General features: G+C 34.9%; 3 protein-coding genes and 8 long non-coding RNA genes across 33 annotated transcripts; 5 read left to right on the top strand and 6 right to left on the bottom strand.

Moving 5' to 3' along the window:
- Window positions 1-1,997: 1,997 nt before the first annotated feature.
- Window positions 1,998-3,223, bottom strand: LOC26530713 (uncharacterized). Of its 2 annotated transcripts, none has more exons than XR_001450474.3 (3): window positions 2,989-3,223; window positions 2,262-2,921; window positions 1,998-2,198 (listed from the first exon to the last, which is right to left on the bottom strand). It is a non-coding gene; the product is annotated as an uncharacterized lncRNA (long non-coding RNA). The 2 variants fall into 2 exon arrangements; XR_001450475.3 differs by having other exon boundaries at window positions 2,266-2,921.
- Window positions 3,224-4,151: 928 nt separating this feature from the next.
- Window positions 4,152-6,024, top strand: LOC116650419 (uncharacterized). Its single transcript, XR_004303386.2, has 3 exons — window positions 4,152-4,167; window positions 5,469-5,814; window positions 5,877-6,024. It is a non-coding gene; the product is annotated as an uncharacterized lncRNA (long non-coding RNA).
- A 2,760-nt stretch (window positions 6,025-8,784) lies between these two features.
- LOC138911107 (uncharacterized) lies at window positions 8,785-12,527 on the bottom strand. Its single transcript, XR_011416429.1, has 2 exons — window positions 10,576-12,527; window positions 8,785-10,500 (listed from the first exon to the last, which is right to left on the bottom strand). It is a non-coding gene; the product is annotated as an uncharacterized lncRNA (long non-coding RNA).
- Window positions 12,528-13,003: 476 nt separating this feature from the next.
- On the top strand, window positions 13,004-17,683 carry LOC138911105 (uncharacterized). Its single transcript, XM_070208336.1, has 2 exons — window positions 13,004-14,708; window positions 14,784-17,683. Exon 2 carries the CDS (start codon window positions 14,909-14,911, stop codon window positions 17,480-17,482), a length of 2,574 nt encoding a protein of 857 aa, XP_070064437.1. The 5' UTR covers window positions 13,004-14,708; window positions 14,784-14,908; the 3' UTR covers window positions 17,483-17,683.
- A 4,369-nt stretch (window positions 17,684-22,052) lies between these two features.
- Window positions 22,053-23,743, bottom strand: LOC116650445 (uncharacterized). 3 transcript variants are annotated; one of them, XR_004303421.2, is made up of 3 exons: window positions 23,614-23,743; window positions 22,315-23,316; window positions 22,053-22,253 (listed from the first exon to the last, which is right to left on the bottom strand). It is a non-coding gene; the product is annotated as an uncharacterized lncRNA (long non-coding RNA). The 3 variants fall into 3 exon arrangements; XR_004303420.2 differs by having other exon boundaries at window positions 22,319-23,321; window positions 23,614-23,742; XR_004303419.2 differs by having other exon boundaries at window positions 22,319-23,316; window positions 23,614-23,741.
- A 731-nt stretch (window positions 23,744-24,474) lies between these two features.
- Window positions 24,475-26,475, top strand: LOC116650450 (uncharacterized). Of its 2 annotated transcripts, none has more exons than XR_004303426.2 (3): window positions 24,475-24,532; window positions 25,920-26,265; window positions 26,328-26,475. It is a non-coding gene; the product is annotated as an uncharacterized lncRNA (long non-coding RNA). The 2 variants fall into 2 exon arrangements; XR_011416477.1 differs by lacking the exon at window positions 24,475-24,532 and adding an exon at window positions 24,819-24,833.
- Window positions 26,476-31,826: 5,351 nt separating this feature from the next.
- On the bottom strand, window positions 31,827-33,052 carry LOC116650443 (uncharacterized). 2 transcript variants are annotated; one of them, XR_004303415.2, is made up of 3 exons: window positions 32,818-33,052; window positions 32,091-32,750; window positions 31,827-32,027 (listed from the first exon to the last, which is right to left on the bottom strand). It is a non-coding gene; the product is annotated as an uncharacterized lncRNA (long non-coding RNA). The 2 variants fall into 2 exon arrangements; XR_004303414.2 differs by having other exon boundaries at window positions 32,095-32,750.
- Window positions 33,053-33,734: 682 nt separating this feature from the next.
- Window positions 33,735-35,840, top strand: LOC116650453 (uncharacterized). 2 transcript variants are annotated; one of them, XR_004303431.2, is made up of 3 exons: window positions 33,735-33,792; window positions 35,285-35,630; window positions 35,693-35,840. It is a non-coding gene; the product is annotated as an uncharacterized lncRNA (long non-coding RNA). The 2 variants fall into 2 exon arrangements; XR_011416419.1 differs by lacking the exon at window positions 33,735-33,792 and adding an exon at window positions 33,940-34,093.
- A 5,878-nt stretch (window positions 35,841-41,718) lies between these two features.
- On the bottom strand, window positions 41,719-44,450 carry LOC116650422 (uncharacterized). Of its 7 annotated transcripts, XR_011416298.1 has the most exons (6): window positions 44,310-44,450; window positions 44,074-44,219; window positions 43,639-43,727; window positions 43,282-43,574; window positions 41,985-42,984; window positions 41,719-41,919 (listed from the first exon to the last, which is right to left on the bottom strand). It is a non-coding gene; the product is annotated as an uncharacterized lncRNA (long non-coding RNA). The 7 variants fall into 7 exon arrangements; XR_011416297.1 differs by having other exon boundaries at window positions 43,639-44,219; XR_004303389.2 differs by having other exon boundaries at window positions 43,282-43,727.
- On the top strand, window positions 44,191-72,364 carry Pka-C3 (Protein kinase, cAMP-dependent, catalytic subunit 3). Of its 8 annotated transcripts, none has more exons than XM_070207798.1 (9): window positions 44,191-44,333; window positions 45,739-45,915; window positions 47,951-48,604; window positions 63,832-64,000; window positions 67,259-67,368; window positions 67,423-67,668; window positions 67,728-67,909; window positions 69,076-69,153; window positions 69,624-72,353. In XM_070207798.1, the coding sequence occupies exons 3-9, from the start codon at window positions 47,980-47,982 to the stop codon at window positions 69,747-69,749; spliced, it is 1,536 nt and encodes a 511-aa protein (XP_070063899.1). In that variant the 5' UTR covers window positions 44,191-44,333; window positions 45,739-45,915; window positions 47,951-47,979; the 3' UTR covers window positions 69,750-72,353. The 8 variants fall into 8 exon arrangements, with proteins under 8 accessions (XP_070063899.1, XP_032289953.1, XP_032289952.1 ...); XM_032434060.2 differs by lacking the exon at window positions 44,191-44,333 and adding an exon at window positions 44,759-44,901; XM_032434062.2 differs by lacking the exon at window positions 45,739-45,915 and having other exon boundaries at window positions 44,198-44,333.
- Window positions 72,365-74,970: 2,606 nt separating this feature from the next.
- Window positions 74,971-107,488, bottom strand: sff (sugar-free frosting). 4 transcript variants are annotated; one of them, XM_032434086.2, is made up of 17 exons: window positions 107,036-107,265; window positions 97,135-97,188; window positions 96,774-97,038; window positions 96,610-96,704; window positions 93,362-93,588; window positions 93,151-93,301; window positions 89,787-90,002; window positions 84,859-85,058; window positions 84,580-84,804; window positions 84,044-84,519; window positions 83,793-83,951; window positions 83,565-83,731; window positions 80,042-80,146; window positions 79,908-79,983; window positions 79,679-79,851; window positions 79,444-79,574; window positions 74,971-79,387 (listed from the first exon to the last, which is right to left on the bottom strand). In XM_032434086.2, exons 3-17 carry the CDS (start codon window positions 96,859-96,861, stop codon window positions 79,303-79,305), a joined length of 2,574 nt encoding a protein of 857 aa, XP_032289977.1. In that variant the 5' UTR covers window positions 96,862-97,038; window positions 97,135-97,188; window positions 107,036-107,265; the 3' UTR covers window positions 74,971-79,302. The 4 variants fall into 4 exon arrangements, with proteins under 4 accessions (XP_032289977.1, XP_002048683.1, XP_070063897.1 ...); XM_002048647.4 differs by lacking the exon at window positions 107,036-107,265 and adding an exon at window positions 106,513-107,029; XM_070207796.1 differs by lacking the exon at window positions 107,036-107,265 and adding an exon at window positions 107,472-107,488 and having other exon boundaries at window positions 96,774-97,188.
- Window positions 107,489-123,464: the final 15,976 nt, after the last annotated feature.

Genomic DNA, 123,464 nt, shown 5'->3' with positions numbered 1-123,464 from the left:
TGGAGTGGGAGTGCACAGCTAGGGGATACCGTTCCTACCAACAACAAACAAAGCTATAGCTATAGAATGAAAGTTACCTGATATAAAGGAAGCTACTTGCGGACAAAAGGAGCTCATAGGTTTTTAATTCGACGCGTGCATACATACGGACGGACAGACAGAAGCACAGACGGACAGACAGACGCACATGGCTGGATCGACTAGGCTATTGATGCTGATCAAGAATACATACTTTAAGTGGTTGAAGATCCTTTCTTCTGCCTGTTACATACACAAATACATTATACCTCTTTTACCCATTTTTAATGGGTTCAGGCTATAAAAAGGAGAACACAATCAGTCACTAAATAAAATCTTACCGTTTTGCGTTTCCTGGAACCATTTCAAACTTGTTAGATTAAAATATAAGCAAATAAATAACAAATGTTGTAAATATATACATATGTTTAAATATGTATACAAATTTCGTTTAAATTAAATAGCATGGAATGCAAAAGTGCCGCTATGTTAGAGGCTGCCAACTTATGAAGAAAGCTAACCTATGGGAACATAAAGATGCCACCTTGTGAAAATAAGTAAAAGTACACAAGACGATGAATATTAACAAACGTGTTATTTATATAATATAAATACTTTATATAGTTGTTAAAACATTCTACAATTTGTATTATTATCTGTGTATATATAAATATAGAGACAAATAGAGACGATAAAATACATTTTTATTGTGAGCCCAATTACAAACTATTCATCTCCATGTATAGAAAGAGTGACCGATATTTTAATTATTCACTTATTTTCAGAGATTGACACTTTTATATGCTAGGCTTATAATGGGTTGGCAGGGTCTATTATAACGGTACTTTTATGTATTCAAGAAAACAGCGCAATATATACATATGTTTTTTTGCATTAACATAGGATGTTATGAGAGAAATAGAAAACTGAGAATTTCTCAAAATCTGTACCGATGATTTTAATGAAATAACTACCAAAATGATTGATAAATCGTGCTCAATATGCACAACTTCCGTGCATTTGGGGCCGTTTTCGGAGAAAGAAAATAATAAAGATTAAAATATGGCTGGCATTTAACAGTATGATATCTAATATTGCCGGCATGTTTTTTTGCATTAACATGGGATTGTATGAGAGAAATAGAAAAATGAGAATTTCTCAAAATCTGTACCGATGATTTTAATAAAATAACTAGCAAAATGATTAATAAATCGTGCTCAATATGCACAACTTCCGTGCATTTGGGGCCGTTTTCGGAGAAATAAAATAATAAAGATTAAAAGATGGCTGCCATTTAACAGTAAGATATCTAATTTTGCCAGCAATTTTTCAATTGCAATGTAATGCAATTTTTCCATAAACTGCGCTGTTAAGTATGACTTAATATTACTCATATAATTTGCTTTGACTTATTAATTTAATTAACTGCGAGTCCTTTTCGTTTTTTCATGGTAACATATTATTCAAATTGGATTGGATCCCGCCCAATTCTGTACAAAATTGTTCAACACTGATGCCAGGCAGTGATTCAGTTCACGTAGGAAATAGCAGTTCGATAGACTTTATGAATGAACTATATGAGGTTGGTTTACAATTAATTAATTTTCTGAAAATCTGTACCGTCCATTTACTTAAATGTAGTGCCTAAAGTTTCTTAAAATATGTATCTACAAGAGGGTATAGCGTGCATTGAGGGCCATTGCCTCTGAGTTAAGAAATAAGAAGGTTGTTTTTTTGCGGTCATTTTATGTGGGGCTGACATGGGATTGTTGGATTCTTTTCCAAATATCTTAAAAATGGTACCGACGATTTGATTCAAATGTTCACAGTTGGCTAGGTGAAACTATAGGTCTTAATAATGTATATGCGGTTTTCGGGGCCATCATCGCTAAATTTAGATATTTATGGAATGGTGAAAAACTAATATTTTAACCCCTTGGTTTACCAATATTATAAATTAAAATTCAAAAACAAATGTATGTAGGCAGTAAATAATTTAATTTTTGCAATTCTGCATTTAATTTTATTAGGTTCTGTGCTTAAAAACATAAAAGCGGCGTTAAAATATTTTTAATTTGGCCACACTGGAGCAGCCTGTCTGGTAGATCAGCATAATTTTCATAGATACAGTGTTACGATGACTGTATGGTGGCTTTTTTCGCGTGTCTGACAGATGACAACTGAAAAATAAGGGATTTACATTAATGAAAATTATGAAGATTCGGTTATATATATATACATACATACATTCATATGTATATTCATATTTAACTTTTTTTCGTTCGCATATGCGTCCTTTCCCCTGTCAGCCACATATGTACCTACATATGTACCATATACATATGTATATGTATGTATGAATCTGCATGTATTTGCATATCACAACCCAATAATCAATCGCTTCCACGCCCTGTCTCTTGCGCAAATAAGTATCCTGTCTCTTGCGCAACCGAGTATCACTTAAGTTCTCAGACCTCGCTGTTGCCTATGCTTAAAAGTCGTCGGTCAAAACGAATTTAAACTATTATTGAATGGATTGGTCGCACAGGACATATATCTTTGCATTTAATCAGCCGAAGTTTTAACTGTGTCATACTGTGGAATGATGTTTGGGACTCAATTTTTATGTCATAAGAAGATCGTTTAATTACGGCTTATGTCGATGTTGTCTCCAGGCTGTGTTTGTTTACAATTTTTTAAACGATATTAGAATACTTATGTATTTCTCAGTTGATGAGACCATAAACTTATGTGATATTGTGTGCAACGGGTAAGATAAATATATATTTTGTGGATCGTTTGATCCACATTTGTTTTCAAAATATATGCTTCAATTTGAAGTTGTGTCAGTGTACATATTGACTTTCTGTTATCTTATTTCGCGTGATTGGATATTTGTATACCTGTCAAAATAATGAATGCACTATTATATATTGTCATATTTATGTGAATGCTATAACTTATACTCACGTTATAACCTTTAGCTTACTGATGCAGGGGAGGAAAATCTATGCCGTTCAGATGATGCCATAGGGAGTCTAAGTTAAGAAGAGGATGAGAATATAAAACAAACACAGGGTGGGTTAGCTTTGGAAACATCAAAAAAGCCATCTACTTATGTCGGATTGCGATTTAGAAGAATTTGTTACATGTTTTGTCATTGTCAATTTGTTATGGCTTGAATTAGGGACGAGCGCTATTTACTCAACCTGTTTAGTATTTAAAAGTAACTAGTTACTGCTGTTACACTTTTCAAAAGTAACAGCGACAAAAATCATCCAATGACATGCACAGATAGTAAAGCAAGGGTCTACATTTTGGTCGTTATTTACTTAAAAGATTGACACCGAAAAAGAGATTACTACGACGATATAACAAATGACTGGATCAATGCTAATGGCTTAATTTGTATTCACTTTACACGAAGATATACTTTTTAATGTTTATTTTTATTTTTACTTTGTCACAGGCCTGTACTCAGGCTGTTCCTTTCGTACTGGCTACAAAGCTAAGAACTATGAAAATGATGTGTACCTGGCTGTTATTTTGAACTTGCAACTGCACAGCCTCACTTACAAAAATCGTTTAAATTTGTGCGAATGTTTTTACCTTATCTTAAAATGGATAAAAAAACGAATGAAATTTGGTCCTTATTTAGGGCTGACGACGACAAATTTGCAAAATGCATTATTTTCAAAGAAAAGTAATCCTATAGTTTCCTACAAATTTAATAAAATAAAAAAAAAAAAAATTGTTATACAGCCTAACAATATTAAATTTTAATTGGTTTCCTTATATATATTAAAAAATTGCTGCGCGCCCAAAGGTCAAGTAAAAGTCGCTGTTATATGTAACTGTCTATGAGTAGGATACATTTTTCATTGATAAGTTTATTGCATAGTTTGTAAACCCTAAATAAAACAGCTTCAAAGGCACGTTTTTTTTAGCTAAATTTAGTAACACTGTCTAAAAGCCTTTGTCCACTGTCCAACTTTAGCAAAATGTGTGAAACGCGCCCTGTGTGTTTCCCCATAAGATAACACATTTCACTCATCTTTCAAAAAAGGCAAATAATGTGTAAATTCACCCCGAACATTTCGTGAATTTAGCGATGACTAATCGAGATTTCTATCGATGCTGTGAAAAATGGTAAAGTATCGTTAACATAAACAGCTGATATATCAAACTTTAAAATGTGCGTTAAATTAGCGGTGGTGACTTTAGGCTTTAGGCACTAATTTTAACTAAATGGACGGTACAGATTTTGAGAAAATTAACTAATTGTAAACCAACCTCATATAGTTCATTCATAAAATCTATCGAACTGCTAGTTCGTACGAGAACTGAATCACTGCCTGGAATTAGTGCTGAACAATTTTTTACAGAATTGGGCGGGAACCAATTCAATTTGAATTATATATAATCATGAACAACGGAAAGGACTCATAGTTAATTAAATTAATAAGTCAAAGCAAAAAATGAGAAACATTAAGTCATACTTAATAGCGCAGTTTATGGAAAAATTGCATTTTTCCATTTTTTTCATTACATCCTATGTTATTGCAAAAAAACATGCTGGCAATATTAGATATCATACTGTTAAATGGCAGCCATATTTTAAACTTTATTGTTTCATTTCTCCGAAAACGGCCCCAAATGCACGGTAGTTGTGCATATATAGAGCACGATTTATCAATTATTTTGCTATTTATTTCATTAAAATCATCGGTACAGATATTGAGAAATTCTCAATTTTCTATTTCTCTCATAACATCCCATGTTAATGCAAAAAAACATACAGGCAATATTAGATATCATACTGTTAAATGGCAGCCATATTTTAAACTTTGTTATTTAATTTCTCCGAAAACGGTCCCAAATGTACGAGGTTGTGCATATTGAGCACGATTTATCAATCATTTTGCTATTTATTTCATTAAAACCATCGGTACAGATTTTGAGAAATTCTCATATTTCTATTTCTCTCATAACATCCTATGTTAATGCAAAAATACATATGTATATATTGCGCTGTTTTCTTGAATACATAAAAGTACCGTTATAATAGACCCTGCCAACCCATTATAAGCCTAGCATATAAAAGTGTCAATCTCTGAAAATAAGTGAATAATTAAAATATCGGTCACTCTTTCTATACATGGAGATGAATAGTTTGTAATTGTGCTCACAATAAAAATGTAAATATTGTATCTATATTTATATATACACAGATAATAATACAAATTGAAGAATGTTTTAACGACTATACTATTTATTTTATATAAATAACATGTTAAGATAATATTCATCGTCATGTGTACTTTTACTTATTTTCACAAGGTGGCATCTTTATGTTCCCATAGGTTAGCTTTCTTCATAAGTTGGCATCCCCTAACATAGCGGCACTTTTGCATTCCATGCTTATATCAAATAAGTTTTTTTATTTGTAGTTCTGTACATCACACAACTGCTCAATTGGGCCATATATGTACATCATGCACAGCAACCGCCTGTCGCCACTGGTCTACGATCGGGAAACGAATACAACGGTTGTCGATGATGTGACCACGGCTGCCGCCGATGATAAACAGCACTCGTAGAAGAGTGCCGATCCGCTTAGTGCGCTGCTAATAGCCTGTGCGCTTAGTTTATTGATTAGCTTAATACACTCGCAGATTGTTGCAACAAATACGTCGCCGAGCGACAGCAACAAGAACAAATTGCGTCTCATTTCCATGTGCGCTTTTGGCGAGAAACCGAATAGGCCTAGAGAGCATCGATTGCGGCGACGCAAAAGTTTGTACAGGGCGTTACCAAACCATAATTGCACCCTAACTAATTAGTATTTTATTTCACAGCCCAGCAGCAATCATTTATTGAGCGCACGACGTAGCAAACCGACTCAGATTTAATGCCCTACAAGGCTACGAGTGCATCGATTCGCTGGGCATGACCAAGGATTACATTTACATAGGCCTCGTCTGTACATATATATATATATATATATATGTTTGTTTTATTTATAAATAAAATTGCATACTGGTCGCAAATGGTTAAATTTTAAAACCTCAATATTTATTGACTTGTTTGCGAATATGCATTTTTTAAACGTACGGTTTGTTAAATTAACCAAAAATATGTTATTTAATTCTTTCCACACCACTATTTTTTAATGTGGTATCCCCAGTAGGCCTAATCCACACTGCATTAGTACTTACTAATTTTTAAAATTTATAAATAAAAAATTTAAAATTATAAATAAATAGTAAATACATCGACTATCTACTACAACTACGTGTATTTTCAATTTAATAAACAAAGAAAGTTACATCTGAATAAGAGTATTTGTGTTAATATATAATATGGCATGCTTAAATATTTTATTTCTGCTCCACAGCCCACAGCTCCACGTAAAATTTGCATGCTGATATTTAACGATATAAATATTTGATAATATTCATTACTAGCCAAAATAGAAACTAGCGAACAATGACGTGAAGTTCTACTCAACTCTTGAGTGTGTCTCACTCATTGTCAAAAACACTTTGCAAGTATGGATCTAAGCTGGTCGTATCTAAGCTCACATATCTTATCTATAATATTTTTTTGATCATTTTTATGTTCTTTTCTTACACATTGACCACATATAAAACAATCACATTTACGGCAGCGAGAATTTAAAGGGCCTTTACTTTTAGACGAGCAGTGCAAACATAAATCATTTAATGAATCTCCAAATTTGAGATTTTTATCAAACATTTCATGTCTAAATAGGTCATTAGACTCTAAATTTGTAAGTGAAAAGTTTGACACATCTGAATAATTTACATTTGGCTTTCAAAATTTTTAAATACACCTGAGCTTTAAGAATTGCCAACGGGGTCTAAAAATAGTATCTCGTGTCATTTTTGATTAATAATTAATATATATAAATGATTTCTGTAACAATGAGGTACTATTAAAGTTGAATTTTTTACTAAACCATCTTCCATATCCTTTCATTGTTAAAGCAATAATCATTAAGTTGACAAGGCAAATTTATGAAAGACTCCTCTCCATTTTCGTATAAAATAGTTGTTAAGCAGCATCCACAATTAAGTTTGTTAACCAATTTCGGCCATTTAATGAAAATAAATCCTTAATAGTAAGGTAGTGCATGAAACGGCGGAAATGAAATGAAACGGAATTTGAATCGCCGTGCACACATTTAAACAATGATTCACAACTTAAAATTTACAATTCTGAATCAATGTTTAACTCACTATGCTGTTTTAAAATGGACAAATCTCTTTTATATTTTCCTTCCATTTTAAAATCACATTTGTTTTCTACGATTATGTAGGAATGGTCATGGCATATGGATGCTTCGTGACTTTGTTCTTGAATTTTTAATATTGTAGAAAAATCTTTTTTAAACATTCCAGTAGGAATATACTAAAAGTATAGTCTTTTATTAAGCGATTTTTTCCAACTTTCCTTGTGCTTGGAAAGTTTTCGCTTGTTTGACATTTCATCGAACCGTTTCTCAGTTTTTTATTAATATTTATTTTTATTGATGGCTCTGGCGACCTTTCCATATTTCAATATTTATTTGTTGGCTGGCTCGAGGTCCGTGTTTGTTAAAACAAACAATGAAAAACAATTTTATTCAATTCTCTTCCGATATATTTCGGTTGCACATCGGCAAACCGTCTTCAGGGCACTAACACCAAGATACAAAAAACAATTAACAATTATAATACAATAAATTAAACATTATTTCGAACATTTTACATACATTATTTTACACGTCTGCGCTTTTTGACGTGGAGATTGTTACTGAGGTTGTTTGACTGTTTAAGAGGTGTCTGTACAAGTGAGCGCAATTTTCTGTGTCTGTCTTGTAGTTTAGTCGTTTGTAGGTTGGTGTGTTAATTATGTGTAGCATTTCCAATGTGTGTCGCTTGTTATAGTGTTGTTCTTGTTGTAAGATTGTTGTTTCATCAAAATTTGGTGTGTGGTTGCTTCTTATACAATGGGTCATAAGTGCTGTTTTCTGTATATTATTTTGATGTCTTAGTTTGAAGTCCGATTTATGTTGACTAATCCTTGTTTTTAGCTTCGATTTTGTTGTACCTATGTAGACACTATTGCACTTGTTGTTGTTATCCCCGCCACATGGTATTTGGTAAACGACGTTGCTTTTTTCGATCATCGGGATTTTCGACTTTATCTTGTTGAAGAATTTTTGTAATGTATTCGTCGGTTTGTGTGCTACTTTTATATCTTGTTTGTTATAACAGTCTGAGTTTGTGAGGCGTTCTGATAGTCGTGGTACATATATTAGTGATTTGTATATTTTAGCAGGTTCTGTTGGCTTTTTTCTTTCGATTTGTCGTCTTTTTAATAATGTTTTGATTATATTTGGGGGGAAGTCATTTTTGGTCAAAAGTTCTTTGATTTCATGTTCAATTTCTTTGTGGTATATTGTGTCCGATATTTTCATCATTCTATTCATACAGCCTAGTGCTGTATTGATTATCATACTCTTTGGGTGGTTTGAATTGAAGTTGAGTATTCGTCCGGAGGCTATGGGTTTCCTATACCACTTTATTTTGAGTGTGTTGTCCATTCTGCTTACAATAGAGTCTAAAAATGGTAATTTCCCGTCCTTTTCTAATTCCATTGTAAATTTTATCTGTTTGTGGAAGGAATTCAATTCTTTTAGAATATTTTCCACGTCTATTTTGTTCGTTATGGCAAAAAGGTCATCTACATATTTGGTCAAGAGTCTTGGTTTAATTTTTAATTTATCTGTAATCTTGTCCAACAGTTCCTCCATTAATATATCTGCGATTACTGGGGAAGCCGGTGATCCCATTGGCATTCCCTTAAGTTGTGTGTATATTTTGTCTTCGTATTTGAAATATCTGTTTTCCTGTATGCAAAATCTAACTATGTCCATAAATAGTTGTTTCGGTATATTCGTGTGCTCTTCTAATTTGGTCCATTTTTGTCTTATTGTGTCAAGTGCTAATTCTATTGGTATGCTGGGAAATAAGGATACTACGTCAAAAGATACTAATGTTTCCTCTTCTCTAATCTGGGAGTTGTTGACTCTGTCTTTAAAATCTACCGCGTTCTTGATGTTGTACCTAGAGTCCATTGTCAGATTTTTTAATATTTGTATTATATATTTGCACAGCCCGTAAGATGGAGATCCTATGGAAGAACATATTGGTCTCAGTGGAGTTCCTTCCTTGTGTATTTTTGGTAGTCCATATATCCTCGGAGGTACCGCTGTTGTTGTAGTCATCTTATTTCTTTCGTCCTTTGAAATAAGACCCATCTTGAATAATTGTGCTACGAAGGTGTTATTCTTTGTCTGTAGTCTTGATGTCGGATCCAGTCTCAATGTTCTATACGCGCATAAGTCGTCTAAAATATTTGTCATTTTATTTTTATATTCATCCTCATCCATTGCTACGGTTTTGTTGCCCTTATCCGACGATAGAATTTTAATATTTATATTTTCTTTCAGTAATTTTCGTGTCTGTTCCACTGTGTCCAGTATTGCTCGATCCCTACTGTTTTGGTTGTTCTTGGTTTTATGCTCTTTGACTAACAAAGAGAATTTTGTGCGCGCCGACTCTTGTGTTTCCTTTTCTTTTATTGTTTGCACTAGCTCCTCACCGTCTGCGATGTATTTCAAGAGAGGAAAATCTCTCTTGCTGATTGGGAGAGCGAACTTCGGCCCTTTTGCGAGTAACGCTACGACGTTTGGCGGGAATTCTATTTTTGTTTTGTTTACAAACCACTCTCTTTGCGTGTTGTTATCCGCTAAGGCTAGGTTCCGTTGATCTCGTAACTTATCGTGTTTCGTTTCTTGTCTTTTCTTGAGTGTTGTTGTTATTTTGTTTTCTATATTTCTCTCGCTCTCAAAAAACGCTTTTGCGTCATCTGTGGTCATCAGTTGTTCTATGTTTGTTTTTGCTTTTTGCATATGTTTTGTTTGTTCTTGTAATAGGTTGTGTTTGTGTTTTATAAGTAAGTTTAATATTTTGGTATGGTAAAAATGTGTGTGTCTAGTCAATGTTCTTGTTATGTCAGGGTGGGTTTTATTGTCAGTGGTCAGTATGGTCAAATGCTGTGTCAAGTTTTTGATGAAGTTAGGTATTAAATTTGATTTTCTACATTTTAACAAAAATTTTAAACTAGATTTAAGTTTAGTTAATTTTACCAGTGTTAGTTGGAATTTATTAATTGTTCTTTTCGAATCCTTGTATTTAGTTTTTATTTTTGCGTAGCTCATGTTGGTTGCTGTGCATACGGCGTGCCTTCCGTTGATATTTATTGATGGCTCTGGCGACCTTTCCATATTTCAATATTTATTTGTTGGCTGGCTCGAGGTCCGTGTTTGTTAAAACAAACAATGAAAAACAATTTTATTCAATTCTCTTCCGATATATTTCGGTTGCACATCGGCAAACCGTCTTCAGGGCACTAACACCAAGATACAAAAAACAATTAACAATTATAATACAATAAATTAAACATTATTTCGAACATTTTACATACATTATTTTACACGTCTGCGCTTTTTGACGTGGAGATTGTTACTGAGGTTGTTTGACTGTTTAAGAGGTGTCTGTACAAGTGAGCGCAATTTTCTGTGTCTGTCTTGTAGTTTAGTCGTTTGTAGGTTGGTGTGTTAATTATGTGTAGCATTTCCAATGTGTGTCGCTTGTTATAGTGTTGTTCTTGTTGTAAGATTGTTGTTTCATCAAAATTTGGTGTGTGGTTGCTTCTTATACAATGGGTCATAAGTGCTGTTTTCTGTATATTATTTTGATGTCTTAGTTTGAAGTCCGATTTATGTTGACTAATCCTTGTTTTTAGCTTCGATTTTGTTGTACCTATGTAGACACTATTGCACTTGTTGTTGTTATCCCCGCCACATGGTATTTGGTAAACGACGTTGCTTTTTTCGATCATCGGGATTTTCGACTTTATCTTGTTGAAGAATTTTTGTAATGTATTCGTCGGTTTGTGTGCTACTTTTATATCTTGTTTGTTATAACAGTCTGAGTTTGTGAGGCGTTCTGATAGTCGTGGTACATATATTAGTGATTTGTATATTTTAGCAGGTTCTGTTGGCTTTTTTCTTTCGATTTGTCGTCTTTTTAATAATGTTTTGATTATATTTGGGGGGAAGTCATTTTTGGTCAAAAGTTCTTTGATTTCATGTTCAATTTCTTTGTGGTATATTGTGTCCGATATTTTCATCATTCTATTCATACAGCCTAGTGCTGTATTGATTATCATACTCTTTGGGTGGTTTGAATTGAAGTTGAGTATTCGTCCGGAGGCTATGGGTTTCCTATACCACTTTATTTTGAGTGTGTTGTCCATTCTGCTTACAATAGAGTCTAAAAATGGTAATTTCCCGTCCTTTTCTAATTCCATTGTAAATTTTATCTGTTTGTGGAAGGAATTCAATTCTTTTAGAATATTTTCCACGTCTATTTTGTTCGTTATGGCAAAAAGGTCATCTACATATTTGGTCAAGAGTCTTGGTTTAATTTTTAATTTATCTGTAATCTTGTCCAACAGTTCCTCCATTAATATATCTGCGATTACTGGGGAAGCCGGTGATCCCATTGGCATTCCCTTAAGTTGTGTGTATATTTTGTCTTCGTATTTGAAATATCTGTTTTCCTGTATGCAAAATCTAACTATGTCCATAAATAGTTGTTTCGGTATATTCGTGTGCTCTTCTAATTTGGTCCATTTTTGTCTTATTGTGTCAAGTGCTAATTCTATTGGTATGCTGGGAAATAAGGATACTACGTCAAAAGATACTAATGTTTCCTCTTCTCTAATCTGGGAGTTGTTGACTCTGTCTTTAAAATCTACCGCGTTCTTGATGTTGTACCTAGAGTCCATTGTCAGATTTTTTAATATTTGTATTATATATTTGCACAGCCCGTAAGATGGAGATCCTATGGAAGAACATATTGGTCTCAGTGGAGTTCCTTCCTTGTGTATTTTTGGTAGTCCATATATCCTCGGAGGTACCGCTGTTGTTGTAGTCATCTTATTTCTTTCGTCCTTTGAAATAAGACCCATCTTGAATAATTGTGCTACGAAGGTGTTATTCTTTGTCTGTAGTCTTGATGTCGGATCCAGTCTCAATGTTCTATACGCGCATAAGTCGTCTAAAATATTTGTCATTTTATTTTTATATTCATCCTCATCCATTGCTACGGTTTTGTTGCCCTTATCCGACGATAGAATTTTAATATTTATATTTTCTTTCAGTAATTTTCGTGTCTGTTCCACTGTGTCCAGTATTGCTCGATCCCTACTGTTTTGGTTGTTCTTGGTTTTATGCTCTTTGACTAACAAAGAGAATTTTGTGCGCGCCGACTCTTGTGTTTCCTTTTCTTTTATTGTTTGCACTAGCTCCTCACCGTCTGCGATGTATTTCAAGAGAGGAAAATCTCTCTTGCTGATTGGGAGAGCGAACTTCGGCCCTTTTGCGAGTAACGCTACGACGTTTGGCGTTTGAGAGCGAGAGAAATATAGAAAACAAAATAACAACAACACTCAAGAAAAGACAAGAAACGAAACACGATAAGTTACGAGATCAACGGAACCTAGCCTTAGCGGATAACAACACGCAAAGAGAGTGGTTTGTAAACAAAACAAAAATAGAATTCCCGCCAAACGTCGTAGCGTTACTCGCAAAAGGGCCGAAGTTCGCTCTCCCAATCAGCAAGAGAGATTTTCCTCTCTTGAAATACATCGCAGACGGTGAGGAGCTAGTGCAAACAATAAAAGAAAAGGAAACACAAGAGTCGGCGCGCACAAAATTCTCTTTGTTAGTCAAAGAGCATAAAACCAAGAACAACCAAAACAGTAGGGATCGAGCAATACTGGACACAGTGGAACAGACACGAAAATTACTGAAAGAAAATATAAATATTAAAATTCTATCGTCGGATAAGGGCAACAAAACCGTAGCAATGGATGAGGATGAATATAAAAATAAAATGACAAATATTTTAGACGACTTATGCGCGTATAGAACATTGAGACTGGATCCGACATCAAGACTACAGACAAAGAATAACACCTTCGTAGCACAATTATTCAAGATGGGTCTTATTTCAAAGGACGAAAGAAATAAGATGACTACAACAACAGCGGTACCTCCGAGGATATATGGACTACCAAAAATACACAAGGAAGGAACTCCACTGAGACCAATATGTTCTTCCATAGGATCTCCATCTTACGGGCTGTGCAAATATATAATACAAATATTAAAAAATCTGACAATGGACTCTAGGTACAACATCAAGAACGCGGTAGATTTTAAAGACAGAGTCAACAACTCCCAGATTAGAGAAGAGGAAACATTAGTATCTTTTGACGTAGTATCCTTATTTCCCAGCATACCAATAGAATTAGCACTTGACACAATAAGACAAAAATGGACCAAATTAGAAGAGCACACGAATATACCGAAACAACTATTTATGGACATAGTTAGATTTTGCATACAGGAAAACAGATATTTCAAATACGAAGACAAAATATACACACAACTTAAGGGAATGCCAATGGGATCACCGGCTTCCCCAGTAATCGCAGATATATTAATGGAGGAACTGTTGGACAAGATTACAGATAAATTAAAAATTAAACCAAGACTCTTGACCAAATATGTAGATGACCTTTTTGCCATAACGAACAAAATAGACGTGGAAAATATTCTAAAAGAATTGAATTCCTTCCACAAACAGATAAAATTTACAATGGAATTAGAAAAGGACGGGAAATTACCATTTTTAGACTCTATTGTAAGCAGAATGGACAACACACTCAAAATAAAGTGGTATAGGAAACCCATAGCCTCCGGACGAATACTCAACTTCAATTCAAACCACCCAAAGAGTATGATAATCAATACAGCACTAGGCTGTATGAATAGAATGATGAAAATATCGGACACAATATACCACAAAGAAATTGAACATGAAATCAAAGAACTTTTGACCAAAAATGACTTCCCCCCAAATATAATCAAAACATTATTAAAAAGACGACAAATCGAAAGAAAAAAGCCAACAGAACCTGCTAAAATATACAAATCACTAATATATGTACCACGACTATCAGAACGCCTCACAAACTCAGACTGTTATAACAAACAAGATATAAAAGTAGCACACAAACCGACGAATACATTACAAAAATTCTTCAACAAGATAAAGTCGAAAATCCCGATGATCGAAAAAAGCAACGTCGTTTACCAAATACCATGTGGCGGGGATAACAACAACAAGTGCAATAGTGTCTACATAGGTACAACAAAATCGAAGCTAAAAACAAGGATTAGTCAACATAAATCGGACTTCAAACTAAGACATCAAAATAATATACAGAAAACAGCACTTATGACCCATTGTATAAGAAGCAACCACACACCAAATTTTGATGAAACAACAATCTTACAACAAGAACAACACTATAACAAGCGACACACATTGGAAATGCTACACATAATTAACACACCAACCTACAAACGACTAAACTACAAGACAGACACAGAAAATTGCGCTCACTTGTACAGACACCTCTTAAACAGTCAAACAACCTCAGTAACAATCTCCACGTCAAAAAGCGCAGACGTGTAAAATAATGTATGTAAAATGTTCGAAATAATGTTTAATTTATTGTATTATAATTGTTAATTGTTTTTTGTATCTTGGTGTTAGTGCCCTGAAGACGGTTTGCCGATGTGCAACCGAAATATATCGGAAGAGAATTGAATAAAATTGTTTTTCATTGTTTGTTTTAACAAACACGGACCTCGAGCCAGCCAACAAATAAATATTGAAATATGGAAAGGTCGCCAGAGCCATCAATAAATATCAACGGAAGGCACGCCGTATGCACAGCAACCAACATGAGCTACGCAAAAATAAAAACTAAATACAAGGATTCGAAAAGAACAATTAATAAATTCCAACTAACACTGGTAAAATTAACTAAACTTAAATCTAGTTTAAAATTTTTGTTAAAATGTAGAAAATCAAATTTAATACCTAACTTCATCAAAAACTTGACACAGCATTTGACCATACTGACCACTGACAATAAAACCCACCCTGACATAACAAGAACATTGACTAGACACACACATTTTTACCATACCAAAATATTAAACTTACTTATAAAACACAAACACAACCTATTACAAGAACAAACAAAACATATGCAAAAAGCAAAAACAAACATAGAACAACTGATGACCACAGATGACGCAAAAGCGTTTTTTGAGAGCGAGAGAAATATAGAAAACAAAATAACAACAACACTCAAGAAAAGACAAGAAACGAAACACGATAAGTTACGAGATCAACGGAACCTAGCCTTAGCGGATAACAACACGCAAAGAGAGTGGTTTGTAAACAAAACAAAAATAGAATTCCCGCCAAACGTCGTAGCGTTACTCGCAAAAGGGCCGAAGTTCGCTCTCCCAATCAGCAAGAGAGATTTTCCTCTCTTGAAATACATCGCAGACGGTGAGGAGCTAGTGCAAACAATAAAAGAAAAGGAAACACAAGAGTCGGCGCGCACAAAATTCTCTTTGTTAGTCAAAGAGCATAAAACCAAGAACAACCAAAACAGTAGGGATCGAGCAATACTGGACACAGTGGAACAGACACGAAAATTACTGAAAGAAAATATAAATATTAAAATTCTATCGTCGGATAAGGGCAACAAAACCGTAGCAATGGATGAGGATGAATATAAAAATAAAATGACAAATATTTTAGACGACTTATGCGCGTATAGAACATTGAGACTGGATCCGACATCAAGACTACAGACAAAGAATAACACCTTCGTAGCACAATTATTCAAGATGGGTCTTATTTCAAAGGACGAAAGAAATAAGATGACTACAACAACAGCGGTACCTCCGAGGATATATGGACTACCAAAAATACACAAGGAAGGAACTCCACTGAGACCAATATGTTCTTCCATAGGATCTCCATCTTACGGGCTGTGCAAATATATAATACAAATATTAAAAAATCTGACAATGGACTCTAGGTACAACATCAAGAACGCGGTAGATTTTAAAGACAGAGTCAACAACTCCCAGATTAGAGAAGAGGAAACATTAGTATCTTTTGACGTAGTATCCTTATTTCCCAGCATACCAATAGAATTAGCACTTGACACAATAAGACAAAAATGGACCAAATTAGAAGAGCACACGAATATACCGAAACAACTATTTATGGACATAGTTAGATTTTGCATACAGGAAAACAGATATTTCAAATACGAAGACAAAATATACACACAACTTAAGGGAATGCCAATGGGATCACCGGCTTCCCCAGTAATCGCAGATATATTAATGGAGGAACTGTTGGACAAGATTACAGATAAATTAAAAATTAAACCAAGACTCTTGACCAAATATGTAGATGACCTTTTTGCCATAACGAACAAAATAGACGTGGAAAATATTCTAAAAGAATTGAATTCCTTCCACAAACAGATAAAATTTACAATGGAATTAGAAAAGGACGGGAAATTACCATTTTTAGACTCTATTGTAAGCAGAATGGACAACACACTCAAAATAAAGTGGTATAGGAAACCCATAGCCTCCGGACGAATACTCAACTTCAATTCAAACCACCCAAAGAGTATGATAATCAATACAGCACTAGGCTGTATGAATAGAATGATGAAAATATCGGACACAATATACCACAAAGAAATTGAACATGAAATCAAAGAACTTTTGACCAAAAATGACTTCCCCCCAAATATAATCAAAACATTATTAAAAAGACGACAAATCGAAAGAAAAAAGCCAACAGAACCTGCTAAAATATACAAATCACTAATATATGTACCACGACTATCAGAACGCCTCACAAACTCAGACTGTTATAACAAACAAGATATAAAAGTAGCACACAAACCGACGAATACATTACAAAAATTCTTCAACAAGATAAAGTCGAAAATCCCGATGATCGAAAAAAGCAACGTCGTTTACCAAATACCATGTGGCGGGGATAACAACAACAAGTGCAATAGTGTCTACATAGGTACAACAAAATCGAAGCTAAAAACAAGGATTAGTCAACATAAATCGGACTTCAAACTAAGACATCAAAATAATATACAGAAAACAGCACTTATGACCCATTGTATAAGAAGCAACCACACACCAAATTTTGATGAAACAACAATCTTACAACAAGAACAACACTATAACAAGCGACACACATTGGAAATGCTACACATAATTAACACACCAACCTACAAACGACTAAACTACAAGACAGACACAGAAAATTGCGCTCACTTGTACAGACACCTCTTAAACAGTCAAACAACCTCAGTAACAATCTCCACGTCAAAAAGCGCAGACGTGTAAAATAATGTATGTAAAATGTTCGAAATAATGTTTAATTTATTGTATTATAATTGTTAATTGTTTTTTGTATCTTGGTGTTAGTGCCCTGAAGACGGTTTGCCGATGTGCAACCGAAATATATCGGAAGAGAATTGAATAAAATTGTTTTTCATTGTTTGTTTTAACAAACACGGACCTCGAGCCAGCCAACAAATAAATATTGAAATATTTATTTTTTGTAGGCCTTACAACTAGTTCACTAAACGGTTCCACAATACCCGGTTTTGCAAGTTCAACTAGTCTAGCAATGGACTTTGACAACTCATCCAGCTTACGGATAAATCGTCCTGGCTTTTAGCCGTTTTTATTATTTGTCTTTATAGCACTATATATAAGTGTTTTAAAGAATGATTCTATAGGCCCATTACTGGGTCTTTTATTGGATTTCTCAATAAAATTACGTATAATATTGGTCCAAAAAGTTGCGTGAACAAGGTATTTATTTAAAATTAGATCCAGCATTTCTGGACTTAAATAAATATAAATGGACCTTTTTCGGCAATGGGCAGAAAAGTTGGATCATCGACAACTTCCTTACTTTCTCCCAATTTTATACTGTCTATCAAATAAAATGTGGATGGCTCTTTACAATATTTAGTAAAATAATAAATGGCATCATCCACAATATTATTAACATATGGAAAAAGAAGAATGATTGCAATATTTCGTAACAATTTTTGTAATTCTCCAATATTATTTATGGAATTTGCACAACCCAAGGAATTTCTTAAAAATGAATTGAGATCAATATTGTCCAAACCAACTGCTTCATATATGTTGAGACACATAATTTTGCTGTAGTGGCTCGTACAAAATTGAACGCATACTTTTGGAAATGTGCGATTTAAATTATACAAAAAACTAAAACAAATATCATTGTACGTTGCAAGATCAATGCTGTTATATTCTTTTAAGCAAAACTAACATCAGTAATTATTCTTTGGCAAATAAGCCATTTTAAATTTATTTTTTTATCAGAACTCCCGCAGCTCACATAAAAATCTGCCTATTTCTGACGATTTATGATTGGAGAGAATCGCAGGAGACAGGAAAAACGATTCGAAGCTCTGGAATATGAGCAACCAATCAATATAAAAATGTACGTTTTTTGATAAAGTTCATTGGCTGTACTACATTCCCAGTCGCGTCAATATGCAGTGTCCGTAGTTTTAAATGGGTCAACAACATACTTATATGTTGTCTGTCCCATAAAAATATTTCTAGTTTCTTAGAAAGTAACTGAATAAAGTTGGCATACCCATTAGAAAACATATCGAAAGTATCTTTAAATGGATCTTTGTCAAAATCATATTTTCCATTATCCTCCGAAATTAAATTCTATAAAAGGTTAGTTTCTCATTAGTAATCTGATCATTACCAATTTTTTTGATCTATATTCAAACGGAGAAGTGTTTATATTGGAAGCCTTTTCTATAAATCTATTTATTGCTCTGCACTGCGTTGACTTTTTAAGGCCAATTGTATGGGGGATATGTGGCTGCTTGTGTATACACTTACAACAGCGTCAAGTGTCCCATGGAACAAAAAGTAGTTGCATGACGGATCTTTGCAGTAACCATGTGCAGCAAAAAAATTTTTGTTAAGTCTAATTGACTTGAAAAACAAAACACATGCGTTGTAATGAGAAGTGTATGCTTCTCGAATAATGTGTTCAATGCTTTTTTTTTTTTAAATATCGCACACAATTGATTTAACGTGGTCATAAATTCTTGGATACTGATTTCAGTATGCAAATTGCTGGAACCTGAAAGTGCTCCGTGGCATCCTTTCAAATTACTAACTAACTGAACTTCTCTGTTTAAGCTATCATGAACATTGTAGTATTTTTTCCGAAAGCATTTTAATGTCGCTTCGACAAAGCATGCGTCATTATTAAACTCAGACGGACAATTTGTAGGCTCATTAAGACTATAATTAGAACTATCATTTTCTATGCTAGACATATCACTAATATAATTGCTAATTTCTAGTTTACTGCTTACATGATTACTACCGTTAGATACGTCCTGGCGTTCTTTTGAGTAGGCAGCCTGAAACTGGTAAAACAACTCACCAATTAGGGTTATAAAAAATATTAAAGCTTTATGATTACTTATGCGTTTAAAACTTTTCGTAATAATTTTTCGATTCTTAACATTATCTGCCAGTTGAAAATGTGTCCAATTTCGCTCTATAAACTTATTGTTAACAATAAGTAATATAGATTGAAAATCAGTTGGACTAAAATTTCCAACTCGAGGTATTATGTTTCTGGCAATGGCTTCTGTTATGGCATCACGAAGTCCAAGAAAGATTGTCCTTAAAAAATTTTTAATATATTAATGGTAAAATTAAATCGAATAAGTTAAACAACAATTTTGTTATCTATTTTTAGTACAATTCCAAAAATTTTAAAAATGTACTAACGACTAAGTTATGTCAAAATTAAAAATTCCTTTATTTACCAGTTCGTTTGCCAAAAATGGTCATTTATTTTCAATAGCTTTTAGGTAACAAACAATTAAGAATGCTCTAGTGGAGTGGGAGTGCACAGCTAGGGGATACCGTTCCTACCAACAACAAACAAAGCTATAGCTATAGAATGAAAGTTACCTGATATAAAGGAAGCTACTTGCGGACAAAAGGAGCTCATAGGTTTTTAATTCGACGCGTGCATACATACGGACGGACAGACAGAAGCACAGACGGACAGACAGACGCACATGGCTGGATCGACTAGGCTATTGATGCTGATCAAGAATACATACTTTAAGTGGTTGAAGATCCTTTCTTCTGCCTGTTACATACACAAATATTATACCTCTTTTACCCATTTTTAATGGGTTCAGGCTATAAAAAGGAGAACACAATCAGTCACTAAATAAAATCTTACCGTTTTGCGTTTCCTGGAACCATTTCAAACTTGTTAGATTAAAATATAAACAAATAAATAACAAATGTTGTAAATATATACATATGTTTAAATATGTATACAAATTTCGTTTAAATTAAATAGCATGGAAAGCAAAAGTGCCGCTATGTTAGAGGCTGCCAACTTATGAAGAAAGCTAACCTATGGGAACATAAAGATGCCACCTTGTGAAAATAAGTAAAAGTACACAAGACGATGAATATTAACAAACGTGTTATTTATATAATATAAATACTTTATATAGTTGTTAAAACATTCTACAATTTGTATTATTATCTGTGTATATATAAATATAGAGACAAATAGAGACGATAAAATACATTTTTATTGTGAGCCCAATTACAAACTATTCATCTCCATGTATAGAAAGAGTGACCGATATTTTAATTATTCACTTATTTTCAGAGATTGACACTTTTATATGCTAGGCTTATAATGGGTTGGCAGGGTCTATTATAACGGTACTTTTATGTATTCAAGAAAACAGCGCAATATATACATATGTTTTTTTGCATTAACATAGGATGTTATGAGAGAAATAGAAAACTGAGAATTTCTCAAAATCTGTACCGATGATTTTAATGAAATAACTACCAAAATGATTGATAAATCGTGCTCAATATGCACAACTTCCGTGCATTTGGGGCCGTTTTCGGAGAAAGAAAATAATAAAGATTAAAATATGGCTGGCATTTAACAGTATGATATCTAATATTGCCAGCATGTTTTTTTGCATTAACATGGAATTGTATGAGAGAAATAGAAAACTGAGAATTTCTCAAAATCTGTACCGATGATTTTAATAAAATAACTAGCAAAATGATTAATAAATCGTGCTCAATATGCACAACTTCCGTGCATTTGGGGCCGTTTTCGGAGAAATAAAATAATAAAGATTAAAAGATGGCTGCCATTTAACAGTATGATATTTAATTTTGCCAGCAATTTTTCAATTGCAATGCAATGCAATTTTTCCGTAAACTGCGCTGTTAAGTATGACTTAATATTACTCATATAATTTGCTTTGACTTATTAATTTAATTAACTGTGAGTCCTTTTCGTTTTTTCATGGTAACATATTATTCAAATTGGATTGGATCCCGCCCAATTCTGTACAAAATTGTTCAACACTGATGCCAGGCAGTGATTCAGTTCACGTAGGAAATAGCAGTTCGATAGACTTTATGAATGAACTATATGAGGTTGGTTTACAATTAATTAATTTTCTGAAAATCTGTACCGTCCATTTACTTAAATTTAGTGCCTAAAGTTTCTTAAAATATGTATCTACAAGAGGGTATAGCGTGCATTGAGGGCCATTGCCTCTGAGTTAAGAAATAAGAAGGTTGTTTTTTTGCGGTCATTTTATGTGGGGCTGACATGGGATTGTTGGACTCTTTTCCAAATATCTTAAAAATGGTACCGACGATTTGATTCAAATGTTCACAGTTGGCTAGGTGAAACTATAGGTCTTAATAATATATATACGGTTTTCGGGGCCATCATCGCTAAATTTAGATATTTATGGAATGGTGAAAAACTAATATTTTAACCCCTTGGTTTACCAATATTATAAATTAAAATTCAAAAACAAATGTATGTAGGCAGTAAATAATTTAATTTTTGCAATTCTGCATTTAATTTTATTAGGTTCTGTGCTTAAAAACATAAAAGCGGCGTTAAAATATTTTTAATTTGGCCACACTGGAGCAGCCTGTCTGGTAGATCAGCATAATTTTCATAGATACAGTGTTACGATGACTGTATGGTGGCTTTTTTCGCGTGTCTGACAGATGACAACTGAAAAATAAGGGATTTACATCAATGAAAATTATGAAGATTCGGTTATATATATACATACATACATTCATATGTATATTCATATTTAACTTTTTTTCGTTCGCATATGCGTCCTTTCCCCTGTCAGCCACATATGTACCTACATATGTACCATATACATATGTATATGTATGTATGAATCTGCATGTATTTGCATATCACAACCCAATAATCAATCGCTTCCACGCCCTGTCTCTTGCGCAAATAATACTTTATTGAACAAAGTAATAAAACTCAGTAATCTAGCCTCATTTGAAAGAAACCCTTTTGCTTTAATTATTTAAAAAAAAAACATGTACATACCTACATATATATGTATATAACTAGTTTAATGCTGCTTTACGCCTGTCAAAATATAGTGATGACAGCCTTGTAGCTAATATAAGAACTAATGCAAGAGAATATTTGATTTATTGTAACCTCATTAATTTTCATTAATTTTAATTGTGTTTTTTTTTTTAATTTTGTTTATTATGAATGTTCTTTTTATTTGTGAAAAATAATAATGCCTTTTTAATGATTTTCCTAAAAACTTTGACCTCTGTCTTCCGACACTTGCGGGTTGAATATAGAATAGACATCGTCTTAATTATCACTTTAAACAAAAAAGGAAGCTCCTTAAGGATTAAAGCTCACCCAGACTGAGAAAAAAAATGCTTTACATATGTAGTAAATAACTATGTACACATAATGTAAGGTGCATGCGTAGCTGCAGATGACACATATGTATGCCTGCATAAGTTATAATAGAATTCATTAAAAAATTACAGATGCACCAAGGCGACCTTGTCCTAGTAAATTAATTAAACGTTAACCTTGTGAAGGGTTATTATGATGGCCATTGAAATCAGCATCAACATCTCTAAAGCTAGACATGTCAATTACCGCCTTCCTATGACAGGCCCATGTAAAATGTCCCTATAAAACACATTGGTAGGGGTCTCCATGCCTGAGAGCCAATAAGCTCTAGCACCAATCTACTACCTCGACTTGCAGGAATCCCCTGTGTTGTGTTAGCAGGCTACTGTACTGAAAAATATGTTACAGAATATTAAAATTAAAAATTAAAATAAAATTATTAAATTGAACAATTAATAACTCATTTATTAAAATCAGGTTGCATAAATATGTATACAAAAATGTATACAGTTATACAGCAATATGTCAACCGCAAATTAAAAATTGAAGGTAAAAGCCCTTTTCATTAAATTTGTAAGAATCATTTTGGATGTAGATCACTTCTTAGATATTAATTGTTCAAATTTGTGTTTTTACATATGTATTTCACTAAACGCTTTTCTATTTGAAATATAAACTTAACTGTTCATATGTTTTATTTTATACCATGCCAATTAACCAATGGAATAGCATTTATTTAATTTAGTTTCCGGTATTACACTTTACAAATGTTTGTCATTGTCAATTTGTTATGGCTTGAATTAGGGACGAGCGCTATTTACTCAACCTGTTTAGTATTTAAAAGTAACTAGTTACTGCTGTTACACTTTTCAAAAGTAACAGCGACAAAAATCATCCAATGACATGCACAGATAGTAAAGCAAGGGTCTACATTTTGGTCGTTATTTACTTAAAAGATTGACACCGAAAAAGAGATTACTACGACGATATAACAAATGACTGGATCAATGCTAATGGCTTAATTTGTATTCACTTTACACGAAGATATACTTTTTAATGTTTATTTTTATTTTTACTTTGTCACAGGCCTGTACTCAGGCTGTTCCTTTCGTACTGGCTACAAAGCTAAGAACTATGAAAATGATGTGTACCTGGCTGTTATTTTGAACTTGCAACTGCACAGCCTCACTTACAAAAATCGTTTAAATTTGTGCGAACGTTTTTACCTTATCTTAAAATGGATAAAAAACGAATGAAATTTGGTCCTTATTTAGGGCTGACGACGACAAATTTGCAAAATGCATTATTTTCAAAGAAAAGTAATCCTATAGTTTCCTACAAATTTAATAAAATAAAAAAAAAAAAATTGTTATACAGCCTAACAATATTAAATTTTAATTGGTTTCCTTATATATATTAAAAAATTGCTGCGCGCCCAAAGGTCAAGTAAAAGTCGCTGTTATATGTAACTGTCACAGTTGTCACTGTGACACAAATATAACATTATCGATCATCTCTAGATTGACACAGCTGATTAGTGATGAGCTTATTTGATGTAGTGTTTTGTAATTGTCCGCAAGGTGTACACGCGAAGCCGACAGGTAAGAAAATCTATGAGTAGGATACATTTTTCATTGATAAGTTTATTGCATAGTTTGTAAACCCTAAATAAAACAGCTTCAAAGGCACGTTTTTTTTAGCTAAATTTAGTAACACTGTCTAAAAGCCTTTGTCCACTGTCCAACTTTAGCAAAATGTGTGAAACGCGCCCTGTGTGTTTCCCCATAAGATAACACATTTCACTCATCTTTCAAAACAGGCAAATAATGTGTAAATTCACCCCGAACATTTCGTGAATTTAGCGATGACTAATCGAGATTTCTATCGATGCTGTGAAAAATGGTAAAGTATCGTTAACATAAACAGCTGATATATCAAACTTTAAAATGTGCGTTAAATTAGCGGTGGTGACTTTAGGCTTTAGGCACTAATTTTAACTAAATGGACGGTACAGATTTTGAGAAAATTAACTAATTGTAAACCAACCTCATATAGTTCATTCATAAAATCTATCGAACTGCTAGTTCGTACGAGAACTGAATCACTGCCTGGAATTAGTGCTGAACAATTTTGTACAGAATTGGGCGGGAACCAATTCAATTTGAATTATATATAATCATGAACAACGCAAAAGGACTCATAGTTAATTAAATTAATAAGTCAAAGCAAAAAATGAGAAACATTAAGTCATACTTAATAGCGCAGTTTATGGAAAAATTGCATTTTTCCATTTTTTTCATTACATCCTATGTTATTGCAAAAAAACATGCTGGCAATATTAGATATCATACTGTTAAATGGCAGCCATATTTTAAACTTTATTGTTTCATTTCTCCGAAAACGGCCCCAAATGCACGGTAGTTGTGCATATATAGAGCACGATTTATCAATTATTTTGCTATTTATTTCATTAAAATCATCGGTACAGATATTGAGAAATTCTCAATTTTCTATTTCTCTCATAACATCCTATGTTAATGCAAAAATACATATGTATATATTGCGCTGTTTTCTTGAATACATAAAAGTACCGTTATAATAGACCCTGCCAACCCATTATAAGCCTAGCATATAAAAGTGTCAATCTCTGAAAATAAGTGAATAATTAAAATATCGGTCACTCTTTCTATACATGGAGATGAATAGTTTGTAATTGTGCTCACAATAAAAATGTAAATATTGTATCTATATTTATATATACACAGATAATAATACAAATTGAAGAATGTTTTAACGACTATACTAACTATTTATTTTATATAAATAACATTTTTAGATAATATTCATCGTCATGTGTACTTTTACTTATTTTCACAAGGTGGCATCTTTATGTTCCCATAGGTTAGCTTTCTTCATAAGTTGGCATCCCCTAACATAGCGGCACTTTTGCATTCCATGCTTATATCAAATAAGTTTTTTTATTTGTAGTTCTGTACATCACACAACTGCTCAATTGGGCCATATATGTACATCATGCACAGCAACCGCCTGTCGCCACTGGTCTACGATCGGGAAACGAATACAACGGTTGTCGATGATGTGACCACGGCTGCCGCCGATGATAAACAGCACTCGTAGAAGAGTGCCGATCCGCTTAGTGCGCTGCTAATAGCCTGTGGGCTTAGTTTATTGATTAGCTTAATACACTCGCAGATTGTTGCAACAAATACGTCGCCGAGCGACAGCAACAAGAACAAATTGCGTCTCATTTCCATGTGCGCTTTTGGCGAGAAACCGAATAGGCCTAGAGAGCATCGATTGCGGCGACGCAAAAGTTTGTACAGGGCGTTACCAAACCATAATTGCACCCTAACTAATTAGTATTTTATTTCACAGCCCAGCAGCAATCATTTATTGAGCGCACGACGTAGCAAACCGACTCAGATTTAATGCCCTACAAGGCTACGAGTGCATCGATTCGCTGGGCATGACCAAGGATTACATTTACATAGGCCTCGTCTGTACATATATATATATATATATATGTATATATATATATATATACTGTATGTTGTACTGTATTGTATTGCAAAATACAAACACATGTATACATACATAAATATATATATGTATATATTTATATATATATGTACAGACGAGGCCTATGTAAATGTAATCCTTCAAACTATAATTGTAATTGTCTTATATTTGAGTTTGTAATGGAATGCGGAGAAAATGAGCATAAAGCTAACGCAACACATATTGTATTTTGTATAAGTATTAAGAATATTACTTTCCCGTCACTTTCTATATTCCACTTACAAAATGTTAATAGCTGAAATTAGTAATAGTAATTTTAAGCTTGTACAAGTATATCATGTATACATTTTTCCATAGACTAAACCACATACATATTTATTTAAAAACGTGTTTGCTTTATTTATAAATAAAATTGCATACTGGTCGCAAATGGTTAAATTTTAAAACCTCAATATTTATTGACTTGTTTGCGAATATGCATTTTTTAAACGTACGGTTTGTTAAATTAACCAAAAATATGTTATTTAATTCTTTCCACACCACTATTTTTTAATGTGGTATCCCCAGTAGGCCTAATCCACACTGCATTAGTACTTACTAATTTTTAAAATTTATAAATACATCTACTATCTACTACAACTACGTGTATTTTCAATTTAATAAACAAAGAAAGTTACATCTGAATAAGAGTATTTGTGTTAATATATAATATGGCATGCTTAAATATTTTATTTCTGCTCCACAGCCCACAGCTCCACGTAAAATTTGCATGCTGATATTAAACGATATAAATATTTGATAATACTCATTACTAGCCAAAATAGAAACTAGCGAACAATGACGTGAAGTTCTACTCAACTCTTGAGTGTGTCTCACTCATTGTCAAAAACACTTTGCAAGTATGGATCTAAGCTGGTCGTATCTAAGCTCACATATCTTATCTATAATATTTTTTTGATCATTTTTATGTTCTTTTCTTACACATTGACCACATATAAAACAATCACATTTACGGCAGCGAGAATTTAAAGGGCCTTTACTTTTAGACGAGCAGTGCAAACATAAATCATTTAATGAATCTCCAAATTTGAGAATTTTATCAAACATTTCATGTCTAAATAGGTCATTAGACTCTAAATTTGTAAGTGAAAAGTTTGACACATCTGAATAATTTACATTTGGCTTTAAGCGTTTCAAAATTTTTAAATACACCTGAGCTTTAAGAATTGCCAACGGGGTCTAAAAATAGTATCTCGTGTCATTTTTGATTAATAATTAATATATATAAATGATTTCTGTAACAATGAGGTACTATTAAAGTTGAATTTTTTACTAAACCATCTTCCATATCCTTTCATTGTTAAAGCAATAATCATTAAGTTGACAAGGCAAATTTATGAAAGACTCCTCTCCATTTTCGTATAAAATAGTTGTTAAGCAGCATCCACAATTAAGTTTGTTAACCAATTTCGGCCATTTAATGAAAATAAATCCTTAATAGTAAGGTAGTGCATGAAACGGCGGAAATGAAATGAAACGGAATTTGAATCGCCGTGCACACATTTAAACAATGATTCACAACTTAAAATTTACAATTCTGAATCAATGTTTAACTCACTATGCTGTTTTAAAATGGACAAATCTCTTTTATATTTTCCTTCCATTTTAAAAGCACATTTGTTTTCTACGATTATGTAGGAATGGTCATGGCATATGGATGCTTCGTGACTTTGTTCTTGAATTTTTAATATTGTAGAAAAATCTTTTTTAAACATTCCAGTAGGAATATACTAAAAGTATAGTCTTTTATTAAGCGATTTTTTCCAACTTTCCTTGTGCTTGGAAAGTTTTCGCTTGTTTGACATTTCATCGAACCGTTTCTCAGTTTTTTATTAATATTTATTTTTTGTAGGCCTTACAACTAGTTCACTAAACGGTTCCACAATACCCGGTTTTGCAAGTTCAACTAGTCTAGCAATGGACTTTGACAACTCATCCAGCTTACGGATAAATCGTCCTGGCTTTTAGCCGTTTTTATTATTTGTCTTTATAGCACTATATATAAGTGTTTTAAAGAATGATTCTATAGGCCCATTACTGGGTCTTTTATTGGATTTCTCAATAAAATTACGTATAATATTGGTCCAAAAAGTTGCGTGAACAAGGTATTTATTTAAAATTAGATCCAGCATTTCTGGACTTAAATAAATATAAATGGACCTTTTTCGGCAATGGGCAGTTGGATCATCGACAACTTCCTTACTTTCTCCCAATTTTATACTGTCTATCAAATAAAATGTGGATGGCTCTTTACAATATTTAGTAAAATAATAAATGGCATCATCCACAATATTATTAACATATGGAAAAAGAAGAATGATTGCAATATTTCGTAACAATTTTTGTAATTCTCCAATATTATTTAAGTCTAATTGACTTGAAAAACAAAACACATGCGTTGTAATGAGAAGTGTATGCTTCTCGAATAATGTGTTCAATGCTTTTTTTTTTTTAAATATCGCACACAATTGATTTAACGTGGTCATAAATTCTTGGATACTGATTTCAGTATGCAAATTGCTGGAACCTGAAAGTGCTCCGTGGCATCCTTTCAAATTACTAACTAACTGAACTTCTCTGTTTAAGCTATCATGAACATTGTAGTATTTTTTCCGAAAGCATTTTAATGTCGCTTCGACAAAGCATGCGTCATTATTAAACTCAGACGGACAATTTGTAGGCTCATTAAGACTATAATTAGAACTATCATTTTCTATGCTAGACATATCACTTATATAATTGCTAATTTCTAGTTTACTGCTTACATGATTACTACCGTTAGATACGTCCTGGCGTTCTTTTGAGTAGGCAGCCTGAAACTGGTAAAACAACTCACCAATTAGGGTTATAAAAAATATTAAAGCTTTATGATTACTTATGCGTTTAAAACTTTTCGTAATAATTTTTCGATTCTTAACATTATCTGCCAGTTGAAAATGTGTCCAATTTCGCTCTATAAACTTATTGTTAACAATAAGTAATATAGATTGAAAATCAGTTGGACTAAAATTTCCAACTCGAGGTATTATGTTTCTGGCAATGGCTCCTCTTATGGCATCACGAAGTCCAAGAAAGATTGTCCTTAAAAAATTTTTAATATATTAATGGTAAAATTAAATCGAATAAGTTAAACAACAATTTTGTTATCTATTTTTAGTACAATTCCAAAAATTTTAAAAATGTACTAACGACTAAGTTATGTCAAAATTAAAAATTCCTTTATTTACCAGTTCGTTTGCCAAAAATGGTCATTTATTTTCAATAGCTTTTAGGTAACAAACAATTAAGAATGCTTTAGTGGAGTGGGAGTGCACAGCTAGGGGATACCGTTCCTACCAACAACAAACAAAGCTATAGCTATAGAATGAAAGTTACCTGATATAAAGGAAGCTACTTGCGGACAAAAGGAGCTCATAGGTTTTTAATTCGACGCGTGCATACATACGGACGGACAGACAGAAGCACAGACGGACAGACAGACGCACATGGCTGGATCGACTAGGCTATTGATGCTGATCAAGAATACATACTTTAAGTGGTTGAAGATCCTTTCTTCTGCCTGTTACATACACAAATACATTATACCTCTTTTACCCATTTTTAATGGGTTCAGGCTATAAAAAGGAGAACACAATCAGTCACTAAATAAAATCTTACCGTTTTGCGTTTCCTGGAACCATTTCAAACTTGTTAGATTAAAATATAAGCAAATAAATAACAAATGTTGTAAATATATACATATGTTTAAATATGTATACAAATTTCGTTTAAATTAAATAGCATGGAATGCAAAAGTGCCGCTATGTTAGAGGCTGCCAACTTATGAAGAAAGCTAACCTATGGGAACATAAAGATGCCACCTTGTGAAAATAAGTAAAAGTACACAAGACGATGAATATTAACAAACGTGTTATTTATATAATATAAATACTTTATATAGTTGTTAAAACATTCTACAATTTGTATTATTATCTGTGTATATATAAATATAGAGACAAATAGAGACGATAAAATACATTTTTATTGTGAGCCCAATTACAAACTATTCATCTCCATGTATAGAAAGAGTGACCGATATTTTAATTATTCACTTATTTTCAGAGATTGACACTTTTATATGCTAGGCTTATAATGGGTTGGCAGGGTCTATTATAACGGTACTTTTATGTATTCAAGAAAACAGCGCAATATATACATATGTTTTTTTGCATTAACATAGGATGTTATGAGAGAAATAGAAAACTGAGAATTTCTCAAAATCTGTACCGATGATTTTAATGAAATAACTACCAAAATGATTGATAAATCGTGCTCAATATGCACAACTTCCGTGCATTTGGGGCCGTTTTCGGAGAAACAAAATAATAATGATTAAAATATGGCTGCCATTTAACAGTATGATATCTAATATTGCCGGCATGTTTTTTTGCATTAACATGGGATTGTATGAGAGAAATAGAAAAATGAGAATTTATCAAAATCTGTACCGATGATTTTAATAAAATAACTAGCAAAATGATTAATAAATCGTGCTCAATATGCACAACTTCCGTGCATTTGGGGCCGTTTTCGGAGAAATAAAATAATAAAGATTAAAAGATGGCTGCCATTTAACAGTATGATATCTAATTTTGCCAGCAATTTTTCAATTGCAATGCAATGCAATTTTTCCATAAACTGCGCTGTTAAGTATGACTTAATATTACTCATATAATTTGCTTTGACTTATTAATTTAATTAACTGTGAGTCCTTTTCGTTTTTTCATGGTAACATATTATTCAAATTGGATTGGATCCCGCCCAATTCTGTACAAAATTGTTCAACACTGATGCCAGGCAGTGATTCAGTTCACGTAGGAAATAGCAGTTCGATAGACTTTATGAATGAACTATATGAGGTTGGTTTACAATTAATTAATTTTCTGAAAATCTGTACCGTCCATTTACTTAAATTTAGTGCCTAAAGTTTCTTAAAATATGTATCTACAAGAGGGTATAGCGTGCATTGAGGGCCATTGCCTCTGAGTTAAGAAATAAGAAGGTTGTTTTTTTGCGGTCATTTTATGTGGGGCTGACATGGGATTGTTGGACTCTTTTCCAAATATCTTAAAAATGGTACCGACGATTTGATTCAAATGTTCACAGTTGGCTAGGTGAAACTATAGGTCTTAATAATGTATATGCGGTTTTCGGGGCCATCATCGCTAAATTTAGATATTTATGGAATGGTGAAAAACTAATATTTTAACCCCTTGGTTTACCAATATTATAAATTAAAATTCAAAAACAAATGTATGTAGGCAGTAAATAATTTAATTTTTGCAATTCTGCATTTAATTTTATTAGGTTCTGTGCTTAAAAACATAAAAGCGGCGTTAAAATATTTTTAATTTGGCCACACTGGAGCAGCCTGTCTGGTAGATCAGCATAATTTTCATAGATACAGTGTTACGATGACTGTATGGTGGCTTTTTTCGCGTGTCTGACAGATGACAACTGAAAAATAAGGGATTTACATTAATGAAAATTATGAAGATTCGGTTATATATATATACATACATACATTCATATGTATATTCATATTTAACTTTTTTTCGTTCGCATATGCGTCCTTTCCCCTGTCAGCCACATATGTACCTACATATGTACCATATACATATGTATATGTATGTATGAATCTGCATGTATTTGCATATCACAACCCAATAATCAATCGCTTCCACGCCCTGTCTCTTGCGCAAATAAGTATCCTGTCTCTTGCGCAACCGAGTATCACTTAAGTTCTCAGACCTCGCTGTTGCCTATGCTTAAAAGTCGTCGGTCAAAACGAATTTAAACTATTATTGAATGGATTGGTCGCACAGGACTAATATCTTTGCATTTAATCAGCCGAAGTTTTAACTGTGTCATACTGTGGAATGATGTTAGGGACTCAATTTTTATGTCATAAGAAGATCGTTTAATTACGGCTTATGTCGATGTTGTCTCCAGGCTGTGTTTGTTTACAATTTTTTAAACGATATTAGAATACTTATGTATTTCTCAGTTGATGAGACCATAAACTTATGTGATATTGTGTGCAACGGGTAAGATAAATATATATTTTGTGGATCGTTTGATCCACATTTGTTTTCAAAATATATGCTTCAATTTGAAGTTGTGTCAGTGTACATATTGACTTTCTGTTATCTTATTTCGCGTGATTGGATATTTGTATACCTGTCAAAATAATGAATGCACTATTATATATTGTCATATTTATGTGAATGCTATAACTTATACTCACGTTATAACCTTTAGCTTACTGATGCAGGGGAGGAAAATCTATGCCGTTCAGATGATGCCATAGGGAGTCTAAGTTAAGAAGAGGATGAGAATATAAAACAAACACAGGGTGGGTTAGCTTTGGAAACATCAAAAAAGCCATCTACTTATGTCGGATTGCGATTTAGAAGAATTTGTTACATGTTTTGTCATTGTCAATTTGTTATGGCTTGAATTAGGGACGAGCGCTATTTACTCAACCTGTTTAGTATTTAAAAGTAACTAGTTACTGCTGTTACACTTTTCAAAAGTAACAGCGACAAAAATCATCCAATGACATGCACAGATAGTAAAGCAAGGGTCTACATTTTGGTCGTTATTTACTTAAAAGATTGACACCGAAAAAGAGATTACTACGACGATATAACAAATGACTGGATCAATGCTAATGGCTTAATTTGTATTCACTTTACACGAAGATATACTTTTTAATGTTTATTTTTATTTTTACTTTGTCACAGGCCTGTACTCAGGCTGTTCCTTTCGTACTGGCTACAAAGCTAAGAACTATGAAAATGATGTGTACCTGGCTGTTATTTTGAACTTGCAACTGCACAGCCTCACTTACAAAAATCGTTTAAATTTGTGCGAACGTTTTTACCTTATCTTAAAATGGATAAAAAACGAATGAAATTTGGTCCTTATTTAGGGCTGACGACGATAAATTTGCAAAATGCATTATTTTCAAAGAAAAGTAATCCTATAGTTTCCTACAAATTTAATAAAATAAAAAAAAAAAAATTGTTATACAGCCTAACAATATTAAATTTTAATTGGTTTCCTTATATATATTAAAAAATTGCTGCGCTCACAGTTGTCACTGTGACACAAATATAACATTATCGATCATCTCTAGATTGAAACAGCTGATTAGTGATGAGCTTATTTGATGTAGTGTTTTGTAATTGTCCGCAAGGTGTACACGCGAAGCCGACAGGTAAGAAAATCTATGAGTAGGATACATTTTTCATTGATAAGTTTATTGCATAGTTTGTAAACCCTAAATAAAACAGCTTCAAAGGCACGTTTTTTTTAGCTAAATTTAGTAACACTGTTTAAAAGCCTTTGTCCACTGTCCAACTTTAGCAAAATGTGTGAAACGCGCCCTGTGTGTTTCCCCATAAGATAACACATTTCACTCATCTTTCAAAAAAGGCAAATAATGTGTAAATTCACCCCGAACATTTCGTGAATTTAGCGATGACTAATCGAGATTTCTATCGATGCTGTGAAAAATGGTAAAGTATCGTTAACATAAACAGCTGATATATCAAACTTTAAAATGTGCGTTAAATTAGCGGTGGTGACTTTAGGCTTTAGGCACTAATTTTAACTAAATGGACGGTACAGATTTTGAGAAAATTAACTAATTGTAAACCAACCTCATATAGTTCATTTATAAAATCTATCGAACTGCTAGTTCGTACGAGAACTGAATCACTGCCTGGAATTAGTGCTGAACAATTTTGTACAGAATTGGGCGGGAACCAATTCAATTTGAATTATATATAATCATGAACAACGGAAAGGACTCATAGTTAATTAAATTAATAAGTCAAAGCAAAAAATGAGAAACATTAAGTCATACTTAATAGCGCAGTTTATGGAAAAATTGCATTTTTCCATTTTTTTCATTACATCCTATGTTATTGCAAAAAAACATGCTGGCAATATTAGATATCATACTGTTAAATGGCAGCCATATTTTAAACTTTATTGTTTCATTTCTCCGAAAACGGCCCCAAATGCACGGTAGTTGTGCATATATAGAGCACGATTTATCAATTATTTTGCTATTTATTTCATTAAAATCATCGGTACAGATATTGAGAAATTCTCAATTTTCTATTTCTCTCATAACATCCCATGTTAATGCAAAAAAACATACAGGCAATATTAGATATCGTACTGTTAAATGGCAGCCATATTTTAAACTTTGTTATTTAATTTCTTCGAAAACGGGCCCAAATGTACGAGGTTGTGCATATTGAGCACGATTTATCAATCATTTTGCTATTTATTTCATTAAAACCATCGGTACAGATTTTGAGAAATTCTCATATTTCTATTTCTCTCATAACATCCTATGTTAATGCAAAAATACATATGTATATATTGCGCTGTTTTCTTGAATACATAAAAGTACCGTTATAATAGACCCTGCCAACCCATTATAAGCCTAGCATATAAAAGTGTCAATCTCTGAAAATAAGTGAATAATTAAAATATCGGTCACTCTTTCTATACATGGAGATGAATAGTTTGTAATTGTGCTCACAATAAAAATGTAAATATTGTACTTTTACTTATTTTCACAAGGTGGCATCTTTATGTTCCCATAGGTTAGCTTTCTTCATAAGTTGGCATCCCCTAACATAGCGGCACTTTTGCATTCCATGCTTATATCAAATAAGTTTTTTTATTTGTAGTTCTGTACATCACACAACTGCTCAATTGGGCCATATATGTACATCATGCACAGCAACCGCCTGTCGCCACTGGTCTACGATCGGGAAACGAATACAACGGTTGTCGATGATGTGACCACGGCTGCCGCCGATGATAAACAGCACTCGTAGAAGAGTGCCGATCCGCTTAGTGCGCTGCTAATAGCCTGTGGGCTTAGTTTATTGATTAGCTTAATACACTCGCAGATTGTTGCAACAAATACGTCGCCGAGCGACAGCAACAAGAACAAATTGCGTCTCATTTCCATGTGCGCTTTTGGCGAGAAACCGAATAGGCCTAGAGAGCATCGATTGCGGCGACGCAAAAGTTTGTACAGGGCGTTACCAAACCATAATTGCACCCTAACTAATTAGTATTTTATTTCACAGCCCAGCAGCAATCATTTATTGAGCGCACGACGTAGCAAACCGACTCAGATTTAATGCCCTACAAGGCTACGAGTGCATCGATTCGCTGGGCATGACCAAGGATTACATTTACATAGGCCTCGTCTGTACATATATATATATATATATATATATGTTTGTTTTATTTATAAATAAAATTGCATACTGGTCGCAAATGGTTAAATTTTAAAACCTCAATATTTATTGACTTGTTTGCGAATATGCATTTTTTAAACGTACGGTTTGTTAAATTAACCAAAAATATGTTATTTAATTCTTTCCACACCACTATTTTTTAATGTGGTATCCCCAGTAGGCCTAATCCACACTGCATTAGTACTTACTAATTTTTAAAATTTATAAATACATCTACTATCTACTACAACTACGTGTATTTTCAATTTAATAAACAAAGAAAGTTACATCTGAATAAGAGTATTTGTGTTAATATATAATATGGCATGCTTAAATATTTTATTTCTGCTCCACAGCCCACCGCTCCACGTAAAATTTGCATGCTGATATTTAACGATATAAATATTTGATAATACTCATTACTAGCCAAAATAGAAACTAGCGAACAATGACGTGAAGTTCTACTCAACTCTTGAGTGTGTCTCACTCATTGTCAAAAACACTTTGCAAGTATGGATCTAAGCTGGTCGTATCTAAGCTCACATATCTTATCTATAATATTTTTTTGATCATTTTTATGTTCTTTTCTTACACATTGACCACATATAAAACAATCACATTTACGGCAGCGAGAATTTAAAGGGCCTTTACTTTTAGACGAGCAGTGCAAACATAAATCATTTAATGAATCTCCAAATTTGAGAATTTTATCAAACATTTCATGTCTAAATAGGTCATTAGACTCTAAATTTGTAAGTGAAAAGTTTGACACATCTGAATAATTTACATTTGGCTTTAAGCGTTTCAAAATTTTTAAATACACCTGAGCTTTAAGAATTGCCAACGGGGTCTAAAAATAGTATCTCGTGTCATTTTTGATTAATAATTAATATATATAAATGATTTCTGTAACAATGAGGTACTATTAAAGTTGAATTTTTTACTAAACCATCTTCCATATCCTTTCATTGTTAAAGCAATAATCATTAAGTTGACAAGGCAAATTTATGAAAGACTCCTCTCCATTTTCGTATAAAATAGTTGTTAAGCAGCATCCACAATTAAGTTTGTTAACCAATTTCGGCCATTTATTGAAAATAAATCCTTAATAGTAAGGTAGTGCATGAAACGGCGGAAATGAAATGAAACGGAATTTGAATCGCCGTGCACACATTTAAACAATGATTCACAACTTAAAATTTACAATTCTGAATCAATGTTTAACTCACTATGCTGTTTTAAAATGGACAAATCTCTTTTATATTTTCCTTCCATTTTAAAAGCACATTTGTTTTCTACGATTATGTAGGAATGGTCATGGCATATGGATGCTTCGTGACTTTGTTCTTGAATTTTTAATATTGTAGAAAAATCTTTTTTAAACATTCCAGTAGGAATATACTAAAAGTATAGTCTTTTATTAAGCGATTTTTTCCAACTTTCCTTGTGCTTGGAAAGTTTTCGCTTGTTTGACATTTCATCGAACCGTTTCTCAGTTTTTTATTAATATATATTTTTTGTAGGCCTTACAACTAGTTCACTAAACGGTTCCACAATACCCGGTTTTGCAAGTTCAACTTGTCTAGCAATGGACTTTGACAACTCATTCAGCTTACGGATAAATCGTCCTGGCTTTTAGCCGTTTTTATTATTTGTCTTTATAGCACTATATATAAGTGTTTTAAAGAATGATTCTATAGGCCCATTACTGGGTCTTTTATTGGATTTCTCAATAAAATTACGTATAATATTGGTCCAAAAAGTTGCGTGAACAAGGTATTTATTTAAAATTAGATCCAGCATTTCTGGACTTAAATAAATATAAATGGACCTTTTTCGGCAATGGGCAGAAAAGTTGGATCATCGACAACTTCCTTACTTTCTCCCAATTTTATACTGTCTATCAAATAAAATGTGGATGGCTCTTTACAATATTTAGTAAAATAATAAATGGCATCATCCACAATATTATTAACATATGGAAAAAGAAGAATGATTGCAATATTTCGTAACAATTTTTGTAATTCTCCAATATTATTTATGGAATTTGCACAACCCAAGGAATTTCTTAAAAATGAATTGAGATCAATATTGTCCAAACCAACTGCTTCATATATGTTGAGACACATAATTTTGCTGTAGTGGCTCGTACAAAATTGAACGCATACTTTTGGAAATGTGCGATTTAAATTATACAAAAAACTAAAACAAATATCATTGTACGTTGCAAGATCAATGCTGTTATATTCTTTTAAGCAAAACTAACATCAGTAATTATTCTTTGGCAAATAAGCCATTTTAAATTTATTTTTTTATCAGAACTCCCGCAGCTCACATAAAAATCTGCCTATTTCTGACGATTTATGATTGGAGAGAATCGCAGGTGACAGGAAAAACGATTCGAAGCTCTGGAATCTGAGCAACCAATCAATATAAAAATGTACGTTTTTTGATAAAGTTCATTGGCTGTACTACATTCCCAGTCGCGTCAATATGCAGTGTCCGTAGTTTTAAATGGGTCAACAACATACTTATATGTTGTCTGTCCCATAAAAATATTTCTAGTTTCTTAGAAAGTAACTGAATAAAGTTGGCATACCCATTAGAAAACATATCGAAAGTATCTTTAAATGGATCTTTGTCAAAATCATATTTTCCATTATCCTCCGAAATTAAATTCTATAAAAGGTTAGTTTCTCATTAGTAATCTGATCATTACCAATTTTTTTGATCTATATTCAAACGGAGAAGTGTTTATATTGGAAGCCTTTTCTATAAATCTATTTATTGCTCTGCACTGCGTTGACTTTGTAAGGCCCATTGTATGGGGGATATGTGGCTGCTTGTGTATACACTTACAACAGCGTCAAGTGTCCCATGGAACAAAAAGTAGTTGCATGACGGATCTTTGCAGTAACCATGTGCAGCAAAAAAATTTTTGTTAAGTCTAATTGACTTGAAAAACAAAACACATGCGTTGTAATGAGAAGTGTATGCTTCTCGAATAATGTGTTCAATGCTTTTTTTTTTTAAATATCGCACACAATTGATTTAACGTGGTCATAAATTCTTGGATACTGATTTCAGTATGCAAATTGCTGGAACCTGAAAGTGCTCCGTGGCATCCTTTCAAATTACTAACTAACTGAACTTCTCTGTTTAAGCTATCATGAACATTGTAGTATTTTTTCCGAAAGCATTTTAATGTCGCTTCGACAAAGCATGCGTCATTATTAAACTCAGACGGACAATTTGTAGGCTCATTAAGACTATAATTAGAACTATCATTTTCTATGCTAGACATATCACTAATATAATTGCTAATTTCTAGTTTACTGCTTACATGATTACTACCGTTAGATACGTCCTGGCGTTCTTTTGAGTAGGCAGCCTGAAACTGGTAAAACAACTCACCAATTAGGGTTATAAAAAATATTAAAGCTTTATGATTACTTATGCGTTTAAAACTTTTCGTAATAATTTTTCGATTCTTAACATTATCTGCCAGTTGAAAATGTGTCCAATTTCGCTCTATAAACTTATTGTTAACAATAAGTAATATAGATTGAAAATCAGTTGGACTAAAATTTCCAACTCGAGGTATTATGTTTCTGGCAATGGCTTCTGTTATGGCATCACGAAGTCCAAGAAAGATTGTCCTTAAAAAATTTTTAATATATTAATGGTAAAATTAAATCGAATAAGTTAAACAACAATTTTGTTATCTATTTTTAGTACAATTCCAAAAATTTTAAAAATGTACTAACGACTAAGTTATGTCAAAATTAAAAATTCCTTTATTTACCAGTTCGTTTGCCAAAAATGGTCATTTATTTTCAATAGCTTTTAGGTAACAAACAATTAAGAATGCTCTAGTGGAGTGGGAGTGCACAGCTAGGGAATACCGTTCCTACCAACAACAAACAAAGCTATAGCTATAGAATGAAAGTTACCTGATATAAAGGAAGCTACTTGCGGACAAAAGGAGCTCATAGGTTTTTAATTCGACGCGTGCATACATACGGACGGACAGACAGAAGCACAGACGGACAGACAGACGCACATGGCTGGATCGACTAGGCTATTGATGCTGATCAAGAATACATACTTTAAGTGGTTGAAGATCCTTTCTTCTGCCTGTTACATACACAAATACATTATACCTCTTTTACCCATTTTTAATGGGTTCAGGCTATAAAAAGGAGAACACAATCAGTCACTAAATAAAATCTTACCGTTTTGCGTTTCCTGGAACCATTTCAAACTTGTTAGATTAAAATATAAACAAATAAATAACAAATGTTGTAAATATATACATATGTTTAAATATGTATACAAATTTCGTTTAAATTAAATAGCATGGAAAGCAAAAGTGCCGCTATGTTAGAGGCTGCCAACTTATGAAGAAAGCTAACCTATGGGAACATAAAGATGCCACCTTGTGAAAATAAGTAAAAGTACACAAGACGATGAATATTAACAAACGTGTTATTTATATAATATAAATACTTTATATAGTTGTTAAAACATTCTACAATTTGTATTATTATCTGTGTATATATAAATATAGAGACAAATAGAGACGATAAAATACATTTTTATTGTGAGCCCAATTACAAACTATTCATCTCCATGTATAGAAAGAGTGACCGATATTTTAATTATTCACTTATTTTCAGAGATTGACACTTTTATATGCTAGGCTTATAATGGGTTGGCAGGGTCTATTATAACGGTACTTTTATGTATTCAAGAAAACAGCGCAATATATACATATGTTTTTTTGCATTAACATAGGATGTTATGAGAGAAATAGAAAACTGAGAATTTCTCAAAATCTGTACCGATGATTTTAATGAAATAACTACCAAAATGATTGATAAATCGTGCTCAATATGCACAACTTCCGTGCATTTGGGGCCGTTTTCGGAGAAAGAAAATAATAAAGATTAAAATATGGCTGGCATTTAACAGTATGATATCTAATATTGCCAGCATGTTTTTTTGCATTAACATGGGATTGTATGAGAGAAATAGAAAACTGAGAATTTCTCAAAATCTGTACCGATGATTTTAATGAAATAACTACCAAAATGATTGATAAATCGTGCTCAATATGCACAACTTCCGTGCATTTGGGGCCGTTTTCGGAGAAATAAAATAATAAAGATTAAAAGATGGCTGCCATTTAACAGTATGATATCTAATTTTGCCAGCAATTTTTCAATTGCAATGCAATGCAATTTTTCCGTAAACTGCGCTGTTAAGTATGACTTAATATTACTCATATAATTTGCTTTGACTTATTAATTTAATTAACTGTGAGTCCTTTTCGTTTTTTCATGGTAACATATTATTCAAATTGGATTGGATCCCGCCCAATTCTGTACAAAATTGTTCAACACTGATGCCAGGCAGTGATTCAGCTCACGTAGGAAATAGCAGTTCGATAGACTTTATGAATGAACTATATGAGGTTGGTTTACAATTAATTAATTTTCTGAAAATCTGTACCGTCCATTTACTTAAATTTAGTGCCTAAAGTTTCTTAAAATATGTATCTACAAGAGGGTATAGCGTGCATTGAGGGCCATTGCCTCTGAGTTAAGAAATAAGAAGGTTGTTTTTTTGCGGTCATTTTATGTGGGGCTGACATGGGATTGTTGGACTCTTTTCCAAATATCTTAAAAATGGTACCGACGATTTGATTCAAATGTTCACAGTTGGCTAGGTGAAACTATAGGTCTTAATAATGTATATGCGGTTTTCGGGGCCATCATCGCTAAATTTAGATATTTATGGAATGGTGAAAAACTAATATTTTAACCCCTTGGTTTACCAATATTATAAATTAAAATTCAAAAACAAATGTATGTAGGCAGTAAATAATTTAATTTTTGCAATTCTGCATTTAATTTTATTAGGTTCTGTGCTTAAAAACATAAAAGCGGCGTTAAAATATTTTTAATTTGGCCACACTGGAGCAGCCTGTCTGGTAGATCAGCATAATTTTCATAGATACAGTGTTACGATGACTGTATGGTGGCTTTTTTCGCGTGTCTGACAGATGACAACTGAAAAATAAGGGATTTACATTAATGAAAATTATGAAGATTCGGTTATATATATACATACATACATTCATATGTATATTCATATTTAACTTTTTTTCGTTCGCATATGCGTCCTTTCCCCTGTCAGCCACATATGTACCTACATATGTACCATATACATATGTATATGTATGTATGAATCTGCATGTATTTGCATATCACAACCCAATAATCAATCGCTTCCACGCCCTGTCTCTTGCGCAAATAATACTTTATTGAACAAAGTAATAAAACTCAGTAATCTAGCCTCATTTGAAAGAAACCCTTTTGCTTTAATTATTTAAAAAAAAAACATGTACATACCTACATATATATGTATATAACTAGTTTAATGCTGCTTTACGCCTGTCAAAATATAGTAATGACAGCCTTGTAGATAATATAAGAACTAATGCAAGAGAATATTTGATTTATTGTAACCTCATTAATTTTCATTAATTTTAATTGTGTTTTTTTTTTTTTAATTTTGTTTATTATGAATGTTCTTTTTATTTGTGAAAAATAATAATGCCTTTTTAATGATTTTCCTAAAAACTTTGACCTCTGTCTTCCGACACTTGCGGGTTGAATATAGAATAGACATCGTCTTAATTATCACTTTAAACAAAAAAGGAAGCTCCTTAAGGATTAAAGCTCACCCAGACTGAGAAAAAAAATGCTTTACATATGTAGTAAATAACTATGTACACATAATGTAAGGTGCATGCGTAGCTGCAGATGACACATATGTATGCCTGCATAAGTTATAATAGAATTCATTAAAAAATTACAGATGCACCAAGGCGACCTTGTCCTAGTAAATTAATTAAACGTTAACCTTGTGAAGGGTTATTATGATGGCCATTGAAATCAGCATCAACATCTCTAAAGCTAGACATGTCAATTACCGCCTTCCTATGACAGGCCCATGTAAAATGTCCCTATAAAACACATTGGTAGGGGTCTCCATGCCTAAGAGCCAATAAGCTCTAGCACCAATCTACTACCTCGACTTGCAGGAATCCCCTGTGTTGTGTTAGCAGGCTACTGTACTGAAAAATATGTTACAGAATATTAAAATTAAAAATTAAAATAAAATTATTAAATTGAACAATTAATAACTCATTTATTAAAATCAGGTTGCATAAATATGTATACAAAAATGTATACAGTTATACAGCAATATGTCAACCGCAAATTAAAAATTGAAGGTAAAAGCCCTTTTCATTAAATTTGTAAGAATCATTTTGGATGTAGATCACTTCTTAGATATTAATTGTTCAAATTTGTGTTTTTACATATGTATTTCACTAAACGCTTTTCTATTTGAAATATAAACTTAACTGTTCATATGTTTTATTTTATACCATGCCAATTAACCAATGGAATAGCATTTATTTAATTTAGTTTCCGGTATTACACTTTACATATGTTTGCCCTTGCATATATTCTATAGATACATCTATATTTGACGCCCCCGACGCGTCTTGCCTTCTGATCATATCTTGTGATTTTTTTAAAGAGCATTAACAACAACATGCATTTGTTCGAACGTGTCAGACTGATCTCGATAGTGTGCGAAGGAGAATAACGAATCTGTATGATGAGCAAGGTACCATTTTTTGTGTTTCGCACCGCTAAAAAGAAGCAAAAGAACAGAAGATCATCAAAAACAAAGTTCAGCTGTCTTTGTTTTTGTACGTTTGTCGACTGGCACTGCGCTTGGTGATATACGAAGAAGACAATTGGCCACCGCTCTCACACCCGAGTCTCAATGGACTGCGCCAGAGCTACAAGGAATTATTAAAATTATCAGTAGGTTATATCACCATATTGGCAAAATCTTTATAAAAAATAATCAATATTTAATGCATTTTGTAGCCTCGATTTTCTTTTCACTTAAGGTTGTTCCGATGATATACATTTTAAAGATCCTGCAACTCATGCCATTTCATGCCCAACACAGACTCTCTAAGACACTCGCTCACTCCAACAAACACACACACACACACACATGCGCGCACACACACACAAATTGTCGCACATGGCCAAGAGCAAACGTAAGTATTCAACATCTCTGGCAACATCTCAGCCAGCAGTCAAACTCATCATCATCCTCCACACCAGTTTGCTCACCAGCTACAACAACACAACAGCAACAACCATAGCGACGACGTCGTCGATGAGGGTAACATCGAGAGCTGCTAGCAGCAGGCAATTCGCAGATTTTATATTTCAGTTTCGTGTAAATCGTGAAAGCGGCTGGTCAGCTTTGTTTTTGGCTGCAGATCAACACAAAATAAATAAATAAATAAAGAATATTTACTAAAAGAAAAATAAAAATCGTAAAAAGGGGAATGTGTTATACTTACAAATTAAGTTTGAAATATTCATTGGTAAACAAAATAAAGATTGGCATTTTGTATTGTTTTGCATTATTCATAACATCATTCGGAAAGTCGCGAGTCAGTGCAATTGGCATTAAACCGGATACTCAAGATCTCCAAATTGAAGTCGTTGTTGTCAATGTGCAATAATTCGCCGTCAGGTCAAAACAAATAAAAAGCCAGCCAAATAGTAATATTAACGAACCTTCGGTCTACAAAAGCGTGGAAAGTGGCACAATATTCTACAGTACAAAACACAATTTAAAAACCTGGTATTGCTAGTTTTCAGTACCTATTAATCATACACCTATAAACATATACATATGTAAACCAACACCTATCTCAGCCAGCTGAACAGCGCGTGTTTATTTCTGTTCGTGGGCAAAGAAAATTGCCAGACAAAATAAAAAGCAAAAGAAAATTCGTGCACGCCAAAGTAACATATTTATTTTTAACAATTTCGCAACCGTTCGAATTTTGCTCCAGTCCAGCGAATAGAAAATTCTGAACTGTACTGTGAGACAGACTGTCAGCAGCAATAGCAACAATAAAACTGATCGCTGAGAAAACCAAACAAGTAAGAGTTCGTATCTCTCGACTACACAATACGCTGCTATCAGTATAATTACACTGCAACTGAAGATTCATGATAAATGAGATTTTAAATTTGTATCAGATGTACAGTGTGTGATTTTCGGGGTGGGATTTCATAGTCTAACGGGCATTTGAAACAATTAAAAACAAGTAAGAGATTCTAGTCGGGAGCTCCCGACTAGGGGATACCCTGAACCCTCTTCATCCAACATCAAATGCATATATATTCTATTTGAGAAGCTATATGTCAAGTTTGGAGACTCAAGCTCTTATTATTTACAAAATTGCCCAAAAAACAGGATATCGATATCGATTTTTATCGATTGCTTGGAAACGGAGTAAGTTATCCATTATCGGACTAGGAGCACCTACATCTAAAATTTAAAGTCTCTAGCTCTTATAGGTTCTGAGATCCTTACGTTCATACATACGGACAGACAGACGGACATGGCAAGATCGCCTCGGCTATTGATGCTGATCAAGAATATACATATATACTTTATGGGGTCGGAGATGCTTCCTTCTGCCTGTTACATACATTTGGATTTCGCACAGATACAATATACCCTTATACCCATTTTTAATGGGTTCAGGGTATAAATATAAAAACAGTTTTATAAGATTATTATAATCATTGGTAAGGGGTACAGGGTATGACATGTAACGGCCTCAGCCAGGTTGAAAAGGATCTTATTGGTTATTAGATTCGTTACCCTTTAAACTGTAAGCCCAGAAAATACATATTTTTGTATTTGTAATTTTGGTGATTAGCTCGAAAACAGTGGAAAGCTTAAGTCTTATTCTTAACACTTTTTACAAGAAATCTAGCCTTAAACGCGTTTAACAAATAGTACATAGTATGCGCTAAATACGAACAGCAAAGTGGACACTGCTCCAAACCAATATACCCCTTTTCACTTGTGAAAGTACAAGAGTATATAAGCAGCGGCAGTCGGCAGTCGGCGTAGATCGGACATACAGTGACGTTGCGTGTTTGGTGAGTAATCAGTATTTCCATGTGTATCAAGTAAGAGTGTTCATGTGAAGAGTGCATGACTAGGAGATACCTTGCACACTTGTCTGTAGCACATATTCGAATTTATTTGGGCATATACATATGTATGTGTATACGTCAATATACAAAAATAAAAAAAAACAAAAGTGTTTATGCTGAGTGACTGACTGCTAAAAAATATTCTAGCAAAACTTTAAGCTGATTGATATAAATGTAAGTTTTTATGGGTTAAATAAACACTTAGGTCATGTTTTGTCTCCGTTAACAAAACCCAATGGTTTTTCATCCGTTTGGCTTCAAACTTACTTTACTGGTTTACTTAAGTGTTCTGGTCGAGAATGCCCGACTTTACGATTCCTTGAAGCCCACGCTGAGCTGTCATCATAACAAAATCACATGTACACCCATGCACCCTGCGGTTGCGGTTCTTTTTCTATTATCCGCACACTATGGGACATGCTTTCGGGATATGTTTACATCATTGTTTATTGTCCGATATTTATGAAAATTTTAACTGATACATCTGACATCGACGTATTATAGATAAGGACATGACTACTCGACTCGGCTATTGGTGCTGACCTGGAAATGACTCCATCTGCCAGTTCCGTATATTTGCACAAAAGGATTATACCCTTTTTTATACCCTGAACCTATTAAAAATGGGTATAAGGAGATATTGTATTTGTGCGAAATCTAAATGTATGTAACAGGCAGAAGGAAGCATCTCCGACCCCATAAAGTATATATATTCTTGATCAGCATCAATAGACGAGTCGATCTAACCATGTTCTTCTGTCTGTCCGTCCGTCCGTATGTATGAACGCAAGGATCTGAGAACCTATAAGAGATAGAGACAGACAGACAGACATGGCTAGATCGACTCGGCTATTGATGCTGATCAAAAATATATATACTTTATGGGGTCGGAGATCTTTCCTTCTGCCTGTTACATACATTTGGATTTTGCACAAATACAATATACCCTTATACCCATTTTTTATGGGTTCAGGGTATAAGAATGTAAGTCAGTGATTTTGTCATCAGCAACTCTTGGTGGCATGAAAGTTTTTTGATAACTTGATCGGCCTCAAAATTATTTTCGAGGATCTTTATGACAATTCAATTGAAATTCAAAAGCCCCTTATGGATGATAATTGGTGCCCAAGGGTTGTAAGGGCAAAGTTTTAATTTTCCTCTGATCGGCCTCAAACTCATGTTTAACCACAACAGCAGAGTTTAATAATACATAAGTGTTTACAAGTAGATCGGATTTAACCATATTTTAAAATATCTTTGAGAACATTTTTTTGATGCGGGTTTCAACGTACGGATCAAACGTTTAATGATCGAATGTTGTTTTTTACGCTTTAGTTTAACATAGGAGGACACCGTTGATAAAAACTTATGGTTTTTCGGACTTTAATCATATATTTTTTAAAGGAATTAGGGGTAGATTTAAATTGTCTACGGATGGGAAACGGATGAAAAAGTAAAATTTTAAATGTCAGGCACAAAAATAACATGGACAAGGCCAGGGAATACCGGCTAAGTATATAATTTCCTATTGGAAGAATTGGTCGATTAATCACATATTGTATGAGAAACCGAACTTAGCTTTAAAAAACTTCATTATGCTTTTTATATACATATATGTGCAAAATATTATCATCATCGGTATACGTCATTATACGGCTAAACAGGAACAATAGTTGTTTAAATGAGAGCGTAGATAAATTTAATATTTAGTGCATCTAGGTCTTATGGAAATCTCTCGAAATCGACGCGATCAGAACAATTAATTGTCGGTTGGTAGATAAACAGATTGTTAGCTGGGGTTAAGTGGGATCGGATGTGTGCCCTTCTGCCTCACACCTGGTATACAAATAATTAGTAGGGGTTCATATAGATTAGTTAGGAAAGTAATAGTTTGCAGAATTTATAATTCACTCCTGCTATTTTAATACATAACATCATTCCAAATTCTAACATATTACTTTTTTATATTTGTTTACAGAAACCCGCAGTGCGGATACGATTGCCACAATGTCAACAGCTACTTGCGCCCGTTTTTGCACACCGATTGCAGGCGTTGGCAAAACTTTAGCATCAACAAAAGGCAGCACCTCAACACAAATAAAAGCAGGAAGCGAAAGCCACTTGGCACCTGTGTCATCGCAGCAGAATAAGAAGAAAAATCCTTCAACCAGCTCAACAACAAATAACGCTAATACAGAGGCCACATTTACATTCAAGTTAGGGTCTGGCACTGTCGGTAGCGACGTGCGCGGAGACAGCTGTAGTGTGGCCTCTAATGAGTCATCAGATCCCTTAGAATCGGATTATAGCGAGGAAAGCGATGAAGAAGAATCGCAACAGCAGAAAAAAAAACAGACGCAATCCACACACGTCAACGCCAGTAGCCGTAGCAGCAGCAGCGTCACGTCAACGTCTGTGAATAATGATACCGTCGATGAAGATGGGAAGAACGATGGCCACGACACAGATGACGTCACCAATAACGAGGACTCCGATAAAAGCGATAATGACGACGGCAATGATACTGGCGATGAGGAGACTGACGACGAGTCCGAAGAAAGTAACAGCATTCAAACAGCAAAGGGTGTGCGCAAATTTCACTTTGATAACTTTCAGATTATCAAAACTGTCGGTGAGTACCCGCCTAATCACTTCTTATTAATTTATCATCCAAGTTATTACAATCATTATCACGCACATACTAGTTTTACTGCCTCCGACATTGAACTTGTCTCGATTCACGGTACGAACAATAGAGGGATACCTCCCTTGACCTGAAGAGGGGTGAATTTCCTAAAATGTCTGAATTTTTATAAAGTTTACAAACGTGTATCTGAAACTGATCAGATTAAAAACAATAAATTGCATGTTATCATTTTTTTTAGAGCTTGTAAATCATGTTTGAAGTAGTCTGTGCTAAGCTTTAATCGGCCCTAATAAAATGTAATCAATCGTAAGCCAAAACCGATGTCGAAATTATAATTTTTAAACCTATTCTACTAATGTATCGTCTGGCTTTGGCAATGGCACGTTTAAAAGAAATGTTCTCAAAAAAATTTAAAAATGTACTCTAAACCGATCCGTTGTGGGTGAAATTTTCAAAATCGCTAAAACACGCATTCATTAAATCCTTTTGTAGGACTTATAAAACTTCACCAAAAAATATGAGAATTGCATATTCTACCGGCAAAGCTTGAATTTTACGAAAATTGTGAAACACGTTTTAAATGGTTTTTTGTATAGATCTTTGGCCCCCATTTCAACAAAGAAGATATGCGTATTTTGAAGAGTGCGAAACACCCCTTAAATTAATTAGAACAAAGGCCTTTGAAAATGATTTTGAGGCCGATTAAATTTACCAAATCGCTGAAACAGATATTCCTTAAATTCTATGTGGAGCTTTAAAAATAAGTTTGAAGCAAATCGGACAAAATTTAAAACTTAGCCCAAAAAATCTTTGAATTCCATTTCTTCTGAAGATGTTTGGATTCTGCGAAAAGTGTGAAAAACGTCTTAAGTCATGCGAAACACGCCTAAAAAAAATTTTAAATTTTAAAAATGAGTTTGAGGCCGATTGGATGGTTACCAAAAAAGTTTGATCCACTATTGTGGGTTGAATTTTCCAAATCGCAAAAATCGCACGTATTTATTAAGATCTTTTGTAGAGCTCCGAAAAAATGTTTGAAGCAAATTGGACAAACCTTAAACTTCACCAAAATTATAGAATCGCACTTTTAACCGAGGATGCTTTTATTCTGCCCCAAATGTGAAACGCGTATCAAATGATTTTTCATATAGATCCTTGGAAATGAATTTGAGCGCGAAACTTTATCAAAAAGTGGGAAGCAACCCTCAAATGAATTCGAACATAGAACTTTAAATTGAGTTCTTCGCTTTTCGCCATTTTGCATACTTGCGGGTGATATGTCGGAACGTGCACCTTCATTACTTAAGGTAACTACAGTGCAAATTTCAGTTTCCTATCCTTCCTCACCAATTAGTTAGTCAATGAGTCAGTCAGGACAAACAGTTTTATATATGTTGAGATAAAGATATTAAAAACTAGTTATACTGACTTTAAAAAATCTTCTTTTAAGAGATCTTTGTTCAAATTGTTGTGAGGGGTGTTTCACATTTTGAAAAATCCATTCCTCCCTCGAGGAAATGGATGACAAAGATTTGGTGACGTTTGGTGCTCAAATTTATTTTTTTCAAATAGCTATTCGAAAAACAATAAAGGGGCTCTAGTGTAGCTCCCAAGTAGGAAATAGCCTGAACACTTATCTACCAACACCGCATATAGTTCGTTCTATGCACTTGTTCGCTTCAGCAGTAATAACTAGTAAGAGGTTATAGTCGGGAGCTCCCTACTAGGGAACACCCTGAACACCAAATAAATTTAAAACAAGTACTTACTTGTTAATTATTACATGTATTGTTCTATTTAGACAGTGTCAAGCTACTAACCATACGATGCCCTTCCAACACTGAAAGCATATGGCTCTCTATCAGGAACAAGGTATTATAATATTATTTATTATAATATTGTATAATATAAAACTGATACTGTACTCCACAGTCCATTTAGAAGATACCCTTTACACAGCAACGATCTTCTAACATTCGATATTCTTTCCATACATACGTACATACAAATACACATATATACAAATAAACACCCATCATGCTGAGCACCTTATGCTGTCTCTGTTTTCGCACATTCATCAGCCATACAATATGGTAAATGCATTTTTTAATTACTTTGGTGTTTATAGATATTTATAAAATGATATGAATTTAATATCCAAATATGCACATGTTTCAACCATTGATGAATTTTCTTCAATTTATGGAGAACGAAGGTAGGTCTTTAAAAAGAATGTTGGGCTTTTGTTACTGGATTCACATTTAAATATTTGGACACTAATTTTTTCGACTGATTCTTCATATTAAGCAAATACAGTATAAAATACCGATCTCGATAAGATGTGCCTCATATATAAACATTTTATCCTTATTAGTATATTCCGTCATAAATATAATAAAATATCAAAACAAACAAGAAATCGGAAGTTCCCCACTAGAGAATACCCTGAACCCTCTTATTCCAACACAAAATTCATCTTGCGCTACGCGCTTGTTTGTAGTTCTAAATATAAAAAAATAAACAAAGTTCCATAGGCGGGGCTCGAAGTCGCAACTAACTGCACTACTTACTGCCGTCTAGAAATTCTTCGAGCTACTCAAGAACCAAAAACGTGTTTCTTAACCGACCTTAATGAAATTTTCTATATAATATATTGTACCATAGAATATTTGTATATTCTCAAAAAGTTAGCTGCAATAAAATTGTAGTTTAAATTGTTGGGCAATACAAGTTGGGTTATTAACTTGATTTATAGCTCTATGGTAGTAGCGGGGAGGTGACGATGGGTATAAAATGAAATATACTTGATGTAAATATACTATTCTAGAACAAACATTTCACTTTTTGTGACTCTAGTTCTTATTATTTATCCAATTTGCTTAAATGGAAACGGAGTGAGCTATCGATAATCGGAAACAAAATCCATATGCGCTTGGAGTAGGAGGGCCTACAGCTAAAATGTTAAGTTCCAGCTCCTATAGGTTCTGATACCCTTGCGTTCATACATACGAACGGACGGACGCACAGACGGACAGACAGATGGACATGGCTAGATTGACTCGGCTGCTGATGCTGATCAAGAATATATATAGATATTAGGGTCATCAATTACGCAAAATGAAGGCAATAAGAAATGCATCGCGCCCGTTGGGCAAGTAATATAATTTGTTCGCACCCTAGACATTAGAGATAATTATTTTCACGGTTTTTAAATCTGCTTGCGAATTTTAATTTAGTATACATCATGTATGCGCATTTCTATATATGGGATTTAAAAATTCGATGTAGCTGGGGCAACGAATAAATCAGTTTATCAATATTTTTATACCCTGATACATAGAATGATCAAAAATATATATGTATATCGATTCCCAAAAGGTGCTTGTACAAAACTGTAATATCTTGTTACTTCTTAAATTTTTTGAAAATGGGGAGATTTGTCCACATGACAGTTTATCTTTAGAATTGAACGCTTACTTAATGTTAGCTATTAACTATGGCTTGTGTAAAATTATATAAATAAATATATAAAACTGTTTGTCCTGACTGACTGACTGACTGATTGGTGATCAACGCACAGCCCAAACCGTAAGAGCTAGGAAGCTGAAATTTTCACTGTAGTTACCTTATGTGATCAAAGTGCACGTTAAGACGGGGTTTCGGGAAATTCCACCCACAAGTATGGAAAAATCGCGAAAAACGTTTGTATGAAACTTTTTTGTTTACCATCCGATTGGCCTCAAATTTTATTTCAAAGTTCTTTGTTCAAATTCTTTTGAGGCGTGTATCACACTTTTCCAAAAATGTATTCCTCCTTGGTGAAAATGGAGGTCAAATATTTGGTGGGTGGGCTTCAAAGTCATTTGCATGGATCTACATAAAAAATCATTTGAGACGTGTTTCACATTTTTTGCAAAATCTAAGCTCCGTCGGTGGAAAGTGCATTTTAAAGTAATTTCTTGAAAATTTTAAGCTGTGTGCATCAAACTTATTTTTAAAGCTCTATATAGGAATATAATGAATACGAGTTTCAGGGATTTGTGAAATTCCACTGGAAATAATGGTGAAATGACGGAAATCGTTTGTATGAGAGTAGTTTGTTTACTGTCCGCTCAGTTTAAAATTCATTTTCAAAGCTATTCGAAAAAATTAATTTTATAACATAAGTGCCACGGGCAAGGTCGGGCTATACCCGCTAGAATATCATGTACAACAGAACAGAATGATAGTTTTATTTTTATTAAGTAAGAGGTTCTAGTCGGAAGCTCCCGACTAGGGGATACCCTGAACCATCTTCTTCCAACATCAAATGCATATATATATTCTATTTTAGAAGCTATATGTCAAGTTTGGTGACTCTAGCTTTTTTTTTACCAAAATTGCCAAAAAACAGGATATTTTTATTTAAGTTATCGATTATCGGAAACAAACTCGATCTGCGCAGGCACTAGGAGCACCTATATCTTATATCTTCTGAGATCCTTGCGTTTATACATACGGACGGACGGACAGACAGACAGACATGGCAAGATCGACTCGGCTATTGATACTGATCAAAAATATATATACTTTATGGGGTCGGAGATGCTTCCGTCTGCCTGTTACATACATTTGGATTTTGCACAAATACAATATACCCTTATATGGGTATATGGGTTCAGGGTATAAAAATCGTCCGTTAGAAATTCATAAAAAAGTTGCCATGTAGCTTTTTAACTACACAAACATTAATATTATTGAAAAGACATGAAAGTTATTTATTTACGTCCGATCAGATTGGCTGTTGATGCTGATCAAGAATATATATACTTTATGGGGTTAAAGATGCATCCTTCTGCCTGTTACATACATTTGGCACAAATTTCGGCACAAATACATTATACCCGTTTTACCCATTTTCAATGGGTTCAGGGTATAAAAATGCCCTTGTTAGCAAATTACATTAGATCCAAGCACTTATCATACAATGCATTGTATTGTATGGAATGTTGCTCAAATTTCCAGAAGCGTCAGCAATAAAATGCCGGATATTCTGCGTTGGGAAAGAGGTTCATACACGGATTTGAAATAATAGTCTAGTTTATAATGATCCGAAGTATGTGCACACTTTATTCTTTTTGATAGAAGATCCAGCAGATTATGTGCTATTGTAGCTATCAAAGTAGCATACAGCTTGCGTATCGATAACGTCTTTTGTAGGCTTAAAGAGAGTTGAACCGTTTAATTAAAGAGGAAAGATATTACATATATCACTATGGTTCTTCAGAAAAATAAAATAAACCAGCGTAGTGCATAGTTTTCCGCATACTGTACAAGTTCTAACGCTGAAACGGAGTTTGCAATAAAGGTTTAGATTTTTAAATTCTGTATTCTATACCCTTGCAGAGGGTATTGTAATTTTGCCGTGAAATGTGTAACGCATAGAAGTAGACATCTCCGACCCCATAAGGTATAAATATTCTTGATTAGTATCAACAGCCGAGTCGATATAGCCATGTCCGTCTGTCTGTTTCTATGCAAAATAGTCCCTCAGGCTTAAAGCTATCTTTATGACACTTTGCAAAAGTCCCTCTTTTTGCTGCACGTAGTACATATGTCAGCGTAGTACATATGCCAGCTGGATCGGACCTCTATATCATATAGCTGCCATAGGAACGATCGGTCGAAAATGAAGTTGTATGAAAAACATTTTCTGTTTTTCACTATATCGTGACCAAATTCGTCATTTAGAAGGTAAATTATGCTCCCTACTTAAATGCAAAACTATGTTTTTGATTAAAAACCTTTTTGGCTTATCAAGATATCTTGACCTAACTCGGCATTAACTGGTTTCCCTGTGCTCGTTAAATACGGGTAAAGCATTAAGAGCATTATGAAATGGTTGGGTCTGCAAGGGTATGATCTTAGGCGTGCCGAAGATAGCCCTTCTTTTTCGTTAGATATACTATTTCATATAAAAGCATTATAAACAGTTAACAAGCATCGTGTGATTAATTGATTATTCTTGGCTTCGATTTACTTACTATAAGTATGCCGTTAAACCGTAGATAAGTCATATCTTATGGATCTAGGAAGTTACTCAGCGTCAATGTGGACTTTTAATTTTTCGCTACACGAATGCATAATTGTATGGCATCTAAGTGCTCTGCACGTTGAGCAGACTGATTTTGTACATCAGATCCTCAAACCATGCTCTGAAAGCTCGAAAGAAGTGCAGATCTACGTATGTATGTATGTAGATACATTGCTAGATAGCAGTGTGATTGAGTTGTATAGTGGTCCCATGCTTTTCTAGAAAATCGAAATGCTGCGGTGGAGATATGCATTGACCTAATAAGAATTGGTCGATTCCGGGAAAAATGAGCATGCATTTTTGTATCCTTCCTATGGTTTTGTATGGTTAAAATAATAGGGTTGGTTCATTTTAATGGATATTTAACGGATTTTATTATTTTCCTTTGTGCGATATAGCAGCGCGTCACAATGATTTAAGATAGCGGGTAACGGAGCAAATAGTATGAGGGTTCTTATAAGCGTTATGTCTATAATGTTAAGTTACAAAAGTTACGCCGGAAATGGATTTAGCCGGAATAGCTAAAATTGCAAATTGTACCCTTAAAAGAAAATACCGGTAGTATTAAAACTAGTTTTCATATAAGCATAATATTGTTACCTACCTAACTTTTTTAATAGCATCAGCAACTATGGCATTTACCTAAAACAAATCTACAACCATAGATAGGATTTCGAGCACTAATCCTCGTTGTTTAATTTCCCTAAAAACAGGATGTTTTTAAAATTTCATCTGCCGAGGAATGCAAAAGTCAACAGCTTGAATATTTAAGTAGGACTATACTTACTATACAAAGATCCAATAAATTTGATACGTGTAAAATTTGGTGTCTAGCTCTTATACCTTATGAAAGTTGCTTAAAATCGATATCGATTTTAATCAATTGTTTGGAAACGGGTCAAGTTACCGATTTTTGGAAACTAACTCGTAAAAGAATATATTTACTTTATGGGATCGGATATGCTCCCTTTTGCCTGTTCACCTTTTACCTTTTTACCCATTTTTAATGGATTTAGAGTATAACGACATTGGGGCCTAAGGAAAATTGATTGCTTTGTGTTAAGATTTTTCTATTAGTAGCGCAAGAAGCAGATTTTTTAGTCTGCAGTTCTTGAGTTTGAACTTAGCTCACTTTTAAGTAACGACCGACTTAACAACGAACGACCTACCGGTCATTATTTATTTTTACACCCTTGTAATACTCTTGTCCCATAACAGCAGAGCCGATGAAGCCATTTCCGTCTGCTGTTTCTTATTTCCTATAATTGGTTACTTGTCAATATTCGGTAATAGTTCTTAGATTTAATGCGCATCTTCTACTCTTAAATATTTTCCACACTTGCTGAAGAATAATTAATATTCTGTTAGTTAAATTGGTTAATATTTTAAATTAATTGTCGCCTAAAGGTTCACATTTGGTACTGTCATAAGCTTAGATTTATTTTCAAAGTCTGACAATGCACTTATTTGCTTTACATACTTAACTTTCGCCTAATTATTTGGAATGCCTATCCATAACGGTCCCGACAACTGAGCTGAGTAGGAATGACAGGTTTTGCTATGATAACTGAAGGTTTCACCAAAACCGGTGAAATCGATTAAAAGCAATTCACGGCAGGGTACTAAAGCTTGTTTAGCGCAAAGAGCAATGCCAAAGCTGCCTTTCGCTTACAGTTGGTGTATTAATAAAGGTCGGTAACACTAGCGAATTATCAGCTGTGTTCCGTTTGAGTGATATTGAGTTTTGCGCGATATTACATCCATCCCACGAAACGAACTATTATTGTTTCCATCTTTAAATAAGAACACCAAACTGATAACAGAATAACTATTTTGCCAGACCACAATTAAAATGATGGATATTTTCTTGGATATTCCAACGACAGTATTTCAAAAGTAGCAGTTAATCTTTCTTATTGTTCATATAATATGCTAGCGGGTATATCATTGCCTTGGCTGTGCCAGGTATAAAATAAATGTTTCCAAAAAGCTTTTAAAATGATTTCGATGTTGATCGGTCGATTAAAAAACAACTTTCATACAAACGTTCTCCGCTAATTAATCACTGATCGCTGGAACAGGTATTTTTTAAGTTCTTATGTAAAGCTTTGAAAATAAGTTTGAACCAAATCGGACATATCTTAAAAGTTCACCAAATAAGTCTTAATTATTAAGCTTATAAATTTGAGCTCGAAACGTCACCCACCAAATCTTTGACCTCCAAGAAGGAATGGATTTCTCAAAAAAATGTGAAACACCCGATTGGATGGCCCACAAAAAAGTCTTATACTTATACAAAATTGATCGATTTGTATCGATTGCTTGGAAACGGAGTAAGTTATCGATTATCGGAAACAAACTCGATCTGCGCAGGCACTAGGAGGACCTATTTCAAGTCTCTGGCTCTTATAGGTACTGAAATCCTTGCGTTAATACATACGGACAGACGGACATGGCTAGATCGACTCGGCTATTGATGCTGATAAAAAATATATATACTTTATGGGATCGGAGATGCTTCCTTCTGCATACATAGTTTTGCATTTTGCACAAATACAATATATCCTTTTACCCATTTTTAATGGGTATAAAAACGTCTTGAAAAACAAAAGTCCTCTAGTCGGAAGTACCCGACTGGAAGATACCCTGACTCGTGTAATATCACTAAAAAGCTGGCGCTGCTTTACATATATATATATATAATATATAACTAACATTAATTAGCAAGTAAGAATGCTCTAGTCGAGAGTGTCTATCTATTAGATTCCTTGAACCCTGAGCCGAGCAACCGAGCTTTTTTCTTAACATAGTTACAAAATACAAGCACACATGTCGCTCGATGTTGCTACTCTGATTCTTCCCCTATCCTTATCTTATGGGTATGCTAGATGTATGCCCAAAATGAAATATTCTGGATCTGTGTACACTGTATACCAAACTTTTTTTCTTGAGACACAGGGCAAGTAATTGGTGATTGGAAAATAACTTATACTGTGCAGGCACTAGGAGTGGTTAGCTATTATTGTTTCCGAGATCAACATTTGCTTAACGTAGAGAGTACTCCTTAGGGGTTTACTACTACACTACTGTATGCCATAAGTAACATATTGTACAGTAAGCCAAAACAATACGGCAGTTTTTCGCCTCGAAAATATTACTGCTAATGTAGCCTGGGACCATAGTTCCATTGCTAACTTGGACAATCACCCCAAGCTACCGTGAGAGGCCACACATTATCGATAGGGGACATTCCAGTCGAAAGACACGAATCACGAAAGTTTTAACTTATGTACGATTTATAATGTCTCAGAATTTGGTTTTGCATAACCTGACCCCTTAAAAATGGGTAACAAGGGTATATTGTATTTTTGCAAAATGCAAATGTATGTAACAGGCGGAAGGAAGCATCTCCGACCCATTATACATATATATAGTTGATCACCATCAATAGCCGAGTCCATCTAGCCATGTCCGTCTGTCTGTCCATCCTTTCGTATGCAAGGATCTCAGAACTATAAGAGCTAGCGAGAAATTTAAGATGTAGGTCCTCCGAGTGCCTGCGCAGATCGAGTTTGTTTCCGATGGTCAAAAACTTACTCAGTTTTCACGAAATCGATAAAAATGCGATTATCGATATTGACATCCAGTTTTTTGAGCAAATTGGCTAAGTTATAAGAGCTAGAGTCACCAAACATGATATGTTGCTTCTAAATTATTATATACGTATATGTCAAGTACTTATCTTTCATTTTATACCTATCGCCACCTCCCCGCTACCATCCCACAGCTATAAATCAAGTTAATAACCCAACTCTTATTGCAATTGACTTTTTGAGAATACACAAATGTTGTATGGTACAATAACATATATTCCCTACCGGGGAAAGTATTTCTTTTATGCTAGTGAGGCTGTTGAGTAGAGTCGACAAGTAATGCGGTCAGTTGCGAGTTAGAACCCTGTCAAGGGAACTTATTTTTTAAATTTATTTGGAGTTGGAATAAGGGGGATCAGAGTATTCCCCAATCGGGAGCTCGCGACTAGAACTTCTTACATGTTTTTCTTTGTGTACCCTAAATTGCTTGTCGTTGGTCAGACTATAAATAAACATGAACGAGCAGTTAATAAGTGTAAATAATAGACATTTTCTTGACGCTTAGTTATATCTAATTTTCCTTTCTTTTGGTTTTAGCCCATTTCATCAATCCGACATCTAGACACGAGACAGCTAGTGACATTTATTGGGGAGTGGCCGTCTTTAAAATCAAATTGCTTGTCGCTTGTTTTCTTGACTGTCGGACAGCAGATTTTTCAAATAACTGTTTACGCATGTTTCATTAACTTTAAATATTATAGAGAGTAAGCTTATTGAGTACAGATAATTGATGTAAAGTTTTTTATTAAATACTAGCGGATATGCCTTGGCTTTGGCCGTAGGAAGTTTTGTGTTTCCAAATTTTTAGTTTAACTTTCTCACCCGGTTTTAAACGTGATCTCTAATTCTATATAATAATATGATCAGTTTTGATATTGAAAGTGATTTTGAAGCCCATTTAATAAAAATCTACAATCAAAATTATCTTGATTCAACTTTTCCGTCAATTGTTCATACTTGACTCTCATCTTTGATAGCTTAAAAGCTTAAAAACACTAAAGTCATGTGCTTATTAAAATCATCTGATTTCGTAATTCCTTAAAAAGTCTTGATTTTTCTCTACACAGAATGCATGCAAGAATACATGCAGACTTTAGCAAAAATAACGCATTTCGTAGCTTATTTTGGACTTGAACATTTCTACTCTTTTGCATTTAAAATAGCTGGATACAATAAAAAACTATCTGTAATTCGGTTGTTTTTACCCCTAATTACTAAAATAGAAAGAAAAGATAGTTGATATAGTAATATATATATATATATATATATATATATTTATAGATATAGTTATGAATTGATAAGTTTTAGCATGAAATAAACTCGATCATTATCTGAGATCAACTATTATAACTATTATTGCAAACTATTATAACTACCATTTCATTATAAAATGTTTACTTTATTTGAAAAGAAGAGTTCACGACTAATGGATACGCTTTACCCTCTTCCACCCTCTTCTCACGGGCTCCGAGCTAGTTTGTTTTTGCAATAATTAAATAGTCTTAGAAAAAAATAGTAGTTTTCAAAAGGGTCCGAACTCGAAACACAACAGCCCTACCAACAATTCAATAACAACGTAGCAGCACATACTCGCAATTGCAATGCTGTTGTTAAATTCAATAAAGATGGGGATGAATGTGGGTGTGTATATGTTATACAGAGCTCTTGCAATTTGCCTGCTTTCGCAAACACGTGTTATTGAGCTAAGGAATAATCATGTACTCTTAAATGAAAATAGCATTAAAATATATTTACTTTAATTGGTTGGTAGTTCCAATTGATTAATTTATGTGGCTTTATATAAAAAATTAAAGATACTTCATACATATATTGTTCAAGAAACTACAAGTCTAATTTGATGACTCTACCTCTTAAAACCTAGGAGATTTTCTGTTTTTATTGATTGCTTTAAGACAGGCAAGCTATCGATTTTCTGAAACAAACTCGTACAGCTCGGGCACTAATAAAAACTAATAAATAAATAAAAAATAATGTTTTGATATCAATTCTTATCGATAGCTTGAAAAAGGGGTAAACTATCGAGTCCTTAGGTCTTATAAGTAGATGCCGATATTGATGGAAGAAACGACAGACGAAAATGGCTAGATTAGCTCAGCTATTACTGCTGAACAATAATATACATATATACTTTACTAGCGGACATAGCCCTGCCTTGCCCGTGGCACTTATGTTATAAAATCAATGTTCTCGAATAGCTTTGAAAATTTCCACCAAGGAGGAATACATTTTTGGAAAAGTGTGAAACATCCCTTAAATGAATATGAACAAAGAACTTTAAATTGAGTTTGAGGCTAATCGGATGGTAAACAAATAAGTTGCATACAAGCGTTTTTCGCGATTTTTCCATACTTGTGGGTGGAATTTCCCGAAACCCCGTCTTAACGTGCACTTTGATCACATAAGGTAACTACAGTGAAAATTTCAGATTCCTAGCTCTTACGGTTTGGGCTGCGCGTTGATCACCAATCAGTCAGTGAGGACAAACAGTTTTATATATAGAGAAAGTCAGAGATGCTTCCTTCTGCCTGTTACTTATATTTGAACAGACCATAATACCCTTTGAACTATTGTCGAGGGGCTTGAGGTCTAAAAACTATATAGTCGCTTAATAGTTGTAAATAGACCGTATAGGTTTATTCTGTATATTATATATATTCCGAAAATTTATAAGCGTATGTTATTGAAAATTGTTTTTTGGCAATTTGCCCAAAATTCAGATACTATAGCTAGGAGCTGTTGGTGGTAGGGAGGATAGTGGTGACACAGCTTGCTTCACCTTTGGATGCTTGTCTTGGCGCGATTACACAAACGAATTGAGAATATTAAAATTATAAACAATTTTCGGGCGCATTGCGGTTTGCTGTTGTTATTAATAAAAATGACCTAAAATGCATATTGCATACATAGTATGACAAAAAAATACAAAATCAAAACAGAAAGACCACAGACCAGAGATATCATACGCCTTACATTACGTTTTGCTATAGGCAGCCAATAAACGGCAAAGACAGACCACGCTTTTGGTAGATTTAAGTGTCCAAATAAAGGGTATACATTTTTTAAAGATTAATAAAGTTAGGCGTTTTATTTTCCAGGCGTGATCGGGGGCCCGGTTTAAAATTTGCATCCGTCATTAACCGATCGAGCTAGTTGCTCTAGCCTCATACTTTACCAGCACTTACGTTTTTATGGCAGCATACATACATAGATATATGTATATCAATAGAAAATCTATTTTTTGCATCCACAAGGAACAAGCGTATCTGAATCTATGCATGTGTGCACATTTGAACAGAAACACTTGCGCTTTGCGCCAGCTGCGGTCAAATATGACCATACCCAAAAAATTGCTATTTTTTTATTTCACTTATTTTGTATTTATTATTAATTAATAGTCGATAAAGCGAACGAAAACTTAAGTATTTAATATAAAAGAATATACAATTTAAACGGTCTAATCGAAACGATGGAGCTATTTTATTTGCCCGTCCGGCCAGCTATGCCCCATTTTATACCCTGAACCCATTAAAAATGGGTATAAGGGTATATTGTATTTGTGCAAAATTCACATGTATGTAACAGGCAGAAGGAAGCATCTCCGACCCCATAAAGTATATATATTCTTGATCAGCACGAATAGCCGAGTCGATCTAGCCATGTCCGTCTGTCTGTCCGTCCGTCCGTCCGTCCGTCCGTATGTATGAACGCAAGGATCTCAGAACCTATAAGAGCTAGAGACTGAAATTTTAGATGTAGATGCTCTTAGTTCCCGCGCAAATCGAGTTTGTTTCCGATAATCTTACTCCGTTTCCAAGCAATCGTTAAAAATCGATATTGATATCCTTTTTTTTGGGCAATTTTGGTAAATAATAAGAGCTAGAGACACCAAACTTGACATATAGCTTCTAAAATAAAATATATATATGCATTTGATGTTGGAAGAAGAGGGTTCAGGGTATCCCCTAGTCGGGAGCTTCCGACTAGAACCTCTTACTTGTTTTTAAATATTTTTATATAAAATTTTAATACAAACCACTTTGAATTAAAGAAAAACATAATAAAATGGCATATTTTATATGATTAGAACTAGTAATGTCATATTTACAAACTAGTGCATGTGTTTCATTTATTGCGGCTTGCATTGTTTTTGTAAAACGGTATCGGGCATATTACATTTTTATACTCTGAACCCATTAAAAATTTCTGCGAAATCCAAATGTATGTAACAGGCAGAAGGAAGCATCTCCGACCCCATAAAGTATATATATTCTTGATTAGTACCAATAGCCGAGTGGATCTAGCCATGTCCGTCTGTCTGTCTGTCCGTCCGTCCGTCCGTCCGTCCGTATGTATAAACGCAATGATCTCAGAACCTATAAGAGCTGGAGACTTGAGGTTCTAGTTGGGAGCTCCCGACTAGGGGATACCCTGAACCCTCTTCTTCCAACATCAAATGCATATATATATTTTATTTTAAAAGCTATATATCAAGTTTGGTGACTCTAGCTCTTATTATTTACCAAAATTGCCCAAAAAACAGGATATCGATATCGGTTTTGGACATAATGAAGAAGAACCGATGGCCGTTAGATAAGCAGCAAGCGTGTGTATAAGCGCATGCAAGCAGTAGATCACTAATAAAGTTATTTTAATGTTGATTATATGGTTGAGCAAACAAAATTTCCTAAATTTTAGGGATACAATTATTTATATGTATGAGAATTATTATCTTTACCATTTATAGAAATTCCATTTTAGTAAATGTATTTTGCAGAAATCAATTATTTTGATTCGTGTGTTATTCGGTCTATAAACAAATATTCATGTACATTTTTATACCCTGTACCCATTAAAAATGGGTATAAGGGTATATTGTATTTGTGCAAAATCCAAATGTATGTAACAGGCAGAAGGAAGCATTTCCGACCCCATAAAGTATATATATGGGTGGTGGCAATAGGTATAAATGGGTGGTGGCAATAGGTATAAAATAAAAGAAACTTGATATATATATATTTGTATATATATATATAATATTATACCTACATCTAAAATTTCAAGTCTCTAGCTCTTATAGATCCTTGCGATTATACGTACGGACGGACGGACAGACAGATGAACATGGATAGATCGACTCGGCTATTGATGCTGATCAAGAATATATACACTCTATGGGGTCGGAGATGCTTCTTTCTGCCTGGTACATACATTTGCATTTTGCAATATACCCTATTTACCATATTTTTAATGGGTTCAGGGTATATAAAGAATATATGTATCAGAAGATGTTGGCGTTTTTAATTGATACGGTTCGGATGGTACCTATAGCGATATAATATCGAAAGAAAAAGAGACCCCGCAAAACATCACCCGCATATTCAAATAAGCTCATGTTGTCAAGCTTATGTATTTGTCCTTTATTGTCATTTCTTGCTTAACTTGTATTTCTCTCTTTTTGATTTCAGGCACTGGTACATTTGGACGTGTTTGTCTCTGCCGTGATCGTATTTCCGAAAAATACTGTGCCATGAAAATTTTGGCTATGACAGAAGTTATACGCCTTAAACAAATTGAACATGTTAAGAACGAACGAAATATATTGCGTGAAATAAGACATCCTTTTGTCATCTCCTTGTAAGTACGATCTATTTGAAGGTTACTCTATCGTAGTTCCTGTATTAGCCTTGGGCTTATATTTTTCTGAAAATTGTAACTAAGTATAATTATTTTACACGAGGCCATATACTGATGAAATGTGAAACATGTGTAAAATAATTCCTTTAAAATTGGTTTAAAACAATTCGGGAACAGATCTTTCACAATAAGTTTGATTGCAATCTAAAAATTTGCATGCAACAATACTCCATTAATTTGAAATAGCTTGGATGGATTATGCTTAATCGATAAAACACGTAAAGTTCTGTTTTGGAGCTTTGAAAGAAGTTTGATGTCGATCGGCCAAATTTAAAATATCACGAAATAACCATTGCCCCGCATTTTCCGAAGAGAATTTTTGGAATCGTTTTTTTTCCGGCTACTATTACGAATGCTAACCATTAGTGCAGACGATCAATATTGCGGTAGCATGATTCGTATGTCGGTGACTATGAGAGTCACGGTTCTTTCTAATTCAAAACAAGTAACAGGTTCTAGTCGGGAGCTCCCGACTAGCGGATAGCCTGAACCCTCTTCTTCCAACGTCAAATGCATTTATATATTCTATTTTAGAAGCTATATGTCAAGTTTGGGGACTCCAGCTCTTATTATTTACAAAAATTGCCCAAAAAACAGGATATCGATATCGATTTTTAACGATTGCTTGGAAACGGAGTAAGTTATCGATTATCGGAAACAAACTCGATTTGCGCGGGAACTTAGAGCATCTACATCTAAAATTTCAAGTATCTAGCTCTTATAGGGTCTGAGATCCTTGCGTTTATACGTACGGACGGACGACGGACAGACAGACGGACATGGCTAGATCGACACGGCTATTAATGCTGATCAAGAACATATATACTTTATGGCATCGGAAATGCTTCCTTCTGTCTGTTACATACAGTTGGATTTCGCACAAATACAATATACCCTTATAACTATTTTAAATGGGTTCAGGGTATAAAAAGGACGTTATACATAGATGATTACTTGGCTTGGGTAGCGTTTAAACTTCCTATATTTTTTTAGCTTTAGATTTCTTACGATTAATAAAACCGTAACGTCGCCAATTATTCACCTGACTTACCGCTTTGTAGACCTAATGCAGAAGGTTTACTTGAGTAACACATAATTCTAAAAAACTTTTTTGTTTACTCCATGGCGACAACATTTGCTGTATATTCGTGGCCTGTGGCTCATAGCACGAAGCCGCATCGCGCTCAGCACACGACGTCGCAGCGGTTGATGTTTTTTTTATACCCTGAACCTTAATGGGTATAAGGGTATGTTGTATTTGTGCGAAATCCTGGCAGAAGGAAGCATGTCCGACCCCATAGAGTATATATATTCTTGATCAGCATCAATAGCCGAGTCGATTTAGCCATGTCCGTCTGTCTCTCCGTCCGTCCGTCCGTCCGTATGTATGAACGCAAGGATCTCAGAATCTATAAGAGCTAGAGACTTGAAATTTTAGATGTAGATGCTCCTAGTTCCCTCGCAGATCGAGGTCGATCGATAGTCGTTAACTTACTCCGTTTCCAAGCAATCGATAACGATATCCTGTTTTATGGGCAATTTTTGTAAATAATAAGAGCTAGAGTCACCAAAAATCGACATATAGCTTCTAAAATAAAATATATATATGCATTTGATGTTAAAATGAGAGTGTTCAGGGGATCCCCTAGTCGGGAGCTCTGAATGTTTTTAATTACTTATTCCTTTTTGTGTAAACATTAAAAATATTTTGAAAGGGCACAGAATATTTAAGTTATTTATAAATACTTTTTAATAAATTGTCTCCCTATAGAAATTAAATTAATTGCTAGTCTTTCACTGAGAGGCACGTGTCGGCACGCTTGGACAAACAACAGTAAAGAGAACAAACAAAATTTTTAAACCTCCAAAAATTACATATTTTAGGGGCTGATGACGAAACAACAACCACACAAAATTCGAATGCCGCTTAGTATTTTTTTCGCACTGCAACGCTCGTGTGAAAGAGTTTTGCTTTAACAACATTCACTCGTTCTCCGCTTAAATACGAGATCATCTTTTATGGAGCAAAGTAGGGATTTTTTCTAGAACGCAGAACGAGCATTACTGTGTGTGTAGTCTGCTATAATGTTCACGTTCTGCACTTGCAACAATGTTGTGTATAACGATCACAGATAGCAACTGATTGAAAGAAAATCTGTGCGTGGATCTCAGAATAAACGGCAAAGATTCGGAATCTACAGTTCTTTAATGTTACGTCATACGATGCATTGAACGCAGAATCAGCAAAACGGTGCCAACAATTATTGGGAAAGTAAATATATAATATTACAAAATAAAAACGGTAAGAAAGGGCCAACCAACAAATATTTGAAATATGGAAAGGTCGCCATAACCATCAATAAACAAATAAGTGGTTCTACCCGGGGAATACCCTAAACCATCTTATTCTAACACTAAATGCAGTTGCATTGATGTTTTCGCTAGCTGCCCATCCAATTGCGCAGTTACATATAACTTTGGTTTTTTCTTAACCGATCTTAATGAAATTTTCTACAGTATATCTTTTTGAAGCATAGAATTTTTGTTTATTCTCAAAGAATCAACTGCATTTAAATTGGTTGGCTATAAAAGTTGGGTTATTAACTTGGTTTATAGCTCTGCGGTGTTAACGGGGAAGTGGCGATAGGTATAATATGAAAGGTATAATATATATAATATTCTAGAAACAACATATTAAGTTAATGACAAGTTCTTAATACTTATCAAAACTGCTTTAAAAACAGGATGTCGATATCGATTTTTATCGATGGCTTGGAAACGCAGTATGTTATCGATTATCGGTAACAAAATCGATCTGCGCAGGCGCTACATCTAAAATTTCAGTTCTCTAACTCTTATAGGTTCTGAGATCCTTGCGTTCATACATATGGACAGACGGGCAGGCGGACGGACGGTCAGACGAACGGACGGACAGACGAACATGGATAGATCCACTCGGCTATTGATGCTGATCAAGAATATATATACTTTATGGGGTAGGAGATGCTTCCTTCTGCCTGTTACATACATTTGCATTTTGCACAAATACAATATACCTTTTTTACCCATTTTTAATGAGTTCAGGGTATAAAAACATATGATCAATACTTGATTAACTGTTACACATATTTTAGAAATAAGAGCCTTTTAATCTGCGTTGTCGTGTAATTATTTTTTTTTCCTTTCTTCGTCTTACAGAGAATGGTCCACCAAGGATGAGTCTAATCTATACATGATCTTTGATTATGTTTGCGGCGGTGAGCTGTTTACATATCTGCGCAATGCAGGGAAGTTTACTAGTCAAACTTGTAAGTTGGACCATAAGTCGATTCCACAAAGAAAATAAAAACTTTTTTCTTCAGCAAATTTCTATGCAGCTGAAATTGTCAGCGCTCTTGAATACCTGCACTCACTGCAAATTATATATCGGGACTTAAAACCAGAGAATTTGTTGATAAATAGAGATGGCCATATAAAGATAACCGATTTCGGCTTTGCTAAAAAGCTCCGTGATCGAACATGGACATTATGCGGCACGCCTGAATATATAGCTCCAGAGATAATACAATCTAAAGGCCACAACAAGGCAGTTGACTGGTGGGCGTTGGGTATGTTATACTGAAGCCTATGTTTCACTATAATATTATTTCGTTCATTTTTTTTACAGGTGTGCTTATATATGAAATGCTCGTGGGGTATCCGCCATTTTATGATGAGCAACCATTTGGCATTTACGAAAAGATATTGAGCGGCAAAATTGAATGGGAGCGCCACATGGATCCTATTGCTAAAGACCTAATAAAAAAGTTGTTGGTAAATGACAGAACAAAGAGACTGGGTAATATGAAGGTAAGACGTGAATGTAATATTTTAAGAATTTAGTAATAATTAGAGATTCTCGCTTCAATAGAATAATTATTATAAATTAATAATGAATGATAAATGATCGGAAAAATTAATTGCTTATGATGTTTTTCATCTCAGATTCTTGTCGGCGTCAATAGCTGAATCGATCTATACATGTCCGATTGTCATATGCATAAAGATAAAATTAACAAGTAGAGGTTCTATTCGGGATCTCCCGACAAGGGAGTACCCTGAACCCTCTTATGCCAACACCAAATGCAGTTGTTGCATTGATGTTTTCGCTAGCTGCCCTATCCAATTGCGCAGTTACATATAGCTTTGGTTTTTTCTTAATCGATCTTTATGAAATTTTCTATATATATATATATATATATATATACATCTTTACATCGGACTACTATATCATTTATCTGCCATAGGAACGATCGGTCGAAAACTAGGTTTTTGATTTTTTAGCTTATCAAGATATCTTGACCAAACTCAGCATTAACTATTTTCCCTGTGCTTATTAGATACGGGCAAAGCAGTATAAGCATTATGAAAAAGTTGGGTCTGCAAGGGTATTAGATCTTAGGCGTGCCGAAGATAGCCTTTCCTTCTCGTTTTTATACCCTGAACTCATTAAAAATGGGTATAAGAGTATATTGTATTTGTGCAAAATCCAAATGTATGTAACAGGCAGAAGGAAGCATCTAGCCATGTCCGTCTGTCTGTCCGTCCGTCCGTCTGCAAGGATCTCAGAACCTATAAGAGCTAGAGATTTGAAATTTTAGATGCAGATGTTCCTAGTCCCCGCGCAGATCGAGTTTGTTTCCAATAATCGATAATTTACTCCGTTTCCAAGCAATCGATAAAAATCGATATCGATATCCTGTTTTTTGGGAAATTTTGGTAAATAATAAGAGCTAGAGTCACAAAACTTGACATACAGCTTCTAAAATAAAATATATATATGCATTTGATGTTGGAAGAAGAGGGCTCAGGGTATCCCCTAGTCGGGAGTTCCCGACTAGAACCTCTTACTTGTTTTTTATTTTTTTTGCTGGTGTGGCTGTTGAGTAGAGTCGACAGCCGACTAGAACCTCTTACATGCTTTATTATTTAAATGTTTAATTTTTTGCCTTCTTTTTACTCTATTATACCCGCAGAATGGTGCTGATGACGTTAAGAGGCATCGGTGGTTTAAAAACTTAAATTGGAATGACGTCTATAACAAGAAGCTTATGGTAAGGGGTACAAACAACACGGACTCATTTTGATTGTAAACTAGTCACCTAAAAACGCACAAAGTACTAGTCACATTCCGACAACTGAATACATTCCCAAAATGTAAATTAACATTTTTTTAAAAAGTAAGAGTGCACTAGAGTGGAGTACCCGACTGGAAGACGCATAAAACCCTCCTTCTATGTAAACATAAATACAAAACACACACATATCGAAAGTTTTTCCACTTTGTCGAAAATGAAAAGATTAGGACTGTGCAAAAGGAAAGTCCTTATATGCATCGTAATAATAATCACCCTTGTTTGTAAACGAACCGAACATACATCTTTGTCTCCCAACAATATAGTAACGATCATATAATTAAATCACGTTAAGCTTATTCAGTTCTGTGTACAGGATAGCTTAGATTTAAACTGACACTATTATACTGTGTCTTTAATCGTTTACCCTTCTTGTCTGTTTATTGCAGCCACCAATTTTACCTGATGTCCATCATGATGGTGATACAACAAATTTTGATGATTATCCCGAAACGGATTGGAAGCCCACCACTGCAATGGACCAGAAAGATTTGCAGTTATTTAATGATTTCTAAACGAAACTAAACATAGAACAACAGATACAAACGTTAATTTATCTAATATGTGCAAAATTAAGCTGTGGCAAAAATTTAATTTATTAATAATTAAACAAATAAGTGTTAAACAAGTATAAAATTCATAGCAAAATGGTTAAAAAGAGTTTAATCTTTTTTAAGGGGCACCCCTATCCCCATAATTTGTATATAATTGGTCCCTATTATTTATATATATTATTGGTCAACAACAGCAGCTTACCTAATCTAGTCATTATACCCTGAACTCATTGAAAATGGGTAAAAAGGTATATTGTATTTGTGCAAAATGCAAATGTATGTAACAGGCAGAAGGAAGCATCTCCGACCGTTCTGTCCTTATGTATGAACGCAAGGATCTAAGAACCTATAAGAGGTAGAGACATAAAATTTTATATGTAGCTGCTCCTAGTGCCTGCGCAGATCGAGTTTGTTTCCGATAAACCGATAAAAATCGGTATCAACATCCTGTTTTTTGAGCAAATTGGGTAAATAATAAGAGCTAGAGCCATTGCCAACCAATTGAAGCCACTATTTAAATGCAATTGACTTTTGAGAATAAACAAATATTGTATTGTACAATAAGATATACAGTAGAAAATTTCATAAAAATCGGTTAGGAAAAAAACAAAGTTATATCACAACATACATATGTTGTTTGGTTAGTGGTTACATGCAACTGCGCAATTGGGTAGGACAGCTAGCGAAACTAAGAATTTCTGTATACATGTACACACAGCCATTCATGCGCGTCTGCTTCGCATTCTAACAGCATGGTAATTGCGAACCCATTAAAAATGGTTATAAGGGTATATTGTATTTGTGCAAAACTCAAAATATTCAAAAAATGTAACAGGCAGAAGGAAGCATCTCCGACCCCATAAAGTGTATATATTCTTGATCAGCACCAATAGCCGAGTCGATCTAGCCATGTCCGTCTGTCTGTCTGTCTGTCTGTCCGTCTGTCCGTATGTATGAACGCAAAGCTCTTAGAGAGCTATAAGAGCTAATAGAGCTAGAGACTTGAAATTTTTGATGTAGGTGCTCCTAGTGCCTGCGCAGATCGAGTTTGTTTCCGATAACCGATAACTTACTCCGTTTCCAAGCAATCGATAAAAATCGATATCGATATGCTGTTTTATGGGCAATTTGGGTAAATAATAAGAGAGTCACCAAACTTGACATATAGCTTCTAAAATAGAATATATATATCCTTTCATGGTATACTCTGTATACCCCTTATTCCAACACCAAATAAATTTAAAAACAAGTAATAGATTCTAGTCGGGAGCTCCCGACTAGGAGATACCCTGAACTAGAACCTCTTACTTGTTTTCTCTAGGAATCAAGTGGTTGATCAGTCCACCGTGACTAGCTATTATATATTCTGAGATCGATTCGTTCATACAGGCGAACAGTAGAAAAGGTTGACGACAATTGTTAAATCGACTCAACTATTAAATCATTCAACCCTTTTTAACCAAATTTACTAATCGACCGTGGGTGTTGTGAGCTTTTTTTTGACGAGATCAATTGTTATATTGCTATCAATTGAATTTTTTTTTTCCAAATGCATATATTCAAGCTAAATAGAAAACGCAAGTGTCCAATCCAATGCAGCGGAAATCCCCAAGTTCATTACTTGAAATGTTTATAATTTATTTTTTAAATTGCAATTACAATTTTTGTTAGCTTTATATTTACTTTTTGTATATTTTTTTATGCTAGATTTCAATATTTTATTATATTTATTTTCACATTTCTCTTGCAAACAATATAAATATTTGTTTTAACCTAAAAACAGATGCATCTCTTTTTTAAATTTTTCTTAGATGATTGTTGTGCTTAGAATTTTTTCTGTCTTATCAAATACTTCGGACACATCATCGTCATCTTAAAGTAAAATTAGAATACATGTTTAACCTATACATCTTTCATGTGAAACAAATGAACTAATGTGTTAAATCTGATTTAATGGTCATAATAACATATAAAGCAACCAAACTAAAATGTAACAAATAAACAATAAAAAGCTCCTAAGAGTAGGTTACATGCGACTGCGTAATACTCTGTTCAATGAGCAATAAAAGTCGAAAACAGACTATTTACTTTTAGGATCATTAACATCTATTTGGAGATGTTGTAGGTACAGATTCTTGCGGCTTGCCTCATAGAGTTTGAGGCCAAATATACGGACAATTCTAAAAATCAACAAATGCTTTTACTTGAACAGAGCTTAAAAGCATTGCCAATTTATGTTTTTATAAATATATAGTGTGGTATGTTTATATTTGAAGAAAGAATTACCTTGAATGCTGTATTAATAGCAAGCCCAAAATTCGTTAGCATGCGTGTGCGTAAGAAATGAATTATGTAGGTTAATGACATAATTTGTTGAAGAAAATTTTTTTTTTTTGGTATTTATCGATACAATTTAACTGTAAATTATCAATTTAAACAATAAAGATATTTAAAATAAAACATTTGTGGAAAGCTATAATGTCATCGGCACCTCGAAAATATTTTTCTACTATGAATTATTTGAAAATTGAACAAAAGTATTATATCGTTAAGGTTTCATAAGGTAAAGTTAGGCGTAGTAATAATTATCATTGAGTATTAGATTACATTTCTATTTATAAAGCATTAACATTATTGACTGTGATCAATGTTTAGAATGCATACATATTTTACTAGTTGGTAAATTATTTTATCGATCTATAGATACGTACATGTCAAAAATAGATTATCTTATTGTTTTAATGTGTTTATGTATATGTGTACGTATTTTTGTATATGTTTAGCATAAGAGCATATTTATCTATGTACTCGTATGTATGTACATAGACCTGTTAGGTATGTATCTGCGCATGACAGAAACTCGAGCATACTGGTATAAGAAAGAAATGCATAATCATATTACATTTAATTGGAGATTAGATTATGTACATATATATATAAATATATAATTAATATATTTTTTGCACACCCTTGCAAACATTTAAATTTAGACACGCTTTTTTATCATACCTTTATTTCGTGTTTAGAGAATTTGTAAGGAATTAAAAGAGACATTCTTTGCCCGATAAAGTATGGTCTTTGCAATTCTTCGAGACAGCATCCGAGTGTTATTGCCATGTTTACTGCCGTTTGTTCTTGTGATGCATCTTGGACTTAGGCTGTGAATGCAAACAGTACACAAAACGGAGATGGCCACTCTTTTTTTTTCGTCACTATGCCATATTCAGAATTTCATTCAGCTAGCTTTACTCTGCTAAAACATACACTTAAGCAAAATCGAACAACATCGGAATACGGACTATGTCGTGCTTCTGTATAATTTACTAAATAAATACATCGCTACATCTCCGTAAGGGTAAAAATCTTCGGCACCATAAACACAACTCTGCATTCTCTTCTTTAAGTAAAACACAACAATGTAACAACATAATTTCATGAAAACGATCAATTAAAATTATGTAAAAATACCAGTCTAAAATGATTCAAGCCAAGTCCACCTACGTTTGCCAAATACCTGTTCTTATTTGAAGTTTCGTCATGTGTTTGTTAATTATATCCGTATATGATGTATATTTGACTTTTTAATATTGGACGATTCTTCTGCTAGAAAGAAACTAATCAAAAATTAAGTGAAATATACATTTTTAAAACAACGATGCGAGCGAGATATTGTGTGGTCTATCCAAAGTTGCGTTTTGCAACTAATAATTTCGGTTATCGACATTTAAAATTTGTCAAATTTAATTAAAATATGACTATTTTCACTCCGCAATCATGCAAAATATTGTGTGAATTCAGGCTCCGAATAGACTGAATAGTTAAAGATCTACATGTGAATATAGCTAGATACTGTTACACTGTCAGGAAATGTGGCACGCATGCACACAGGTATTGCAAAAGAGGTGTATCTGATTTGCATCGTATAAAGAGCGCTTGGAAAATATATACAATGGTTTTAGTTTAATTCGGTGAGTTTAATCTTAAATGTAAGTCGTATTGATTGAGTATGATTGATAACAATCTAAGTAATTCCATTCCGATATTATTGCGCGAGTTCTTTGTCAGTTTGGGTGTTTCCGTTGAGTATTTAAATACATACATGCTCCTTTTTATTACTCAATGGGGTTTTCCTAAGGTATTTATTTATGTATATACATACATATATACTTTAGCATATATATAAACTGATGTGTGATAATTTTCATGTTCATACAAAATATGCTTATTTTCGTAATTGTTGATTTTGTTCATTTCAGTGTCGCTTACTTGCTAAATATTCCATATTATATTTTAAACAATCGCTTTTCCTTCCTTTTGAATTTTTCGATGTATTTTTTTTATTTTATTTCTGTTCTCCTCAAAAAGAAATATAGGTGTCATGCCCAACTGCGCTCTAATATTGCAAAACTTAGAAAATTAGAGTTTTTAAAAGTTTCGTCTATTTGAAAGGGAATAGCCTACTCCACACAAATAAAAAACGTTACTTTATTTCCGTGTTACAGTGTATTCCTACTGCCTCATTATAACTTTTGTATTGCTAACATACATATTAGACGTAAGTAAGTTTTGTTGTTAGTTGCCAACTTTCAAGTTGTTTGAATTAAGCTGGAAAAATGGACGGTTGCTGTTTGGATTTGCTTTATTTTAATTTTTAAAAATTTTTAAGTCAGTTGTAAGATATCCAGGAATGATACCGTGTACCCTTTGAAATTGGTTTATGGAGACTGGAGTTTTGTGCAAGTGTATATGAGAAGACAGAAGGCAACATCTCCGAGCCGATGCAGAACAGGACGACAAGCTAAGTCGATCAAGTTATGTCCGTCGTCTAATCATATCTCAGGGATTGTAAGAGCTAGTTACCCGTATAGGTGTGTCTGTGTATGCCATATGTATATAAAACTCTGTATCCTTACTGACCCACTGATTGGCGATGAATGCACAAAGAGCTAGAAACCCGAAAATTGTACATATAATGTCATTTAAGTTGCTAATGCTTAAAGGTTTTTTAGAAAATAACATAAATATATGTAGGCATAACAATTGTAACATTTTTTTTAGTATCCGTCAGGTTTTAAACTCATTTTCAAATATTTGTGAAAATACATTTCGTAAGTTCGAGATGCAACGCATTAAAAAAGATTACAATGAAACTAAATTTTGGAGGTGTTTCACACTTCTCGGAAAATCTAACTCTAGCTATCGGGGCTGGTATGTTTGGTATCTTTGAGATTTTCTGTATTTGTTTTTTTTTGTAAATGTATGCTGCAACTCACATATAACAATAAACATATAAATTATGCAAAACGAATTATGCTCAGTTAAAAAAGGTATATACATATATGCTCTTCTCCATCAGCCAGGGTGAACTAAGAGGACTACTGACTTTATAAGCCGATGAAAATATTCATAAACACACGTTTTTGTACATTTATATTATAGATTAAAAGAGCTAGGCAATCCATTTTTGTCATCATTACCCATGTAATCGATGGGTTATTGCCATTTTGATTATATTTACCAAATAAAAAAATTGATTGAAATCGTTAAGAAGGCGAAGTTGTTTTAGAAAATGTTAAAATTAAAACTGGGGTATACACACTTATGTATCCGTGTTCTAAGTGTGTATCCTTACAGAGGGTATAGTAATTTTCCAAGGAATTATACATAACAAAGGACGTTTCTTAGAGACATTAAACGGGAATGTTTTTTTAACCATTCGTTATGTATTTTTTTGGCTTATAAGACCATATTGATATCTTGTATATATCTCATGATAATTTCAAATTTGTTTCTATAAGCTGATACTCAATTGACAACTAAGTATAAACGCGGTTTCTTCAATATCTTGCGTTGTGAGCTGGGACAGGTGTCAAATGAATGAATGGTGTTTTCTTTATCATTATCAACTTCAGTCGATAAAGCTATTACCTACTGGCCGTTGCCTGTGTCTATGCAAATTATTCCCTTAGTTGTGGTAAGAGAAGCTTGCATCTGCAAGGAGAATCGTTTGAATAATAATTTTCTTCCTTACTCGGGGTATGTAATGGGCGGCGTATAGAAAAAAGGATTTGATAGGTCATGAGATTAAGTCCAAATCGGGAATGTACACCTACAAGTATGCACGTCACAATCCGCGCAATTTACCCAATGAATGCACATCTTCCTTTCTTAACCCCAACCTTATTACTATACCACACAATAATGTTACTATTTGGAGATACCACATATAAACAGATAGCCATATCACTTCGCGAACTGCGCACGTTATGCAGCAGCTGTGCGTCCTTACTCTGCGATTTGGGATACGGGTTTTCCATTACCCCGGTGATTATTGTCCTAAGTTAATGGTAATTCAGGGCATTAAATGGAATACGAGTGGAGTAAAAGCAAAAACATCTTCCCTCGTCGTCCGGCTTATCTAGATTATTCAGCTCGTCGTCTGGCTTATTTATCTTAGAATAGGAAAGAAAGTTTTCCAATTTATGGGCACGGAACATGTGGTCACACAAAAATGTTCTATATCAAGTAGGAATATTCTGGACGCGAGAGTCAAACTACAATACACCATATTTTTAGACACACATACACAAAAACTAACATATAAATCAGGACGATCAGCGCCTATGCTTCTTCTTCCTTTTGCATTCAATGCAAATGCATTCACCATTAATTTTAGTGTTTATAGGTTCTAAGGACAGTCTAAGGACATAAATACGGTCTACAAATGAGTATATATACCAAAGTCCACGACTTTTGACTTTTTTTGAAAAATAAGTTTGTGCTAAATTCTGAAGGATAGGGGGAGGTGTTAAAACAGTAAAATTTTCTTTCTGTCTATACTATTCGAGGAAATAAATTTCAAGTTTCGCGTATCTAGCTCTTTTCAGTTGTATTTTTGCATAGCAAGCCAGGTCTCCAAATCAGTTCTTATAAATACTATTAAAATGGGACGGCGTATTGAAAAAATTGATATCCTCGGATACATACGAGAATCTATTTAAATAAAGTATAAAAGTTGGTCCGAACCGTTAGGACTAGAATAATGAAATTGGAACCTTAGATACTTTATGCGATCAAGGTGCGCTGTAAGACAGAGTATGGGAACATTCCACCCGCACCAAAAAACATATATTTTTGGTCGGTTTTAATAGCCGAGACAAGCTATCGATTTCTGTCTATCCGTATGTATGCACGCGTCGATCTCAGAATCTATAAGAGCTAGAGGTTTCCCGCGCTTTACGAGTTTGTTTCCTATAATCAATAGCCTGACCCATTTTCCAACCAATCAGAAATTAATTTTATTTTTATACAAATATATTGTTAAGCACAATAATATATGCTACTGAAAAGATCGGTTAAGAAACGCAGAGGTTATTATCGAAATTGTGTGGAAATATTGGCATCAATAGCCGAGTCGATCTAGCCATGTCCGTCTGTCTGTCCGTCCGTCCGCAAGGATCTAAGAACCTATAAGAGCTAGAGACTTGAAATTTTAAATGTAGTTGCTCCTAGGGCCCGCGCAGATCGAGTTTGTTTCCGATAATCGATAACTTACTCCGTTTCCAAGCAATCGATAAAAATCGATGTCGATATCCTGTTTTTTGGGCAATTTTTGTAAATAATAAGAGCTAGAGTCACAAAACTTGACATATAGTTTCTAAAATAGAATATATATGCATTTGATGTTGGAAGAAGAGTTTTCAGAGTATCCCCTAGTCGGGAGCTCCCGACTAGAACCTCTTACTTGTTGTAAATGTATTTTAAATGTACAAATGTATTTTTAAATGTATTGTAAGCTGTACTGTGTGTACTGCTGTATATACTGCTGTTTTAATTCAGATTATTTTTGTTTACAACTGAACTCGGGTCTGACGAGGAAGGTGACGAGTTGGACACCGGTAGGCCAGCCTTATATTTTTAAATGCTTGTTAATCGCATTAAAAAAAGAGTGTAAGGTCAAGGGAAGCGAGCGCGTAGTGCAAGGAACATTTGGTTTTCATATAATGTGTCGTATAATATATATTGTGGTAAGTCTAGCATACAAGAAAAATAAAATTTTAAATACAAAAATTTAGCTTTCTTCACCGATACCGAGCTTGTCACCCCCAATTAATCGCAATCGCAATTATACTTAAAGATTTCCAAAAAGAATGAATGTATGAGTCCGAATTCCTGCCAAATCTTGCTTACGTTTTCATTTAAAATTCTGTATTTCTTAACCGATCCTGATGAAAAAGGGCTGGAGTTAGTATTATTTTGCCATAGATTATTCGTATATTCTCAGAATGACAACATACATTAATTCTTATGTGATTTCATAGGTAATCCTAAATTTTTACTTTTTAGAGCCATTAGATAACGCAATACAACGGATTTGCAAACTCTATAGTGGCAGATCCTGAATATTTTACTTCTTAGATACCTATCCGTCCCTTGTAATGGTAACTACTAAGATTTGTTCTTTGCTATGGGAAACAGAAGCACGGACTCCACATATTTTATGCATATTATCATAGCTTTGCACAAAAGATATTTAAATTCCGTGTCAACTGTAGGTCGAAACAACATCTTTCTTATGAGTCATTGAAGGTTACCAAAAACACAATCAACATCTCACAATTTTATATTATGGCACCCACAGGAGTATAAGCCTTAACTTGTGTAATTTCTTAAAACCACCATCGTGTGGCTACGTATAGAAATATATGGCATATCTGCAAGGGCTATCGTTTACACACTTCTTGTTTTGTTTACAGCTTTGGAAAAAGTTTGCGGTGTAGGCTTATTTATTTGCTTGTTTTCCTTTATTCGTGGCAAGCATTATTTTCTTATAAGAACAGCAATAAGATGCCTATGCAAATACATTTTTTGGTTGGTTTAGTCAATCTACACCGCATTTTTGAATAATTTGTTTTAAGACATTATAAAAATGTTAGGCATTTAGTTTAAGTAAGTATTATTGAATTTGCATAGCTAATATTATAGTTAATAGCATTCCTAGACTATATTATGAGTATTCCAAAGTTTAACATTGTGATTTAAGCTGGCTCATACAATAGCTCTTGGTAACATTTTAAATTTTCTTATATATGATTTTTAATTGTTATTTTTTACATGATTTTTTTTTTAGTTTTTTCGTAAGCTTGATAAGTGCGGCGGCAACAATATTCATACAAAAAAAAATTATTAAAAGGCATAAAACATTAATTAAATATATTCAAATAGCAAACAAACTTATTCCAGCTCAAAGCCTTCCGCTTTCATAATAGAAGCTTTCAAAAAGTAAATTTTTGTTTTGTTAGATTTTATAAGAGTATGCAAGATTTTTAAACAATTTTCAAGTTCCACCATTATTGCTTTCATGTTACTTCTAATGTAAGTATTTTCAAAGAAATAGAGGTTCAATTTATCATTTGTTCCATTTGATGACTTAATTATAATAAAGGGTTTTATTGTGTGGTAGTTTAAAATAAATATTTTTGGAAAAAACGTAACTAAATCAGAGAAATAATTCTCATGCAATTGCACTCCCGGACATCGTTGTCGCCTGTCGATCACTCTGCAGCTTACGGTTGCGGTCGTGCTCAGCTGTTTCAGAACTTTGGGAAACTAAGATTAATAAACAGTCGTTTAATTTAAATTGGGCATCACTTACTTTGAACGCACTGCAATTGGACTCCCAGATACATCCACAACATTGGCATTGTTGTTATTCGTCGTGGAAGCCCGACGTCCACTTCCCGATTTGTACGAAAATATTGAATCATTTTCCAGATCATTTTCAATCTGCAAAGGACAGTCATCAGCTTGATAATATTGCTTTTATGAATGTGATAGTCACTATTTAAGTGCCTTGCACTTTTTAAAAAGGTATACACAGTAAAACTCACCACCTGTCGCTTATAAGACAATCGTTCGCTCGACACAGATCCACAGGAGGAGCTTTCTGAGACCGCTTGAGTGACTGAGGCTACTGTTGGTGGACTGCTTGGACCCGGATAACGTTTAGAACAGACCTGGGATTGTATGTGCTCGCAAATTCGTCGAAATCGCCTAATGTTGCCTTTATACAAACATTTCTGTGAAAAATTATTCCAACTAGTTTTAAGATATACTAACCTGATAGCAGTGTAAACGTTAAAGCAAATAGCATATCTGCAATATCACCTTGCTTACAAATGGGACTAATATCAACCTATTTCAAAGAAAATTTAATATTATTTAGGAAGGGGCTATGAAATATGCTTACATACCTGAAATTTGACATGACGTTGAAACATAACTGACCCGTTTCCGTTGCGCTTATACTCCACGCGGAACGATGTGGGTGAAACTACACTATGAGATAATTCTGCCATCTGAAATTTGATCAATTTAAATACACCTAGTTAAAATAATAAAGAAAAACTAGCACATCATTCAATTAGCATTATTTTCCTTAATTATACTTGTCAGTTTCCTACCTGTTATTAATCGATTATGTTCGTAATGACTATTATATCCATTTCTAGGGAATTTCTTGGTTTTTCAAAAATTTTATTTGGCATTTAGATCAAATTTTTAACATAAGTATTAATTTTAATTTCTTAATGTTTGATCTCATGAAATGTCGTAGAGCTAGATCGAATGCAACCGCTTAACCAATGCCTACAGGGTCTTAAATTTATTCCGGTGCACAATTAAATGAACTGCAGAAAATTTCACAAAAATCAGTTAGGAATCAATGCATCTTGACTAGTGTGCTCTTACTTTGTTCGACTAATTCTTTGGTGAAAGATATGAATTCTTAACGAATTATGTCAAGTGTGTTTTTAGCTTGATTTTTGAGTTCACGAGACTTAGAGCTATGCTCCTAGTTCAGAGTATATTAAGAGAGCGTCCACCGCTGAGATGGCGTTACACTAAACACTAAATTCTTTCTATACTTACATACATAAACCAAAAGGTACTAGGCTACCTGTGAATGTATACATACAAGAGCATTTACATTCGTAACGGCAGCTTTGGGCTGGGTTCAGGGCATATTTTAGTCAATTTGTCTAAAGCGATACTGCTAGTTGATGGTCAAGTTATGAACGTTTCAACAGTAATCAATTTAATTTAAGGCAGTTTGGCACCTATTAATAATATCAAATATTTTGAATACACAAGTCGGCATATATATTTTGACATAACTTGTATTTTTCTATTAATTTATTTTGATAAGTACTGTTATACTCAAAGAAACGAAAATGATGATCACAGTGAAATGCACATTAATATCAGTAATTTGGCGAAAACAACGCCTACTGCAGTGGCACACGATTTTTGACATCGAGTGATAAAGTTTTTTTTTCGCAAGTTCAAGATGTTATTTAAAACGTTTTTGAGAAATCTTCCTTATTATCCGATAATCCCGTGGATTTAATATTAACATGTAAGAGGTTCTAGCCGGGACCTCCCGACTAGGGAATACCCTAAACCCTTTTATTCCAATACCAAATGCAGCTCGCGTAACGCGCTCGATTGAAGTAATAAAGACAAATTTAACAAAAAGTTTCCTTGGCTGGGTCTGAACTTGCAACTAACCGCATTACTTGCTATTGACTCTATTCAACAGCCACACCAGCCAAAAAAGAAAAGGTCCCCGGTTGGGCTGAACCTCGCGACAGACCGCACCACTTGCATTGCCTCTTCTCGACAGCCACTGCAATAATTGAGTCTTATTGAGAAAAAAACAAATCAAATTAAAATAGCAGCACAGAAACAATTGGTTTTGCGATGCTATTGATGGAAGTCAAAGCAAGCGCACAGGAATGTGTGTATACATGTATACAGAAATTCTTGGTATTTGCTCTAGCTGCTGCTAACCCGTGCGCAATCAAAACATGTAAGTTTTTTTCTCAACCGATCCTCATCAAATTTCTTTCAGTATTATTACAGTATATAACAATAAATATAGAATATTTTTGAATTCTCAAAAAGTCAATTGCATTAAAATTGTGTCTTAAATTGGTGGGCATTATAAGTTGGGTTTGGAAACGGAGTAGGTTATCGATTATCGGAAACAAATTCAATCTGCGCAGGCACTAGGAGGAACTACAGTTAAAAGTCTCTAGCTCTTCTAGGCTCTGATATCCTTGCGTTCATACGTTCGGACATTCAGACGGACATGCCTAGTTCGACTCCACTGTAGATGCTGATCAAGAATACATACACTTTATGAGGTCGGAGATGCTTCCTTTTGCCTGTTACATACATTTACATTTCGTCGCTAATAAAGCAAAATGCAACCGCCAATCTGACTAGGACAAGGCACGAAACGATCAGTAAGGTCAAAATGCAATTAAACGTTAACATCCAAACCTCAGTGGATTACGTTCTGAACCATCTCCAAAAGGTCCTACATACCAAAGGAGGATTTATTTCTCATTAACTTTACATTAAATTGAATTTATTAAATATTAGATTTAATTTAGTTGATAAACCAGATTTTGTCAAAATACATATGCCGCTAATTAAAGTTCTCTATTATTAGTTTAAAATAAACAAGTAAGAGTTTCTAGTCGATAGATCCCGACTAGGGGATACTCTAAACCCTCTTCCTTCAACATCAAATGCATATATATATTTTGTTTTAGAAGCTATATGTCAAGTTTGGTGACTCTAGCAAATATTATTTACCGAAATTTCCCAAAAAACTGGATATCGATATCGATTTTTATCGATTGCTTGGAAACGGAGTAAGTTATCGATTATCGGAAATAAACTCGATCTGCGCGGGAGCTAGGAGCACCTACATTTGAAATTTCAAGTATCTACCTCTTATAGGTTCTGAGATCCTTACGTTCATACATACGGACGGACGGAAGGACAGACAGACAGACGGACATGGCTAGATCGACTCGTCTATTGATGTTGATCAAGAATATATATACTTTATTGGGTCGGAGATGCTTCCTTCTGCCTGTTACATACATTTGGATTTCGCACAAATACAATATACCCTAATACCCATTTTTAATTTAATTTTAAAAAAAAAACAATATTATATTATTTTATGCATTATAGCTAACTATGATATAATAATAATAGTGCTTTGCCCGTATCCAAGTAGCACAGGGAAAATGGTTAAAGCCGAATTTCGTCAAGATATCTTGATAAACAAATAAGTTTTTAAACAAATAAGTTTTGTATACAAGAGCATACTTTTCGACAGATCGTTCCTACGTTGATTTTGATAGGATTTTGCATATATATGATACCAAAACTACCATACCAAAAGTCATAAATGAAGAGTTTGGATATCTTGATTAACAAAAATGTGTTTTATACAACAACTTAATTTTCGAACAGACTAACTGACAGACGGACACGGCTATATCGACTAGACTTATAGTACTGATCAAGATACTGATATATACACTTTATAGGGTTGAAGATGGCTTCTTTTTTGCATTGCACTTTTCACGACAAAATTATAACACCCTCTGCAAGGGTATAAAAACCAATAATTGTTGTCTCTTAAAAAAACAGAATTGAAAAATAAACTGATGCATTGCTTTCTAGTGTATATTTATACATAATAAAATATGCGGTTATTGGATTAATTCGTGATTAATAGCTTTCGCATTTAATATCGATATGTTCATATTTACGGACGATAGGGTAACATTAAGCATAGAGGTAACGGATCTGTCTTTTAATTATGGCATATTTGTATAATTTTGTAAGTCCGAATATGAGAATTGATAAATTTAATGTAGACTTTAAATTAAAGTTTAATAGAAGGCTTACGGATAAAAATGCATGTATCAAATGAGCCTTGACGGTTGCAATTGGTTTGCCCTTCACCAATATGGTGAATGTTTCATCCTTTTCCGTTGTTATCAAGTTACCAAACCAGGAGCGTTTGGTAAGCTCTGGCGATGATTCTGGCGTTAAATGCACCTCATCAGCGGAGACTGAAATATAAACAAGTTAATAAGTCCAAATACTATATATAAGAATATATTGCAAGCTTACCCTGCATTTTCCTCCGATGAAAACGCGGACTGCCAAGAAAGCTGTTCTTAATGTTGGTGAGTCGGGTTTTCCAGAGCTGCCCTCCAGGCGTATTACAGGGCGAGCCAGGCATACCAGGACTACTATTGTTAAGCAACGGCGATCCATTAGGATTTACAACTATATAAAAAAAAAAATATATATACATATAGTAAGTTGCTGGGTTTAAAGAAAAAGCTAACGCAAAGGATCTATGGGTCATCCATACATACCAATTGCAATTGTTGGACCTGAGGTGGCGCGATGATGCACCGAGGGTAAAGCTGCCGCGGAATTGCCACACGAATCGCCCACTGGACTTTTAGACAATGGGACACAATCTCCACGCTCTCGCGGAGAGCCACCACCACTGCGTTCCTGCGCTTGGCGAGCCGAATCACGACGCTCAAGGCGCGGCTCCCTGACGACTATCACATCGCCCTCAATGCTTTTCTGTGAACTGTGAGATGGTGTTCGACTAACCGAAGTATGATGTACCGATCCGGAACGCTCTCGATCGCCGTAGGTTGAATGGCGTGATCCTGCTGCAGGTGAGGTTGGCCGCGATATCGCATTTGCCTGCTGCTGCGTTAAGCTCATTGGTGAGTTGCAACGAGTTGGACTGTGATATGAAGAGCTGCGTACCGACGTTGACACAGTCGTTGGTGAGCGTCGTTGATGGTTACGTGTGCTGCTGTATGATCGAAAGCTGTAAACAGATTATAACGACAGTTAGTGAAGAGTATTAAGAGGACTTCGACCAACTAACTTGAAGGCCTGCCGTCGCGGCGTCAATGGTGAACCCTCAGAAATCTGTCCGTAGCTGGGCGCATTAGTGCCATTAATACGACACTTGTCCAACCGCTTGCGTGGTGGATCCACTGCATCTAGTTCGCTGCGTGATTTTAGTGCAATTTCTTCATCATCCTCCAGTGCAGGACGGCGCCGCTTGCGCTCCAGAAGTAGAAAGTAAATAACCTTTTCGGTATTGTGGCTGTAAAGCATAATTTAAGAACGTAATTGTAATTTAAGGATATTTAGGCAATACCTGGCACTCAGCAGTTCCTGCAACAGTTTATCTTTCTCCTTAAAACAGCCCAGTGAGCATATGGCATTTAAAACATCCGGATCTACAGCGGTCGCCGTTGGTATGACATGTGTCTGCACCACCTCCATCATGGGCAGTTCCAATTCCAGCTCACCTTTTCCACCAGCCGTGACCCAGGCATGACGATTTATTTCAGCCAACTGCAATGTGTACACATATGTATATTAGACAATAAGTTGTTATTAACCTTGGTCTCGCAGACTATTACAGCTAGAAACTCGATATTTAAAATACATAAGTTATAAATCAGGTTTTAATACTTATGATTGGCGTGCCGTGTTTAAAATATTTGACGCGATAATGAAGTGCAAGCGCAAGTGCCTATTAGCAGGCTGGCACCAACCCCCTTCAGCGTTTAACTCGATTCACTGGAAAGATCGTGCAGCCAGAATGATAAATTCTGCATCTGGCACTCATGAATCTCTGCTGTCGCTTCCGGCTGGTTAAACTGATCAAGACAGGCTTCTTAGCTGTATTGATGGGCTGTGTAGACAACTGGAACCAACAGCTTGAGCGCAATATCGAGTCCTCCCAGCGTCCTCGCATTGCGAGGTATAATTATAAACAAGACATCTAAAGCGCCACTGGCTTAATGCACTTCCCTGAAGGGCCGTAATATGACATATATTGGAAGGTCAATTAAACATACGCTCCTTGTTACACATACATGGCTATGATGGGGCCAACCCCTCTTGTGACAACCTCCGAGGAGGTACTGCAGTAATCATTTGTTCTGTGCGTAATTTACACCTTTAAGGTGGTTTTTCTTCTGGGACTCCCTGAGATCTCAGGTCTTGATTTTCAATCAATCTAATGATTAGCAATCAAATTTTTCGGTATATCGTGGTCATCTTTCCCATCATTATTGCTGTCATGGAATAGATAATTTACTTTACCATTTTTCGTACATCCGGTTACATCCGGCTAAGCTAGCATCTAAAAAGTATCTATACTTCCAGGAAAATAATTTCGTATTTTTATACCCTGAACCCATTAAAAAGTCCGTAAGTCTGTCCGTCCGTCCGTCCGTCCGTATGTATGAGCTCAAGGATCTCAGAACCTATAAGAGCTAGAGACTTGAAATTTTAGATGTAGATGCTCCTAGTTCCCGCGCAGATCGAGTTTGTTTCCGATAATCTAACTAATAACTTACTCCGTTTCCAAGCAATCGATAAAAATCGATATCGACATCCTGTTTTTTTTTTAGCAAATTGGGTGAATAATAAGAGCTAGAATATTATAGATATTTCAAGTATCTTTAATTTCATACCTATCGCCACCTCCCCGCTACCACCACACAGCTATAAATCAAGTAAATAACCCAAATTTTATTGCCAACCAATTTAAACCACAATTTAAATGCAATTGATTTTTTCAGAATACACAAATATTCTATGGTACAATAAGATATACTGTAGAAAATATCATAAAGTTCGGTTGAGAAAAACAAAAGTTATATGCAACTGCGCAATTGAATGGGGCAGCAGCTTTAAGAATTTCTGTATACATGTACACACACACATTCATGCGCGTCTGCTTCGCATTCTAATAACATGGTAATGGCATAGACAATATAAACAGTGTTTATATTGTAATTGCATCTTTTTTTTGTAATGTTATTTTAGTTCCTTTTTTATCATAAGTACTTAATTGTTGGTGTGGCTGCTGAGTAGAGGCATAGCATGTGGTGGGGTCTGTCGCGAGTTCGAGCCATACCGGGGAAAGTATTATTATTTATTTTTTTTTTGCTGGTGTGGCTGTTAAGTAGAGTCGACAGTAAGTAATGCGGTCAGTTGCAACTTCGAGTACTGATCCTCTTACTTGTTTTAATTCTATTAGGAATGGACATGGCAACTGATCAATTCTAATATTTTCTTCTCACCTTCTATCAGTCATAAAGTCCATATATCTGCACAACCGTAGGGCTCCCTGGTTGAATTTGGATTTTAAGGGAAGGGAGGTCAGAAAGCTCTTTAACATGACCAACTCCAACATCAATTTGTGTGATCACTTAATACAATAAATATAATAAATATGAGTCAAAGGCGACTACATGCGTCTCGTCACTTCCTTAGCAGAAAAACTACAAAAGGGTTAAGGGAAAGGATTTTCAATAGAGTTTGGCTACTACATCCGATCACTACTGTCCAGATACCTTTCAGAACACATAGTTCACTTATAATACTATTTAGATGGTATAATCCAGCCTTGCCCGGGGTACGTATAAAATAAATTTTCTCAAAAAGTGTTTAAAAATTATTTTTACACTGATCGCTGGGTAAACAAACAACTTCCGTACAACGGTTATTCGCCAATTTACCACTTTTGCGGGTGAATTTGCCAAATCGCTGAAATACGTATTTATTAAGTTCTGTAGAGCTTTGAAAATAAAATTGTAGAAAATCGCAAAAAAACTTAAAACAACACCAAAAAAATCATTAAATTTCAGTTCTTACCGAGAATGTTTTAAAATTGCCAAAAATGTAAAACATACATGATTTTGACGGTGAAACGCCACCCACCATATCTTTGAATCGCATTTTCATCAATGCGGAATGAATTTTCCAGAAAGTGCCAAACACTCAACAGATAAATTCCGAAAAAGATTTTTGAAAATGAGTTTGAGTCCGATTGGATAGTAAACAAAAAACGTTATCTTCTTTGCTCGTTGTTAAGCGTCGTGTATTCGTCGTTCATCTTTTTGGGTGTTCGTTGTCTAGGGATTCTTGTGCTGTTGGTTGTGCACAGTGGGATTTAGATATACAGCTATACCCAACCCACACACATTATACCTTTTTTTTTCCCATGTTCAATTAGTTAATGGTATAATAACATTATTTGGTTTACTTATATAATGTTGTTTATTAAACCTGCGAGCCAAAAATTCAGCTAACAGCCTCTGTTAAATGTCGCTGATATTTTAATACTGAACCTATTAAAAATGGGTATAAGGGTATATTGTATTTGTGCAAAATCGAAATGTATGTAGCAGGCAGAAGGAAGCATCTCCGACCCCATAAAGTATATATATATTGATCAGCATCAATAGCCGAGTCGATCTAGCCATGTTCGTCTGTCTGTCTGTCCGACTGTCTGTATGTATGAACGCAAGGATCTCAGAACCTATATGAGCTAGAGATTAAATTCTTAGATGTAGGTGCTCCTAGTGCCTGCGCAGATCGAGTTTGTTTCCGATAATCGATAACTTACTCCGTTTCCAAGCAATCGATTAAAATCGATACCGATATCCTGTTTTAGAGCAATTTTGGTAAATAATAAGAGTTAGAGTCACCAAACTTGACATATAGCTTCTAAAATATAATATATATATGCATTTCATGTTGGAAGAAGAGGGTTTAGGGTATCCCCTAGTCGGGAGCTCCCAACTAGAACCTCTTACTTATTTTTTATTGCTGGTGTGGCTGTTGAGTAGAGTCGACAGCAAGTAATGCGGTCAGTTGCGAGTTCGAATCCTGCCAAGGGAACTTTTTATTTTAAATTTATTTGGTGTTGGAATAAGAAGGTTCAGGGTATTCCCTAGACTATAACCTCTTACTTGTTTGTAACTGTCACAGTTATCACTGACACAGAATGAATGAATATGAAAAACCATCCTGACAAATAAAATCAAATGACAGTAATAGTTAACAAAACAATAACTTGTGTTCTATCAAAATGGATTGAACTTAAAACAATGAAGGGTTTATTCTAAAGAGTTCCGCTGTTTTCGAGGGACACGAAATTTTAACGGGGAGAGATGTTTGGTAATTAAAAACTTAAATCTTACAACACAATTCATTATCCTTATAAAAATAGGTGTTGAATATAAACAGAAATATCAATTGAGTAAGGGTGGAAGTTATTCGATTGACAATCAAAGATGGTGGATTCAAAACAAATTTCTAAAAGTAGACAGATGTACAAATTGGACAAAAGAAGAGCCCATAAAAAGATTTTCAAGCATTGAAGTTTGAGAAGGTGAGAGTAAAGATCGATTTTGTGGAAAATTGAAACCAGCCCGTATCTTGAGCTCCACGTTTGAAATTTATTTAAAATCCATTCTATGATGATCCAAATGTTGAAATCAATGGTTTTCACCCATGTTAGTCTTGTGGTAAAAAACTTGAAGGCGAAAAGTAAACCTTTGTTCATTAACGTTTAGACCTGCATTTTCTATCCAAAAGCGGAAAACGTATCAAATCAACCTTCACAATTTTTCCGCAAAATTTTACTGTTACTGTTACTGTTTACAAAATCGCTGACTACGAATTCATTTTATGTTTATGTAGGGCTTGGAAAATATGTTGGAAGCAAATTATAATGATCTCAAAACTTATCTCAAAATATTTGAATTCTGCAAAAAGTATGCTACTTATCTCAAATGAATTTTCGTATAGATGCATGAAATTAGAATAAATTTAACCAATCGGATGGCAAAAAATGAGTTGTATCCCAACGTTTTTCGCGTTTTTTCCTAACTTGCGAGTGGAATTTAGTAAAAACCCCTTAAGGTAACTAAAGTCCACATTTTAACTTCCTACTTCTTATGGTTGCGTTAATCAACAATATCAAGAATATATATAACTGCCTTAAGATGGATGTTTTTCTGTTTTCAAGTCATCATTACCAATTTTTTAATATGTGCAAAATATTATCAGGTCGGACTTATATATAGCTTTATATAAAGATTCAATCAAACATGAGCATGTATATAAAAACTCAGATTTTGTATAAAAGCCCACTTTTTAGCAGACCAATTTTTTCTGATAAATCTTAAATATTAAAAAAAAAACATATTCTAGTTGGTAACAAACCCTTTAGACTGGTGTCTGATTATTATACAGGTTAATATATCAATTGTAACTTACCGTTAGCCGTCTATCTGGATTAACTTCAATCATACCGCGTAGTAAGCTTTGGCAGTCGGGTGGAACGAAATGCGGAATATGGAACACTCCTCGTTTCACTTTCTCTAGCAGCTGGCGCAAGTTATCATCATCGAAGGGCAACGCACCAACCAGTAAGGCATACAGTATGACACCACAAGACCATACGTCTGCCTTGCGTCCATCATATTTTTCACCCTTATGGCAGCAACGAAAAAGAAAGTAAAGTAAATAAGCTAAGTAATATGATTTGTCAACTCGGAACAATGGGAGCTTTGAAATATAAATAAGTATAAAATGTGGACTAAAGGTTTTCCTAAAGGCCTAACCGTTGAAATGCCGTAAAAAGCCATTGTATCCGCAATTTAAAAATAACTGACGTATAGTAAACAGCCTGTTTAAGGCTACCCTTACAACAGTTCGATCTTTCTTTCATTTATAAATACACCAAAACATACACCCACATACTTATTATCAAGTACGCAATGTATGGGAAGTTCGACTTTTATAGATATCAAGCCCTTAAATATGACATTCAAAAAATATGGCAAAAATGTTATCCTGCGAAAAATTGTGAAGTTATAAGTTAAATATTCATTTTCTGTTTAAGCTTTATGACAACCGGCACACCAAGTTTTTTGTATCATGCTACTTTTATTCGAGTTGTGCTTATAATGAAAATGGGAAAACATATTGGACTGTGGAACTCCAATGGCTCATCCAATAATGCCAGTTCTGAGGTCTCGTTAAGCTGTGAGACGCACTTTTGTTCCAATCATATTATTGCAGAATATCTGTTAAAAGTAAATAGTATGGATTTTCTTCAATACACTGATACAGATATTAAGCTTGATACGCTGAGTAGAGCAGCACACTCTGGAGAAACTGCCAAACTGCCAAGCTTCCATTTTTGACAGCTTTTCTATTGGCTCAATAATAACAAAAAAAACCTTCTAGGAGGTGCCGAAAAAGGAAGGCATGAATGAACAGTTTAAATGGCTACCATGCACAGCCTCAGCTCTAGGCGCCTAAAGTGGGATCAGAAGCTTTAGCAGACACCGACTTGATGCACTATGAGACTATCAGATAGCGTGTCAGGGGTAGTAAGTAAAAAGGACACACGATATCATAACTCATTTATAGGGCTCAAAAATATCTGCATAACATATCTTTACACTAAACTAAATAGACTATAAAAAAACACAAGGTTATATGCAGGTTTTCAGCCAGAATGCGGCTCATTCGCGCACAATTCCAACGAAGCCATTCGTTAATTTATGCCCTGGATTAACCTGCAATAAGCAAACCTCATGAAGACCGGCAATAAATGCATCAGAGCTGGACAGTAACTACACATAGAAGATTATAATCCCATGTTCATATTAATATTCCTAAGAATGACTTGATTTTTATACCCTGAACCCATTAAAAATGGGTATAAGGGTATATTGTATTTGTGCAAAGTCCAAATGTATGTAACAGGCAGAAGGAAGCATTTCCGACCCCATAAAGTATATATATTCTTGATCAGCATCAATAGCCGAGTCGATCTAGCCATGTCCGTCTGTCTGTCCGTCCGTGCGTATGTATGAACGCAAGGATCTCAGAACCTGTAAGAGCAAGAGACTTGAAATTTTAGATATATGTGCTCCTAGTTCCTGGGCAGATCGAGTTTATTTCCGACAATCGGTAACTTACTCCGTTTCCAAGCAATCGATAAAAATCGATATCGATATCCTGTTTTATGGGCAATTTTGGTAAATAATAGGAGCAAGTGTCACCAAACTTGACATATAGCTTCTAAAATTGAATATATATATATGCATTTGACGTTGGAAGAAGAGGGTTCAGGGTATCCCCTAGTCGGGAGCTCCCGATTAGAACCTCTTACTTGCTTTGTTTACCGTCAGATCGGTGTCCAGCTCATTTAAAAAGATTTTGAGAGAATTTATTATATACGTCCCACAGGCAAGGCCGGGATATACCCACTAGTATTATAAAGAACTAGAATTTTTGTATTACAAAATTTCTCTTTTCGAAGATATTTTCATCCAAGCACGCATTGAGGTTTTACATTATTAATATAATGACAGAGCTATAATTCGGCAATTTTCAATTTCAAGTCTCTAGCTCTTATAGGTTCTGAGATCCTTGCGTTCATACATACGGACGGACGGACGGACAGACAGACGGACATGGCTAGATCGACTCGGCTATTGATGCTGATCAAGAATATATATACTTTATGGGGTCGGAGATGCTTCCTTCTGCCTGTTACATACATTTGGATTTCCTTATCCTTATATCAATTTTTAATGGGTTCAGGGTATAAAAACATTCACGCAAACTTTGTGTATCACGTTTTCAATAAGTTCCTTAATAAACAGAAAAGTTTTTTATTAATATTGGTCCTGTAACAGAAACACGTATCAACAGCTATTGATACTGATATAGAAAATATATACTTAATAGGGTCGGAGATATCACTTTCTATGCACGTGCCACGTGCGTGGCAGCAAGTTGTTGTGGCTTCGTCTGCACTGATCGAAATCATGTGGGACACAATATTCTGATCTAACCACGTTCGTCCTGAGGACATTTGTTTTGAGCCGTAGCACACATGCCATGAAGGTCATTGCGATTATACGCCTAACTAATACAAGCGAGCCCGAGGATCCGGCAGGAGCACTAAGTCTGTGGATTTTATGGAATTATTCCAGTTATATTTTCAAATACTTTTACTAAGATGAGTTGATACTGAGTAATCCAGGAATATCCTATAGATAGCTTGGTAGGGCTCCTCTCTAACATGTTTTTGTGCGAATGCAAATGTATATATTCATCAAGATCGGTTAAGAAACATAGAAGTTATTAATGAAAACATGTTTTGGCTGGCCTCGAGTTTGGGGAGATTCCAAGATTTTCTGTATTTTGCTTTTTTTATTTTTTTCAAGCCCAGCATTTTCGAGTTTCACTATTCTTACATATCTGAATCAGGAATGTGTTTACAAGAGTATTTTATCTTCAATGAATCTGTACTTTTTAGTGCACGATCATCATTTAAATTAAGTAATTATGTGGCTATAAAATTCTTATTTTATTGGAATTGATGATTGAAAACGTTTCCGTGCCACCTCAGTATCAAGATGATTTTTTGGCAAAGCATGTCTTTTAATGGCTTCTAATAATAATATTAGCAGTAGCATTAACTAAGTACTGCCCAAGTCAATATAAAGTCTTTCTTTGGTACAACATTAGATTGCTTTGTTATAAAATCGGAAACTTGGAAACATCAAAAAGGGTTTAATGGTAATCATAAAGAATTTTGTACTTATTCAAAACTCACCCGTATGACTTCTGGGCAGGCATAGTGTGGTGATCCGCACGAGGTTTCCAACATGCTACCAGCTGGTTGAAGTGAGGCCATACCAAAGTCCGCTATTTTAATGTTATTTTTTTCATCTAGCAGCAAATTCTCTGGCTTCAAGTCCCGATGGCTACAAGTTAAGTTGACATTAAAAAATAAGTTGTTTTTTTTTCTGTAATTTAGTACTTACCATATGGAGTGTGAATGGCAGAAATCAAGCGCGGATATGATTTGCCTAAAAAACTTGCGTGCCTCCTTTGGCGTAAGCCGACCTTTTTTAACGAGATAATCGAAAAGCTCACCGCCAGAAACATGCTCCAATATCAGATACAAATACTTTTTGTTCTCATATACATCGCTCAAACCAAGCACGTGCGGATGATCGATTAGTTTCATAATGGCTATTTCGCGCTCAACCTTGAAACAACGGGATGGAGAATGCGAATTATAATGCTATTGCGTAAATTAGTTCAGGCTAATGAAGGGCCTTGTCCTCTGTCCGAAGCTAATAACTGCTTGAAAACTATAGCAAAAGATGTGAAAGGCTAGCAAAGCCTACGCCTACTTTTTTATGTTAACCCTGCAGAAGACTTGTAATTTATGGTTTTAGAAAATCGATCACTACATTTTTTTTGGGCTCAACCGAAAAACACAGCATATATAGAGCGTTCTATGTATACAGAGTCAAAACTTATAGAACAAATTTTTCAATCAGAAAGCTTAGAGTTAGAGTTCTAAGTAATTAAATAATTATAATATATCTTTACCCGTTAAGAGACATTGAGAATGGCTTTGATAATTTGAACTAACTTTTGTGTCAGTAATAGGGAGCGATTTACAAACGTTTATTTATGGCAGAGGTAGGTGGAGCAAAACTGAAGCTAAGTGAAATTTCTAAATGAAAAATGAAAAAGTTTTACATACAACTTAATTTTCGACTGATCGTTCCTATGGCATCTATATTATATAGGGGTCCGAACCATGAGGGTCATAGTAAAACTAATAAATACTGAGTTCGGCCAAGATATCTTGAAAAACGAAACAAAATTTTCATACAAGAACCTACTTTTTGACCGATTGTTCCTATGACAGCTGTATGATATAGTGAGCCGATCCAGCTGGTTTCGACACATGTACTGCTATGGCTATATGCTATGGTTATATCTACTCGGCTCTTGCTACTGATCAAGAATATACATATGTACTTTGTGCAGTCGAAGATGTTTCCTTCTATGCGTTAGACATTACACGACAAATGTATATTACCCTCTACAAGGCTATAATAATAACTATAAACTGTGTAAGGGATTACGCTGATCAGCATTTCTGTACAACATACGGTAGATAGTTCAGAATTTTCCCCGAGTGGGTAGCTAGTAAAACGTGTGTATTAAAATGCATAAGATGAACACCAATTTTTGTAAGGCATTCCCACATTCCATTATCACTTCACCATTATACAAAAAGTTCATCATATGTAGGGTAAGTAATTCTACACACCATGCGCGGTTCAACATTTATTGAGTGGTCTCAAACCGCGTGTTACTTGTGCTTTAAACGCTTATGTTAGATAAGGCTATAATGGTTGGAGGCTGCACTCTAGCAGCATGTCTCTACGAAAGTCTACCCAGCTGGAATTGTTTTCTGATGATGCGATATTAAGGATCCCACCAGTTCTATCTGGCTCTCTGAATAACTTTTCCTGCTTGAATCAGAGTTTTTGGCGTGAGTCCACATTTTGAACTATCAGTTAGATTATCCAAACCAAAAATGCGAAAATTAGCAGTAGCTCTACATGGCGACCAAGAACCAAATTATTTACTTCACAAGGTTGAAACTCTAAATTCAAAATCATTACGCATATAAATACCGATTATCCTTATTCATCAGGACACGGAAGATTGGCTTCCTTATTTGTTCTCATTCCGAATGAAGTCTAGTACCTGTTGTTGCTGGCAAGGAATTCTCAGTTTGTATAGGAATATATGTCGCATCTGCACGTTACATATTGCCATGCAGGTCAGTCTGGTTCGTCCCCGCATAATAAGTTGGTTCGATCAAACATACGCTGTTTCACGTGCAAATCTCAACTGTTCATCAAGGTTGTGGATATTTGCCAGCAAATCGTCTATACGTTTCTGGCGGCAATGTTACGACACCTGAGAATCAACCTGAGGTTCAAAGTATTGAATTTAGAAAACCAAGATTCTTGTCAAGGCGAAATAAAATTAGTACTGTCATAAAATTCCACTTTTTCAGTGAAATGGTGAAGAGAAAATCAAAAACATCAAGGAATGGTTAGAAAGACAAATACTGCATCATAATGTCTTGTACGCTTCATCTGTTGTACTTTTTGCGAAAGGTTAGTAGATTAGGTTATTTTAATTTACCGAATATTATACATTATTCGCCGTCTCAAATCACCTTGTACCTTAGCCCCAGCACAATTTTAAGATTGCTGCGAAATTCTGAATTTGAATTTTAACAAATATTAATATATTGCGAATGCATCTAGTTCATCTCCTCTATCAGTTTCTAGGGATTTTAATTAAGCAAATATGTATGTAGATGTATGTACACTTCTAATGGTGGTTTGGGTACAGACTCTCTTATTGCAAAAAGACCCCGAAGATAAGTGCCACCATTCGGTAGAGTACCTGAACCTGGCTCAACTGAGTATAATTTTGTCTTTTACGAATTAAAAGTATTTGCCACGTTACAGACTTTCAAGAAATGCAAGTAACAAAGATAAATATTGCGACTTAGTGTAATGCATAAATTCAAATATTGAGTATCGTTAAGTATCACAGAAAATGTTGATGCTTTAAGTAGAGTTAAATAATTATTTAATTAAATATAAATATTTTATAGCTCCATGTCCACATGAGTGGATAACTGCAGTTTGTTAGGTATTAGATACAGGTACTTATGGATTTATTAAAAAAATATGATGTTCTATACAAAGACAGAGTTAAGGAGTTCATCGTTATACGATTCAAGTTTGATACTAAAATAATTACCACAGCCCACAGGCAAGCACTTCTATTCAAGAAAACAGAAGCAGAAAATTTGACGCGGTCGCTGAGTCTAATATAAATTGTAAAGTCAGTGAATCAAGTATATCTAAGTAAAAAACGAATGCAATCGACAAGGTTAATGAACCTTGAATATGTCACGGGTCAACCCAAAGCAATTGACCAAGAAGCAATATAACTACATATGGTATTAGCAGCTGCCAAAGCCTTTCCTATTGCGTGTGACGGCTAAGAGAACTAATTCAGTTGATCTAGCTCACAAATTACAGAAACAGTCAGATAAATATATATACTTTATTAGGTCGGAGATCTCTGCTTTTATGCTTTAGACATTTTATGTCAAAATAATCTATGACTAATATCTGATAATAAAAATTTACAAGCAATGGACTGCAATACTTACCTTCATGAGCACTGATTCGCTAAGTTTCTCACGATTGATTATTTTAATGGCTACCTTTTTTCCAATCACACAATGTACGCCTAGCTTGACGAGACCTAACCAAAAAGTTAAAAGATATTTTTAAAATTTCTAAAAAGAAATTAAAATTATTGTTAGCAACTTACCAGTTTGACCCTTGCCAAGTGTCTTCTCCAAGCGATATGGACCTACGAATTGACAGTTTTCCGCCATTACATTGTTCTCCTTTTGCATTTTGCCGCTTTGCTAGTGTAAGGCTGTAAACTGTTATCTATTTTTTACGGGCAGTGTAACTTGGTGTTTGGCCATTCGCTCGCACCCCTGGTGCTGTCCTTTGTCCTGCCTTCAGCAGTTGCTGCTAAGTTGCCGCATAGCCTCACAAAAGATTGCTGGCTTGAAAGCCTCAAGTAACTTATGAACAAAGTTTAATTGCTTTATTAATTGATGCCAAACTAGTTGAGATTGCTAAAGATATCATTAATAATAATTTGTCATATACGTTTTTACCTATTGTTGTTATTTTTTCATACGACATTATTCAAACAACAATGGTAGTGAAACCTGCAACGGTAGAGAAAAAGTCCGTTTGTAATTAATTTGTATGCCTCTGCTGATCTGAAATTCATTCTTATATAGTAAAACAAGGAAGACAAGCTCTAGTGCCCAACATGGAGGTTCCCTGAATCTAGAGCTGAGCTGTCGTCACAAACATTCCCTCATCCTTCGATACAATCATACACAAAAAATTTAATTGGGCAATTGGTTTTAAGATCATATATATGTCATACAAATGTATCAAAGGGAAAAGCCATAGATGCAGAAATGTTCTTTTACAACTTTGTGTACTTTAAGACCTGGTACTGGGAATGTGTTTTGTTTACCATCCAATAGGCATCAAACCCAATGTTAATGGTATTTATTCAAATTCATGTGTGAGGTGTTTCACTCTTTTTGGACAATCTGCCCGTGCTCGTTGGGAATGGAAGTCAAAATTGGAAGGCGAAATCTTGGGCTTAAATTAATTTCCAAGTAGTTTGTGAAAATCATGATATGTGATTCACACTTTTCAGAAAATCCACCCGTGCGTGTGCGTGTGTACATGTATACAGATATTCATCGAATTTGCGCTGTTGCCGCAAACTTGTTTGTTAACCGATCTTCATGAAATTTTCTGGAGTATGTCTTATTGTACCATAGTGTATTTTTGTATTCTCACAGAGCAAATTGCATAGAGTCAATTGCATTACAATTGTGGCTTAAATTGGTTGGCAATACAAGTAGGGTTATTAACATGATATATAGCTCTGCGGTGGCAGCGGGGAGGTGGCGATAGGTATTAAATAGAAAGATACTTGATATGAATATAGTATTCTAGAAGCAGCATATCAAGTTTGGTGACTCTAGCTCTTAATATTTACCAAAATTGCTAAAAAAAACAAAAGCAGATTATCGATATCGCTTTTTATCGATTACTTGTAAACGCGACAAGTTATCGAATATTGGAAACATAATCGATCTGCGCGGGCACTAGGAGGACCTACATATAAAATTTCAAGTCTCTAGGTCTTATAATTTCTGTTATCCGTGCACTCATACATACGGATGCACGGACGGACGGACAGACGGATGGTGGGACGAACAGACGGACGGAGGGACGAACAGACAGACATGGCCAGATCGACTTGGGTATTGATGCTGATAAAAATATATATACTTTATGGGGTCTGAGATGCTTCCTTCTGCCTGTTACATACAATTACATTTTGCACAAACGCAATATACCCTTCTTCCCCATTTTTATTGGGTTCAGGGTATAAAAATAATTAAATCTATTGAAAGTACCCATGAAATTAGGCCACGATGCTTTTGTATTTTTGAGAATATATAAATATTTTTCAATAAATTGCAAACAGTGCATTAATTGATGAGAATTTTTGAGACCTTGTATTCATGGTAAATGTTAAATTCGATGAAAATATCTTCGAAAACAGAATATTTTACGATATAAAAACCTACTTTTCGATCGATCTTTCATATAGCAGCTTTGTAAGCCGATGTGGATAACACATTGCAAATATATAAGGATCATAGTGGAACTTTTAAATGCCGAGTTTTATCAAGATATCTTGATAAACAAAAAAGTTGTACATAAATAGCCTAATCCTACTTAAGACATTGAAGATGTCTCCTTCTATGAGGTCGACATTTTATGAAAACATTTTTGTCCCTCTACAAGGGTGTAAAAACAATATTGGCTTTGATCTATCAAGTTTAATAGTAAGCTTTTGGGTATAAGCGGTTTATGCGGTCAATCGGTCATTCTTAATGAGCGTTGTGGTATTGCCGACTTTTGTACAAATTGATATGTATATTCTCATTTTTGCGCAGAAAGAGCTTATCATTTATTGTAACTTGTTCCCATTTCCAAACGATCATAAGAAAATCCATTTTCAGCTTTGTCAAAATTGGATGTAGGCTCTCGTATAGTACACACAGATTTTACATTTCGAATACTTCACCCATTCACCCGAAAATGGAAAAACAAACTCAGTTTTCTATCTAACGCCATGGGATTTGTTATAAACACATTTGAATGATATTAAGATTGCATAAAATTCGGGCACATAGGAGTTATTCAACATTAAGTTTGCAAAAGTGTGGGGAGGACAGATGAAGTACTTACCTCTGTGTAAGTTGCGCAATTGGCCACACATAAATTTGTATGTTGCACATCAATACATCTATAAGTACCTCAACAACGTACTTTAAAGAATTGAAAGCGTGGACTGTAAAAATATTATGTTGACTGAAGTCTAGAGTGGATTTTGTAATCAAACACATTTGACTACTGCGCTCTTGTTTCTAGATGTTGGTTTGTTCTTCGTTTAGTTTAATTTTAAAGGCGCGCAGTAAATAAGGTTTTGCCTCCAATTCCGACAACACCCAGGACTTCTGGGGGGATCAAGTAGCATTCCGGCGTGAGAGTGCTGGTCAATTGGCCCTGTCGCTTACCACGAATAGTGGTCCGCTGTGCCAGTCGAAACATAGACAGGTGAAGCAATAGCGTTTTTATACCCTGAACACATTAAAAACGAGTATAAGGATATATTGTATTTGTGCAAAATACAAATGCTTGTAACAGGCAGAAGGAAGCATCTCCAACCCCATAGAGTATATATATTCTTGATCAGCACCAATAGCCGAGTCGACCTAGCCATGTCCGTCTGTCTGTCTTTCCGTCTGTCCATATGTATGAACACAAGGATCTCAGAACCTATAAGAGCTAGAGACTTTTTGAAATTTTAGCTGTAAAATCGAAAATTGGGTAAATAATAAGAGCTAGAGCCACCAAACATGATATGATGCTTCTAGAATTTTATTGATCTGTCAAGTATCTTTCATTTTATACCTATCGCCACCTCCCCGCTACCACCGCACAGCTATAAATGAAGTTAATAACCCAACTTTTATTGCCAACAAATTTATGCCACAATTTAAATGCAATTGACTTTTTCAGAATAAACAAATATTCTATGGTTAAAGTTCTATGCAACTACGCAATCGGATGAGAAAGCAGCTTTAAGAGTTTCTGTATACATCTACACACACACATTCAGGCGGGTCTGCTTCGCATTCTAAAAGCATGGTAATTACGACTTTTTCTGTAATGTTATTTTAGTTTCTTCTCCAACCCCATAGAGTATATATATTCTTGATCAGCATCAACAGCCGAGTCAATAGAGCCATGTCCGTCTGTCTGTTTCTATGCGAACTAGTCTCTCAGTTTTAAGGCTATCAATGAAATTTTGCAGAAGTCCCTCTTTCTGTTGCACGCAGCACATATGTGAAAACCAGCTGGATCGGACCACTATAACATATAGCTGCCATAGGAACAATCGGTTGTTTATCAAGATATCTTGACCAATCTCGGCATTTATTAGTTTTACTTTACTCCTCATATATATGCAAAATCCTATTAAGATCGGACCACTATATCATATAGCTGCCATAGGATCGATCAGTCGAAAATTAAGTTTTTGTATGAAATAATTTTATGTTTTTCAAGATATCTTGACCAAACTCGGCAATTATTAGCTTTACTTTACTCCTCATATATATGCGAAATCCTATTAAGATCAGACCACTATATCATATAGCTGCCATAGGAACGATTGGTCGATTATTAAGTTTTTGTATGAAAAAACATTTTGTTTATCAAGATATCTTGACCAAACTTGGCATTTATTAGTTTTACTTTACTCCTCATATATGTGCAAAATCCTATTGAGATCGGACCACTATATCGAATACCTGTCATAGGTACGATCGGTCGAAAATTAAGTTTTTGTATGAAAAAACATTTTGTTTTTCAAGATATCTTGACCAAATTCGGCATTTATCAGTTTTACTTTACTTCTCATGTACAGTCAAAATCCTATTAAGATCGGACCACTATATCATATAGCTGCCATAGGAACGATCGGTCGGAAATTAATTTTTTGTATGAAAAAACATTTTGTTTTTCAAGATATCTATCCCAAACTCGGCATTAACTATTTTCCCTGTGCTTCTTAGATACGGGCAAAGCACTATAAGCATTATGAAAAGGTTGGGTCTGCAAGGGTATTAGATCTTCGGCGTGTCGAAGATAACCTTTCTTTCTCGTTATACCCTGAATCCATTAAAAATGGGTATAAGGGTATATTGTATGCGAAATTTCCGATAATCGATAACTTAATCCGTTTCCAAGCAATCGATATCAATATCCTGTTTTATTTGGCAATTTTGGTAAATAATAAGAGCTAGAGTCACCAAACTTGACATATAGCTTCAAAAATAAAATATATATATGCATTTGATGTTGCAAGAAGAGGGTTCAGGGTATCCCCTAGTCGGGAGCTCCCGACTAGAATCTTTTACTTGCTTGAATATATAAATAATAAATAATATTATTATTATGTACGTGTTAATCTGAATATTTGTGCTGTTCGTCACCTGGCCTAGATTCATTTTAAAATTGCAAAATACTAAATTTAATTTTTTAAATCTTTATTCAAGGTTAAATAGCGTTAGCAGCAATATTGGTATTAAGATCTTAAAATTGACCAACAAATTTTTTTTTTGATTAAAATTGCCCGTCCCTGCTGACCTTTATATATACTGTCTGCAGCAAAAAGCAAATAAAGATTAGACATGATAAGTTATGCTTAGAACATGCAATAAATCTTAGCTTACTGTTCGTATAGGATCGGAGTTTTATCCTTTCAGGTATTACACATTTTGTTACAAATTATAAAACCCTTTGCAAGAGTATAAAGAGCAGAGTGCTATAATAACTATGGTTTAAGAGACTCAAAAGGAAAAGTACAAAATGTCATCAGCAACTAAACTGTTGACAGCCAAACAGGCTTAAACACAAGAGAATGCAGAGTCTACTCATGCGCAAGGACACAAGAAAGAGTTATTTTAAGAGAAAATAAAAGAGAGTAAAAGAGATTTTGCAGTTCTTTGGCGCACGAGCCGTTTGGGTGGTTGTTGTTTGACAGTACGTCGTGGGGTTACTTTTAATATTTTTAATGTCATTTGTCCGACTGCCCAACCTGCCGGCAAGCTCATCGCCTTTTACCAGAATACTCGGAAGCTCTGGCTCTAGCGAATACCCTTTTCCTTAAAGAACGTATTCGTATAGCAGCATGACACCGTCTACCAGTTATCCTTTAGGTCATTAGTCGTCTATGTTTTGGTTGGTTGCAGTGTGTGAACGATGAGAACTATAAAGCTGTCCACTTCGTTCGTAGATTACCACATGTTTTATTCAGTTTCCCATCCTGTTTTGCAGGTTGAATCAGAGAGAACAGTTACCTTCGGCATTCCAAAGACTTTATACCCTTAGAGGGGTTAATTCCATCACGTTATTACCCACTGATTGTTCTCATAGAGATATAGTAGTACAACGTAAATAAGATTTTACTTATATTATGCATATACTGAATAATGAGTATACTAATACAATCATATATCTCTATATTAATATAATTTTTTAAACATATCGATTTTTATCGATTGCTTGGAAACGGAGTAAGTTATCGATTATCGGAAATAAATCGATCTGCGCGGGAACTAGGAGCACCTACACCTACATCTAAAATTTCAAGTCTCTAGCTCTTATAGGTTCTGAGATCCTTGCGTTCATACATACGGACGGACGGACGGACAGACAGACGGACATGGCTAGATCAACACGGCTATTAATGCTGATCAAGAACATATACTTTACGGCATCGGAAATGCTTCCTTCTGTCTGTTACATACAGTTGGATTGCGCACAAATACAATATACCCTTATACCCATTTTTAATACTTTCAGGGTATAAAAATGCTGAAAAGACTAGATTCGGTGATTACAGTACAACCTTTATAAGACTTTAGAGCTTGAAACAAGCAAGTAACGATATCTTCGAAATGCCGAAGATATACTACGCTTGCAGATGAGGTCGGAGATAACTCTCTGACGAGACAAAATGATAGTACTCTCTGCAAGGGTATAAAACATTCACTGAATCAGCTATTTACTTATGGTATACGAGAATATGTATTCCAATGTGAAAGCTCTAGGTTTTGTTGTTTCTGAGATCGACTTTGTTGAATCTCCTCAAGTCGTTAACCTGATGTTCTGACCCCATAATAACCATTACCATTTCTACCATCAAAAAATTTCATTTTCATAATAAATATCGATAATAACCTTCCCCTTTCCAATAAAATCGAACTCATTAGTATAGACATATGCTTAACTTGGAAAATGAATTTCCCATAGTCAACGAGCTTAAAGAAGATGGTACTTTGCGGAGTGCATGTGAATGTGTGCTTTCAAGGATATACATGAGGAAAATCTCAATCTTTGTTATTTCTACTCCTTCGGAACGGGCCGGATCGGAGCACTATATTATATAGCTAATTTAGGGATTTCTTTTAGAGTTATTTCCATAACACTCAGCATTGTCTACCTTTAATACTCTCCGATATCTGCGAATGGAAATTAGCTACAAGGGTATAAGAAGATATCCTTTCTGTCTCGCTGAAAGTTATTCGTAACTCATTACTGTTTATTGCTTTGATAGGGGTGGCTTGCATGGCATAACTTTGCTGAAGTGATCCAAGAATGAAAAGGACTCTCTTTCAGACTCTCTTCCCTTTTTGATATTGACTGTGTAAAGTATCTAAGGCCAAGTATTAATCCTTTAAATGGAAGAACGTTTAATTAAGCTTTGCGATAAATTTGTATGTAATTGACCTGTCATAGAAGAATATTTTTATCTCGAGTATCGTCTCCAGTAATATTTACAGCCAAACAGGTACGATTGCATAGAATTTTTTTATGTGGCCCTTATTAATATAAAGATACTAATATAATAAGAAACTTTGTCTTGATTTAAGCTTTAATTTGCAGCTTCAGCTTTTCTTGGTCATTGCCAGCTGTTTGCTTTTCCATTCATTCACTTCTTTGGCTTCTGATAAATCCTCACCCCAATAAAAATACCATTTTTGTCTAATATTATTGCATTAAATTGATTTTTGTCTGTAAGGAAATGGCACAAGTGACGGACGAATCAGTAATTTGGGATCCAAAGGAAATGAAAAAAATAAATGGTATTCTTACCATAAATATTTTCAGCACTTTGCTCTTAATAATTCTCAATTACGGGAAATGTTTAGAAGAATCGAATATACGTTCTTTCCATTTAGCAGCGATAATACAGTACAATACAGTACGGACAAATCTGTAAGCTGAGGAGAATACTATCCACCTACTGTAAACTGTGCACTTTTCCACGATAAAAATTAAGGCTATTTAGCAAAAGCTTTATTAAAACCTTGGAAACAGGTTTTTAGCTCTAATAGGTTCTGAGATCGGCTGGGTTGTTTTGGCATACCAAGAATATAAATACTTAATGGAGTCGGAGATGCTTCCCTTTGCATGTTTTGAGAGTCCTTTTAGATCTTATAAATTCCAGGATATACTGAAAAAACAGAATTTTGCTATTAATTGCCTAAGTACGCGACCAGCGTTTGATTTTTTTTAGGCAACAGGCAGACGATGCAACTCTGCATCTCTGAACATATAGAGTATGTGCAGTCGGGAAAACCCGACTACGCCACTCTTACTGTTATCATTTGCTGACACTTTAATCGGTTCCAGGATTGCACGCCCCTTGTCATTCATTAAGTTAAGCAACGAAAGACAATCCATTAAAATCTATATATAAATCCGATGCATCAAGATCGTTTAAGAAACACAAAAGATACTTAAGAATACTTAAGAAGAAAGTTCAAAGCTGTAGAATTTCTGTATATATGTGTACACATACACACACATGCATACTGCAACTGAATTCATGATATGACTGGGAGGTGTGAGGCGTTTTGACGGTTTAATTGAATTCATTAATTAATTGAAACTTGCAATTGCAAGCTTAAAAGCAAATTGTCAGTTCAAAAGCACAAAGCAGTTATCATACATTTTTAAATGTAAATATAAAAAAGTGTCTTTTGACAATATATGTGTAGCCATATGCGGACGTCGCCGCAATATTTTTATGTCGGTCATTAAAAAAGTTCATAATAAGTATACAAATATATCGAATCCATGAGTAGCAGTAGCAAAATTTGGTAAATCTACCTTTAAAACTAAATATGTTTATTTGGTTGTTACAGAAGGTCATTATTAAGATCTAGTAAGCGTTATAGGTTTTCGCGGCTAGCCCACCTTCTGGTGGGCGTGGTCCGAGCATTTTAGCACTTTCTCTGACGCGGATATATACACAAATATCATATATTTTAAGAATTAAGTGGTAAGCTTCTATCGCGTAAATCGCGTAAGGGCAGAGAAACCGACAGAATAAAACCTATGTACTCTTTTCGACTTAGTAACAAGTCAGAGGTTTTAGTCGGGAGCTCCCGACTAGGGGATACCCTGAACCCTCTTCTTCTAATATCAAATGCATATATATACTATTTTAGAAGCTATATGTCAAGTTTGGTGACTCTAGCTCTTATTATTTACCAAAATTGCCAATAAACAGGATATCGATATCGATTTTTATCGATTGCTTGGAAACGGAGTAAGTTATCGATTATCGGAAATAAACTCGATCTGCGCGGGAGCTAGGAGCATCTACATCTAAAATTTCAAGTCTCTAGCTCTTATAGGTTCTGAGATCCCTGCGTTCATACATACGGACGGACGGACGGAAAGACAGACAGACGGACATGGCTAGATCGACTCGGCTATTGATGCTGATATACTTTATGGGGTCGGAGATGCTTCCTTCTGCCTGTTACACACATTTGGATTTCGCACAAATACAATATACCCTTATACCCATTTTTAATGGGTTCAGGGTATAAAATTGAGTATAAAAAGGGCAAGGGATGTGCAAGTGTATATAACAAGTAGATGGAGAATTATGTCTATTATACGTATTCGATTACTCCCCCGTTTGTGTAAAATCCATAAATATCGATTTCCAGTGCAAGTTTTCGGCCATATTTTAGATAAATAGGAGGCCAGAGCTAGCTAATTTGGTAGAGGTTCTCCCCCTAACCTTTCCCTTGTCCTAATCGAAAAAATACTAATTTTAGCCAGAAAAGTTATTAACAACTAAATTTTCAAGTACAAGCTGGGCGAACTAAGCACTGCCGCTGTGAAAGGTACGCAGCTGGCGGCGAGTGTCTTTAGTAGTCGGACACTCGACAGCTTGTTTTGGTTTGTTTTTATTGCTGCGCGTAGTTTTAATTGTTTTAAAATCGATTTGCACAAATGTCTATAATAGAGCTGTTGCTGTTGTACATGTTATTTACCGAATGGCAACATTTTCCGCTTACCTCCATGCTTACTGGTGGTCTTGTTAATGGTTGGGTCAATAGGGTGTCGGGCTGGGTGTAAAATTTCATCGACCTGGCTACGTAAAATCACTTCTAGATGAAGGTTGCAGTCGAGTCTATACAATACATTTATTCGAAAAAAATTAAATTCGTCACGCAAAATTACTACTCCTAACACTAACACACGTAGAAAAAGCCTCAACGAATTATTTCTCTGTGTTGACTACTTTTACCAACTTGAGGTGCACGGCTACTCGACAGGGATGATTATTTTGCAGCTCTTTTATTTATTATATAATTACATTTGAAAACAGTTAAGCATTGGGCTCACAATTCTTAAAACATTTGCACTAAAATATTACTGATTTTTTGTACACACACATAAGTAGCACACATTGGGAAAGGGCAAAACTTGTGATTATTATGTTTGCCTACGTTGCCGTTTTGCATATCCCTATATCTCTTCCGTTTCTTGAGTAAAGCACACACGACAGTAGTAAACTTTGTCGAATAACTAACTCACTTTCCGAGGTGATGGAGCCCGTTGAATTTTCGTAACTGTAAAGCCTTGAAGTCTTGCATGAGAGAACATCACGAGTTTGCAAGAGAGCGCATAAAGCCAATCGTTTTCTCTTCGCATATATGTATGTATATTTGTAATAGTGGTTGTAACTCTAGTGTGGCTGGCTGGCTGTCTGGGTTGTCTTATCATTAAGTATTTCGGGGGTTGTTCACAGGGTGTTGCAGTACTTATGTATATACATACATATATGAGTTGAATTGAATCAACCGGTGACAGATTTTTGCTGCGCATGCGTTAGTTCAGCAAATAAAAAAGCTCGCCTAAAAGTTTAAAGATTAAACCATTTTCTTATTAGTACTCATATCGTTTTCTTTCGACAGAATAAAACGTTTAAAGTCCAGCTAAAATAAAAATAATTAGTGTTTTCTGAACTCACTGCGCATACATCATATTTACTGACTGATTAAACTGTTTTCTTTTTCACATTAACAATTTGAAATGTAAGCAGCAATTTCTTACTCTAGCGAACATACTGCCAGATCGTTGAAATTGCTTAAATCGATAAAAAGGGTGGCTGAACCCTGCGCTTTATTAGCATGCAAAGTGGTCGTTTAATAACACTGTCACAATATTGAAAAAAGCATCGTAAATTAATGAATGTGTGAATTTTAACTAATAGTAATGTACTTACAGAATCCTTGGCAAAATACCTCGAAGAATTTATTATATTCACATGAGAATACAATTTTTTGAAAATCTAAAATTCATAGCTATTGAGTTGTGAGTTATTAAGCACAAACTTTTTCATTTACAGAACGTTACGTTATATATTCAAATAGAATTTATATATGCTTGGTTTTTCCATGATATATTTACCAATTACCAAATTGAGCCATCTCTATATATAAAATGGTTTGTTCTGACTGACTGACTGATTGGTGATCAACCCAAACCGTAAGAAATAGGAAGCTGAAATCTTTACTATAGTCCCGCAAATATGGAAAAATCGCTAAAAATTTCAAAGTTCCTTGCTCAAATTCATTTGAGAGGTGTTTCACACTTTTCCAAAAATGTATTCCTCCTTGGTGGAAATGGGGGTCAAAGATTTGGTGGAGGTTAATTCGCGCTTAAATTCTTTTAAAATATCTACATACAGTATATCAAGAAATTGTTTTAACAAAGCGAAAAATTTATGTTTTCCAGATTAATATGCATTTAAGACAACATTCTTTTAATATAATAATGTATTTTATACTTTATATTGATTTATTAATTTTCTTAGAACTAAATAAAACAAGTTAGAGGTTCTAGTCGGGAGCTCCCGACTAGGGGATACCCTGAACCCTCTTCTTCCAACATCAAATGCATATATATTCTATTTTAGAAGCTATATGTCACGTTTGGTGACTCTAACTCTTATTATTTACCAAAATTGCCCAAAAAACAGGATATCGATATCGATTCTTATCGATTGCTTGGAAACGGAGTAAGTTATCGATTATCGGAAACAAACTCGATCTGCGCGGGAACTAGGAGCACCTACATCTATCCGATAATCGATAACTTAGTCCGTTTCCAAGCAATCGATAAAAATCGATATCGATGTCCTGTTTTTTGGGCAATTTTGGTAAATAATAAGAGCTAGAGTCACCAAACTTGACATATAGCTTCTAAAATAAAATATATATATGCACTTGATGTTGGAAGAAGGGGGTTCAGGGTATCTCCTAGCCGGGAGCTCCCGACTAGAACCTCTTACTTGTTCTGTAATGCTATTTTAGTTCCTTTTGTATCGTAAGTACTTAATTATTGGTGTGGCTGCGGAGTATAGGAATAGCAAGTGGTGCGGTCTCTCTCGAGTTCGAGCCCTACCGGGGAACATATTTTTTTTGCTGCTGGTGTAGCTATTGAGTAGAGTCGACAGCAAGTAATGCGGTCAGTTGCGAGTTCGAACCCTGCCAAGGGAACTTTTTTTTTATTAATTTATTTGGTGTTGTAATAAGAGGGTTCAGAGTATTCCTTAGTCGGGAGCTCCCGACTAGAACCTCTTACTTGTTTTTAATAGTTCCATGAAAAATAATAAATCGATATAAAATATAAAATACATTAAGAGGTTAAGTATGGAGTCATTGACTAATAAAGAGAAATATATTAACTAACACTTTGAGCTTTTTTACCGTTTTAAAAATCAAACCCAACAAAATGGAAGCAACAACAAATCACTTGCAAATCAACAACACTGCGCACGAAACCTAAGTTTTTGTTCGTCCCGCGGTTTTATCAACTAGAGGTTTGTGAGCCATGATGTGGACATAGGAAACTCAGTGCAATGAAAAAAGAAACTCAGTGCAATCAAAAACAACAACAGCATAATTTGGCTACTGATGTTGTTGTTCTTGCAGAGCCGAGTCTCGGCGCAATTAGCTAGAAAATTGAAAATTTGAATGCCAGCCGGTCATGACATTCAAGTCATCTGTTTATTACTCTTTGAGTACATTGTGAAAAAGTGGCATATAAAGCAAAAAACAGCATAGACACTTTGTTGTAACGGTCAGAATTGAAAAACACGTAGGTAAACAATTAGCGGCGGTGACTTAGCGTCGAATTTTGGAACTTTTTATCGGAAAAGTATCGGTCACATTCAAATGCATTTATTTATGATTTAAGGCACGAAACAAAATAAATGTAAATGCAGAATTTCAAAAAAATTAAATTATTTACTATCTACATTCATTTTATTTTGAATTTTAATTTATAATATGGGTAAACAAAGGGGTTGAAAAGTTAGGTTTTCACCATTCTTTACATATCTTAATTTAGGGATAATTCCCCCGAAAACCGCATGTGCACAATTGAAGTCTGTAGTTTCACCTAACCAATCTTGTAAAATATATAGAAATCGATCAGTACGTGTAGTGGCGCTTGAAGCAAGAATTTGTTTGAGTTTAAATAAACAGCCCAAAAATAGACAATGTAAGTCCAGCCAATGTCGTGTACCTTGCTTACCCTATTAGATCTCGCCATCTATGGCTCAACCCGGGCGTAATATCGCTTGTAACGAGTGAAAGAGAAAAAAAATAGTAGAGGAATGTTAATTTGATAATTAGAAATGGCGTCTGTCCTGGTGTCGCTGTAAATAGCGATCCTTAAGCCGATCGGAGCTCAGATCTTTCTTTTTACCTTTGGTCCACCGTGGAGAAAGGTTGACTCAAAAAAAAAAATAATAAATAAATGTAAGAAAGTGCGCCTATTTACAATCGCGCTTAAACTCGGAAGCATCATTTTTAATAGAAGTAATTTCAAAAAAATATCTAAGTGCCCGCATCGATGAACCACTTCTCAGCCGTCAGTTGGTAATTGAGAAAACTAAAAATAAAAAAATGCCAGACCCAATCAGGGGTAGACAGTTTTTTTTGTTGAACCAAAAGACTTAAAAGCAATTATATTTCAACCTGTCTATTGCAGGTATGGCGCTTCGTAATATTCTCATCAACAAAATATAATGAGATATTATAGTCTTTCGACTTTCTGCAATTAGCAGCGGCAAACATTTCTTTTTTTTTGCCTGCCGAAGCCTAAAATATGCAGAGCGTCTGTAATTGTCATCGTTAATTCGCCTTGTCGTCAAATCTCGCTTTTTCGTTTCGTGCTCTCTAGCCTGCTCGAAAATGGGAGTTCGAAAGACGAATTACTAAGAGACGATCGCCGTCGGCGAAACTCCAAAAATTAGTTGGAAATCGTTCCCTGGTGGCTGACGTCGTCAAAGCAAGCTACGTTTATCTTGGTCATTTTTTTTTTAAGCGAAACGAAATCTTATTTTTTTTTTGTGTTATATTTTTGCTGGAAAAATGAATAATTAGCTTAGCTAACAAAAAAAGTGAAAAAAACTGAATAAGTCCTATTGTGAACGCCATGGGCGTAGTTAAGTCGCCTTAAGCGCATGATTTAAAATTTTACATTAGTTATGTGCGAGTTTCTTTTTTTCTTTTTTTTTTCGGCAAATGGTTAAGTTCTTATTCCGCATTTTTTTCCTTTAACTCCGTTTTTTTTTCTTGCCCCACATATTTTTTCCATTGGTCTATATTTTTTACTCTCCTTTTCTCCTTCCATGCTCCGAAATCCGGTCGCCATATTGCTGGTGAGAGCCAGATTTTAAAGAGAAAGAGAGAGAATACAAGTCACATGAAGTTCGAAAAATAATTTTGTTATCTAGTGCCTTCTTTTTTATTTTTTTAAATTTTTTTTTGTGCAATTCGAAGTGATTTTTTTTCCCAGCAGATCATCGCACATTACATCGATGGAAGCGCTTTCGAAGATGGAGTGAATGCATGTAAGTGAAGCAAAAAAAAAAAAAAAAAACTCATAAATTTTATTTTTCTTTGCACTTAATTTCCGAGAAAATCAAAATAGAATGGCCCAATAATAATTTAATGGATAATTTAATGCCGCGTTTAAGAGCAAAAAAAAAAAAAAATCGGTAAAGAGAAAATAATCTATTTCAAATGAGCGTTACAGCTTTCGCTAAATGAATTAAAAATTTAAATGAATTTTTGTCGAACAAAAAAAAAAAAAAGAAAGGAATAATTTTTACTTTTACCAATTTGGGTCATAGACCAAATTAGAACCTCACCTAGAAAAAAAATTCTTTATCTATGTGTAATGTAAGTCTTTTATTAATTTTCTTTTTTACTATTATAAAAAATATTCGATTTAACTCCCCAACCCACCACAAAAATAAATGTGTAACGAACTTATAATTATGTGTTAATTTGCGTTATTTATGTTGGAGCCATTCGTCGTCGGAATGTTAGGGTAATGTAATCTGTGTTGTTTTAGGGATCACCGGCCATTTGTCTGGTCAAGCGGCCCCGGTGATCATGGTAGGGTGGGCAACAGCTGTCGCATTGATACCAGCGCAGCATAACAACAACATATACAGCTACGGTCCCTTATCAATCGAATACAATTTCGGTAACTCTGTAGATTTTTCCTAACCCCCGTAATTTTGTTTGTGCAATCGAACTAGACATCTTAATAGCACACGAAATTTGTATATATAATTATAAGAGCTTGCGAGCAGGTAGCTTAGCCATTTATGAGTCAACCCACCCCAGCCGACTTCACTGTGCCGGAACCAGCGCGTGCTGCGCTAGACGCTACACGGACATCAGCTCGCTTACATACGTTGTATGTTACAGTATTATATTTGGCGCCCAACTAATGGGGATGAAGCAGCCACTCTGGCTGGTCCCGACTAATAACCCTTTACATTTGTCAACAATACCTGACAATACACAGCTAGATAGATTTGTTTCGTCACTCCCCATTGTCCTGTTACTTGCAATACGTTTTTTGGATCAGCTACAGCTTTGAATTAGTGTAACTGCCAAGGCGTATTATAGCGAATAACAAATGTTTTGTTTAGAGTAACTGGATGGGTTTTAATTTTAAATTGTTATAACTCCGTGATCTATAATTACAAAACAATGTAAATCCCAGTATGATTGTTTGGTCGTGCGTAGTAGACTTTGGATATCTGTTATACGCGGAGAAATGTGCAGCGGCAATCCCGTTTACTGCTACACCGATTCAATTATACCCTTCTGTTGCTCTATGGAGTTAACACTACTTTCATATTAAGTCGTTACCTAGGCAACGGCTATCCCTTGCACCCTAATCTTTTCTTATGAGAGAGCTTCTGGAGCCTTACTGACGTGTGTTATACCAAGTGGATCAAACTGTTGTCTTTCGCCTTTTTGTTCTCGTACTGGTCACATCATAAGAGTAAGCCGGATCTCAACCTAACCATTACCTTTTGTTGAGAAAGCAAATAAGATATTAGTTACTGCTGGAGTCAAGTGTACTTGGTGTAGAACTGGCACTTGCCGCTTAATTATTAAATTTTTGTTTTCTCATCTCTATACCCTTCCTTGTATTAGTTGATCAGTTTTGAAGCTGATGCATATTATAACCTTTCATGAAAACGACTGCATGGCATCCACACATTTTTATGAAATATTGTTCTGTATTGTCGATCTGTTTATCGATTTTGAACTTTTTATTATACCCTTGCAGAGGGTATTATAATTTTGTTTTGAAATGTGTAACGCATAGAAGGAGACATCTCCGACCCCATAAAGTACATATATTCTTAATCAGCATCAACAGCCGAGTCGATATAGCCATGTCCGTCTGTCCGTCTGTCTGTTTCTATGCGAACTAGTCTCTCAGTTTTAAAGCTATCTTAATGAAACTTTGCAGAACTCCCTCTTTCTGTTGCACGCAGCACATATGTATGTGAAAACCAGCTGGATCGGACCACTATATCATATAGCTGCCATAGGAACGATCGGTCGAAAATTAATTTTTTGTATGAAAAAACAATTTGTTTATCAAGATATCTTGACCAAACTCGGCATTTATTAGTTTTACTTTACTCAGCATATATATGCAAAATCCTATTAAGATCGGACCACTATATCATATATCTGCCATAGGAACGATCGGTCGAAAATTAAGTTTTTGTATGAAAAAACATTTTGTTTTTCAAGATATCTTGACCAAACTCGACACTTATTAGTTTTACTTTACTCCTCATATATTTCCAAATCCTATTAAGATCGGACCACTATATCATATAGCTGCCATAGGATCGATCGGTCGAAAATTAAGTTTTTGTATGAAAAAACATTTTGTTTATCAAGATATCTTGACCAAACTCGGCATTTATTAGTTTTACTTTACTCCTCATATATATGCAAAATCGTATTAATATCGGACCGCTATATCATATAGCTGCCATAGGAACGATCGGTCGAAAATTAAGTTTTTGTATGAAAAAACATTTTGTTTATCAAGATATCTTGACCAAACTCGGCATTTATTAGTTTTACTATGCTCCTCATATATATGCAAAATCCTATTAAGATCGGACCACTCTATCATATAGCTGCCATAGGAACGATCGGTCGAAAATCTTGACCAAACTCGGTATTTACTATTTTCCCGGTACTTCTTAGATAGGGGCAAAGCACTATGAGCATTATGAAAAGGTTGGGTCTGCAAGGGTATTAGATCTTTGGCGTGCCGAAGATAGCCCTTCTTTCTCGTTTTTTTTTAATTGTAATTCTTGTTAGTATTTTATTTTAAGCGTAGGTCGGAAATGTCCATACATCGCAGTTGCGAAAACTTAGCAGCTGCTTCGATTAATAAGGAACAGTGCTATATTTGCCTCAAAACGATCGAGTTTTCTACACAATTAGTAGCTACCAGTTGCGAGCACACATTCCATCGCGCATGCTATAATACTAGAGTGGGAAAGAAAAATATTTGTCCTGTTTGCAAAACAACAATTTTACCGTCTTACCCAAGTGTGGTAGACGACGCCCTCGCAAAGCAACCGACAATAGTTACTATGCCATTTGGAACCCGAAGTCAAGGGCCCCCAGAAGAGATTTTTTCCCAAGGCACCATGTCGAAGAATCCTCGTCCGCCAAGTGTTCCGCTTTTGGCAGCCGAGCCAGATACCAGTGTATCCCCCACATGTATCCCCCACGGTAAGCGAAATAACGCAGTCAATTTCTGATTCAATGGCAGCAGCCACAGAAAGACAAACAGCCTCCCTGACCCAAAATTTACAGTAAGGATTTCAAAATCTTTTGTCTGCTTTTACAGCTCAACTAGGCAGCTCCACAGCTCAGCAACCAACTTCGAACATGAGTGTTGTCGATCATCCTCAGCCCAGACCGGCTAATTCTATACGAAACGAGTCTAGAACTAGGAGTTATCCAATGTTAGAAAACTTGCTTCCGGACCGACTTAGCGAAATAATCAGTAACTGGAAACTTAGATTTTCTGGTCGATCGGGTATGGATGAGTTTATCTATCGCGTCGAGGCGTTAACAGCCGAGACATTAGATAGAAATAATGAGTTGTTGGCTCGTCATATAAGCCATCTATTTGTAGGCAGCGCTAACGATTGGTTCTGGCGCTACCATAAGAGTGTCCCTATTATCGTATGGTCGGAATTATGTGTCGCTTTGCGTGCTCAGTTCAAAGAAGAGCGAACTGATGTTGACATACGTGCGGCAATTGATCGTCGTAAACAAAAAGAGGGTGAGTCTTTCGATGACTTTTACGATGCAATTATTATATTGACCGACAAACTGTCTCTACCCTTATCGAATTCCTCCTTGCTGGAATCGTTGCGCTCAAATTTGCTGCCAGAAATTCAGCACGAGCTTCTTTATGAGCCCATACATTCTATCGCGCAACTTAGACATTTAGTGCGCAAGCGGGAAGGTTTTATTCAGTCAATTTCTTAAGCTCGAGTGTTTGCACCCCGCCTTGCTCCTCGTCGCTCATTGCACGCTATAGAGGTACAAACTGAAAGTGAAGCAGAGTCCGATGCGATAGTTGTTCTCGATAATGATGTATCAGCCATCAATCTAATCTGCTGGAACTGCAGGAAATCTGGCCATCGGTATCAAGATTGTGTCGCCGAACACAAAGTGTTTTGCTATGGCTGTGGTCAGACAAACAATTACAAGCCAACTTGAACCAAGTGTAACAATGTGCCAAAAAACTACCTGTCTCGTGTACCATTGACCGGTACACGCAAACCAGTTGCATCCAAGGCAACAAATACCGACTAGAGGGAGAAGTAGAATCCTCTAATCAATATTTACCTAACTTGTCATTTAACCCAGAATTTACCTTACATACTCGTTGGCAATCTCAATCTGTTAATAAAAATACTTCTGTAAGTCGCAAGATATTACGATCGCGACTACGTCGAATAAATTTCTTTAAGCGATGTAAGATCGAGAAACAAGCTCTCGTGTCAGCGATCGTGTGTACCGAATTAAGGCCTTACGCTTAAGTAACCGTATTGGGAAAAACTGTTACATTATTGGATACCGGTGCGTCGAAAAGTTGTTTTGGTGGTAGTTTCGCTGTGGAATTGTTGAATACAAATGTACTGTATAAACCGATTACTTCACAAGTGAAAACCGCCGACGGAAAAACCCAAGAAATATTGGGACGGTTACGCACAGAAGTTTATTATGGCGGAAAGGTTAAACAAATTACTTTTTATATAGTCCCTTCTCTTGTTCAACCGCTTTATTTGGGCATAGACTTTTGGTCAACGTTTGAGCTGTTGCCTCCATGCTTGTTAAGGCCAGCCTTGCAGCCAAGTATTGCATGCATTGAGAATCCGCTTCGAGCTGCACACCAACAGCAACGTCTTGCAGAAAGTGTGAAGCTATTTCCTTTATTCGCGGAAAAAGGGTTAGGAAAAACCACCTTACTGTCTCATGTCATAGATGTAGGTAACGCAATTCCTATCAAACAACAGCACTATTCCGTATCTTCTGCAAGGGAGAAATTAATGTTCAACGAAATTGATCGTATGCTTTCCCTTGGCGTTATTAAATAATCGGAGAGTTCTTGGTCTTCCCCAGTAGTGCTCGTCTGTAAACCAGGAAAGGTTCGTCTCTGTATTGATTGCAGAAAAGTTAACGAGGTTACTCGAAAGGATGCTTATCCGATGGCCCCAATTGATGGAATTATTAGTCGTCTTTCTAAGGCTGAATGTATTACCAGTCTCGACTTAAAAGACGTTTATTGGCAAATACCCTTAGAGCCCAGTTCTCGTGACAAAACAGCGTTTGTAGTACCAGGTAGACCCCTTTACCAATACACGGTAATGCCATTTGGTTTGTCTAACGCCCCTGCTACGATGTCCAAATTGATGGACAGGATAATTCCAGCTTACTTAAGAAATGAAGTGTTTATATATTTAGATGATCTTCTTATAGTGTCTGATACATTCGACCGTCATCTTGCCGTGTTAGGTGAACTAGCGGGAAAAATAAAGGATGCCGGGTTGACAATTAACGTTGAAAAAAGCAAGTTTTATCTAAAGGAAGTTAATTATCTTGGTCATGTTGTTGGTCAGGGTATTATTCGAATGAATGCTGATAAAATAACTGCCATTACCGAATATCCAGCGCCTCGCTCGCTTAAACAATTGCGTCGCTTTCTCGGTATGACTGGGTGGTACCATAAGTTCATTCGAAATTACGCTTCTATAGTTTCGCCATTGACTGACGCCCTGACAACTCGAAAAAAGTTTGAATGGTCAGAAGCAGCAGAGCAAGCTTTCCAGGCGCTTAAAACTGAAATGTGCAAGGCCCCTGTGTTGCATACAACTAACTTTGAAGCTCCCTTCTATATACATTGTGATGCTAGTCACACTGGTGTAGGTGGTGTCCTCGTTCAAATTAATGATACAGGCCATAGCATTTATGTCGCGGAAGTTGAACAAGTGCCAACGCAATTATTCCGTTACGGAGAAGGAATGTCTAGCAGCAATTTTAAGCATCCGCAAGTTTCGAGCTTACGTCGAAGGACATCCATATACTGTTATTACCGACCACGCCTCCCTTAAATGGCTCATGAATCAAGCAGATCTCAGTAGTCGTCTAGCTCGATGGGCTCTTAAGCTTCAAGGATATACATTTTCTATACAACATCGGAAGCGCAGTAAGAATATTGTAGCAGATGCTTTATCCCGTACTCACACGGAGGATTTATCGGCTTTAGATGTCGATGACTTTATTGATTTGTAGTCTCCATATTTTAAATCCCAGGGTTATGACTTGTTGAAGCCTAAAGTTTTGAAGAATCAGACTCAAATGCCGGACGTCAAAGTTATCGATGGCTTTATTTATCGAAGGTCCGAGCATGCCTCAGGAGACAGAGTTGCCGATGACATGGTTTGGAAATTATGGCTACCCAAAGAATTGGTTCCCCATAGGGATGAGCGATATTTACTCAACCTGTTACAAGTAACAAATATTTAATAGTAACTAGTTACTGCTGTTACACCTTTCAAAAGTAACAGCGACAAAAATCATCCTATGGCATGCACGGATAGTAAAGCATGGGTCTACTTTTGGTCGTTGTTTACTCAAAAGATTGACACCAAAAACTTCACTAAGAGATTATTGCGACGATATAACAAATGACTGGTTCATTGTTGATGGCGAAAATTGTATACACTTTACACGAAGATATACTTTTTAATAAATATCAAAAACTTGCAGTTTTTTAATTTTTATGGTTGCTGTCTTATCAAAAACTTGCACCGTTTTTGTATTTTTATGGTTGCTGTCTTGTCCGATTTGTACTCAGGTTGTTCCTTTCGTACTATACGAGAAGCTGAGTACTGTGTCACAGGCCTGTACTCAGGCTGTTCCTTTCGTACTAGACGAGAAGCTGAGTACTCTGTCACAGGCCTGTACTCAGGCTGTTACATTCGTACTCTTCGAGAAGCTGAGTACTTTGTCACGGGCCTGTACTCAGGTTGTTCCTTTCGTACTAGACGAGAAGCTGAGTACTCTGTCACAGGCGTGTACTCAGGTTGTTACATTCGTACTGGCTACAAAGCTAAGAGCTACGAAACTGATGTGTACTTGGCTGTTATTTTGAACTTGCAACTATACGGCCGCACTTACAAAACTAATTTGTGCGTACTTTTTTACCTTATCTTAAAATGGATAAAAAAACGAGTGAAATTTGGTCCCTATTCAAGGCGGTCGACGACAAACTTGCAAAATGCAATATTTGCAAGGAAAAGTACTCGTATAAGACGTCAACGAGTAATTTGCACAAACACATTATGCGCAAGCATCCAACATGTGTTGTGCCAAAAAAGGTACGTACTTGTTGCACATGTTTATTTTGTTAACTTATTATAAAAACATTTTCAAAAATATATTTATTAGAAGGCAAATGTAGCTGCAACAGCAAATCCTGCGTTTGAAATGATTCAAATCAATTCAAATGAAGAAAATGAAGATCCGGAAAACAAGGAGGAAGAAGATTGTGCAGAGAAAGAGCAAATGTGTCGTCAACCAACAATTAAAGCTCTATTTGGTGCTCAAGAGCTTACGCCAAAACAAAGGCAATACATAGATTTCATTTTATGCCAAATGTTTTATAAAGACTTGCAGCCATTCAACATGTTGGACGACCAAGGATTTCGCAAACTTATTGGTGTGCTTTACCCAAAATATGAGCTGCCAAGTCGCCATAAAATGTCGCGCACCATGATTCCGGCTCTTTATGAAGAGTGTAAGCTGAGAGTCCAAATATTACTTTCCAATGAGGAGTACTTTTGCCTGACTACAGACTGCTGGACGTCCCGAAGCAATCAAAGTTTTATTGGAATCACTGTCCACTTTGTAAATAAGAGTTCTGAGCTAAAATCAGTGTTGCTTGAATGTAGCCCGTTAACTGAAGCACATACTGCAATCAATCTGGCTGAAGCTTTGGAAAATATTACCAAGACCTGGAATATTTTTGATAAAATTGTATTTGCTGTATCAGACAATGCTTCAAATATAAAAAGTGCCAGGAGGATTTTTTGAGCCACGAGAAGGACCCCATGGATTGGTGGAAACAAAATGGTTACCAATTCTCCAACCTCATGTCTGTCGCGCGGCAAAAGCTTTGTTGCTTAGGTTCTTCAGTGCCATGTGAGCGCCTCTTTTCTCAAGCTGGCCTTTTATTGTTAGATCGCAGAACTCGATTAATTGACGATAGGGTCCAGATGCTGCTGTTTTTAAATGCCAACGAAAACCTTTTCTAGCTTTCTATATAATAATATTTAAATTTAATATAATAAAAAAATAAATTGTTATAGAGCATTACAATATTACATTTTAATTGGTTTATTTATATATATTTAAAAAAAACTTCGCGCCTAAGAGTCAAGTAACAGTCGGTGCTATTTGTCACTGATATTTTTTTGTAACTGTCACAGTTGTCACTGTGACACAGAAATAACACTATCGATCATCCCTAGTTCCCCATGCTTTGAGATTAGCTCATGATGATCCCTTAGCGTCGCATTGTGGAATGAATAAGACACTAGAGAGATTACGACGATATTATTATTGGCCAAATTTAGTTTCAGACGTGAAAGAGTATATCAATAAATGTGAAATTTGCAAATCGACTAAACATCCGAATCGTGTTTTGAGACCTCCTATGGGAAAAAGTGGAGAAACTTATCGATTCTTTCAAAAATTGTATGTTGATTATCTTGGACCGTATCCCCGTTCCAAGGCCGGTCATATTGGCATATTTATTGTGCTCGACCATTTCACAAAGTTTCCTTTTTTGAAACCGGTTCGCAAATTGACCGCAGATGCTATTCTACCGTTTTTGGAAAAAGAGTTGTTTCACTGCTTCAGGGTCCCAGAAGTGATTGTGTCGGACAATGGTGTTCAATTTAAATCACAAATGTTTAACGATTTACTTCAAAAGTATTCGATACACCACTCGTACACTGCAGTTCACGCACCTCAAGCAAACGCATCCGAGCGTGTCAATAGATCTGTTATAGCAGCCATGAAAGCTTATATAAATCCTAATCAGTCTAATAGGGATGAAAAACTCAGCAGTATCTGTTGTTCACTGTGATCCAGTTGGCATTCAGCTATTACCCATAGTCCGTATCGCTTGGCTTTTGGTCAGAATATGATTACCAATGGGTCAACATATAAATTAATACGAGACTTGAATTTATTAGAAGATCGAACAGTGCAATTTAGCAGAGATGATTCCTTTGATTTAATGAGAAATCAGGCTGCCAAAGCTACTCAAAAGAAGCACCTACGAAATGAAAACTCCTACAATCTAAGGTGTACTCCAGTATTGTTTACTGTAGGACAAGAAGTTTTTCGAAGGAACTTCCAACAGCGCGATTTCTCTCAAGGTTTAGAGGAATGTTAATTTGATAATTGGAAATGGCGTCTGTCCTGGTGTCGCTGTAAATAGCGATCCGTAAGCCGATCGGAGCTCAGATCTTTCTTTTTACCTTTGGTCCACCGTGGAAAAAGGTTGACTCAAAAAAAAAAAAAAAAAGAAAATGTAAGAAAGTAAGAAATGTATTTACAACCGCGCTTAACCTCGGAAGCATCATTTTTAATAGAAGTAATTTCAAAAAAATATCTAAGTGCCCGCATCGATGAACCACTTCTCAGCCGTCAGTTGGTAATTGAGAAAACTAAAAACAAAAAAATGCCAGACCCAATCAGGGGTAAGTTAGATTTTTGCTAGACAGTTTTTTTTGTTAAACCAAAAGACTTAAAAGCAATTATATTTCAACCTGTCTATTGCAGGTATGGCGCTACGTAATATTCTCATCAACAAAATATAATGAGATATTATAGTCTTTCGACTTTCTGCAATTAGCAGCGGCAAACATTTCTTTTTTTTTGCCTGCCGAAGCCCAAAATATGCAGAGCGTCTGTAATTGTCATCGTTAGCTTTCTATATAATAATATTTAAATTTAATATAATAAAAAAATAAATTGTTATAGAGCATTACAATATTACATTTTAATTGGTTTATATATATGATAGTCTTTCGACTTTCTGCAATTAGCAGCGGCAAACGTTTCTTTTTTTTTGCCTGCCGAAGCCCAAAATATGCAGAGCGTCTGTAATTGTCATCGTTAATTCGCCTTGTCGCAAATAGCTTAATCAGCTGAGCCCAGCTTTATCGCATCTCGTCAAATCTCGCTGTTTCGTTTCGTGCTCTCTAGCCTGCTCGAATATGGGAGTTCGAAAGACGAATTACTAAGAGACGATCGCCGTCGCTGGTGGCTGACGTTCCCTGGTGGCTGACGTCGTCAAAGCAAGCTACGTTTATCTTGGTCGCGCAATCATTTTCTTTTAAGCGAAACGAAATCTTATTTTTTTTTTGTGCTATATTTTTGCTGGAAAAATGAATAATTAGCTTAGCTAACAAAAAAAAAGTGAAAAAAAAACTGAATAAGTCCTATTGTGAACGCCATGGGCGTAGTCAAGTCGCCTTAAGCGCATGATTTAAAATTTTACATTACTTATGTGCGAGTTTCTTTTTTTCTATTTTTTTCTGGGCAAATGGTTAAGTTCTTATTCCGCATTTTTTACCTTTAACTCCGTTTTTTTTCTTGCCCCACATATTCTTTCCATTGGTCTATATTTTTTACTCTCCTTTTCTCCTTCCATGCTCCGAAATTCGGATCGCCATATTGCTGGTGAGAGCCAGATTTTAAAGAGAAAGAGAGAGAATACAAGTCACATGAAGTTCGAAAAATAATTTTGTTATCTAGTGCCTTCTTTTTTATTTTTTAAAATTTTTTTTTTGTGCAATTCGAAGTGATTTTTTTTCCCAGCAGATCATCGCACATTACATCGATGGAAGCGCTTTCGGAGATGGAGTGAATGCATGTAAGTGAAGCAAAAAAAAAAAAAAAAACTTAAATTTTATTTTTCTTTGCACTTAATTTCCGAGAAATTCAAAATAGAATGGCCCAAAAAAAAAAGAAAGGAATAATTTTTACTTTTACCAATTTGGGTCATAGACCAAATTAGAACCTCACATAGAAAAAAAATTCTTTATCTATGTGTAATATAAGTCTTTTATTAATTTTCTTTTTTACTATTATAAAAAATATTCGATTTAACTCCCCAACCCAAAACAGCTTAGCCATTTATGAGTCAACCCACCCCAGCCGACTTCACTGTGCCGGAACCAGCGCGTGCTTCGCTAGACGCTACACGGACATCAGCTCGCTTACATACGTTGTATGTTACACACGTTTTTAAGATATTTGCACTACAGTGCAGCAACCTCGTTGCTAGCCCCATACGAAATGACCGTAAAAAATCACCCTTGCACTTGAACCCTAATATCTTTTCTCAGGGATAATGGCCCTCAATCCACGGTGTACCAACTTGAAGATACATGTTTAAGGAAGCTTTACGCATTAATTCTAAACTAATCGATCAGCCAGTTTTTTTTTAGAAAAATAACAAAATGTAAACACACCTCATGTTGTTCATTTAAAGGGCCTATCGAGCTACTAGCTCCAACGGGAACCGAACCACTGCTCGGAATCAGTGCTGAAAAATGTTATACAGTATTGAGCGGGAACAAATTAATTCAAAATACTTGTATATGGAAAAGAAATGCAGTAATATATGAAATAATTGTCATTTTACAATAAAACATTATTTTTGGTAAAATAGACTGCTGCAAAAGAAGACAACTATGCATTCAAGTATTTATTCACGAATAATAACGAAAAGGTGGCAATATTTTAACCTTTATTATTCAATTTCTCCGATAATGGCCCCAAATGCACGGTAGTTTAACATACAGATTGCGAATTATCAATCATTTTGCTTTTTACATCAAGAAAATCGTCCAGCCAGTTTTTGAGAAATTCGCATTTTTCTATTTGTCCTATTATACCATATTATGCAAAAAAAAAACTAGCTGACAAAATTTACGTACTTAACATATTGCTACCAAAATGTGGCAATATTTTTTTATAACGGTGTTTGATATTGGGTGTCCTCATTT

This window comes from Drosophila virilis, chromosome 3 (genome assembly GCF_030788295.1).
Source record: "Drosophila virilis strain 15010-1051.87 chromosome 3, Dvir_AGI_RSII-ME, whole genome shotgun sequence".
Taxonomy (NCBI): Eukaryota; Metazoa; Arthropoda; class Insecta; order Diptera; family Drosophilidae; genus Drosophila; species Drosophila virilis.
The sequence above is the reverse complement of the archived record's forward strand: the minus strand, read 5'-3'. Positions and strand labels throughout refer to the sequence as shown.

What these genes read in the sequence shown, in the direction of transcription:
- LOC138911105 (XM_070208336.1), top strand. Translation starts at nt 14,909, where the DNA reads ATGGAAAGGTCGCCAGAGCCATCAATAAATATCAACGGAAGGCACGCC.
- Pka-C3 (XM_070207798.1), top strand. Translation starts at nt 47,980, where the DNA reads ATGTCAACAGCTACTTGCGCCCGTTTTTGCACACCGATTGCAGGCGTT. An exon ending in CATCCTTTTGTCATCTCCTT is followed by an intron (nt 64,001 to 67,258) that starts GTAAGTACGATC and finishes TTCGTCTTACAG; the next exon opens with AGAATGGTCCACCAAGGATG. An exon ending in AGAGACTGGGTAATATGAAG is followed by an intron (nt 67,910 to 69,075) that starts GTAAGACGTGAA and finishes TTATACCCGCAG; the next exon opens with AATGGTGCTGATGACGTTAA.
- sff (XM_070207796.1), bottom strand. Translation starts at nt 96,861, where the DNA reads ATGCAAAAGGAGAACAATGTAATGGCGGAAAACTGTCAATTCGTAGGT. An exon ending in ACTTGGCAAGGGTCAAACTG is followed by an intron (nt 96,705 to 96,773) that starts GTAAGTTGCTAA and finishes CTTTTTGGTTAG; the next exon opens with GTCTCGTCAAGCTAGGCGTA. An exon ending in TGCCATTCACACTCCATATG is followed by an intron (nt 93,302 to 93,361) that starts GTAAGTACTAAA and finishes CTTAACTTGTAG; the next exon opens with CCATCGGGACTTGAAGCCAG.